This window comes from Perognathus longimembris, chromosome 25 (genome assembly GCF_023159225.1).
Source record: "Perognathus longimembris pacificus isolate PPM17 chromosome 25, ASM2315922v1, whole genome shotgun sequence".
Taxonomy (NCBI): Eukaryota; Metazoa; Chordata; class Mammalia; order Rodentia; family Heteromyidae; genus Perognathus; species Perognathus longimembris.
Window position 1 is genome coordinate 20,363,202 of NC_063185.1, and position 143,391 is coordinate 20,506,592.

The following is a 143,391-nucleotide window of genomic DNA, read 5'->3' on the forward strand; positions in this document are numbered from 1 at the left end:
AAATGAAAAGAGCTCTTTAGGCTTGATTAGTTTCTGTCCCTTCTCTAGCTACCAACTGTGAGACTTTAGAAAGTGCATTTGTCTTCTGTGAGAAAAAATGAGGTACAACACAGACCTATCATTTTGTGATTTTTTTTTTGATAATACTACTGTTCAAACCAACTATGTCAACAATTTTGGGAATCTAATTTAAACACAACATGACCCATGCAAAAAGAGAACATAAGCTCAGGAGACCGACATCTAAGTTTGACTACAAAGCAGTAAAGTGATAGGGACTTATTTTTGTATCGCTATTGATTACTTAGAATTATGTTTGTCAGTATAAGTAAAAGGAAGGAGAAAATGAACCTGAAAGAAGATTTTTTTTCTTTTTTTTTTTTTTTTGTAGTCCTAGGGGTCACTTTTAAATGGTCTTTGCCTAACTCTGCCCAGGCTGTAATTGGTCTCTGATCTTCCTTTCTCTGCCTCTAGATTATCTGAGATTACAGGCACGTACCACCATATCCGCTGACCTTACTAGTAGTTTTATAATTAATCGCCATCATTTTCATGTAAGTCAAGGAGCCTTCTCTTTATTATCTTAGTTTTGGATTTTGAGGCATAATTGCCAAATACAAAATTGTATATACTCGAGATATGCAAAGTGGTATGTTTATATATAAGAATAAATTATGAAAGAAATTCACCACTCACATAATTGTCTTGTGACGAGAGTACCTAGCTTCTGCACACTCGTACACCATATTTACAATACATGAAATTATATTTTCAGTGGGAAAATAAAAACTCATTTATCAACCATCATGTACAGATTTTCCAGAAAGTACATATCAATTTTTAGGGGGAAAGACCCTAGGGCTTTTTTGCATGATTAAGCTTTGGCACCCTTATTTACAAGTGAAGGTAATGTTTGCTGACTCTTTCTCTCAGCCCCCCGCCCCCAGTGACTAGGTATGTAGACAAAGGAAACAAATATAAATAGAGATTGACGTAGCAATTAGTCCAATGCCTGGCATATCACTGACAACCACAATAATGAGTTTGATAATAAGTCACTCGACAAATGTGTTTAGCCAATTAAGGCTAACAAAAACCATTCACCAGAGTCCAGAGGAGACATAGTTATAAATCCCTAGGGAAGCAACTACCACATTCAGAGATATCATGGATTATATTAATTTATCTTCAGAGACTCACTTTAGTTTCAAGCCAAGGAAAGCTGTTTCTCTGCAAAGCTGAACTGAAGGAAAGAAAAAACATTCCATAGAACAAGAGCTGGCACTGTCCTCACCAACGTCAACGCGGTAGGTTGACAGGAAATGACCTGCACACGCAAGGAGATTGCCTTCTTTCCCCCATTTTCTGCTACTTTGACATTTTCTTGAGGAAAAAAACAACGATAAAATAGTTTGCCATTATGCTTGTGTTTCTTGACAAATATTTTCAGGAGAGGGCAGAGATATATGCAACACTACACTCTTTCTATTTTATGCACAGTGTCACCACTTTGTCATTAGAGTGATCTCCTTTTGTTTGCTTTCTTACTGCAGGTAGAAATGGGCAGAAAATAAAGGATGACATAAACTGTTGTGTTTGTTTTCTGCACATAAACATATACACCAGGAAGCTTATTCTGCAACACGTTCTCTGAACAAAGGGGGGCTTAGGTAATAGAACATGAAGGACTTCGTGTCCTCCTATCTCCACAATCACATTGGATGGCTGCACCATGGCTGAGCGGATGAACAAAGCCTGGAACCAGTGGACACGTCCTAACACTGGGGTTTGCCCCAACAGAAAAGATTTCATTTGGGTTCCGCTGCATCTATTATTGGTTTGTCTTCCCGGGGTGTCTCACAGGTGGGATGTCAGTAGACGAAGGGGTATGCACTGATCCAATTCGTGGCTCTGAGGAGAGGAAACGAACTGAAGCCAAGCTCCAGTGGCTGCTGACATCCGGTGCGCGCTGGCTGCCCTTCTAAGGCCCTGATGCAGACACAGGCTGGGCGGTGGGGGGCCCCGTGCCCCATCATGCCATCCAACAAACATCTCTAGTTTTCTTAGTGCAACACCATTTTTTGATTTTCCTTTCTTATATGCATGCTCACAACATCTCTGGTTCTTGTGAATTTCTTTTGGGAACGGTAAAGGCGAAGTGAGACTTGTGAAATGATGAGAAGTTCTCATTGCCAAGCAAAGTTCTGACCATAAGATAAGCATAGACCATCTGGGGTCCCGGCGATGCCTTGCTCCTCTGGGACCAAAAAAAAACCCAACACGTCTGTCGTTGTAACCTGTGGGTGTCAATTGACAGAAAGGATTCTGCCAGCAAATTTCAACAAAACAAAAAAATTCTTGCTTCAAAGTTACAGTTTTGGCACAAAAATCCTTTCCAATGTACCAAAAAAAAAAATCTGTGTGTAGCAAAAATGTTGCTGATGTATTTGAATGAAAAGCATAAGTTTCATTATTTTTGAGAAGAATAATATCTAGCTTGCCTAAGAATTTGATAATAAGATGCTTATTGATCACCTCCACTGTTAGAACAACAAATAGGCTATTGTATTATTCCAAATCATCTAAGTAGTCACCTCAAGCACAATCTAAGGTGGTTATTTACCAATATGCCATGTGGCCACCAGAGAACAAATTCCCTGTATTATGGAGACCCTTTTTAGTAGAAAACTTGTTGGTGGTGGAAAAACCTATTAGGGTATTAGTATCTAATTAATCTGAACGTTATTTATTCTCAGGTAACTTTAAGGTTGATTTCTGGATTTCTCTTCTTCATCTTGGAATACAATGACCAAGAACTTGCTTGAAATAATCTTCTGAGATGAAAATACAGCGATCAGACTGCTGCATTAGTACATGGCAGTCCAAGAAGGAAAACTCTGCTAATGTTCATCCAACTTATTATTTTGTGAACTATAGTGGCATCATCAAAATGAAAAATTGAAATTAAGTGAATAGGATCATTCTTGCCAAAGGAAATACTATCCCCTCCCTGTCCAATCAAATCTCATTTTTAAAATAAAACACTGGTTCTGCAAAACAAATGTACTTTAAAAAAAAAAGCAGAATTGAAGTTCAGTTTTTCATTTACTTTCCCTATTTAGGTTTCCTTCAGCTTTCTATAAATGAAACCAGTAAAGAGAGCTTTCAATTCATGTGGAGAAAATCAATTTCCAACGCAATAACACACAACAATTCTGTTCACTGTACTTTGAACACTTTTTCTCTACCCTCTGCTTACTTAAATATCTTACAGAGATTTTAAATACAGCACACATTTCTGGACAAAGTGTTTCCCGACTTGTTTTATCCAGGCAAATTTTTCAGTTCTATAGTTTGACATTAGCACATGACAGCCTTCACGGCACATGCTAATTCTTTTCATTTACTTACATCTTTGTGGTGCTGAGAGAGAGAGAGAATCCAGATCCTGTGTATCCTAAGTATAGATCTACAACCAAGCCACACTCCCAACCTGATGCCATTTATCACTGATGCCACTGTGCACACTTGGGCACACTTTTTAAACTCCTGTATGTCTTATAAGTCAACACTTACAGAGCAGCCACTCTGCCAGCTTTTCATACAAGTGTCTTCCTAGAATTGAAAAGAGTGCCTATGTGCTATAGGATTTTGCTAAATCACTGCATGAAGAGAAGGCAGACTTATTGAAGACCCTATCCTTACAGAGAGACAATCATAGCAGGGGGCTGCAGAAGGCTGGCTTTCAAACGGCTAGGCTAACAACGTATAAGAGTCTGGAGAGAATGAAGAGAGGCAGACAGAGAAGCTCAGGAGAAGTAGAAACCATTAATGACTAGTTTTGGTGAGCCCTTAACATGAGATCTATGATGTTATTCTTACAATCCTTACTAATACGTGTACACTGAAGGATAAATACTATTTACAAAATAGGCATTTCTTACACTGCATAAACTTTCAGGTGAAAATTATTTTCAATGAATCATGATTTACATGTGCTGTACATACTAAGCAGTCTTTGAATCAAAGTGTTACACAAGGATCTTTGCATGGTTTTCTTTTGTGACTTTCCAGCTATGTACTAGAAGTCATCCAAGAAGGAAAACCAACTTCTTAGTGAATAACAATTGGTTGGTTTCCCCCTAAGAGATGATGCATAGGAACTTGCTACCCAAGCTTGTTATCATAAACAAGTTGTTCTAAGATATAAACATATCCTGTTCTAAAAATACTCTAGCTTTTTGCTTAAGCTGAAATGCTCAAACCACTAATAAATAAGTGCCAAGACTGGAACCATCACTAACAGCTAATTGCTTTGATGATTTGGCTCATAAATGCATTATTTTTACTTTATTACTACTTGGGGCATTGTCAGCTGGATATTTTTTCCAGAATATTGAAAATGCAATATAGCAGAAAGTACCCGGAGATGTAGCTCCATGTTCAATGACACCTTAGGCCTTGTGTAAGACAAGGCGCACTGCGACCTGCTGAATCTGACTGCAAAGGTAACCACCACCTTCCCACACACCCACTTCACCCTGACTTGACTTAAACACAGCTGTTATTAAAAGCAACCTGAGATCATTACTAACTCTTGAATCTGCTTAATCACACAAGTGCTGTGCAGAGATGGGGAATTCAAGTGACATTCGAAAGTCTACTTAATTGCTGGTAATAGAAAATACACTTCAAGGAGAAGTCCTGGTGCTATAACAAGAAATAATTAGTCCTCTCTGCTCGGGAGGCCATTGGAGTTGATTCATGATTACTTTCAATAGTTCCTTCAACTTCATGGAATCCTCAACTTTGGTTACACTGTGTACTTACATTAAGTCTAAAAGGACATACGGGTTCAGGTTACTAATGATAAACTATATCCTAGACTAGACACAGTGAATGACTCATTACCAAAGAAATTAACCATTCAAAAATAATTTAAAATATTCTGAGATAACTCAGTGTATGGATACATGTATTTATTTACTTATACATGTACCAAATATATAACTGATTTTTGCATAAAGTGTATAAATGAATCGAGCCTGTTTTCCTCCTAAAATATAAATTGTCAATTGCTAAATTTATTTACAAATACCAAGATTTAGTAGTAGTAAGAGAATAGAAAAAAAAAAAAAAAAAAGGAACCGGGACTGGGGATATGGCCTAGTGGCACGAGTGCTTGCCCCATATACATGAGGCCCTGGGTTCAATTCCCCAGCACCACATATATAGAAAATGGCCAGAAGTGGCGCTGTGGCTCAGGTGGCAGAGTGCTTGCCTTGAGCAAAAAGAAGCCAGGGACAGTGCTCAGGCCCTGAGTCCAAGCCCCAGGACTGGCCAAAAAAAAAAAAAAAAAGGAACCAAATGAAGGTGGTAGCATTAGCATTAGTGTATGCCTGTAATTCCCGCACATGGAGAGGGCAGGTAGAAAGAAAATCATTAAGGCCTGCATGACTGCAGCATGAGACACTGGTTTTTTTTTTTTCTTTTAAGCCATAAAGAGGAAGAAAATGGGAAAAGAATGTTTCGCTATGTAACCCAGGCTGGTCTTGAACTAGTGGTACCGCTGCCTCTGCATCTGGAGTGCTGAGATTGAAGGCATGTATCATTACCCCTGGCTAAATTAATTTTAATGGTAGTTATAGTCTCAATTCACTTTAGTTCTGACAGTGCTTTGTCCATGTACTTGTGATTTTTTTTGGTTCTGTTTTTGGATATATTTTTATACCATTTTTTTCTTTGAGCACTAGAGAACAGCATTTGATTTCTGGCCCAACTCTGTTCAAAAAGCTCTTAATCTGGGTGCCAGGGCTCATGTCTGTAATCCTAGCTACTCAGGAAGTTGAGATCTGAAAATCCAGCTTCAAAGCCAGCCCAGGCAGATTAATAATATGCAAGATTCTTATCTAATTGACCAGTAAAAAGTTGGGAGAGGAAGTACAAGCACCAACTGTGAGTCAAAACTCTGAACAAGAACTTGAGGCTTGAAGTTCAAGTCCCAGTGTCAGAGTAAGACTACACAGGAAACCAATGCTGTTGTATGCATATATGGAAATATTTCACCCACTCCCATTAATATGTAAACTTAATGTGTTAATAAAAATGAATATTGAAAATTTCACCTAGAGCTCCCTGTATTTTGAATGTTGATGGCATTTGTTATATGTTGATCCTTATACTTTAGGAAACAATCCATTTGACAATTTTCTTATTAAAAACTAAGAGAAGGTACACCAGTATTTTGACATCAGAAATACAGCTGACTGTTTTTCAATGGTTGTCTTAAAATATTAAGGCAAGTATGAAGAAAAAGCTTATTTGCAATGTGAGATATAAAAACTCTGCTCCCTGGTAAATGAAAAGCCATGTCTAACATCTTCAAGAGAAAGGTAAACATGGAATATTAGTTCCATGATCCTTGCTACTTTTGCAACTATCTCTCCTGGAAGATCCCTGTGTTTCTGAAAGTATTCAAAATTTTCTCTGATCTGACAGTAATTTACTAATGGATACTATGTGATGGATATCCAAAGAAAGAAGGATATAACTGATTAGCATTTGGATGTGAGAAACGAGTTCTGTTTAAAAAGTGAGGCTCTCACAGTATAAACAAAAAATACGTGTAAGGCCGGTGGCTGAGAGGATGCATGGCCAGAGAGAAGGGGCGACCCCCCTCCCCGCCCTGCCCTGCCTTATGTAGGGCAGGGACAGGGGGTGTGGCCAGGTGGATTAGGATGCCACCTCAGGGAAGAGGGAGGTAACCGCCTCCAGGTGTGCAGTTACCCAGGTAACTGGGCAGAGACTTATCCAGACGTGGGAAATCTGCACAGAGCCCTCCCAAGGTGGACCTTACAATAGAATAAATGTTTTCCTGAAATCTGTAAAAAAAAAAATCATCTTGCTTCTGGAAGATGCATGGGGATAAGCTCGGGCCTGGGAGATCATTTGTGTGTTGCTTCGGAGCAGCCCCGCTTACCCGGCAGACTGGTGATAAACAACCCAGTAAGCGTGAACGTGGCGGTCCACATTCAGCCTCACTCCTGGAAGGAATACATCTACTAAGTTACGGATTTAGGTTTGTGTCATGTGAAAGAAACAGGAGCAGAGCATTAGGTTTGAGATGAGATGGTTTCGTTCTATACTTTTAGAAAAACTATTTGATAAGAAGAGTCCTAAGAGGTCAGAAAGTTCTGTACAAATCCTCACCTGCTCTTCTCCTCCTCTACTTCACTCCCCAGAATGAACTATTAACTATTAAATAAAATAGGAAGAAATACTAGAACTACATTATATCTGGGCAAGAAAATAATACCTTGTGTATACAAAATACTTATAGTCTGCTATTCATTTCCATAAACATTTTAAGTCTTCATAAAGCCTGTGCAGAGGATGCAAACAAGACTAAACAAGGAGAGCAACAAGTTAGACACAGACCTTTGTCTTTGAGATAGCTATCCATCACAGAGGGACAGGCATCGAGAAACTGCAGAGGACATAGTTCCAAAGAAGTAACAAAACCCTAAATATTCCTGGAAGTCAACTGAAATTAGACACGCAATCTCATAGTTCCATAATACATACAGCTTACTAACATGGTGTGAGGAAGCCGCCGTCTGGAGGACTCTCTGGCAAAGAATGGTAGAAAGCTATGTTTTCCGCTGTCAAACAATACACACAACGAAGGACCTCACGTTCATACTGGATTCTGGCACCACAATAAGAAATTTCCCATTTCAGTACATAATCTACTTATCAGCATGATGAAGTATATCACATGGGCCAGGAATATATACCACAATGTTTCCCAAATTAAGTCATAGCATAAGGATTTTTTTTTTTTTTTGCCAGTCCTGGGGCTTGAACTCAGGGCCTGAGCACTGTCCTTGACTTCTTTTTGCTCAAGGCTAGCAGTCTACTACTTGAGCCACAGCGCCACTTCTGGCTCTTTCTATATATGTGGTACTGAAGAATCGAACCCAGGGCTTCATGTATATGAGGTGAGCACTCTATCACTAGACCATATTCCCAGCTCAGCGTAAGGATCTTGTAAGATGTTTTTTTTTTTTTTTTTTTTGGCCAGTCCTGGGCCTTGGACTCAGGGCCTGAGCACTGTCCCTGGCTTCTTCCCACTCAAGGCTAGCACTCTGCCACTTGAGCCACAGCGCCGCTTCTGGCCGTTTTCTGTATATGTGGTGCTGGGGAATCGAACCTAGGGCCTCGTGTATCCGAGGCAGGCACTCTTGCCACTAGGCTATATCCCCAGCCCTTGTAAGATGTTTTAATCCCAAAAATAAATGGCAGACCGGCTGGGGATATGGCCTAGTGGCAAGAGTGCTTGCCTCGTATACATGAGGCCCTAGGTTCAATTCCCCAGCACCACATATACAGAAAATGGCCAGAAGGGGCGCTGTGGCTCAAGTGGTAGAGTGCTAGCCTTGAGCAAAAAGAAGCCAGGGACAGTGCTCAGGCCCAGAGTCCAAGCCCCAGGACTGGCAAAAAAAAAAAAAAAGGAAAAAAAGAAAAATGGCAGACCATATTCCTTGTCGCTTACCATTGTACATTACAGGAGATACACACCTATAAAACCTTTGTGGACTTCTACAGAGAAGAAACCTAGTGGATGCTGTGTTTGCTAGATTTCCTCAATTTGTTTTTGGCCTGTGGTCCTATTATTTAAACCCACACTATAAAATTTTCAGACAGACTTTATGGAATGGTATCTTTTACTATTTTAGAGAATGTTAGAAAGACTTGGAATAAGAGTGGTGCAAGTCCCACACTCATTTCATATTTTATTCTTGTCCTCAGCTTTGTAGACTCAGCCAAAAAAAAAATCTGTGGACACTTTGCTGAGAATTCCCCGTTGCTTCACAGACACCAATGCAAGAGCCGATCACTTAGCTTCCCATTATTTATGCTGGATGACTTCTGTCATAACTAAATGGATATTGCGAATCAATTAAACTATCAATCAACACACATTTCCTCCTTTTTTGTTTTCAACAATGCATGTGCAGGGCAGACATGGAATCTGCCTCAAGCCACTTTCAATTTAATTGCAGCAGCTAGATGCACTGACAAATTATATAACTGTGCAGTGTTAAATATACATGATCAGAAATGTCATGAGGCAGGCACGATTAGTTGCTCAGTGTCCTGCCGTGATTTTCACAATGGTGAGGTCACAGTGGGGTGGTTGTGACCCCAGGAGACGGTGGGGTTCTGACACTCCTATAAGCTGGACCATCTACCTATGGCTGGGTTTAGTCACAACTTGAAGAATGGCAGGCTGCTTGAAAGCAAGCAAAGACATTAATGCCATTTTCATTTTTGAATGCGAAAGGAAGTCAGAAAATGGACCCGCTTTGCGATCTTCAAGATTAGCTTAGAAGGAAAATCATAAAGCAAAGGGAATCTGTTGCTTGATGAACTAGACAAATCTCTAACACAGATCCTCAGCTCTGCCCACACGTAATGCAAGAGGAACGCGGCGCTGACGTTCACTGACACGGAGCTGTGCGTTGGCCTAGGCAAGTCCAAGTTTTGGCTCGGGGATTCTAGATGAAACCAGAGGTTAGGACTCTGCATGGGGATAGTTGTCTGAGTGTCAGACAACTTTGCTGCGGTGCAGCCGGATGGAAAGCACGGCTGCCATGCTGCGCCCAGCTGGGCGGCGCCGTGTAGTTAGGAAATTCTGAATAGGTAGGTATCATTGCTTGGCATACTTTAAGGAAGACATGCATTTTTCATAAATATGGATAGATGCTGTGCAATGGTTTTTTTTTCCCTAGATTTTTTTTTTAAGCTTAAAGGAAACCTACATCTTATCAAGTGAGACACCCTCTTCATTTAACATATGTGGGAACGAGGCAGAATTAACTGGTGCGCAGACTTTCCTCGAGTCTGCCTTCCACGTAGAATGTACTACACTCAAAAAAGAGATGCCTGAAACTCCATCATGACACCTTTGAACATCTAGCCTTGTAAAAAAACACACACTCTACGCACATGTACCGTAATCGAGAAGACTTTGATAAGGCCATTCAAATGTTAGTCTGGTACTAATTTGACAAGCCTAATTATGGTATAAACAGATGCAAAACAGAACGTGAGCCACCGTCATCTGCAGTCAGTCCGAGTCCCCTTGCTAGGCTCTGAGGACCCAGGGCCATGTGCTTCCCAGTCAGACAGTGAACCAGACTCATCAAAAGGCCAGCACTGTGGTGGTTCAAAACCACTTAACTGAGAAAAGTTCCCCTATTGGCCCCCCATTGAGGTGGATGAACACCTGTTGTATGCTTTGCGAGGAACTGAGCACTAAAAATTCACAAGAAAAGTGGACTATCAGGTTTACATTGTGGAATTTGCTAGCTCAGTAGACGAGAATAATAAGCACTGAACAAAATCTTGCCCCAAATGAGGATGCTGATTTGTGGCACGTGTGCAGAACTTCACACGCAGAAGCACCCGTGGGGTGGCTAATCCAGGGTCTCCCCAGAAAATGCTGCAGTCAGAAACTGGAAGTTGAATCCAAATGCTCTCATCTGTGAAACTAAATTTGGCTGGGAGTGAAGTTTTTCTGGATGTGTAAGTGATGCAAATTTATGCAAATACTTTATATCCTGACTCTTCACACCTCTTTTCACATAATTTCTTTATTGGGATCATTGCAGTTAAAATAATGTTTATACTATGGCCAAAGGCTTGTGACTGCATAAACGATGAAATGATGAGAAATTTTAGAGCTCGATTTTTGTCCTTGCATATTTCCTCTTACAGATAGTCTAAAAAATGGGGATACATTTATTACAGAAAATATATTCTCTTCTATAGCTAGATTAATTTTAAGTGAAGTTTGATTTAAATTATTTGACACGATTTAATCCAAGTCTATCTTACTTTGTGTGGGTTTGCTGGAGATGGAATTTTGTACAGAAAAAGACATGGCAGTATTACTAATTCTACAGGAAAAAAGATAGCAGAGAAAAACAGTGAGGAAAAGAAATAAGCTCAAGTGCCAGTTTATATTGGAAAACCTAGTTAAGCTTAAACCATCTGCCATCTGTATATGATTAATTTGCAGAATTTAAAGTTGTCTACTTTATTATCTGAAAGTACGTGCTCCCGGGCAATACATTTTTCTAATTTATTCTGCATTTATTTATGTTTCTGTTCTTCAGAGCACATTTCCTTTGTATTAATTTGGTGAATTGCAGGTCACTTTTTCATTACACCCTTTGGATCACTTACAGCATGAAGAAGGAATCTTACACAACTCAACTATAGAGAGATGTCACTTGCGAAGTTCTAAATGGCATAGCTATTTTACGGCAATGAAATAAGAAAGGAATGAATAAAGCCAAATTAAACTGAAGCCCATTAATGAATAATAACAACCACAGGAAGGGACTCAAGGGCTTAACAGGAAGTCAGGGCTGCCTCACGTCACCCAAGTGTGGGTGAGTGGGGGTGCCTTCTCAAAATGCCCCGCAAGGTACCGACATAGTCCCTGGCTTTGACGCCATGTCCAAGAGAGCCACAACTTCCACACCTATAATGGTGGTTCTCTTCTACCTACGGGGATTCCCAAAAGGGAAACTGAGAAACAAATTCTAAATAAGTTCATGTTTATGCCACTCAGTGACTTGCATTTCTCAGATGCTGGCCTCTCTGTATTTTCTGATCTACAATGATCAGTCTCCAGGCACAGGTAGGGAGGGCAAGGAGTTCAGAAATGTTGGGGAAGGAGTAAGGAAAACAAGAATGTAGGAGCTCAAGTCCACTCCTGCACCTTAGCAACCTTCCCAACAGTCCGTATGGGCAAACAGAAGGAGAGACCCCACGGCACGCAGTGGCTGGGATTGCCTATGGAGTCCCAGCCTGCAGAGCCTCCCACAATGCAGCACGCCACTACAAGAGAACCAAGACCAAAGGGAAGGACACGCTCAGCACCAAGTACACTGCGGGACCACACTCGAGAGTTACGCAGAGGTCCAAGAGAATGCAAGGCTCAGCATCGGGTGACGTGTGTAAGTAAATGAGGCAGGCATGGTTGACAGAGTGATGTGGGGCCCAGCAATGGTAACAGCCAACATCAATCCCCTTCGCTACCCAGGATTTATATTATTGTTCCAATTCAAGAATTACCTTATAATCAAAGATCTTCTTATAGGTTGGAAAGCTCGCATAGATATTACTATTCACTGCGAGGGTCTCTTAATCATAGCTCCAAGGACCCACTTTGATGATGTGAGACAAATAATGAAGGGTTGAAAGCACCCAATCTGAGACTAATGTGTCTCATGGTAACTATATAGTATCCTCTGATGGAACTTGTTTGTTTGGTGTGGGTGGGTGGGTAGGTGGGTGGGTTTGCGCGGGCATGTATTCTGGTCCCTGGGGCTTGTACTTAAGGCCTCCGTGCTGCCCTGAGCTTTTTTGCTCAATGCTGGTGCTCCACTAATTGAGCCACAGTTCCTTTTCTGGCGTTTTTGGTGTTTACTTGAAGGTATCAGTCTTACAGACATTCTTGCCCAAGCTGGCTTCAAACAGCAATCCTCAGATCTCAGCTTCCTGAGTAGCTAGGATTGCAGGTGTGAGTCAACTAGTATCCAACGGTTACTAGAAGAGTCCAGTTGGTCAGTTCTACACTGTCTCTGCTCATTGTTCTGAAAGCTACAGCTCAAAGCATCTTATTGGAGCTGATACACGACCATTGACTCAGTATTTGTCCATCAGTTGGATGAGAAAGGACAAACGAATTGTTTGGTGACCCTCCACATAAATGCTGCTGCCTCTTTAGTAACTGAGTATAAACAGACGGTGTTGTATAAGACATATTGAGGTTTTCTTTTTGACCTTTCAAGAAGAATTAGCATTGCATACAGCATTCCTATTTAAGTGTTTCCTCTGCAGAGAACATAGTGTTTGAAATCTACCTCCACTGACACCCATGAAAACCAAGAAAGCAAAGAGGATTGAGAATCTGCATTTTGAAGGAATCTTTGCAAGGAACATGGGCACAAATGTCTTGAACAATGCTGAAAATGTGTATCTCGTTAAATAACTGTTCATTTAAGACAGTCATCAGAACTATTCCCTGTTGTTGGGGGGCTATTTTTACTCATTTATGAAAAAGACAGATGGCTGTTTTTCCTGCCTTAGGAACAGAGTAGTAAGCACAGTACAGTCCTTGAATTTCACAACTACCTTGGAAGTCCTAACTGCACAAGCAAGAAATATCAATCAAGTTAATTTGCGTAGGTTAGACCTCAGGTAGACTGAACTCTCACACAGCTGAGGACGAAGTGCACTTAAATTCTCACACAGAAATGAATAAATCACAAGAATCCCAACAGTTCTCCACCATTTGTCCCCTCCAAACATTCCTGTAAGTGTCTGAAAAGGATTTGAGCACGCCCAGATGAGTGCCATCTTCCTTTATCTGGTACCAGTCAACAGGACAATGAGAATTCCAAGCTTCTGCAAGGGGGCAGACAGAGTGTGTGTGGTCATCTCTTAGTATTATGGGTAGCTGGACCACCCTACTGGACACCTAAGGACCTGGGTTCTTTGCCCTGCAGTGGGGGACGGCTCACCCCTGCCATGAGAGGGCTTCGCGTGACCCCAGGCAGTGAGCTCACGGAAGGCCAGCAGGTCATTTTCCAGGGGGAATGGAATTTCCCCAGCCAGCATCCTAGTCAATGTATATGACCACTGCACCATTGTCTGAAAACGTCTGTGTGGGCCATAACAAGGCTTCTTGTTAGCATGACTACCATCAAAGTGTTCATAGTTAATTCAGGAATACTGTCGACTGAAATCGTTATGTTTTCTCACATCAAGTACACTTTACTAATCTGTGCAATTGTCTAGATGTATTTTAAATGAACATTTTCTAAGTTCAAAAATGCATAGCACTTCAGAACCATAATACTGAATGTCATTTTATAGGAAAATCTGGGGCTGACTGGCCATATAATTAGATAACTAATTAGGACAAATAATTAGTATCTTAAGATTTTCAGCTCATCATCTGTACACAGGAGATTTTATTTCCCTGGAATAATTTTTTAGGAAGTCTCAATTCTTAAGAAAAAGTATGTAAAATGGGATTACAAAATATTACCTAGTAATTAATCATTAGCACCAAATATTTATATATAAAGAATGAAGAGCCAAAAAATTAATTAGATTATTGTCCGAAGTAATTTAGATAATTAATCTACTACAAATGTATTTATTTGCATTTGACAAAATAGTATAGGGTATAAATGAAATATGCTAATGTGTTCTGGTTATATAACAACTTTTGGAATTAAACTTATCTTAAGCAAGGGCACAATGAATAAGTAACTGGAAAAGTTTACTGAATTAACAACGGGTTCACATAAGGCCATTCCAAACCTCACTTCTTCTTTTATTTAAGACCCTATATTAAATGAGGAAGCTAATAAAATTAATTAATACTGAGGGATAAAGTAAATATATTTTGGGCCTATGGAAGAAATGTCATTACAGAGATGAAATTGTACAACTACAAAACAAAAATGAACTCATGAGTCAAGCATCCTAGTTCTTTCTGAGGAGTATGGAATGACTACTACCAAACAACTTGAGAAGAAATGTGTACATGATCTTTCTAAATGAGTTCTTTCTCATCTTTCCTCAGTTGCCGCAAGATATAGCACTCCTAGTGCTTCAGAAGTCACTAGGAAAAAACAATACGGATCCAGCTTTCTCTTTCCCTTCAGGGCTTCTGTAGACTGTCCCACTTGTCTATGAGTCATAGCCAAAACTTCAGAGAAGTTTAGACGTCTAGGTTCATGCTTGTCCCTCTACAGAGGAGAGAAAGGAGAGCTGGTACCAGTCTGTGGACAGATTCCTAAATTTGGCAGAAGGAAACAACAAACCAATGTGTCCTGGCAGAGGCTCTCGACTCTCTTCTACTGTAAGGCTGCCAGCTTTAGAAACGTGAAATATTCATCAATGTACTTTCCTCTCCCTTGTGGCTTCCTCAGCAACTTCATCACATATTAAGAGGTAGTAATGTGGTTTTCTAAGGAAAAAGCTGAAGACTATACTATTGAAAAATATTTTATCATAGTTCTAATATATTTTGTTGAAACACAGCAATAAATATCCATTATATGGTCATAAAGAAGCTTGTTTACCATGAAGCTCGCTTTGTACTGTGCCACAGTACACGTGTGAAATACCTAAGCAATTGTCTAGTGATAGGAACGCCTTTTTAAAAAATGTATCAACTGTTTCCTAAATATGAAAAGTTCATAGTGAGACTTCTTTAGTTACCTCACATTGCAATGTTAAAATGGAGCAGATGGAAGACACAAACCCAAGTTATCTGTGTGTTCTACACCATTCGGGTGAAATCGCTCCTGAGAAGTAGAAATACATGCATGCCTGGCCACAGCTCTGTGCAAAGCATGGAAATTGTACTTGGCAAGCTTCATGCACCGTGCTGCTCTCGTCCTCATGAATAGCAAAATGGGCCTCTTTAGCACTGACAAAAAGAGATGAAAAAGGCAGAACTACTTACTCAGAAGGCACAAAGATCGGTTCTGAAATTTTAGATAAAATATGATACAATGCTTTCGAGACAGTGAAAGAATATCAAACATTCTCAGCTAACTCGACAAGTGACATTTATTTAATTTCCCATCTTTCTGAAATGTCAGTCTCTAGAATTGCTGTCCCATCTCCGGACCCTAAACCCCCTTAAGATCTGAGGTGATGTTGTTATGCCAGTTGTTGTATCCTCAGAGTCTAGCACAGTGCCAGGCTTTAAGCACTCAATGAATAGGTATTGGCTGAATAAAAAAATAAATGTTATAAAGAATAGGAAAGAATGGCATGTTCTTTGTCCTTTACTGGATATGACAGGATAGAAACAATTGGATTTCATATAAAGAAGCAGCTAGAAAGAACGAAGATCTGTGACGAGTGAAATTAGTAACAATGAGTGACATCAGTAGAAATGAAGAATCACGAGAAATGAGGAGTCCTTACTATGTAAACTAGAAATGACTTGTTTTGCCCAAGGTTATTTGTTTTCAAGTAAGAAGGATATGCTCAAGTGGGCCCACCTAAGAAGGGAGGGGTTTATTAGAACGCAACACGTACGTGTACATGAGGATTACGAGGACCACTCTGCAGATGAAAATGACAGGAAGAGGAAATGAGCAGAAGCATCCGCTCTAGCCCTATTGAGTTAGGAGCCGAGGCAAGTCCAGCCCGGCTTCAGGTTCCTTCTTAGGAGTTGAATCACAGTCTCTGTTCTTTTATGCTGTTAATAAATCATGGCTTTAGACTCTTCCTGCCTCCATGGACTCCTCCGATCCTTTCTTTTTATCTGACACTTGTACTTTATTCCATATGCTACCAGGTGAAGGGAAGGCCACAACTGGGTAGCTTCGATGGCTACTATAGGGAAATGAGATGATAGATCACCAGTGGAGAGTTTGAAGACCAAGAGAAATCAAGACAGACATGAGGAACTTTCTAGAGTTCAATGAGGAGTCTGGAAAAATTACTGCTTCAACAGGAAAGTACATTTTATCTCAAAATGACAGCTTGGTGGATTTTTTATAATTCCATTTCGGTGATGCTACATGTCACACGTAGCCTATGACATAACGCAGAAATGGGGTGGATACAGCCGGCTCAGTAGATTCGGCATTGGCAAGCCCTCTAGGCCAGAACATGGGTGAGAAGAGAAACTCTGTGCTTGGCGAGGAAACCAGGAACTGGGGAGATCTGACTCAAGGAGAACGGTGGTTCTGGATTCTCAACTTGGGAAAATGAGAACATAAACTTAATGCCAGGCCCTTAGTTTTCAACAAGGGAAGTGGTCCTGGAGCAATGGCGGTCACCAAGCATTACAGAGTGGAGAGGCTCAGCTACCCTGATACTCTCGGGCTTGAAACTGGTCCTGTTTGCTTGGCTTTGCTTCTCATTCCCGTCCCACACCCTTTCTGTCCTCCTTAGCTTACAACCCTCGCCATGCCTCCTGTCTAATTTTCCTTCTTCCTTCCTTGCTAGTAAACTTTTACCATTTATTTTGGTCAACTTTTTACCTGAAGGCAAGAAACAGCTTCCTCCTTGATGCCCTTCTATTGTATTAGCACAAGAGCCCCGGAGTCATTTCTCAAATTATACTTGATGTCCGCCCCCCCTCCACCACGTTCTCTGAAGCAAGGCCAAAATCTGTTTAGAGCCAGGCTTAATCTAGATTTATCCAACTCCAGGTTGCTCTTCTAGCTTCTTAGTTCCCTTCTCCATCATCATACTGTGCACTCCTTCCCTTGCTCTGCCCAGCTCTGCGGTTCCATGGAGAGCTCCCCTCCCAACTGGCCTGCCCTCTCCTCTCCTCCCTCTCCTCCCAGCTAACTGTGCAAGCCAGCAACACATGCCCAGTTCTGCATGTTTGCTGCAGTCTGTACTCCTTAGCCAAGTGTCACGTAGGCAACTCCTCCTCTTGGTTTCTCTCCCACCTCTTCCTCTCCTCTCCCTTGCCCCCTGTATTAGTTGGGTAATACCTCACTCCTATAGAATGTTCCTCAGGGTTAAGGATTGTCTGTTGGCTTCCTCCCATCTCCCCAGATCTGACATAGCATCTGCACACAAGAGAAATTCAGGAAATACTTGCTCGAGACAAATCAAATAAATGACGGAGGCTGAGAAACCACAGACGGTACTTGTAGTTAGTACAAGGTTAAGTGGTTTGTAAGGAAAAGCATCGAAGTGCAAAGTGCAAAAGAGGAAATCCTGCTCTTATTCAAGCTTCCACCAAGGGCTGATGGCCAATATTGTGGTAAGAAATAGGGAAAGTGAAATTTTAATTAACTGAGTTCTCCCTAATGTTCCCAAGTGAATGCTTTCTCAAGGTCCAGTGTTCATTCAGAAATGAACTTTAACTTTAAAAGTTTACCAGTCACATTTGGTAATATAATTGCAGATTCTATCCATGTCACAGTATATAAAATCCACAATAAATTCTCAGAATTAAGAATGATATAGCATCAAACTTTAATGCTGGGTAGTGATAATGTTTCCTTTTTCTCTTTTCCCTGGTCCATTTTTATTTTTTTCCTTCTCTTCATTTCTCCCAGCCGTTCCTTTTCTTTTTTCTTTCTGAAGCAGTCTCTCCATATAGTCCAGCGTAGCCTCAATCTTGAGATCCTCCTGCTTCTGCCCACAGAGGGCTGGGGTTAAAGAAGTGTACTACTACACTTGGCTGAAATCACTCTTTCTTTGATGAATAAACATTTTAATAACATTTCATGCTCTCAACCTGGATACTAGAAATTACTAGTCATGTTGTGCTAAGTCAGGAAAATGAATGAATTGACCTTTTCATCCAAGGAAACTCGTACTAAATTTCAATGAACAGGGTGATTTTTTTTAACAAGGGGTTGATAAAATGTACATACACATAAAATTTACTTTTTTATATCCTCCTTCCTAGTGTTCAGATGTGTGGTAGAGACTGGATAGCTCTTTGCCAAATTTTCTGTTTCCTATGCACACAGGTCTCCGTATTGCTCAGCTATTTCCTCACTTTGGTGTGACTGGGGTTGAGTTGAGCTTTGGCACGTTGGGGGTGGGCAGAGGTGGTTGTGGGCCCCTTTCACATCTGTTCTATAAAATCCTCCTACCATGGATCATTCTAGGCCTCAAATGGCTCTGGAGATGAATGTACTCACAGGAAAGAGAAGGGCGCAAGCTCCGTGGATGAGCCAGGGGGAGGTGAGCTGTGTGGACTGGATCACTTGGTCGGTGTGGATTGGATCACTTGGTACGGTGTGGATTGGATCACTTGGTACGGTGTGGATCGGATCACTTGGTACAGTGTGGATCAGATAACTTGGATGCTTCAACGTTACAGAAACCGGCATCACCGGAACAGATACCCTGTGCCTTCCACAGTGGATACGTGTTTGCACTGACAGTCTTTGTAGATAGTAAACTAATAAAAACATGGTGGGTGTGTTCTCTTTCTCTGCTCTTCATCAATCAGCTGCTGGCGACAGAGAGACTCCAAACTGCCCTGCATTTGCCTGCAGTGGAGAGCAAGGCCGGGCTCGACTGCAGACCCTGAACAGAGAGGGACTCCATCTCCCAGGGATGCCCGAGACGGACCTGCTTTCACTCGGATTGCCACTGTGGTTGCCATGACAACAAGTTGGTGGTTTTTATTTCTGTCAGAAAGAAAAGCCTGCGCCGCACCTTTCCCAGCAGAATGCTTTATTCAGAGGGAGCGTGGCCACACTCCCCAGCCCAGCAGGCCACCGTTGCTGCTGGCTCTCTTCCCGTGGTGGGCGTCAGCCCAGACTGGCCATGGCTTACTTCATCTCATTAACGTGAGGTGGGGACAAAGGACGCGGGGGGGGGGGGGACTCATGAGGATGACAGTGCGTACACTGCGCATCGGTAGTGACCTCTGCCATGAGTGTCTTGACAGGCACTAGAACTCCATTTTCATTCCTTAACAGTGAAGGCCACCATGTTCGGAGAACCCGGGGGAAGAGGCCACGTCTCCATGTGCAAAGCTCATCCAGAGTGGCGTTTGTAAAGCAGCCAGAGTGGCCAGGGACTGATTATCTCTGTCCCTCTGCTTCAAATAATTTCGTGGCTTCCCTTTAGGATAAATGCCCAAATCCTTAAAGAGGATTACAAGGGCCTGCGTAATCTCACCCCACCCACTCCTGCAGGTTCACCCCGGGACAGAACACCTCTCTCCCTCCGCCAATGTCTTTCAGCTTTTCATGAAGACTGTGCTCATTTGTGGGCATCTCGTAACATTGGTCCCTGCTGTTCCCTGTGAGCCAGACGTTTCCTTAACTCTATCTCCTCTCATTCAGATGCTCAGCCATTGCTTGCTCTCAGGTTCTCACCTGGTTTTGCCTCATCTTTCCGAGAGGACGCTTCCTTGCATACGATATAAACCACCACGACCCTGGATGCTTCTCCCATCTCTGAGAGTCGGGCTCTGTTTCCTAGCTGTTTTGCTTCCCAGGTTAATCAATGCTTACTGGTAAGGACTGTTAGCATTGTAAGCATTGTAAGAATGCATTTTAGGGTTTCTCAAAACTAGACATTGCTTCTGTTCTCAAGTGTTTCCCATTTATATTTGGAGTAAAAAAATAACCAAGAAGGTCATAAATAACTGAATAAAATTATCCTAATAGATTCACAAATTAATACAACAGACTTATTTAATGATAAAATCTCCCTTCCCAAATACTTACAGTATTAAAAAAAAAGAGATTTGATTTCATGTACCTGCCTTCCTATTAATCAAAGGCCATTTTTACTTTTGCATCTGTCCTTTATTCTTTTATATCACTACAGTAATAGCCTTAATTATAACTATGTAAATTAAGACTAATTCATTTTTTATAATTATCTTTTCAAAGTATACTGAAAGCATTTTATTAGAAGTGCAATGAAATATATGTCTGATGTGAAGAGCAGCATTGGAAACAATTGGTAAAGAGACCAACATGTGACCCGATCTTAAAAACAACCAAAGCCAGAAGGGTTGGAAACATGGTCCAAATGGTAGAGTGCCTGCCAAACAAGCAGGAAGTCCTAAATTCAAAAGCTGAATACTGCAAACAAACAAACAGGCACGCAAGTGTGCAATAATTTCTAAGTAAATTTCTACATAGAATAGGTATGTAATAATTTCTAAGAGTCCAAACCTTTTAACGGGCTACTCCTACTGACACAGACTGATTTCTTCAGGGAGAGGATAAAAGAAAGATTTCTTTCTTCTCAGGTATTTTCTGCACTGGGTTTTCATCTCCCCTTGGAAGTTCTGGTATGTCGGATACATTGTCGAGGCTGCTCGCCTCTGCTTGGTGAAGGCATCTCGCCTGTGCTCAGGTTGCTCCGGGCTCGTGCTGGCTGTGGCTTAGTCTGGGCAGGATACCAAAGGGACAAAAACCCATTCCCGAGCCTCCAATTCTAAAGCACTCCACCCGTACAGCCCTGGCACCAGAGGCTGAAATATCAATTATGACAAACGTATTCTGGGCATTTCAGAAGCATTACTCATTCTTCCATGTGGAATGGGAATTTGTGTTTTCAGGGGAAGAGGGAAAGTTGGCACACGAGCGCTGAGAAGTCAGAATTTCCCTTCCAAAGAGAGACGTTGTGCAAAACCTCCTGCGTTACTTAATCCGCCTCTCTTGGGGTGGCGGAGCCAGCTTCCATTTTCTAGTGAAGCGTATCCACTGGCGATTGCTTTGATTTCCTCGTACAGGAGTCTGAACAAACAGCCAGCAGATTCATGTCTGAGTGCCAAGCACCACGCCACTTTCAGCAGCAAGCCTCCTTCAGAACGCAGCCCCGTGCTCGGACTGCCACGTGTGTTTAAATGTTGCAAACGGCCTAAGCAGACAGGACACCTGTGTGCCACGCGCTGCAGGTCCAGGGTCCCCCGAGTTACCCCTCGGGGATGAGTTTATGCGATTGCTCCTTGACCTCAGCTCGTCTGCATCTCTCCCCTGGCGCTGCACGGGCTAGGAAGGAACTATTTGCAGGATATTTTTTTCCCCTTTGAGGGATATAGGCATTGAAGAGACACTCCTGTTTAACCCAACCATTCGTTTTGGTGGCAGGCCAAAGAAAAATAATGTGTTATTTTAAAAGGTCACTTTCCCTAACTCTGAAATAGATTGTGAACTAGAGGTATATTTAAAAAAAAAAACACAGAAAAGTACAAAGAACAGACATTAAAATGTTGCTCTTAGTTCTGCTATGAGAGATATCATTGCATTACTTTGTGTATGTATTTGCCTCTGAGTTTATATAGTCTGTCATATATATATATATATATATGTTCCTATGAAGACACATATACAATTAAGAGACATACCAATGAAGTCCCACTTTCTTCCTACCTTATATATTCAAATGTATGCCTTGTATACTTTCTGTTTTTCTTTTTTTTTTTTTTTTTTGGCCAGTCCTGGGGCTTGGACTCAGGGCCTGAATACTGTCCCTGGCTTCTTTTTGCTCAAGGTTAGCACTCTGCCACTTGAGCCGCAGCGCCACCTCTGGCCATTTTCTGTATATGTGGTGCTGGGGAATCGAACCCAGGGCTTCATGTCTACGAGGCAAGCACTCTTGCCACTAGGCCATATCCCCAGCCCCATTCTGTTTTTGCATACTCATATTCTCTCTTCTTTCCCTCCTCCTCCCTCTATCCCCTGTCTCTCTGTCTTTTTTTCTCTTGCTAACTCAATACTAGGGTTTGAACTTGGGGCCCAATCCAGGCTTGAATTCACCACTTACTACGCAGGCACACTGCCACTTGAGCCATGCGTCCAGCCCTGCTTTTGGCTGGCTGTTTGGGGGATGCAGTCTAGTGAACACTGCCTGGGCTGTCCTTGAGTTCTCAGACTCCTGAAAATGTAGATTCTGAGGATGAGCCACCAGCACTCAGCTTTATATTTTCTCTTGATAATCTTAAGGGTTTCCCCCCCCCCCCCGCTCTAAAGTCTACCATATTGCATTAGGTAATAGACTTGAATATATCAATCCAGGCCTCTCTCAGGAGATTCCAGCGTCCTCTGCTCCTTTGTTCATGGATCTGTAACATAAGGTCCAAGGAACCATGGGTTGGGGGGGTGGGGAAGGCATTTGTGTTGCTCTTGTCTCCGGATCCTCTATGTTTGGAGGAGTACTAGGTGAGAAAATAACATCTGTGTTCTTCCCATCTCTCACCTTTAGTCCCTCCTGAACTTTCCCCCTGTCTCTAAGCCCAGCTTGAGCTCACTCCTTAATATCAACCAATCTGTGCATCGTAAAGCTATTTTTGCTGTTCTGCATTTTCCAATACAGAAATACCATGTGGGACAGTAATCCACAGAATTCAGAACCCTGTCAATAATGGCTGTTTGTCATTGACTCCAGGTCATAGGATAATCCCATTTGGGATACTCCTCTAAGAAGAATGGTACATATGGCTATGAAGAACAGCCCTTTATCCTTGGAGAAACTGCAGTCCCGGGGGCTCAAAATGCTTCCCAAGAGGGTGACACACTCAGATTCACACTTAGCATCCTCTCTCCTGGGATATAATCTACAAGCACCCATTAAGGAAGTGAGGAAAGACCACGAAAGGTACAAAGTGGAAGAAAAGCAATTTCCTCTCTTTACATTCCTTTTTGTGCACGTGTGTGTGTGGTGGTGCACGCGTGTGTGTGGTGGTGCACGTGTGTGTGTGGTGGTGGTAGTGGGGTGATATGGCATAGAATACCAACAGCACTCGTTGGCAGTTCATCATGTGTTAGTATCTCATGATACTAACCAAGATCCTCACTAAGTAGAGGGAGATGGGGAAGACCTCATGGAGAGAAGCAGCATCAGATGATTTCTAAGCTAAATGTTCTGTTTAGCTCTGGCACAATGATGCCGCTTCCTGCACTTTGGCTCCCAGAAACTGCATAGCATTTTCCATTGTTCGGTCAGAATAAAATTCATGTTGTGTGAGAGTAAAACTGTGAATACACATAATTTGCCAAGGGATCCTATTCTAAATGCACTCCCTGAACTCTGGATTTTCAGAGTAGGAAAGCTTTTAAAGAGCATATTTATTTTTTGCACCTTGATGTCATTGAAATTTATTCAATTTGAATGCAATCATTTCTGGAGTTGGGAACTGCATTCATATCCTAACAAACTACCAAGTAGCAATGGATCAAAGTTTTAGTCACACAATGCTTTTGACTACACAACTCCCCATGAATTGGAAAAAAGTAGGACACATAGTAAAAGATTCCCAAACCAAAACAGAGATAAAATGCATAGTCAACATTCCATTTGCAGAAGAAGAGAAATGCTACATCTTCTTTATTCAAATGAAGAATTAATTACCGGATAAGCAAGAGGAAATCCAGACACTCATGATAGCTCCCGGAGACTACGGCTCTGTCTGACCCTTCTCTCCTGAAGAAACTCAGCTTCCAGCACTAGTAAATGGCCACAGGACTTCCACGAGATTTTGGTCCCTGAGCCACACAACGTGTGGTTAACTATGTGGAAGGCATCTGCATAGTGGTCAGAAACACACACTCAAAGCCTTACCCTGGAAGTTTGGTCTGCCACACAGTTATAGGACCTTGGGCAAGTGGCCTCTTCTCTCTGTGATCCTGTTTCCTTAGTGGTTTTGTAGCAGCATTCGAAATACTTACCTCAAGAGTCTTGACTCTAGCATTAACCAGTTCACATTTTTCAGGGTTTTAAGACATATCCTGCAGCTAGCCACTCATTACTATATTAAATATGTTAATAAGATACGTTAATAAGATCTGCCTCTCACTGTCATGAAGCAGGAGTATACATAATATATATTATTATTACAATGGTACACACCTCAAAATCTCAAGAGCTTTCACAGACACTATTTTCCAAGCATTTCGCATGTACACTGGTCAAAATCAGACTAAATATTTGCAAATATTTGAGATATGTGTCTGGCACTTACCACTTTTTATCTTGTAAGAAAATATAATATGGAGCTAGGTGAAATACTTCATTCTAGGATCTCAGAGTTTCATATTCTCACTGAGTTGATAATCACATGATAACTATTGTTATATATTAGATTCTCCTCTTTCAACTTCTTCCTCTTTTTTTTTTTTTTACCCCGAGGTTGCCATTTTGTTAAGGAAACCTTAACAAGCTTCCATTCTAAAATGCTGCTCTTATGCTATCTTATACCTCTGAGCAGCACTGGTCTTTCTTGTAGTTCCGTGGGAGTCCATCATCATCTTCTTCATTGGGAAATTTTCTCTTGAATTACCAGAGAGCCAATTAGCATGATTCTGAGAGCATTTTGTATTTGAATGGTCTTCAAAAATGGGCTTGATGGAAGGAAAGTGAAAATATCTATTTGATTAGTTACTACAGGTGGAACTTGAAAAAAAAAAAAAGTCAATACTTTCCTTGCAAGTAGTCTGGCTCTTCTTTTTCCCGAGGCTAAACTTTTACATCCAAGAGTTCTCAAACACATATCCTGCTGTGATATAATGGGATCTTATGAAACTGGGTTACTAAGTATTTCTAGAAACCGAGAAGAAGATTCTTTAATCTTTCTACCAATGCTGCTTCCTCTGAATATGATGAAGGCTTAAAAAAAATAAAAACGGTTTGAAATAATGCATTCTCATCTCTCCCTTTCTTAAGAGAAGCAAATGTATGAAATGTTTTTACCTAGTTTAAGAAATCTGATTTGAGTTTTGTCGCATTGGTGACCTTTCAGTCTTTCATCTTCAGCACTGGTTCAAATGTTGTTTTTTTAGCTGATTTTTGCCCTATTAAGTTATTTTGCAATCTGAATTGTACCTCTACAGAAAAACAAATCAGAAAATAAATGTACCCTAGTTCACAAAGTCATCTATGGACTATGAAGACACAAAGCTTCGCCCCCAGCTTACTGAGTTTCCCTAGAAAGTTGTGCCTGGGGGCACATTACTTGCTACACATTTTCAAGTTTCTTGATGTTGAATAACTTCACTGTTCTGTCATAGTTGTTTTCTCATCTGTTAGTTGTGGGCATTAATTTAAATGGTCTCTAGGAACCATCAATCTAGAAATTGATTAATTTCAAGGTGTGTGAGATCATGCATCGTATTAATGGGATAGAGCTGTTGTCAGGCTGTTTCTGAGTGTAAAGGGCATGTTCATATTTCTTCTGGAAAGGAGTGTAAATGACAGAACTTCAGTGAATGTTACCTCGGCTTTCCTCTCTCTGCTCACGCCGGCACAGGGCTATACACGTCGCTGCTTGGCTTCCTCTCACTGCCTTCTGAATGCCAGGATCGATGGTCTCTGGGAAACCCGAAGCCCTCTTGCCTGTGGATAGGAAAAGACAAGGAGATCAGACAGTGAGAGGCCCGTAGCATGGCGGACGGAGAATCCAGTTCTCCATCAGCCCACCACAAAGCTGCCCTCTGGGGAGGGAAGGGCCGTCTGGATCACAAGGATGCTCCACTGGAATGTGGTCTTCCTGGGGTGCCAACACCCAGTGGGGCTCTGCCCACAGAGGCTGCCCAGGTTCAAGTCCTGACACAGGCATCTGCTAGCTGGGAAACATCAAGCAAAGGACTTTATTATTGAGACCTCTACTCTCTTCTCTCTGAAACATCGGAGTACTTTAGGAGTGATTCTGAAGCCTGGAAAAGTAGGTGAGGCTTTGATCATAGCACTTGGAGTAGAAGTGTGCTCCCTTCCCCCTCCTCGTCCGTCCCCAAGTGTTCCTCCTGTTTGGCTTCACGGTTATATTGTGATCTTTAATAGTATTAGAAGCATTCACGTTTCAGTAGCAACAGGAGTGAAAATTGCTAATTGTAGTTATATCTGTTTCCAGAGATTGATAACCAAAGGCATTTCCCCTCCCCTTATTTTGTTCTAGAAATCCGCACATCTGCCTTCTGCAGAGTAAATGAAATCCTTACTTTTAATATGTGTGGGGCTTCTATAAGTTTTATGTCTTTTAAAAACTCATGAGGAAACAGAGGCATCTATCTTCACAAAGGACAAGAGACGGTGTCTTTCCTATCTGGTTTCAACAGGATCTGATGCCTACAGCTAAAAATGGTTCCTGCAGGTATGCTTTTCCTGTCACTCATGGGCTTCCAGCTGTCCTGCTTTACATTCTCTTCATAAAAAAGAACTACACTTGTTCAGTCCTCAGTGTTGGGAAACTGAGTCATGAGGTTATTAGAATAAACAAACAACGGAGAGTGAACTCAACAGACCAGATCAACTTTCAGGGAATGTTGAAGAGGGACGTCATGGTCAGCTGAGGAGGCTTCTGGAGGGCAGGGGTGGAGGGACTGGAGCAGGGTCCTGGGTGTGGTTAGGGGCTCAGGTGACTGGAGAGCTGCTAGGCTTCAGAGTGTGTGGTAATGGCCCAAAATGGCCTGGTGCTGGGAACTGATTGTACAGGTCAAGCACTCGGCCAGGTGTGGCTTGCTTCAATGCACTTAGGTGCTTGTAACTTGAGGGAGGGGGAGTGGGACTTCACACTGTGATGAAGATTCTGGGCTGGAGAATGGGCTGAAGGATTTCAGGAAGATGGAGAGGGGTGTGTGATCAGTGGGCCTAGTCTTAGGAGCAACACTGAGTTATGAGAACCAAGTGGAGTCCCATCCCTCAGGGCCTCAAATAATGGTGCTTCCTTCTCTTCCTTCTCCTCCTCCTCCTCCTTCTCCTTCACTTCCTCCTCATTCCTTCCTCTCCTTCCCTTCCAAGCTGCTGGCATCTGGAATGTTCTTTTCCTCAAAATTGCATACCTAAAGCCACAGACCAGACATCATCGTTTTTCAGGGAGACTTTTCTGGACCACCAAATGAAAGAAGCTTACACTCATTCCACTTTTTAAAAAACTTTATAGCATTTATAACCATCTGGAACCAAAATACATATTCATTAACACATTTGGATTTGTCTCCGATCAGTAATAGGTACACCGCAAAGGAGGAGGGAAAATGTCAGCCGCAGTCGGTGCTGTGCTCCTGTTAATTAGAGGAACACCTGCAACGTGGCAGGTTCCCCGTCTCTGAGTGCGTCCATGCTAAGGAGGCCTGCATTGAGAGAATCTCAAGCCGTGGTTTACTTCTCTGCCTTCTTGAGTTCTTTATTTTCCTCATCACTTTTATTGTCTATGTATGCTCAGGAGTAATAAAGTACCTAATACTTGATTTGCAAGCCAACTCCCTGTTACAGTTTCAGGAATGGGGCTAACTTTGCCTGCCAGTCTATAGGAAAACAGAATAAGTAAACTTATAAACTTAGAGATATGGAAAAACTATCAACCAATAGTTTAATTTTTTTCCCCTTGGACACAGAAAACAGGTATCCAAAGTGCACATTCATCAATGGAAGTATTATCTCTCTTTGAACAATGATACAAGAAGAGTTATAGTTATTTTTTTCTTGACAAGGTTAACTGTTTCTCCATAAAACACTGAGTGAATGTGGTACATTTTGTAGGAATGAAGACAAAGGAACTTACGACACTTAACTTTATTCTCTATTTGAAAACTTGCTTCCTATGCCGAGGCTGCGTGGGAAAAATACTCGCAAAGGGGAGCAAAGAACATGGCTGATGGGATTTTGTAACTGCTCACTCGCATAAATGGTTGCACAAAACTACAAAGCCCAATTTACAAGCTCTTCACCATGGGAAACAAGACTCATTTAACAATCAGATGATGAGAACGTCGTGACTACACAGAGCACTCGATCAATAGACCCGACAGGCAGGGGCGAGGTGCGGAACTCTAGCTCACATGGATACAAAGCTAGCATACTCCAACATGAGCACTCTAGGGGATTTACAGTCATAAAACCATTCTTCCCGAAACCAGAAAAAGGAAGCAGCTGCCTGGTATCCTAACAGTGCTCCTGCAAAAAAAAAAAAAGAAAAGCAATCTGGCATTTATAGTGTGAACCAGAGTCTTTCTTACTCAAATCCATCCTTTCCATTGATTGACAGCCTCTGTTTTCCAATCATTGCTGCTGACTTCACAGTGGACCTATCAGCATGCTGTATGGAGTAGTGAGAGAGATTCTGAGCTAAGTATCTCATTTCTGAAGGGATGTGTTACTCCTGGATGGCAACATAATTAGGAAGACAAAGAAGGTGAGTACGCGTTCTCGCACTCTCCTGCACTTCTTCCTCCACATCTAGAAGTGCATGAAATCTCAGGAATCTTGAGAATCCAGCTCTTTCCGGGTGATAATGATAACAAACTTGTCTTTGAACAAAAAAAGTCCAAGCTTTGGGGAACGTCAAGTGAACATGGATATTATCTAGTCATTTCTTCCTCCTCACCACCCTCCCCCCCCCCCAACATGTCTTCTTTTGTGGAAGGACAAGGGCTTCAGCTTGCTGGACCAGCACTCTACTAGCTGATAGCTGACTCAGCCCTCCGTCCCTATTCCTTTAATGCTGTTTAAAAATTAGATGCTCATTTCAAAGACATCACACCATATAAAAAGGATAAAATGAAACACATTTATCCTTCAGGACAGTATAATATATGTAAACAGTGTGCCATTCCATAGCTACCTTGTATTTTGCATATATATGTATGCATATCTTCGTGTGTGTGTGTGTATGTGTGTGTGTGTAAACAGTCTCATTATATACCCAGGCTAGCCTCAAAGTCACTGTGTAACCCAAGCTGACCTTGAAACCAAAATTCTGCCTCCAGAGTCACAATTCTGATGTCAGAATTTCCCATGTCTGAATCCAGTTTGAAGAGGTATTTTGTTTTCGTTTCAGTTTAGCTTATTCTGATATACAGTCTGTAATCCATTCCACATATTAACTAATAAATCACATCTGTGTAAAATCTTGTGTAAAAATGCTATAACCACACACCCATTTCTGCATTCAGAACTATAAACAAATAGTTTATAGCTGTACAAGTCTTTCTCTAATAAAACTATTGAGTTCTATGTACTGAGGTTTCCTGTACATTTTAGTATCTGGTAGAATGTTTGCCTTATTTCGCCCTCCCTTTAATTACTTTCTTCACATTAACTCTTTTAGAGACTTTTTGAATCAACTTACGCTGTTCCCCAAAGTCTAATTAAAAATTTTCAATATGTATTTTAAAGATTATATATGAAATAATTTCTGGATATGCCAAGACAATAAATACATATAGGAATTCTTCAAGTGGCCATAAGAAAGGGACACTGTGGGCCTTTTGATTTAAAGACAGGCATGTCTTTAAATGTAGTATGATGTTAAATGAGAAAATATCATCTGGATTTAGATTTAGAAATTGTATAAATGCAATGACCTACAAAAGGAAGTTGCTTGGTCTCTTTAAATGAAAATCATATGAACAAATAATAACTACTTCTATTATTCAAAACTGTTTAAGTTTTTGTATAAAATTTCACTTTTCCATAGTATTTAACTTAATACATTCATAGAAATGTAGTTCTCTTTATATATATATATATATATATATATATATATATTTTTTTTTTTTTTTTTTTGCCAATCCTGGGCCTTGGACTCAGGGCCTGAGCACTGTCCCTGGCTTCTTCCCGCTCAAGGCTAGCACTCTGCCACCTGAGCCACAGTGCCCCTTCTGGCCGTTTTCCATATATGTGGTGCTGGGGAATCGAACCAAGAGCTTCATGTGTGGGAGGCAAGCACTCTTGCCACTAGGCCATATTCCCAGCCCCTCTTTATATCTTAATGTACATTGGAAAAAGGAGAAAATTTAGAGTAAGAGCAGCATTTTAAAGGGAAGGAATGTCAAGAGAATTTGGGGCCACAATTTCAAATTTCACAGTTGCTAGTTATACATTGTTGTAAGAGGAAATCTTATAAGAAATAACCCACTTCTTAAAAATCTTCTTTTACTTTCCTTTTGCATTTTACTGGTGCTTCATAAGCTCTGACATGAATAGATTAGTCTGTTTGCAAGTCTTCATCCTTCACTTCTTTTTTCTTTGTTCCTGCATATTGTTGATAGCCCAATTACACACTGATTTCAGAAAATCTTAGGAGAGTTAGTCACATTTTACAATGAGCCTTCCTTCCTTCCTTCTTTCCTCCCTCTCTCCCCTCCCTCCCTCCCTCCCTCCCTCCCTCCCTCCCTCCCTCCCTCCCTCCCTCCCTCCCTCCCTCCCTCCCTCCTTCTGTTTTGTAGTTTGCCTTGACTTCTTTATATATGAGAAACAACATTCTGTCTGAAAGCCCTCCCTAAGCTTTCTACAAAGGCTTTTTGAACCTTGACTGACCTTCCCCAACCGTGTTCTTCCAAGCCACAGGGCAATTCTACTGAATTCAGTGACTTATTTGGGAGCCTGACAAATATTACTCCAGGCACTGAAATCATGATTTAAACATATGGCTGTCAGACTAACTTAGGACAGTTCAATCTGTAAAACAGCTAGTTTTCCTAGAGGTACAACATCTCTCAAGGTCACTGGAAGAACAAGTGCAGTGTGGTTCACAGAGCTAACAAGGAGGAAAAAGAAAAGAACCTCAGTCTAGTTGAGCTGCTTTGTAGATATGATATCTGTATTCTGCCTTTCATCCACCTTGGTAGCGTAGAAGAAAAACCAGCACAATTTTAATTCAAACTGACCTGAACAAAGAAATGTAAAACAAAACATTTCATTTCATCTTCAGTGTCACAATCGTTGGTATTTGTGTTCAGTTTGAATTTTAAAATATTGCTATGATTCATTCAAGTTCATCGTGGAATAAACGTGCATGCTAAACTATTTCCACACAAAACAAAAAGAAAAGATGGCATAAACAAAGACCTCTGTAAGAGTATTCCTGAATTCTTTTAGAATTTGCTAAGATCAAACAAAAACATCTTGTCTTTCAGGGTTACCTTTTGGGGTCCTGTGAATGGCTTCCTGATTCAGCAATGTCTCCCCTAGTTGCCAGAAAACAGGAAAACAGTCCGAATGGACTTTTTCCCTCATTCTCCAATTGACTCATCTTTTCATCCCATTTGCTCTATTTTTTTTTTGTACTGTCCCTAGGCCTTGAACTCAGGGCCTGGGCTCTGCCCATAGCTTTTCGCACAAGATCAGTGCTTTACCACTTGAACCACAGCTCCAGTTTTTTGGTGACTAACTGCAGAGAAGAGCCTAATGGATTTACTTATTGTTATTCTTTTTTACTACAGTATAAAATTTCTTGTTTCACTAAGCCTACATTATCTTGTTGGAAAAGTAGTTGAGGAGTTGGGTGGAAAGGGAATTTTTCATCTCCTGTTGTTGGGTTATGCTTTGAGTCTCGTAGTTCAAGCCTTAAGTGTTTGATGTCTTAATGTGCTACTGCTGGCTGAGTTGATTTTCTCTGAAATAATGACCTCGCTTCCCTACAAAGGCCAATGCTTCTTCGCTCCGGGCTGCAACTCCATGATGAAAAACTCCCATGGTCAATTGGCATTTGATAAATTTTAGCTAATTGTGTCTGCTCAACTTAAAGCCTCAACGGAATCAATCACTATAACCAAGATCTTGATTTCAAAATGGGGAAGCTAAGAAATATTCAGAGAACAGTTCACATGTTCACAGACAGACTGTTACACTGGAAAAATGGTTTTAACAATGACTATCGCTACCAATTGGTGAGACTTTTTTTAATGTCTTAATATAAATATTCAACCTGCAATGAAAATGAGTCCTCTTACTTATTCCAAAGAAACTGAAGTTTAGAGAGGTGGTCAGACTGAATAATTCACAGAGGGAAAAGGAAAGAACCAATTTCTAAACTCTTTCTTAAGTACAAAATATGTTTATCTTTCTATGGAGTTATCACAATGAAACCCCCCTTGGACTATCAATGTATTCTAATAAATACTTTTTAAAAATTGGGCTGGGAATAAGGCCTAGTGGCAAGAGCGCTTGCCTCGTATACATGAGGCCCTGGGTTCGATTCCTCAGCACCACATATACAGAAAATGGCCAGAAGTGGCGCTGTGGCTCAAGTGGCAGAGTGCTAGCCTTGAGCAAAAAAGAAGCCCAGGGACAGTGCTCAGGCCCTGAGTTCAAGGCCCAGGACTGGCCAAAAAAAAAAAAGTAACTAAATACTAATGTGAGAGTGTTTTCTTAAATTAAATATTTATTTTGAAGTCTTAACTTAAATTTGTCGAAAATATTTAAATATTTGTGATCAAAAAATAATCTCAGGGCTGGGGATATAGCCTAGTGGCAAGAGTGCCTGCCTCGGATATATGAGGCCCTAGGTTCGATTCCCCAGCACCACATATATGGAAAACGGCCAGAAGCGGCGCTGTGGCTCAAGTGGTGGAGTGCTAGCCTTGAGCGGGAAGAAGCCAGGGACAGTGCTCAGGCCCTGAGTCCAAGGCCCAGGACTGGCCAAATAATAATAATAATAATAATAATAATAATAATCTCAGCACTTTTTTTCTTACCAGTTCTACTCCTGACCTATGTCAAGTGGACGAATTCATCTTCACGGTGTCATGATCATAAATGTTTGGAAGTAACACAATGCATGCTTGGGTTCAAATGCAGGCTGTGGCTTATAAGCCATCCAGATTCTGTATCTGAAAGCAGCACTCCTATGAGAATAGAATTAAAGATTACGTGGAAAAAAACTAGCGTTATGCCTGGTATATCATCGCGAGAAAGTGATGACTGAGGAGTGTCGCCGAGAAATTCATTCTGCCATTTCCTTAGGAGGAGTTTGAGAATGATCTACCTTCTACTGAATTCCACTAGTGTGAGTAGTGACTACCAGAAAGTTCACTCAATTGCTTTCAGAATCACTCTTTAGATCCTTCAAAGGCCATGATGTCCCACCATCTTTACGAGCAGCTGAAAGCAGAGGACATATATAAATAAATGTCTGTACTTGTCATTATGATGCATCTGGTTCCATTGGCCTTGGGCTATGGTGTTTCTTTCTTTTTTTTTTTTTTATCAAACTGATGTACAGAGAGGTTACAGTTTCATACGTTAGGCATTGGATACATTTCTTGTACTGTTTTGTTACATCGTCCCTCATTAATTTTTTAGTTTTTTTTTTCTTTTCTTTGCCAGTCTTGGGCCTTGGACTCAGGGCCTGAGCACTGTCCCCGACTTCTTTCTGCTCAAGGCTAGCACTCTGCCACTTGAGCCACAGCGCCACCTCTGGCCGTTTTCTATCTATGTGGTGCTGGGGAATCGAACCCAGGGCTTCATGTATACAAGGCAAGCACTCTTGCCACTAGGCCATATTCCCAACCCCGGGCTATGGTGTTTCTGAGGTTGTATTTTTTGTCCCTTCCCCACATCTATTCTTTCTAGGTCAAGTTCAAAGTTCTCATGGAAATCAGTCTATTTTTTTCTGAGACTTGCATGATTAATTCATAAATAATTATGTAAAAGTGATTGACAATAGTCTTTGAAACCCTTTGACTCACTTTCCTCTTCACAAGTTATGTATAAGCTTATTTATAACATACATGTGATAACTATATGACATATATATGGAGAAAGATGGAAGATTTTTCTTCTTATGCACACATACATGTACATATGTACATATATATACACACATAGAGAGAGGTTAAAGCTGGAAATCTATATACACATACCACATGTATGCTCTCTCTCTATATATATAGCAAATATTTAGGGAGACACTGAAAATCTCTGTAAATACATAGCATATATTCTATATATAGACAAACATATTTTAGGATATATGATACGGAGTGGAACAGTAGAATATCTCTATATAAACTACATATTATATAAACAAGCTACACATTATATATAGAGAGAAGCTAAAAATCTGTGCATATGTATATCTATATATCTGTCCACATATATGTATCTATAGCTATATAAGAGAACAGATACATACATCTACACAGACATTTTTAGCTTTTCTCAAAAAATTCTTAATGTTATTATAAGCAGAGTAAAAACTTTTTAGTTAATGTTACTATAAACAGAGTAGGAGTAGGTTAGGCTAAACTTCCTTTGCATGGAAACAAATTTTCTAGTAAATTAAAATCTAGCTATTTCCATTAGCTAGCTGTACCACAGGGCATCCATTACATGTCAATACATTCGTATACAATCATAATAAAAACATCCCTATCCACAAGCTCATTTTAATTTCTTTCCACAAATCACAATTATTATAAATCTCAGGAAGTGGGGCCTACCGAACAGATGGGGCATTAGTGTCTTAATTCTTGATTTTTGGTCTAGTAAATCCTTCTGTTTCATATCCTTTCCCCAAATCCTGCTGCCATTCAGGGCATGAGGAATAATGTTGTAAACGCTGCTTTAATGTTAGAATTATTTTTTGTTTTACAATTTCAAACAGATATTTGAATGTAGACGTCCAACAGGCTAATAAGACCACATTAGACTTCAAATATTTTAAACCAGCCATGCCATAATTATGCCAGAAGATGCTGAATTAACTCCATTCATTTCTTGGAACCAATATACTTATTATTTTTTATGTCTGATAAGTAATCTTTCTAAATTGATTCTCTAACTCAGATCTCTTTTTGCTCCCTGCTTGATACTTCAAGCATTACAGATTGAATATCTATTTCTTCCATTTACCTTGAAAAAGAAAAATAGTAAATATACATGCCTACAGTTTAAAATGAGTTTATGGCAATAAACATACATAATAAACATATACTTTAAGTTTATAAAAAAAAGATAATCACATCTTAAATGCCTTAATTTTGCCATAAAAATAAAGAGTAAATGTTTCTCCATCAAGTCATGTAGCAGAGAGCAATTTAAAATATCAAATCTAACATTATGCTAAAATTGTAGCACATTGTTTTCTCACGTTTCTAACACTACATCACGGACTTCAAGCTTCTGATTGAATCTACAGAGCTAATAATAATTTTTAGAAAACCTTCCTCAGTTTGGAAATTTACTGATACTTTATCAATATTTATTATTATTATTATTGTTATTATTATTATTATTATTATTATTGTCAACCATAGAGCTTGAACTCAGGGCCTGGGCACTGTCCCTGAGCTTTTTCCACTCAAGGCTAGCATTCTGTTGCTTTGAGTCACAGCGCCACTTCCTGTTTTCTGGTGGTTCATTGGAGATAAGAGTCCTTTCCTGCAAAGGCTGGCTTTGAACTGTGATCCTCAGATCTCAGCCTCCTAAGTAGCTAGGATTACAGGCGTGAGCCACTGGTGCTCAGCTTTTTAGTCGATATTTTTTAAATAAATTATCGCTCCTGCCACCACTTTATTATACTTTCCTAATTCTGAATCAATGCACATTTACTTGCTTGAGTTGATGGGCTCGTTATCCATGAAAAGAAATTTCTGCAAGACAGTGGGTGCATCTGGGTGACATTTGGGTTACCGGTAAACTGAAAAATTCCCACAGGGATTAAAACTGTATAGTCACTTATATAATTATTAAGTAATCTCTGGTTCCCGTATACAGACGATAGGTTGGGGTGGGTTCTCTGACATCCTATGGAGAAAACAACAGTGCTGCAGATGACTCCTGAGGAGAGTCTGTGTTTGATCGCAGTAGGGAATGATGGATTGTGTGTATGCTATGCTTGGCTGTGGCTGTCCACTTGTGCTCTCTTCCTGGATTGGGCTCTATGCAAAATACTATGACTAAGAAACATGTAGTGAGAATTATTTTTCTTCTTGGAACATGGTATAAATAAGAATACAGCCCTAGAATTAAGGTGGTCTAAAGAAGTAACTTGTCCTAGTAACTTGCCTGTTGATTGGCAATTCTATGTGTTGGGTTTGTTTGTTTGTTTTTTTAAGTACAATGTGGATACCCTCAGTCTTGGGTTTATACAAACAGGCTACATAAATAGTGCACTAAGTGCTGGAGGAATAAGAAATTCACGGGGAGAAGAGACAAAGGGAAATTTCCATTCATTAGATACCTTTTAGGTGCCATACAAGATAGCTAAGTGATTAACATTTGCTTTCCCATGGAATGCCACAAATAGAATACGAGGTCTTATTATAGAAAATGTCAAAAAATGAGATGGAGGAAAGCTGAGGCTGTAGACACGGCACACAGTTATGTGCGGATGGCTTCTGGAATAACTCCCATTCACGCTTAACCACTTGCTAGACCATGAGAAAAACACGACATATTGGGGAAGCTCCACCAGTGCGGGTGCAGTCAACCAACTCTCATGTCCATTGGAATGCCAAACTCTGATGGCTCAATAGGAAGGGATTTTGTTTGTATTTTTACATTCATCAGGTCTCTCAGTGCATAGAAATACCAAATTATGCTTCTAATCTTAACTAATAATTTATCCAAGCTACCCAGATGACAAAAGTGTCTAGATTAACATACAAAAGTATTCTATTTTTTATTATTACCTTTAAATAGTTGTACCTAGGAGTCAAATAATCTTAAATTACAACTATTTTCCCCTTTTTTCCAACGAATCTTTTACTTCATGTCAATTATTTTAAAATGACCATTTTTCAAATACATCGTTTAGTTCATGGAATGATGGTTTGAGTTATATCTACTGGGAACTAGAAAACTAGTTTAATGATTGTAATGAAATATTCCATAAATATAAATCTTCATAGGTATGTATATGTTCAAATATAACACCTATATGTATCACTGTATATGGTGACCATGTTACACAGTATAGCAACGTTAAGACATTCTGTCAATGCATGCATCTGAGCCATGAATGTATTTTTTATTCTAGGTTTTGGATGCAGCTTATTATTTTTATTATTATTCCTTATTCCTTTCCCTTAACCCATATTATTTGTTAAATGTCACAAAGCTGCACTGAATAAAGGAGAACACTCTTGCTATTTTTTCCCCAATTGGTTCACATGTAGTTGGAGAAGTAAAAACATTTTTCTATTGAATAGAATCAGCACTGCTTCTTCAATTAGGTCAGGGCTTCCTGCCATTTAAAATTGACAGGAAAAGCAAAATGTACCAGACTGAGCACTAGATGTAGAGCTATTAGGCCTCCCCAGGATTTCTGGTCCCAGGTTTGACCTCAAATGCCTTCTGCCAAAAACTAGTAACTATTAGGAGGGTCTTGGCTCCTGGCTTCATGAGACAGAAGGAAAATAACAAAAATCTGAGTTACAGGAGTAAATCTCACACTCCTGAGGCTGGACAGGCTAGATCACCATCAAAGAAGAAAAATAAAAGGGCATGCCATGGATAAATATCCAGAGACAAGTTTTGTGTGGCATACGACTGGTATAGAAATGGCAAAGCGTAGGTAGAAAACAAATGAGAAAGATTTTACTATAGACTCATAACCTCATACTGTACGGAGTCAGTGCAAAAACATGGAAAAGAGATTGAGCGGAGAAGTCCAAAGGTTGGGATTGCCATTTTACACGGACATTTCATAGCTGGGTGGCTTTAGGCAAGTCTTTTGATCTCTCCTATAACTTATGGCATGATTTGTAAAATGAGGGATATTAGACTCTTTCTTACATTGGGTTATTTTGATAATTAAACAGAATGGCTTATGCCTAGTGGTCAGTGTGTCACTTGTGCCCAGTTAGTGTTTCAACAATGACTTCAAGGTCGCACACAATGAGATTTGCTCTGAGCTTATATATATATATATATATATATATATATATATATATATATAACAATTTGAACAACTACGTAAAATATTCACGATCACAGGACAACTTCAGTTATTTTCTCACCCCTAATTTCCTAGATTTCATTCTCTGATCATGTATGATTATGCCAATAACATCGGAGACAGGAAACAAGAAACGTACTCAGAATACCCACGACTGCTTTAGGCGTTTGCTGGGTTATCAATACTTCCGAGGCCTTCCTTTAGCTTACTTACAAAATGGATGCCCCAAAGCAAATAACCGACGGGCCGTTGCATCCGCACGTGGATAGCTGGTAACTGGGCACCTCTGACTCCCTGCGGTGATATCCGCGAGGGCTGGCGCTGCCCTGGAATCCGGCAGGGCTTTCACTCACACGTGCAGGGGAGCCGCACGCGCGCTTCCCGGCTCGCTCTAGTGCCCGACACTGACGTGCAAAGGAGGGGCGTCGTGGGGACTGCACTTGCCTAATCACACCCGGAGGGACGTGGCGGGGTGACGTCGGCTCCGGAACCCGAGGCTTCCCACCTGTAGTAGAGACGGCGAGGGGGAGTTGGGACGATCTGGTCAGGGGGGGACGGCGAGCCCCGGGCTGACTTGGGGTGAGTCGTGCGCCCCGGGGGGCCCAGCCTCACGAGGGCGGGCGGGGTGCGCTCGCTCTCGCACCTGCCCTGGTGGACGGTGGGGCGGGGACTCGGGGTCCTGGGCACCCTCGGCCTTGGGCGGGGGCCGGCGTGGGTGGCCCCGTTAGCCCAGGGCCTGGGGGACCGGGGCGGCGTCGAGGGGAGCTCGGACGGCACCCACTGGGCTCCCCGCGCGCAGCGGGGCGCAGGGCCGGGCGGAAGGGACCGCTCCCCGGCTGGGGTGGGGTGGGGTGGGGTTCGGCTCCACACGGCCGTTCACAAAACCCACGCGGGGGCCCCGTCAGGCCCGCACCAGTGAGATCGCACTTGGGGCCCATCGGGGCGCGCACGCCCCTTTTAAGTGCACAGTGGTTCTCGGGTGGGGGGGTCCACGGGTGGGGGGAGGGCAGGGGGGAGGGAGGGGCGGAGCAGAGAGCGAGGGTTCCTTCTGACATGGAAGTCCCCCCCCACCCCCCGGTCCTAGTCCACGAATGGGCGGGTTGGAGGCGCGGGGAGGGGGGTGGAGAGGTGGTTAAGGGAGGCGGGGCGGGCGGGGCGGGGCGGTTCCCCCCCCCCAAAGATCAACCCCGGCCACCGCCACCCCCCCCCAGCGGAGCGCCCCCCCCACCCCCGGCGGCCAGGCGCGTCCCCCGAGCCGGGGGCGGGGAAGGGAGGGGTGGGCGGCGGCCACGCGCTCCCGGGGCCGCCAAGTGCGAAGCCCTCGGCGCCCGGCCGGCCCCGTGACGGGGGTGGTGGAGGGGGGGGGGCCCCCGTGGCCCTGCGCGTGTGCGGGCGCCGGCGAGACCCAGACAGGGCGGCGGGCGGCGCGCGCGCCCCGGGCCCCGCACGTGCGCCCCGCACCCGCGCGCCCGGCTGGCGCCCCCTCCCCGCCCAGGGCCCCGCCGCGCCCACACCCAGGGCCCCTCCCCGCACCCCCACCGTCGCCGGGGCGCACCTTCCGCGCGCGAGCTCCTACACGGCAAGTGTGCACCGAGCCCCGGCGGCGTGCGTGCGTGATCTCCGAGGGCCCCCTCCCCGCCCGTCCCCACGCCCGGGAGGGGGGCGGGGGGCGGCGGTGTCCTCGCCGCAGATCGAGGACGGGGGGTTGGAGCGGCGGCTGGGGAGCGGGGACGCGGGGCTCGGGGCTCGGGGCGCGCGGGGCGGCGAAGGAAACATGGGCGGATTGGTCTCCGGCCCGCGCGGCGCGGCGGGTGCCACCTTCCTTTCTAAAATAAAACCCCCGGCATGAAGTCACCGCCTATTCCACATCCGGTCTGCCCCGGGACGCGCCGCTCCCGTCTCGGTACAGCCAGGGCTTTGTTGTGTGGCTGCAGCTCGGAGCCGGCGAGGGAGGCGACTCGGAACCCGGGCGCGAGCTCGCCGGGTCCATGATGGCTCAGCCCGAGTGACGGGAGGCCGGGCGAGGACGCTGCGCTCCGCTCCGCTCCGCCCGGCTCCGCTCCGCCCGGCCCCGCTCCGCCCGGCCCCGCTCCGCTCCGCACCGCACCGCTCCGCCCGGCCCCGCTCCGCTCCGCCCGGCCCCGCTCCGCACCGCTCCGCCCGGCCCCGCTCCGCTCCGCCCGCCCGGCGCGCGCGGGGACGCGGGCGCTCCAGACGCCCGGCTCGGCCGCTCGCCCGCACGCTTCGCCCCGCTGCCCGCGATCCGGAGCCCGCGGCGGCCCCGAGGTAAGCGACGCGGGGCCCGGGGCCGGCAGGCGGGCGGGCGGGAGCCGCCGGGGGTTTCGGGGCTGCAGCCCCGGGGAGCGCGTCCTTCCTCGCCTTCCCCCCCCCCCCCCTTCCCGGCCCCCTCCTCTCTCGGGCGCCTCTCAATCCCCCCCCTCCCCCGCGGGTGGGTGGCGACGGGTGGCGGGGGTGATCCTGCCCCTGGGGCCGGGGGGCCCGGGGTGAGCTCGGGAGGGAGGGGCGGGCGGGGGGGCCTCGCCGAAAGTTGGGGCGCGCGGCGCGGGGCGCGGAGGGAGAGAACCTGTCTGCAGGTCCGGGGCGGGCGGGCGGGCGGGGAGGAGGCGCCGTCGCGCCCCGGCGGGGAGCCCGAGCCCTCGCGTGCCGGGGGCCCCCCGGGCCCCCCGCGCCCGCCGGGCTCCCCGCCGGGGTCCCTCCTCCCCTTCCCGGTGGGAGAGGGGGAGCCGCGGGCGTCTGGACGGGAGAGGCGGAAGGTGGAGAGAGGCGGGAGGCGAGCTCAGCGTTGCTGTTCAACTGTTATGTTTGTATTTGCAAGAAACTTTCTTACTTAACAACTCAAGTGCCATGATGGGTTTGTGGGGTTTGGTTCCCACCCCCCCACCCCCATTTTAAAATATCAGAGGAGGGCAAAAGCCTCGCCTTGGGGTTTGGTTTGTTTATCCCTTCAGACTCCCCCCCACCTTTCTTTTTTTTTATTATGAAGAGCAACAAAATTAATAAGGCCGAGAGAAGTTACCTCCCTTCCTAGCAGAGGTGAGGGATTCATGAAAGGGCGAAGACCGATCGTGCCGTTTAGATGCGAGGCAGGACTGTGGGGAGATCTGTCCGGGAACCCTGCCCCAGCCGCCCCGCCGCGCAGCCCGCGGCTCCCGGCCTCCCAGCGCTTCCTTCGCAGCGCATTCATCACGTTGCTTCGCTTACAGGCCTGTTTGGAACGTGTTGGTTTTCTTTCTGGAACTGATTTCAATGATCCCGGAGAGTGTGGAATGCGTTCTCTGATGTAGTTAAAGGCATACCACCCGCAAACCACAGGGCGCTTCATGAAAATGGGCTTTAAAAAAAATCTCTGCAACCCCAGCCATCATGGACCCCCGCTAAGGAGTACGGATTCAAGAAGGTGCTAACCAGGACCTTTCTTATGGGTCTCATCCTAGTAAGGGAATTACTGTAATGACAGTGTATTCAAGTAAAACGTTGCCTTATCCACTCCTTCACCAGATAGGGCACCGAACTTCACAGAACTAGCTCCACAAATGGGTTCCATACGTTTCTCATTCGGCAACCCCACCATAGTCCTTCATTCCTCCTGCAGCCCAGAGCCAAGTCTAAATTCAACACTCACATAGTGATTGATTGCACTTTACCTAAGAGGGAATGAAGCTCCCCTTCTCCATGCAAAGCAGAGCACTCCAGACTCCATCTGTTCAGAGGAAACAGTTTCTAGCAGCAACCTGGCAGAACTGGAGAGGACTTAAGAGCTATGTGGGCATGCTTGTGTGCATCTGTGCATGTGTTTCTGTGCAAGTGTGTGTCTCTGTGTGTGTTTCTTTGTATGTAAGACAGATCTGCACATGGCCTGCCTGTAAAGTATGGCCTTTACACTCAGAGACACATTAGGGAGCATATTTAACAAGGCAATCACAGGCACCACACAGAAGCACGACTTTGGCATTCAACAGTGTGTTTCCAATGGTCTTTATAAGGAGATAAATACAGTTGCTTCTGCGATCAAGGTACATGCAGAATTCAGAGCTGACGGCAGCGAACAGCCCACCACAAACACCTTCTCCCCCCGTTCCAAACACTAGCTTAAAAGAAGGTCACTGCGGAGTTCAGATGCGGGGACTCAAATCAGGAAGGTCATCCTTTTCAGATGCTAGACAACAGGAAGAAAAGAAATGACATTCTAACCAAAAATACAAAGCCTAGGGAAAGCAACTCACATTTGTTGTTGTTGGTTTTTAATGTTGAGCAATACTGTCACCTAAAAGCATTTCGACTTGGTCTTCTTTTAACAGGAGCAATTAAAATACGAGTGGATTTCTCAATGGAGGGGTGGAAGGTGCAGGTCCCCATGAAGGGACCAGGTCTCTGTCCCGTCCAGTGAGGTATCAGGTTCCAGTGAGGTCACTTCCTGACTTCAAAGCTCTCCTCTGAACCGCCTCAGTCAGCCCTAGTGGCTATATAACCTGATGTGCCTCGCAAGACACATTGATCTCTACTTATTCTACTTTTCAGCTGCTGAAGCCGGGGATGAAGAGAAGTCCGCGTCTCTCTGACTATCTCTGGGCCTGGACCCTCTTTCTGAGCACCCTGACTGGAAGAAGGTGGGGGCAGTTTCTCTTAAATTTGCATGAGAATTTGAGTAACTTTTCATTTATTCCATCAGGGGGAAGAAGAAATTAGCCATGGATGAATTCATGACTAAGGGGAATTCGACAAACTTAACTGCAATAAAATTCCAGCTAAGCATTCAGTGACTAAAGTTTAAATAATAGTATAAAAAATCATTTTCTTTCTACCTTAGAAGACACTTAACAAGCCTTTGCTGGGAAATGTATTGATTTAACATTTAAGTGTTAAATGGAACTTTTCACTGTTCAATTGTAATTGAACAAAACATGCTGTTTTCTAATTTATGGAAAAAAGTTACTTCGATTAATGTCTGCATACCTCGTATACTGCTTTTCCAACCAGAAAACTTCTGGCTAGTTGTAGAGATCATTGAGTGGCTTGCAAATCTTTATGGAAGTAGAAAGTTTAAGATAATATTTGCAGGTTGAACGTCATGCTATTATAATTGCCTCTGAATCTTATGTTTACAAACCATTATTGACACAAACAATAGATGTAGAATATATGAGACTCATATTTAGAAATCATCTCTATTTAAGCTACCCAGAAAAGTGAATGAGAAAAATGTGTACGTTGAAGCACATCTGAAATATTTCTTAATGATCTAATCAAGACTAGACGATATATGCATTATAATGGTCAAATATGAAAGACTATTTTTCATCCACTTAATATTTATCATGTAGTCTATTCTCGTAGCCTGTACGGACAATCTGTACGTTGAGGAGATTGTCAGTCACTGACATCCTTCCATAATAAAGGGAAGTAAACTCTTACCCTTAAGATAAAGAGGCGGAATAACTCGGAAAGCTGCAGGTTTGAGAGGGGTTTCTTAAAGCTGAGAAGTTGTCTATTGTTATTTTCAATATTATACATTGTAACTATGTAACGAGTGGGTCATATATCAGTGGCAGATACTCCTAATTTGAGGAGTTAAGTGATCTTCAGTGCTTCTGAAACACTGTATGAAGTGTTACGATTGTAATGACCTGTAGGTGGAGGTAGCGATCAGTGTTTTATTAAACCGTGCTTCATGTGGACTCAAAATCAGGTATTGCAAATGACATTTCTTTTCGAAATTTATATTCATTTTAGAACACTCTATCCTGGCATGAGTGCTGGTTCCCAAATGAATAATCTTGAGCTTTTTCCAAGGGTTCAATGGCAATTACAATGTGACATAGTATATGAAAAATAAAAACGAGGAAGAATCTGATTAGGAAATCATAGAAGAGAAAGGGTTTTTTTTTTTCCACATGTGATGGAAGAACTGGTTTCCTTGGGGGCAGAAGGGACGAACTTTTAGCGTTTGGGTCAAAATGTCAATTGGCAAAAGCAACATTGAAACAACAAAAATAGAGCGAGGCAGTTCTTGAATTTGACATAAGTTGTGAAAATAAAGGATACGCAGGTGAAGGTAATAGGCACCCTCTACTATAAGGATTGTATTAATAATTGAGTAATTTTGCCTGTCACCCCATTTCACCTCTTCTCCCCTCCCTTTCCTATTGCCATCTGCCTTTTCGAGTTCCTTTTTAGAAGTTCCTTAGGCCTTAAGGTGTCCTAGTATTTCCCTTCCACCTTTATCAATGTGACCTTCCAATATCCTTCAAAATGCCTGCATGGCAGTTGGTTTTGGTGACAATGAGTTTGTATAAATAATCACATTCAGAAAACTATTTTTTGCTTTACTGCTGTCATCTGCCAATGAGACGTACTGGAAGTCACAGAACTGAAAATCTGAGTTTTTGAAAAATAGCAAGATGTTCAATTTTCACAAAGAGTAAACCCTCCATCTGTGTGACATTAACGTTAAGTTTAGGAGAATGAAAAAAAAATGCTTCATAGAAATACAGTCCATATAGTCAATGTTATTCAGAGCTTTTAGTCATAAACTTATTACATGAACACTGCATCTTAAAAATGCATTTTGCCAATATAATATTAGTTACTTGCAGGACAGTATTTCTGAAATGATAGTTGATCGTTTTTCTCGTTCCCACCAAATAAGTGAATTCTAATTTAAAACAATATAGTTTCTCTTGTACTTATCAACTATAGAAGCACACGAGAGGAAAGCAAAAAGTGTTCTGAATAGAAAATGGAAAGTTACAGATAATGTGGCACTTTCTTAGTTGACACCCTGCATGCTTTAAATTCAAGGTCAGAGCTGTCATTGAAATCTATCACTGAGTGTGATCCATCCTAAGATAGAAAATGCTTCTCTCAAAGGATTTTGGAAGTGTCATGCTAATCATTACATAAAATACCATTCCATGAGCAAAGATAGATAGTATTAAGATTGATATAGGAAACACACTATATTTAAACTCACTCTGAAGTTTGAAAATGAAAGACTAATAAGATATATAAGCTACATCCTCAAATGAAATATTTAGATATGAATCACCTTGTTGTTTTTTTTTTTAATTTAGAAGGATAGTAATGAAGTCTCAAGTACAAGCTGAACAAAGCTGAGTTCCAGGTCAAGCTTTGCTCATAAATGTTGTCTTACAACAAAACTGTGCTACAGTTTAGTGAAGCATTAACTTCAGCTTTTCCAAAGACTATTATGCCTAAATCCAGAGAGGACAGACATTAAATCAACTAGAGATTTGAACAACTTTTAAAAATTGCATCATAAATCTTAAGGTGAATGGGAATGTTCACCTTGATTAAAATATAATTAACCCAAGAAAGAAGTTTTGAATACGTCTTTCTTAAATATCATATCAAAACATCAACAACCAAAGTCCAGATCTATAGGAGGAAATGGATGAAGGAAGGGATGTTGTTAGAAGAGAAGTTAAGCTTCTGCTAAATGTTAATTGAAAGCAAACTCATTATTTCCATAACTCCCTTCTACGTAGGTATTTTTCAAACTTTGGCTTCTGTTAGCACGCGTTGACATTCTTGTTGTTACAGAGAAGATTTGTATCACAGCACAATGAACGTGTGGAGAACTGAGAAGTCAGTTCTCAGTATGAGTAGAACTCATGTCTTATGATATTCCTCCCATATTTAGATAATAGAAAAAAAGAGTTATCATGAATAAAGATGAAATGCCAACAGTTACACTATGGATTTTTGTTTTAATTCACCAGAAGGAATTTTCAAAGGCTCAATAGGAAAGCAAGTAGGGAAAATCGAAGGAAGATTTTAACTAAAAGTAGGTTTTTGTAAAAATGTATAATTTAGTCCTTGCTTCTCTTTATGCTGTTCACAGCTATGGACAGCCCTCGTTACAAGATGAGCTTAAAGACAATACCACTGTCTTCACCAGGATTTTGGACCGACTCTTAGATGGTTATGACAATCGCCTGAGACCAGGATTGGGAGGTAAGCCGTATTTTTGTTTTAGAGGATAATATTAAATCATTATGATGACAGCCTTGCTTTCCTGTTAAATGGTAATGAGGATAGTAGCATGTAGTTTAATAATTAATCGTACTTTTAACAGATAGTTAATGTTAATTCAAGTTGCTGATATTTTATGCACCTATTGAAATGGATTAAGAGAGAAATACACAGTTTTCATCTGGATGTGCAAGAGGCTACATTTACTTGCTTTGTGTCTAATAATTTGATTATGCAGGATGATAATGGGGACAACATTCTCGTTTCCAGACTATCAACTCTGTTTACACAGAATTCCAACAGGGTATTTCTGATTCTATTGCTTCAAACATTTATTTTAGTAGATTACATATCGATCTACCAGTTTCTGTGAAATTACCGTCACCTCTAGGATCAAAGGTGAATTAGAGAGATGGCACTTTTTTTCCTTTTAAGTAAGCATTTGAACTCTCATTCTAGTATTCTGTAGTAAGATTTTGTTTTCTTGGTATACTGCTTAACTGGTTATATTGATAAGCTTCAGTTTAAGAAGGAAATAGAGTGCAATATGTATACGTATCATCACAATATTTCCAGAGTCACATACTAATCTGAATTGTCCGTGGATAAAATAACTAAACAATCTCATTTACTTAAAGATAATGAAGCCAACTCAAAATATCGATCTTAGAGGAAAGCCAAGTACAGTGAGGAAATAAGTCAGAACTCACGGTCGTACAGGGGACCAATGACAGAACCCCAGCTTCCAAAATATCACCCAACTACTTCATGTCACTATTAAGAAAGCAATTCCTTCATTTGGGTAGCACACAAGTTTAAGAATGCAAACACTGATTTGAAAACTAGAAGGTGGCAAGGACTTGAAATGAGTTATTTGTCGAGCTGCGGTTGGGTCAGGACCCTGTGCAGGTTAGGGAAGTTCTACCACTGAGCTACATCCTCAGCCCTGAAGTGATTAAAAAAAATATGCTGCATCCTTAATCGAATGTAGGAAGCTGTGAAATGCCGTTAGTGTCTCAGAGCCTTCAAAAGTGTATCTTTAATCCTTGTAGGATAAACGAGGAGTATTTATTAAAGAGTTATCGATAGTTTACATATATTTTGATATCTCTGTCACTAGAGAACTGTAATTTCAATACTAGACATATTTTTAAGACATTGATAAAAATAGAATCAGCTATCAAATTAGAAAAGCATGGTAGTACAATTTCTGGCTAGTATAATTTGCAATTGTCATACTTTTTTTCTTTCATGAATACAACATTTAATTTCACTTTTCCCCTACATTTCTGGTATTTTAAGTATGGCATGGATTACAGTCACTTTCTATTGAAACACAGACCTTTTATTTTTTGACATGATTGATTTGTTTTCAGATGAAAAGATTATGCAGATGAAAATACTTGAAAGATTCTATCTAGAGTCTAAGCCGGTAAAAGTCTCCTCTTAGTAAATCTGTGATCTAAGCTAGGTTACTTTCTCTTAAAAGAAAAAGACATCTACTGTATTCTTTGTTATGAGAAAAGTCTGATTTTATAAAATGTAACAACCATGCAAAAGATAGGGATATTTTGTTCTGAATATCCTCAGAAAATAGAAAGCTATGATAAGCTGAAATTTGAGACTAATGTAGGAAATGTTTCCATGTGCTAATTCATCATGACTTGCTTGTATAGGAACACATGCTGCATCAGAAGGTATAACATTTCTCTTTGGGGCTGTACCACTTGGGTCCACTGACTAGAACGAAACACAGAACTTGTCTGATGAGAACAATAGAAGAGACTGCGGGTGTTATAACACTATTTGAAAAGTCTACTTCTGTTGAAGGACATCAAAATACATACACAGGAAGAATTCTTTTTCAAGCTAAGAGTGGCGAAACAGAGTAGACTATGTAGAGAGCTAAGAATCTAATATATTCTCCTCAGGAACTAAAAGAGGAAAACAAGCTGACCAGGTTCATATTTCAAGTAGGAAGTAAATGAAAATTCTAAATAAACATGGATTGAAATGATCAATAGCTAGAAAATACAAATTAAATAGTCAATAACGATTGAATGGATTCTCATTTGTTAACGTTTCAGTGGCGAGGGAGAAACAGACGCTTCTCCTTTTAACTAGAAAAATGTTTTTGAAAAACCTTCCATTGAGGTGTGGCCAATGTAGAAGAACAATAGACTTGGTAGAAGAAAGGTGAAAGTCAGAAAAGGGGAAAGACATGTAAGAAAGTTAAAGAAAAATAGAGCCAAAGAACAGGACAGAAGGACAGAAGACGCAGAGCTGAGAGGCAGCGGAGACTCGAGGGCTGGGAGGAAAGATGGAGAAGCTGAGAGGATGAACGCCCAGGGCCTGGGGAGACACCAGGCTTGCTCGCACAGGCAAGACTCCTTTGTGTGTGCTCAGTCGGGATCCTGAGTTCATTTTTCCAGGTTTTCTCCTTATTGCTTGTGGTTATGCTCAGTGGTGTCTCAACAAAATCAAATAAGGTTAAACTTCATGAAGTTCATGAAGCTGTGTTCCCACTAGCTCCATTCACACGCTGGGGGCAGGAATAACCGTCCCATAGGCAGAGATACAAAGCTTAATCCGGAAGGAAGGCCTCAGGCTTTCAAATACACACAGATCCATCGCCAGCACTGCTCCTTTAGGCCTTCTTTTGCCACCAGCTATGCTTGATGAGATGCCAGAGCCCCGGGGGGGGGGGGGTAGGGGAGAGCCAGACTGGCCCATGACGGGCAGTCCAGCTGATGTAATGACCCTTCTTCCTTCCATCCACACGCTCAGCCTCCCCTTCTACTTTTCGAAAGACCTACAAACTCATTCACTTACTCCTTGGAAAACAAAAGTTGTAACGAGAACGTAGTGGACTGAGTAGGCCTGGTGGAGCTATAGTTTGAAGAAATTACAAACTAATGTCGCACCCATTCTATCCCTTCTGATGGTAGTTCATGGAAATAACATTGTAGTTTCTAAATTCAGCCTTGAAGTCAACCCAATTAAATCAGGGATGGCGCTCCAATTTTATTACCAAACCACACAAAGATAGCTAAGGAAAGAGACATGACAACTACAGCTGGACAGGTACAGTAGAGAAGAAATGAGTTCAGGAAGAAAGTGGACTTTGTCTCTGCTAGATTCCTAATGCCTTAGTCCTTAGGTTACTTACTTAAAACAACAACAACAAACCCCTAGAAAACAGAGTGTGCTGCAAAACCAACAATTTTTGTGACATTTTGTGTCCCTTTGTAACTGTTACTAGAGGATAAATCCTTTTTATCAGTTTATTTTAATTGTACCAAGTTTATTATAGTATTTCCATGCAAGCATAAAATGCTTGTTTTAAAATTCAAATTTGATCTAGCTGTAGTTTACAAGATGATTGATACTCTTAAAACTTTTATTATTATCTTGTATCTCATGTGATACTGAGATCTGAAACAAAAACTGTATTCATATTTAACTAGTGTTACAACACATACTTTATATTACAAACAGGATTTCAAAAATAGACACAAAATGTGTCAGAATAGAGCTCTGTTAGATAAAATGAAAAGACTCTGCTGATAATATATCTGAAAGTCAAGAAGATTCAACTTAGGCAAATCTCTTCTTGCTTTTACCTTTACCAGAAAATGTTACCAAAGAAAACTATTAAAGAGGGAGAAGAGCCCCTTCTCATTTCCTGAAGTCAGCTCTTGAATCTGGCTTGTCAGAAAAATCCACTGAGGCAGTCAAAGAAATGTTCTAAGATGTTTATAAAACTGCACTCTTGCATATAAACCATCTCTACGGACCCATGCCACGCATGTCTTGAAATAAAAGAAAGCTACTGAGACTATACTCAAGCCAAAGGCCAGTCTTATCAATCAGTTGTGGTGGATTTCTGTTACTACTTGATATTTTCTTTTTTTAAATAGAATTTACCAGTATAGGATCTTTAGGAAGTATTTTCTGCTGAATATTGCTTATTTATGGTAGAAAGTGAATTGTATTTGGAAAGCAACATCTTGTGCCTGAGATGCAAACCTTGATATCATCATCACAGACGGCTGATTTAAAAAAAAACAAACATAATAGAAAAAAAGAGGTCCCAAGGATAGAATATGTAAGATTGCTATATATAATTGTCACCTGACCAAAATACTGCACCAGAAAATACAATGTCTCATGTGTCTAGAGACCAAATCAAACTCATTCCTCTAACAGTCTTCTCCTGGTAGAAAACGCTCCTGTTGCCAGGCAGGAAGGGGTAATTTCTCAGTGAAAATGGGATGAATGAAGACTACAACAAAATTGACCTTTCTTATTCAGAGATATTGCATCATCTGAGTTTCTAGAATCCAAAAACCCAGAAGGATCAGAGATTTATTAGAGGTCTTGAAACTTGACTGTCTACTCTCCATCTAGACTCATTAGCTAAATACAGGCAAAATTAAATAGCGCTACATAAAAACTAGAGGGAAGTTGGTAATGTACCCAAGGCTTTGAAAGAACAGAAATGAATGACAAGGAGCAACGATGTTGCTTGAGGCGGGCGGGGACTGAGAGGGAGCCTGGCCCAGCCAGGAGCAACTGAACGGACACATCCACGTGGGAGCCAGGATGTTCTCAAATGCCAAACAGCACTATTTTAAAGCAGCCTTTGGAAATGCATGTTGTTGTGATGGATGACTAAGATTCGTCCATTTAGTCTCGGTGCGGTGTGTGCCTCTGTGTGAACACACACACACTAATGTTCAGGAAGCAATGGGCCTCCTTCAGAAGTTATGAGTTCACAGACTCTGACCTCGTGAATATTAGTCTGAGATTCCCCATAGGATCTCCAGAGACAATAAGGTGACTGCCTTAATAATCAAGCGGTTGTGATGGTGTCGTTAAAAACACCACCTACAGGTTTCCATGCACGCCCGCTCCATCTCCTTCACGACAGCCACTTTTACAGTTCACTATGCACACAGCATCCACTCCCTTCCTGAACTGCAAGGAACAGCACGTCACTTCAGTGCCCAGAGGCTTCCTCCGGCCTCAGAAAGAAGGTCAGCTGCCTTCTGGATGCACGGCTCTTCAGCGAGCCTCTAGAATATCATTTTGCACAGGGATGGCTAGAAGCACCAGGCTCCTGATAGGCTTGGCTCTTTCTCCCCTCGGGTCCTTCCTCTTGTTTGTGTCTCGCTTTGTTGTCTTTCCTTAGACCTAGCCATCATTGAAATTTTGTTATCCTTTGAGTTTCAACTCAAATGTCAGCATTCAAAAGACATTCTTTCAAAGCATTTATGAAGACCTGCAGTTCACTAGGAAACTTTGTGTACATGGCTGTATACATATTTACATCTACCATCGGTCTGTCTACCTACCTTCCTAATCAATCTAAAATGTTTTCCCTAGAAACAGCTGTGAGCTATGCGAAGGAACAAGAACCTTGGCACTGTGGACTATGCCCTGTCCTTTCACTACTCTTATCTAGAGCTGTGCCTAGCTGAGGCATAGGAAATACTAAATAAACATCTATAGGCTAAATTAATATTCCCCCAAATACTTCTGAAAGTGTCCCTAGCACTGCTATCTTTCGCTTCACATTCACCTCAACATTGCATCCCGTTTGACAGGCATTATTTCTTCATTCAAAACATGAGCAACCAGATCAGAAAGATTAAATGGTTATACCTAAAAATAATACATCTTATACTCAAGGAAAATCCCAGTCAAAATCTGAGCACATAGTCTTCTAAGCCCATGTGCTCACTTCTTACTTTATTCCACTTTTATCTCCCATACTAATCATCTTTTCCAATGATCACTTCAAAACCCATGCTATTTCAAGTTATTAGCAGGATATTAGCACTGCAGCAAAGGGAAAACATATCGATTGGGAGTCAGAATATATTATACCCGATTTGAACTATGTTGTTTGTAGATAAGCTTTTGCAAGGGCTTCAAGTATGGCTCACGTGGTCAGGCGCCAGCTCAGCGACCATGTGCCCGAGTTCAAACCCCATGACTTCATTCCTTACATTTATGCTAGAAAAATTGCTGTTTACAACCAACAACCCAATGCCTTATATTGACCTCAAACTTACTTTACAGTTTTTAAAAAATAGTTTAGAGTAGGATCCCTGATTAATTTTGGAAAACGCACAGGTTACTACGTTTACATAAAATTTTCCCAGAAATATGGAATAAGCAGAGTCTTCAGGCTAGGGAACTGTTCTGTTTCACTACACATTCATTGTAACAACCGATGACAAATCAAAGCAAATTATTTGACTGGGTGGCAGGCGAAACAGGTGAGAAGGGAAAACAACATGGAGAGTTTGGTCTTCTTCCTCCTCTTCTACTGCCACCCCAAGAACTGATGGCACGTGGAATCTTCCTTGCCTCTGGCCCCTTTGCTTACTTATTTGTTTAACTGGAAAGGTGATGTAAAGAGGGCTCACAGGGACATATGTCAGGCAGTGAGTACATTCCTTTTTGAACAGCTTCACCTCCTCCCTCGTTTTTTGCCCAGGTTTTCCCTCCCCCCTCCCCTTCCCCGCAGGTTGTCTAGTTCATTTTCAACAGAGTGTGCAATGAGTAGCACCGCAGCATTTGTTCACCCTGTGTCCCCCCATTTCTGTGCTCCCCCTTCCCACCTCCCAAACAGATAAACTTACATACAAGACAAAAGGTACAGATATCAGAAACAGAGACAAAGGAGAAAAAAACAACCCCCAAACCCAAACAAAATAACCACAAGGCTCTTGCTTCCATTCCTTGGAGTTCATTTGGATAAACATCATTTTTATATGAGCATACGCACATAGCTATTGAGCCTCTGTGATCCTCTCTGAAGCATAAAATCCTCCTGTGGTCTCACTGTGGGAATGTTTAGAGTTCAAATATATATATGGTCCTTTACCATTCATTGCATTTCTTTGTAGATTTATAGGTACATTCTAATTATTACAAATGAGGGAAACCATGCAACCCCTGTCTCTCTGAGTCTGGCTTACTTTGCCTAATGTAATTTTTTCCAACTCTTTCCATTTCCTTATACCCATTCCATTTTTCTGCCACCACTCACCCTTTACGTTTTGTGGTTAACCGATCTTTTCAGGCTTTATCAGCATCCTCCAGTTTTGTGACGTAGAGTCTTTTCTGTCTGAAGAGAAAGAGAAAAGAAATATGCCGAGCCCAGTCAGCACCCCTAAGGATGTGTGCATGAGTGTACATGGCCCTTAGGTCATTTAGGGACGCATGATACAGCAGTCCCTGCGCAGGTTATTTGCACTGGAATATCGCAGTGGCAAATTTCAGAGAATCTCAGAGTATGTCTGGGAATAAAGTAAGATGAAATATCTGCAGATGGTAAACTTGTATGGCAAATAAGTGTATGTTCAAAGATAGGTAAAATAAGAAAAAATAGACTTAAAAATGTAGGCACAGTTATGTAAATTGCTTTCCATTTGTGCCTAATCTCTATATGGCATAGGAACAATTATGCACAGGAATAAATGTATTCTAAACTTAACTTTGTTTGATTGGTGGCAAAAATCTTTAGAAACAATCATTTAGGTAATTTTAGTTCTATTCTTTGTTTTGCTTTGTTTTGTTTTGTTGCTAGTTGTGGGGCTTGGACTCAGGGCCTGAGCACTGTCGCTGGCTTCTTTTTGCTCAAGGCTAGCACTCTACCACTTGAGCCACAGCGCCACTTCTGGCCATTTTCTATATATGTGGTGCTGAGGAATTGAACCTAGGGCTTCATGTAGACGAGGCAAGCTCTCTACCACTAGGCCACATTCCCAGCCCCTAGTTCGATTCTTATATAGTTCTCTATTAGCAATCTAAAACTTAATGGATGGAAAATGATGCAAATATTTAGTGAGTTGATCTCTTTCTTCATGGCACTGTATCATACAAAATAAAGCCAATCGGCAGCTCCTAATTCACTGAGTAATTTTGCAAAGCTAGATATCAGGGGGATTTCTCTTAATGTGCAGGGTAATTCTGCCCCACATTCAAGAAACAGGTATTTATGATAAAGATCTCCAGGAGAGCTGATTCAAGCTGTGTAGCAAGTGTGCATAAGTGCAGTCAGGATTATCATTTCACAAATTAAAAACATAACACCAAAAAGCCCGAAAAGAATTGCTATAAAGTCATATGTAGTGACACATGAGTATCATCCCTGACTTGGGAGACTTAGGAAGTAATGTAATTTTTATTATTAATTTATTTATTGTCAAAGTGGTATACAGAGAGGGGTCCCAGGTTCATATGTAAGGCAGGGAGTATATTTCTTGTCCAACTTGTTGCCTCCTCCCTCATTTTTCCTCCCACATTCCCTCCTCCCCAGTTTCCTCTTCCCCAAGTTGTACAGTTGGCTTACAGCATATTGTTTTGTAAGTGTTGCTGTTGAATTGGTTCACCTTTTACCCTTTGTCTCTCCATTTTGATGTTCCCCTTCCCCTTCCCCTAGTTCTCATAAACGTATATACAGGGTACCAAAATACCCAGGGTACCAAAATCATTTGCAGTGACATCAGACTTTAATTCCATCACATTATTAACTTCTATAGGATATGGATTATAAATCATAGAGAACTAAAACTGAGCCTTGGATGACGAGGTTGCAAAAAGCACAATAAGAACACTTGATTTGACCAAGACTTATATGTTGGAAGATAAATTAAATATGAATTTTTCTGACCATAGTTAAAGCAGCAATTAATTGGAAGGGATTTATGTATAAATAAGAAGCAGCAATCTTATTCCTAATAAGGGGCGTATTTGGTATGAAAAAATTTACAGTGGAAATATGCTCAAAGCTCTCCTATCCGTTGTGGGGTTTTATTTGTCCTTATCTGATGGTAAGTGTATATCTTATAATCTCAAAGAAAATCCAAGTGATAGCTTTATTGCTTCATATAGAAATGAAATGCCAAAAGAGGAGGAGAAAATCACCTGTATCTTGTATATGTAGCTCTTGTGAATAAGTGATAGAGGCTTGTTTTTTTCATGATTGTTTTTAAAATTGAAAAATGTTTCTAATATTCTAGTTAAATGCCAGCCAAGGTAAAGATGAGTACCAAAAATCCATGGGGCTAGAGAGAGAGGGCTAGGGCAGATGGTTACATGTTGGGGAAATTTAGGAAGAAGTAGAACAGGAACACTTTCAGAGGAAGATGGAGGAGGAGTTGAAATGGATGGCTGAAAACTCTGCCATCAAAGGAATTTATTGTTTCTGTATAGAATTGTGTTTACAATATCCTATCTTGTGCCAGGGATGCAAATGCCCTGGAGTTTCTGGGCTGTTATTTCTCAGAGCTAAGGTGAAAATTACATGGCCTTCCTTCTCATTCTCGCCCTTCAACAAATGGTTCCCTTTTATGCAGTCACTTTTCTTTTTCTTGGTGAGTGATTGTATTTCTGTGAAAATGTCCATGCTGAATTGTTACAGAACCACAATAAAAGTGTTTTATTAATATATATACATATATATATATATATGCCATCAAAGGCTAATATAATTAAAAAAAAACCCACAATATAAAAAATACATCGAACATGAAACAGAATCTATGACACAATCTGTTTGCCTTATCCTCAAAATTAACAATACATTTGTTGTCCCCTATTTCCCCTGGGGTTAATTTGGATAATTTAGTTACAATTTACTACAAGAAAATGATTGTTTCTAAGACATGCTTTCGAGGTCTTTAACAGTTAACAAAGCTTGCTAAAGTCTATGATATGATTCCCAAGAGCAGCCTACGTGTGCCTGGGGAATCCAGGTAAAAATATTTAAAGTGTATTACTCTGCTAACATATTTTTATTACCACATGAAGTGGTTGGGAACCATTCGAGCAAGAGTGTCTCTTCTTGAAGAATTCATTAAGACGCATACATTTGCCCCCAACCCCAACGCGGTACAGAAGCTTCAGTTCTCCACTGAAAATAGTGCCTGTGAGATTTCCAGTGTAAGCAGTAAATGATCAAGACCATACAGCGAACCAATTTTGGAAATAGCTCATCAAAGCCAATGAATTTCCCATTCGGGTGTGAGGGTGTGGTGGTGAGATCTCAGAAGGGACTTGTGAAACACTCACTGGCCCCATTTCCTGCTCCATCAGAACGCGTGACCGAGGTGAAGACTGACATTTTCGTCACCAGCTTTGGACCTGTTTCCGACCATGATATGGTGAGTGATGGCAACTTTAGTTCTTTGGAGTTTGTTTTTAAATTTAAGTTTTGAGGGGGAAGTGTAGACTGAGTATTTGTGGGGAACAATTTGTGTATGGAACTCTCTGTGAAGGCTGGTTTGTGTCTCTGCTTCTGCGCGTCTAGTATCTAATCTGGAGCAGAATGTTTTTGCGAGTGGTGTGTGTGTGTGTGTGTGTGTGTGTGTGTGTGTGTGTGTGTGTGTGTGTCATTTGCTTCCCAGATAAATCAACCCTGCTAGGCTTCCTTCTTCTCTATCCTTTCAATGGCTGCCTAGTCTTTGTTTCCATCCTACAGGGCATACAACGTCAGGACTTAGGAGGCTAAGTTGAGGCAAAGGTACTGTTTCCTGGGCACAGGACAGCCGCTCATTCTGTGGTATCTGAATGATTATTTTTGCTATTAAAGTTGAGGGAAGACTTGACCAGAATTCGAGAAACAGGGATGATAAACCACTCTAGTAGGAAATGTTCTGCTTCACTGCAAAAAGTTCATCCAATTATGACCAAAAGTGGGAATAAAATGATATATATCATAGATATATAATATATATATATATATATATTCCTTTTTTACCTAAGACAAAATAAGTCCACATGAATTTGTAGTCTACCAGATGGGAGCTGATAAATCAGTAGAACTTTGCAGATATTCTGTGTTTCTGAATTTGTAACAGTCAAACTACTATAAGCAAAATGTCATAAAGAAGCAATGAAGACATTCCACTATGAATATTTCACAGATCTAGCAAATGAACTTTTAAAAAATGTCCTTATGTTAGCAGTTAGTCGAAAAGTCTTGATTAGAAGGTAGCTCAGACTGACTCAAATGAAAGTTGCAGAATCATTCTGGCTTAAGGGTGAAGTCCATTTGCCATGTCTGGCCTCCATCTAGCTCAGAAACCACGTTCCCTTGGCTCTCACTGGTTTGCCGTGTGAACTACCTGCTTTCTCTAAGGTAGCAGCACTGGCTACAGGATTCAGTTGCCAGATCTTGGGCAAATCCACTGCAATTCCAACATTCTCTCAATGTTTATGATGGTTTCCTGTGCCAGTAAGGTTGTTAGGAATTTAAATGAGATATGTACATCAAGAATCTATCAGTAGTATTTAATAAAACGTAGCTGGTATTGCTTTTGCCTTTATTGTTTCTATGATTCCCCATTCTTCTGGAAGTTTCCTCTCTGTATTCATCTATTTTCATCTTTATTTTTATTTCATCTTTATTTTTACAAAGGCCTAAACTGAAGCCCAAATGCCTAGTAAAACCATTTTTTTTTAGTAAATATAATAGCAAACTAACTTTGCCTTTTCCATTCTAATTACATTTATTGACCATAAAACACATTTAGGCTTTTGGCTACATACCCAGTAGTGTTTGATCATTATTTTTCTTATCTCAGATCAAACCAGAAAATGGAAAATAATGCCAAAAATTGTAAAGTCATACCCATCTCACGAATTTCATAGTATTAGTGCACTTCGGGCTTAGGTTGATTATTGAATTACTTACTTGATGACAAGTGTAGGAGCCTGTATTATTAAAAAAAATAAACATCAAGGTCTTATTGAGGGCCTCAATAAATTAAACCTTCATTCCTGACTGTTGAGAAAGAATAGAATCAAGTCTTGGGAAAGTAGATATCATTTTTCTCTAATAATTTGATCTCCGTCTCTGGCATCTGGTAAGGTGCTTCACAAAACAGAGCAACCTGCACTTTCAAAGGAGGCAAGAAGGCAGTGTGTTGTGTAAGCCACTTGGGATCAAACCATTTTCTCCTGAGCGGGCGTCGGAGCCCATGCGTACCCTCTTTGCTGCTTGGGAGGCTGAGATCAAGAGGATCTTAGCTTGAGGCTAGCCCTAGCAAAAAAATTCACAAGGCCCCTCCCCCCCCATCTCAATAGCAACACCAGCAACAACAAAGCTATGGGTGCTAGAACATGCCTGTAATGGTCAGTGTCCAGGACAGTCTGCGTAAGAGGCAAGACTCTATCTCAAAACCAACCAGAGAGAGCTAAGAGGCTTGGAGGCAGAGCTCAAGGGGTAGCTGGCCTGACTAGTGAGCATGAAGCCGGGTTCAAACCCCAGGGCTGTCAAGCCTTTCTCTTCCCTTGAAGAGAATTTGTCTCCGATACGTTGCGATTTCAGGATCAGTGAGATTCATTGGTCTCAGAAGGACGGTGCGCGGTAGGAGCTGTGGCAGTTCCTCACCTCGTGGGCTTCCTACACGCCTGACGTTCCACGCGCAGCCTGGTCCAGCATGAGATGCGAGTCACAGACAGGGTCCACGCCTGTCCCGCCCCCTGCCTGACCCTCCCGAAGCAGACAAGGCTCCACTTCTTCCTCTCAAAGGACCGAATTAGGCACCGGCCTGCAACTGAAGCGGCAGTGACCCTGCCCCCATCACCTCGCCACGCTGTAGAAGATTAATCACGGAAACCCCACTACCCTGGGAGGATCACGGATTCAAGAAAAGGAGCAGTATGATGTAGAGGCAATCAGAATCAAAATGATAAAGCTATTTTTTTTTCAAAATGGGAAAAAGCACTGTTTATTTTGAATAAAATACCTAATTAATAAACACTAGGAACAGCATCTACCACAACTGAATGTGTAATGTAACCCCACTTTCTAGCCCTCATTGTAAAGCCTTTCAGCCACGCCTAATTCTTACCCACTCTCGCCAGAATAGAGTGACCCACTAGCGAACTGTGGCAACAACAACCCAGACTATCCATCCATCCCCACGGACTCCGGGCCTCCCAAGACCTCCCACTTCATCTGGAATAGAAAACGAAATGAGGCCAGCTCCTTAAGTTTATTTTAAAAACCATTAATTGGCTATCAAACAGCAAATTCCCAGGGCACTAAGTTCTGACAGAAATATCCAGACAGCTCAGTGATCCGGCCTTGTTTTCTAGAGTGCTTAAAATGTGCTCAGTCGAGGCACGCAGATGGCGGTGTGCGGGGGAGTGGGAACACTTCAGAATGAGATGGAGACACAGAGATGTGTCGTCCTGGATCTTCAGAAGAAAGCTCACATTCTCCCAGGACCCTTTCTCTCCTGCGCTGGGGATGGAACTCTGAAATCTGACCCTATTCTTTAGCACAACTTTCTGTTTGCTCAGACTCTTGCATGACGTCTCCTAATTTGCACTCTTCTTTCACCTTTGTTATCACAGACATCTCACGTTCTTCAGGTTTCCTACCCTACAGCTTTTCTGGAGAAGTCTCATTCTTTGATTTCAGCTGCATAGAAATCGCACACAAACTTTGGTCATCAACATAACTCGAGAGATAACTTATGGACTACAAACTTTACTAAGAGTTTCCTGGGTTCTAGGCATTCATCCAGCTGTTCTCCAGCATGAACTCACTTCTTATTACAGTCAAGTTGATTCTCTCCATTTCCCAGGTTAGGGAACAGAGCCCTCGTGAGAGCATCCGGAGTGCCCGAGGGGTGAATTCTCTAGAATCTCTGTCCATAATAACTCAACCCTGGCGCCTCACTTCTCGTCCAGCTCCATGGAGAAGGGGTCTGACCCAAGTTGCCAGATACCAAATCTGTTTTTAATCTACTGAGCAATGAATAGTGTCTACTGGGGCAGGGTCATGCTCTGCCCATAGCCAGCCACTGCCACCTAATAGCTGCTAAGGCGACCACACAAGGACAGTTCTCAGCATCGGCAGCTCAGCAGGTGCACTGCCAGATGCTGGTGGCTCATGCCTGTCATCCTCGCTACTCAAACGGCTGAGATCTGAGGATCACTGTTCAAAGCCAGCCCGGCAGCAAAGTCTGTAACACGCTTTTCTTCAATTAACCACCAGAAAACTAGAAGTGGCAGTGTGGCTCAAGTGGCAGAGTGCTAATCTTGAGCAAAAGCAGCTCAGGGACAGCGCCTAGGCCTGAGTCCAAACCCCACGACTGACCAAAAATAAATAAATAAATACATACATACATATGTACTATTTTATATATATATTACTCTTGGTTAGGCTGGGACTGGTCCTCAATAGTGTTATTCAACTCTTCTGCTTTTAAAGGAGGGAAAATTAGAGAGAGCTTTACTTCATAGTGTTGCTGTGTGCACCTGTGTGTATGTGTGTATACATGCACAAGGGGGCAGAGGAATAGATAAAGGGGGTGACAGGCTACTGTATGTAGCATTTGAGGAGAGAACATATGAAATGAAATCAAGAATTGCATTGTGTGCCAGTAGCGCGGGCAAGCGGGGTTGAGGTCAACACGCCAAACCTGTATCCATCAGGCCTTCGTTAAGTCCTCATTCTGTTATGAATCATTGTCTTTGAGATAGGGATAACATATCTATATTCAGTTTATTTTATAGTCCCACTTTATTATTTTCAACCCAGATTCTTAGAAGAAACAGACAAAGGAAACAATCGTTTAGATCCGTAGGAATCTAGCCAACTTAGACACATTTGCAATCTTGATTTATAAGCTGCCATTTTCCTGGACTACCGAGCAGATTCACCAGCTCCATTGGAGAGCAAGTCAAACGTGTGTGGCTAGGTCTTGACTAATGGCACTATCATCACCTCTCGTGTCCCCTAAGTCTATCTCTTGTTCAGAGGAAGAGAAAATGCCCGGCCCAGTTAGAGCCATCCACCTGCTCCCCTGACCGAGCAACACTGTCACATCGTGTCACCCCCTGATCCTCCCGCCCCTCCTGCACCCCAAACCCTCTCCTCCAAGCTTGTCACATCCACCCCGAGTGCCTCTGACAGCACTCAGGGCGAAATGGCTTCTCCCTCTGCTGAATTTAATGATGCTTAGCAAATGTTTGCTGTGTGTAAATTCCAGTCATGGATCACAGTGACGTGCACCCTGACAACTCCAGACAGAAAATCCTAAGAAACCAGGCCACTTGTGCGGCCTACGTCAACAGAATGGCATCAGGTGGTTCCTGTGCCGCTCAGTAATTAGCGCTCTGCCTGGCACGTTCCACACCACCCACAAGCCATGCCGCCTCCTCCACCATCTCGTGGGTCCGGCCACAGGCGAGCCCTTCGTTCGGTCCCTACCTGATCGTCCTTCATCCCCAGGAAAGAGACAGCTAGGGAGAGTCATTCCCACTCAACACTGCGAAGGTCCTCACAGAGGTGTGCGTGAGGCGGAAAAGCTGCTTTCAGGTGCACCAGGGGTTGGAGGATTCAAATCTTGTGGCATGGTGTTTTCAAGTTAGTGTTCCTTCTGGTTTTGAGCATGCGGAGGAGATGAATGAATGAGGTCACCTTTACTCTAAACCCTGAGCTCCACATTTAATGCCCGGGACGGCATTGCAAGGACGGTCCTACACTTTCATTCTTAGGAGCTTGGTAAGCCATGTTGCTTGTTTGCAGATGGGCAGGTGTTGTCTCTGGGTATTGCCACAAGGAACGCTGTGTTTATTCAAATAAACGGCTGTGAATGATAATGAAGTTCACACATTTCTCATGTGACTTATCTATACACAATCATACACACACACACACATCACAAACAGACACATGGGCACATTCTGAATTCTTTGCATTCTATCTTTTTTCTCCTCTCCTCCCCAGTTCTTCCCTTCTCCTTTCACTCTTCTTTCCTTTCCTCTCCTTCCTCTCTTCTCCTCTTCCCCCACTCCTCTTCCACCAACCCCCATGCTCTCTGCAGGGGATCCTAATTACCAGTAGAAATTGAGATCTTATTTTCATAATCTTCTCTGTGTAGGAGAATTGGAAGCCTTATATACATTATCTGAGGAAAAAAAATGTTTACTTAGCCAAAAGGGAGATGAGATTTTTTTATTTTTACACATCCTTTAAAACTACGATTGCCCAGGATCTGGTTGTTAATTTTTCAGAGATCACGCAAAGGCCCCCTGGAACTGTCTGCATTTATGTGGATGACCGGGATTACCTAACTGAGATGTTTTCTGGTACATACCGCCTCCTAACCTGACTTTGTTTTTATGGCATCGCATTTTGTTTCTTCTGTTGCTGTAGCGGGGTGGGTTACCTTCATTTGACACACAGAAGGAGATAAAACACTTTCAATCCAAAAAGTCCATCAGGACTTGCAGACCCCTTATTGCGTCCTCGAGGTGGGGCTGGGGCTTTGAACTCAGTTTTGAACTCTGGGTGCCCAGGCAGGCTTCCTGTGACTCGATGCTTAGAAAGGAGTCGCCACAGCAAACCACGCCACCGCGTCCTTCTGGAACTATCCATCACCGCGTGCTTCCCGTAGGGCCACGGCAGGCGCGAAGGTGACCCCGTGTGCTTTCCCGCCTCCCCCACCCCCTAGGAGTACACGATAGACGTGTTTTTCCGTCAAAGCTGGAAGGACGAGCGGCTCAAGTTCAAGGGACCCATGACCGTCCTCCGCCTCAACAACCTCATGGCCAGTAAGATCTGGACCCCGGACACCTTCTTCCACAACGGGAAGAAGTCCGTGGCGCACAACATGACCATGCCCAACAAGCTGCTGCGGATCACCGAGGACGGGACCCTGCTCTACACCATGAGGTGGGGGGGCGCGGCCGCGCAACACGGGGGGAGAGGGCGTGGCCGCGCGCCACGGGGGGAAGAGGGCGTGGCCATGCACCATAGGGGAGGGCGTGGCCGTGTGCCATGGAGAGGGCGTGGCCGCGCGCCACGGGGGGAAGAGGGCGTGGCCATGCACCATAGGGGAGGGCGTGGCCGTGTGCCATAGGGGAGGGCGTGGCCGTGCGCCATGGAGAGGGCGTGGCCACGTGCCACAGGGGTGGTCGTGGCCATGTGCCACGGTGGAGGGCGTGGCCTCGCGCCATGGGGGAAGAGGGCGTGGTCATGTGCCACGCGGGAGGGGCGTGGCCTGCACCATGGTGAAGAGGGCGTGGCCGTGCACCAGGGCGGGAGGGGCGTGGCCGCGTGCCAGGGGGCGGGAGGGGCGTGGCCGCGTGCCAGGGGGCGGGAGGGGCGTGGCCTGCGCCATGGGTGGGGGGCACTGGGAGGGCCGCGGCGGGGAGGGTGGACCCCAGAGGTCGTGTAAGGAACGCGGGTGTGAGTCGTTCCTTTGCAGTAATCGGGGCGCCATCATGGGTTGTGGACAGCACGCCCGGGACGCGCATTTCCAGGCCGCGGCGGGCGGCGCTCGGCCTCTCGGGGTCGGTGCAGGGCGGGGGGGGGGGGCTGGCGGGAAGCCCAGGCCGCGGGGTCCCCCCCTCCCGGGCCAGCCGCGCCCTTCCCCTCGGGGGGGGGGGCGGCCTCTGGGGCTGGGCCCGCCCTCCCCGCGTGCGTGCGTGGCCGCCGGGGCCCCGGCAGCCGCGGGGGTGAGCGCGTGTTCCTGCGCTAGACTCGAACGGGAAGCTGGGGTCCGGTCACAGCGCCCCCCTTCCCCCTCCCCCCACCCCCCCCCCCCCCCCCGCGCAGGCTGACGGTGCGAGCCGAGTGCCCGATGCACCTGGAGGACTTCCCGATGGACGCGCACGCCTGCCCGCTCAAGTTCGGAAGCTGTGAGTAGACTCGGGGGGCGCCCCGAGACCCCCCCCACCCCCGTCGCCCGTCCAGCCCCTGGGCGGCCCCCCATCCCCCCCCCCGGGCTGCCCTCACCCCGCCTGGAGCTGCTGGGGTTCGGTGTCCAGATGCGCATTTCCAAAAGCAGTGGACCTGTCGCTTTCCACACAGAGCCACGCTGTCCTGTCCAGGGTTTGTCTGGGAAACTATTCTTTATCCACCAGACCAGAAAACATGGATTAAACAGTCTAGATTGGGGGGGGGGGAGTTGTACTTACGGGGAAAAAAAGGATGATGGGCTTGTGGTTCACGCGTCACGGCGCAAGAACGGAGATGGCTGTTTATTTCCCATCATGACGGACAGGGTTTGATCTGAAGAAATTATCTAATGGATGGGCAGGATTGAAAAACAAAAAAAATCCTTGAAAGTAGCCAAGGACAGTCCATCGATGCCTCTTCATAATGGAGTCTGCCTCTTAGGATTCTCGTTAGAACCTTGGAAAGTTCTAGATCCCTGGCATTCCCCGTGGAAGTCGTGGGAATGTTAGTGCTGTGGATGGGTGTGCTGGATACGCCTCCTTCGTGGTAGCTTTGTGCATGTGCTCGGTTGGGGTCTGGTGTCTGTTCCCCCTTGTACATGACTGACACGCGTGTGTGCCCAGAGCCTGAGTGTGTGTCTGTGTGTGTGTGTGTGTGTTCCCCCGCAAGGAGGGGAGCAGGAGGGAGGCCGGCCGGGCCACCTAGCCCAGCTCACCCCTCTCTAGACAGCCCCGTGGCAGCAACTATTTTGGTGAAGGTATGATTCAAAGAGGCGGTGCAGGAAGACAGCAGGCAAAGACAACAGCCAAGGGCCTGTGTGCCTCTATCTATAGATCCCCGTCTAGGCTGTAGGTTAAGAATAAGCCACCTCCAGGCTGTGGGCTACACAGGTATTCGGGGAGGAGCCCTCTGCCTTCACCCTTTAACATGCATTTTACACCATGGCTTTACTCTGTGTCCCTCTAATATTGGTTCCCTTTCCAGGAGGGGAATTCGTGTTACACTTATTCAGAGAACTATTAAATACATTTATATTTTTAAGTGCATAGAATCCAAAATGTAGCTTTGTAGCTAGGAAGATCACATGGAACAGTTTCTCTGATATATTGGTGGAATAATTAGGAATTGGCTATCTATCTTTAAAAATGAGCTAATTTGGGCAATGAGTTACACCTTTTTGCATTAGTTAGGATTCATTTTACTAGTAGGAATAGCTGTAGTTCACGTTTTATAAACATATTTTACATATACTTTATATTTTCATATAAGATGTATATACGTGATGGGAGCACCTTTATAAATGTGATATTTTAAGATGGTCTTTTTCATCACATTATGACTGCTGAAACTCCAGCCATTGCACCTTCTTTTCAAGAAGAGGATGAATAGTTGGTGAAGAAGAAACAAGTACCTTTACCAGAAAGATAAAAGCTTTTGCTAAAATCCTCACCAGCTTCTCCTCCTATCTCATTAATTAAATGTGTGTCACATTGCCAATGTTATTTGAGAAGGAGGTTGGGAGGAAAAATATTTTTATCTGGGTACATTTCTCAACCTGAATAATTTTGGAGATAATTTTAGGAAGACAGAAATGGATTGTGAGTAGAACACAAATAGTGAATCACACAGGAAAACTAGAATTAAAGGAAATCACCCAAGCAGTTCTCCACCTCAGTGCCTTTGTGCATGGTCATAACTCTACCCTCGATGAGTAACTGGTTTACCACCATTCCTACCTAAACATAAATGTCCCCAAGGGCCTTCTTGGGTTATGTCCTAGAAATCTGTCAACAGTTCTATCAACCTCTTTTGCTTGATCCCAAAGCACATTCGCGGGCGGGGAATATGGCCTAGTGGTAAAGTGCTCGCTTCGTATACATGAAGCCCTGGGTTCGATTCCTCAGCACCACATAGATAGAAAAAAGCCAGAAGTGGCGCTGTGGCTCAAGTGGCAGAGTGCTAGCCTTGAGCAAAAAGAAGCCAGGGACAGTGCTCAGGCCCTGAGTCCAAGCCCCAGGACTGGCAACATAAACAAAACAAACCAAAGCACATTTGCTTTAGGCCACTTATCAAAGGACTGTTCGTTTGATTTCCTGGTTACTGTACTTGCTTCCTGATACCTGCCACCTTCATGAGAGCAGGGCCCACCACGCTCCTTGCCTAATGCTGCGGTCAAGGCCGTGGGTTCTCGCGGGAACCACTTAGTGTGCAAAGAAGGGTCACACTCAGAAGAGCCTTTGGTGCTCAGCTGGAGGAGGAGGGGGTAAGGGGGGGTGGAGCCCAGGGACTTGGCCTTGCCACGCGTGGCCACCCAGTCATGGCTCCAGTAGTAGCGCTATTCCACGCAGTTTCCAGAGCAAAGGCCTCGCTAAAATGTCGGAGGAGAGGAGGAGCCGAGGGCCCCCAGCCCCCCAGGACAGCAGTGGGGTCCTCCCTCAGGACCCAGCGCGGTGGCCCACACCCACAAGCCCAGCCAGCCCTTGGGAAGCAGGGAGACGGACAACCCCAGTTCAAGGTCAGCCCAGGGAAAAGAGGAGTGCAACCCTGCACTGAGGACCAAGCTTGTGAGATACACCTGTAATTCCGTCTAGTCAGGAGGCACAGCCAGCGGGAGCTCCAGAGCAAAGCCAGAGCTTCTGTCTGAGAACCCAAGCAAAGAAGAGCTGGTGGCATGATTCAAGGGGGAGAGCATCTGCCTACCTGTCACAGAGTCCTGAGTTCAAGCCCCCGCATGGACTGCCAATAAACAATAAGTAAATAAGAGACTTGGGTGATGGGTTCTGACACTAAAATCCAAGCAGACGTTGGGGTTGGGAAGCTCTTCATAATTGTCTGCTGCTTATCTGACCAGCTACGAGGCATGGTGCCTTGTAGACAAAAGAGTGAATAGAAACGGAGCTGAATTCTGGCAAATACATAGCTTCAGAAATGATTTCGCTCAGCTGCCTCCCGCAGATGGGAACTCGGAGGCCGACAATAGAGAAGCGATGATACCAATTACACCCTGCTGTTCCCACACTCAAGCTACCCTGCCGGTATTGTGCCACCACCGAGTCCTTGCCTAACCCTGGCCCAAATCATCGGATCTTCATCATGTGTCGTGAGGGAAACATAGTTCACAATTTATGACTACTAAGTAGTTTTAGACTAATGAAATCTCCTTGTCGTTAGGGTTAAGACATCCAGCATTACGGTAGCGCAGCTCTGTTACCCCAGTGTTCACGAGGCAGAGATCAAGACGGCTGCAGTGCAAAGTCAGGCAAAAAGCGCGGCAGGGCGGCCCTGTCTTCTGCCTCTACAGGAACCATAACCAAAGGATCGTCATTCAGACGGGAGGCCTCGCGTGAAAAACAGGGAAAGCGCAAAGGACGGGGGTATGGTTTAGGCCTAGGCAAGCAGAAGGCCTTGAATTCGAACCCCAGCGAAACGGAAATAAGAAAACAATGGACATCTCCTAGTCAGTACGTTCCCGCATGGAACATTTCTAGATACTGGAATTTGGGAGAATCAGTATTCGGAGGCCTTCACTTTATGGTGTGTCAACTGCAGATCATCAGCTTTGACCATCAGCGCGCGCTCTGTGCCTGGAAGATTTCTCTAGTAAGAAGCCGGCACCTGCCATGAGCTATAGTAGGGGCGCTGTCGTGGACGATCTGAGGAACTGCAAGCCAAGAGTGCCACCCATCTATGAAGCGAGAAATCAACGCTGCCACGCTCCTCTGCCCTCCACAATAGGGTCTGGGCACGACTGCTAACAGCAATGCATGAAGGTCCATTTGCGGTGACCCAAGAGACCCAGCGGCCTTCATCACAGACAGCATGAGCACCAACGACGCTTTCTTGGCTTATGAGCACAGAGTACACAGTTTCTGCCACAAAAATCCCACAAACAACAGTGGAGTAGCATGAATGACAAATTGTTATCCCAGTCTTCCCTGTAAATAGTGACGTGCCCCTAAACAACTCATCCCCATGTCCATGCTCTGTGCCTCAGTTTACAGTTGGTGAAAGGCGAGGACATTGTGTGACCTTTGAGGTCTTTCCAAGTTGAATACTCAGTCATTCCATGGTGAGTTTCTTCTACGCTGTGTGTCTTAAGAATTCAACTAGAGGGGACGAATATGGCCTAGTGGCAAGAGTGCTTGCCTTGTATACATGAGGCCCTGGGTTCGATTCCCCAGCACCACATATACAGAAAATGGCCAGAAGTGGCGCTGTGGCTCAAGTGGCAGAGTGCTAGCCTTGAGCGGGAAGAAGCCAGGGACAGTGCTCAGGCCCTGAGTTCAAGGCCCAGGACTGGCAAAAAAAAAAAATTCAACTAGAAAAATGTTTTGGCTAAACGTAGGTATTTTGAAGTCAATAATAATATAGTTGTTCTCAAACTAGTATGCTCTGCTCTCCTCTAAGAAACTGTTAAATGATCATGATTTATACTCTTCGCACATGATTTACAAAGCTGAAACATTTCACTCTTTAGGCCAACGAAGACAACAGCAAAAACGTAGAAAAGTCCATAGGAAAAATTCCAAAATGTCCATTTTTCACATCGTTCTTTCTCATGAAATAGTAGATTCTATTCTTCCAAACTTCTTGGGAAAAATCTGTGTTAGTGATATCTGATTATAAATGGATCTATACATGATGTCAGAGCAGATAGGATTCACACGTCAAACCACAGAGCAATGATGACGTTTTTCTCTAACATCAACCCGGAGAAGAGATCTCTTGAAAAACATTCTGTTTCGGAAATGAAATATATTTTTTTCACGCAGTTTCATCTTCAAGTAAAAAAGCAACCATGGTTTTATATTTGAAAGTATTTTAGCTCAGGTAAAAACGTATCTGGACACAACTCCCACCCCTGGTCCCTAGGGATGGGGGACATTTTTACTCATTGAGGGGCCATTCCTCCAAATAAATTCAAATTGCATATTACAGTTACATTGGTATGAACAGTAATATAGTCCAGTTTAGAATGTATTCAGTTTATTTTCTTATTTTAAAAGGATCCTTTGTATCCTGCTCGCACCCAAAACACCATAGAAATAGCTTCTTTTCTCTACTGTAATATTCCTTATGATTTCAATATCCCTTTGCATTTGACCAGGGGAGAGCAAGTGGCATAATTTCCACATATGGGAAGTGCATTCCGTACCTGGGAATGACAACTCTGGGACTTCTCCTCCCTTTGTTCTGTCGCTGTCCCTCTCTGGCCTTCATAGATCAAAGATGTGTAACCAAACCTCTCAGACAGGACATGGCTAGACCGAAAGTGACAGAGTAGATGAAAATGACTGAGGAGAAGAGTTCTACAGTCATCATTACCACCTTCACAAGGAAAAGCACCACTAATACAGAAGGGAACAAACGCAGATTTGTTTTTCAAAGGACCATGCAACAGCATTTCTAGAACTCCTTTTCACAGTGATCATAACTTTGCCCCTGGCTTGACACACTACGGATCCAAGCTACTGACCTTGTTCTTTTAGCTCTCAGGCCTTTTGATCTGAAAAGATTCGCCTCTAACAGGCTTTTTCTTGCAAGAGAAGAAATATTTGTTTGCCTTTTAAAAAGTTATCTGTAAGTATCTGTAAGTATATTTGTACAAAGGAGTTGCTCCTTAATGAAACCGTTAGTGAATACAGTACATCCTGATCAGCGTCACCCCGTCAATATTTTCACACCCCAAGCCTTCCTCTAAGCTCTTTCCCATCAATTCTACCTGGCTGATCTTCTCATGTCGATCATACCTTTGCACAATTATCAGCTCCTGTGAGATCCTTGTCAATTCGGTGTCAATTACCTGACTCGAAATGGTTCCCCCGTCCAGTCCCTGTCCCGTTACCTAGGTGTGTGTGGTTGTATTGCATTCAACACTCTATCCAATCATGTAGTTATTTGCTTCTCTGTTTTTATCCTCCCTCCCCCACTACAATTACATCCTCTAAGACCAGCAACCTTGTTGATTGGCATTACTGTATAACTAGCACAGAACTGGGCCCAGCACGGAGACTGAACAACCCTCTTCTGGGTGAATGAGCAAATGGCTGAAAGAAAGAGACACGAGTGTTTTGGTATCCCCAAGCTGATGACCATGGGTGTTCCTCTCCTAGCCTGCACTCTGAAACCGGGAGATTGAACATAGGAAGCCGATAAATCACACTGACTAATTAGGAGAATCAATGAAGCGAAAATACATTGCTCCTTTCCCACCCTCTCCTTTCAGATGCCTACACGAGAGCAGAAGTGGTCTATGAGTGGACGAGAGAGCCCGCTCGCTCCGTGGTGGTGGCAGAAGATGGGTCCCGCTTGAACCAGTATGACCTTCTGGGACAGACAGTGGACTCTGGGATTGTTCAGTCGAGCACAGGTGAGCACCATGTGTTCACTGTGGACAGGGAGGAGGGAGGAGAGGCCATTCTCTGGTGACATGAGCAGGGGGGGCAGAGAGCTGTACCTGGGCAGTGACCCACACAAACTGCAGACCTGTGGTCCTGGACCTGCCACCTCAGCCCTTTGTGCGTCCCTTTCTTTATGTGCCAAATGAGGAGGGTTTCATGTATTCTGTGTATACACATACTTGAACACTTGGGTTTGAGGTATCGTTTAATTCCTTGCCAGGATTCCTAGCACATGAGACCCTTTCATGAATGTTCTGGTAATCTCTTCCAGATCATCCCCGTTATAGTCATGAATTAATGAATCTTGGTGAGTCTTTAACAGTGATCAGTACAATAGGACATTACAAAGTCTGCTGCTGTACAAATCCATTTATACTTCTAGCCAAGGAGCTCCCGCGGCTAAGGCCATTGGAGATGTAGCCACAGTACTGATCACCCCGGTCAAAGCCGCGGCCGTGTCGCCCTTTCTGACGGTGTCACCGATTGGCTTATGATATCCTCTAGTGGCATTAGATACGATTGGAAATCTGGACCTACCCTGGGTGCCGGTGGCTCACATCTGTAATCCTAACTACTCAGGAGGCTGACATCGGATCACTGTTTGAAGCCTGGCCAGGCAGAAAAGCCCCCATTAGGCTCTTATCTCTAACTAACCAGTCAAAATCTGGACATGGCGCTGTGGCTCAAAGTTGTAGAGCACTAGCCTTGAGCAAAAGAGTTTAGGAGAGTGCCCAGGCCCTGAGTTCAAGCCCAAAGACAGACCAAAAAAAAAAAAAGAAAAGAAAAAGCTGGACCTAATTTTATTTTATTTTATTTTATTGCCAGTCCTGGGCATTGGACTCGGGGCCTGAGCACTGTCCCTGGATTCTTTTTGCTCAAGGCTAGCACTCTGCCACTTGAGCCACAGCGCTACTTCTGGCCGTTTTCTATATATGTGGTGCTGAGGAATCGAACCCAGGGCCTCATGTATATGAGGCAAGCACTCTTGCCACTGGGCCATATTCCCAGCCCCCCTAAATTTTTGAAGTTCCTTCAAACAATGAATTTAACTTTGTAAAGCAACATTTTGTGCTGCCTTAGATCTGATTATAGGACCTGATAATCATAAATAAAAGCTGCAATTTTTGAAAATTATTTAAACTTCCATTTGCCTTAAATATTTTAAAACATATTCAATTAATGAAATGCTTTACAAAAGCCAACAAATTATTTTCACAGGTATGTTACACAATTGGAGTTTATGTCATTTGCTTTGATTTGTCATTTATTACAAAAAACAATTTAGTAGTATTTAAGGATAGTGATATTAATATTATCACAAACATGTTTTAAATATACACCAGCAATTCCAACACATTCAAGTGAGTTTTTTCAGTATCTCTTACTATGACTGTTGAGTAAGTCCTGCTTTGAGAATCCACAGTTATCTTAGAAGTTCAAATACTACTATCTCTTGTTTTCAAAAAATGGGAAACACTGTTGTATTAAAGCTGAGGTAGTAGCCGGCTCAGTAGCGGAGAACTTGCTTGGTATGTGCAAGGCTTTGGGTTTGATCCCTAGCAGAGGAAGAAAAACAAGAAAGGAGGGAGGGAAGGAGGGAGCAAGGAAGGAAGGAATGAAGGGATGGTATAACACGTTGCAGAATGTTCCACAGTAGCTGCTTAAAATGGCATACAGAGCTACTGCTGTGGTCCTGAAAATATCCCCAACGTGGCAAATGTTCAACATCCTTCTTTCTTACAGCATGTTGTATTGTAAAAGATACTAAAATAAGCAGTGTTTACTTCTTAAAAATGGATGCTCTTCTAAGCTGGGTGTGATGACAGGCCCTAGAGAATCAATGGTAGAGAAGGCCCAGACCTTGCTCTTGGGGAATGTGGACTCTCAGAACAGATAGCGCGTAGACTGCAATTATGGAAATGGGTGGTAAGTGCTGTGATTAACACTTCCGCGAGGTCAGAGACCATGTCTGTCTTCAGTATCCCTATTATTTCCTATGGCAGCTGGGACACAGGAGGCCCTGAATAAATAGTTCACGTTAATGAAAAACTGGATATTGCCTAGGTAATTGAAGGAGGCCTGCTTCAGGAGCTGGCTTTGCTCGGGGGCGAATACCCAGAGTATCAGACGCAGAAGGCTCCGGTGCCCTGGTATCAGGATGGAGGTTGGAGGGTGATGTCAAGGAGCCGTGTGAGAAGCCAGAGCAGGAGTGCAGTAGTAGGACAATCAGGAAGGCTGGGAGGAGGAGGAAGGACTTCCCTCAAGTTCCAGTCCTAAGAACCCTGACCACGTCTATGGCCGTCGTCCATGGACTCTTGCTCCCATGTCCGTAAATAAACAAGATGTACTTCACCTTCGTCTCCTAAAGATCCAAACCACCTACCTTCTAAGGTAGGTAGAAAAGATCTCACTGTTTTCTCCAGAAGACTAGAGAAAAATGGAGGAGGCCCACCTACGAAAGAAACCCGTTAGGAAATAGACGTCTGCATTCCCCTAAGCTTCTTCCCCCAGGGAAGGCAACCTGCACAGATGAACGGCTTCCTACGTGCCACCGGTAACACCCCACCAACTCAGAATCACAGTCCCGCGACCCGCATCAGGCCCAACGTGGCTATCACTCCAGGGCCGCCAAGGGGCAAAGATGAGGATCCCAGCATAATATTTGCATTTTTACAAGTTCAGAATGAGCACACTGAAGAGCTATGCCCTTCCCTCACAATCAGCTATCAGAATCAGGGAAAGCAAACGATGATGTGCTCCTATGGGGCAGGCAGAGCAAAACCATCCTGGAAATACAGGAGTGGTAAATTCTCATCAGGTTTCAAAATCAACACAATTCGCAATTGCTCATCCACTTATCAACTTATTCCTTCAGCCATGTGCTCATTTTCTGTGCAAAACACAGTGACTTCACCCAGATAAGAGAGATGGAAAATACCCAGCCCCACCTGCCGGAAGTTCATGGTTGAGTGAGGAAAGGAACTAATATTATTGGCGTTTTTTCTAATCTTCTACCTTCACAAAAAAAGTTCTAGAATTGTAAAATTATCATTACCCTAATCTTATAGACGGAATATTTGTTTGTGCCTCAAGGATGTTTCATCCGTGTTCAAGGTCACAGAACCACAAAGAGAAAAGTAGGATTTGATCCAGGGATATAGGGCTGTAGAGTAAGTAGAGTCGGTGCTTTTCATTACACAGCATACTAGACCATTAGAAAGGTCTTTAAACATGCGTCCTCTCCAAGCCTCTCACCACCAGGGTCCAAGTGCTGGTTATATTCCGTATTTGACTCTGTGAGTTCTGGAAATCTGTTAATTTTTCTCTTCATCTCTTCCCATATATCTAACTCATACACTGTTGTGAGATTCAAGTGAGAAAATGCATGTGTGTTGCTTAGAAATTTCTGGTGTGTAAATACTATGAAATGGCTATCAGATGTTTCTATTAGTGAAGTGGAGAACAAGGATGTTTCTGGAACTAGAGCCCAGCTAAGACCCTGTCCCTTCCAACACATCCTACAATGCTCACTAAGCATGTCTTTAAGGAGAAACTCTGAAAAAGTCACAGTGGTCACGGAAGATTACACATTATGACTTCTGCAGAAAAGTAAAACAAATGAAATTTGGCATTAAGCATAGAAATCGTAACTGTAGCCAGGCTCCAGTAGGTTCATACCTGTAATCCTAGCTACACAGGAGGCTGAGATCTGAGGATCAAGGTTCAAATCCAGCCCAGGCAGAAAAGTCAGTGAGACACTTATCTCCAATTAACAACCAGAAAACAGGAAGTGGCACTGTAGCTCAAAGTGGTAGAACACTAGCCTTGACTTGAAGAGCTCAGGGACAGTGCCCCAGTCCAGAGTTCAAGCCCCACGACTGACAAGACAAAAAAGAAGATAAAAAGAAATCATACCCATATCCAAGAGCTGATGCGACTGTACACACAGTAATGTTTACATACATGCAATGATGACCCTAAGTTCCTCATATTTGCCAAATTAAATCTGATCTATGTTAGTTGAGGAAATAAGATGTACCTCCAGCATGACTTTCATTAATCCTCAGAACAGATGACTAAGAAATTATGGTTCCTCTTTTCTCTGGCTGATAAGATTAAGGTTAACCTTGTAAGGTCAAAGTAATGAGGAAAGTAACTGGCTCCTCTGATCCCAAGGTCTCGGTGACCATCAACATTCATCACAAGAGTCAGAGGCTCTCATTTATAAAGCTCAGTACATGATTTCTACAAAACCAATTAAAAACAGAATGTGAGATCAGAGGGGGGGGAGGGAGAGAGAGAGACAGAGAGAGAGAGAGGAAGAGCATGCCCGAGTGCTCTGTGGTTACTTGGTCAACTCTTTCCTATTTCAAATCAGGAAATACCTCGAGAAAGGTTAAGTGGACTATGTCTGGTCCTGAAATTCTTCCACCCATATCTGAAATATTGTAATACATTACTTCTTAAGAACTTGGAAGAAATATTACAGCATTTCCTGGACTCAGTGTACAGTAACACTTTATTAAATGGCTGAGTGGTTGATTTCCTAAGCTTGTTAGAGTGTATATTTATGTTGTTCTATCTTTCAATTACTAACCTGAATAATATAGGAATCAGATTTTTAAAGATCACTTTCACATTTTTTCCTCAAAGTATTCTGAGAAACACTTCAGCTAAATACTATCATATTAATTGGACAAAATCAGCAAAGCAAAATCAGTTAAGTATTTATCTTCTAGTAATTCATATTTGAGAAAGCAAATATTATAAGCTAGCTGTAAACCAATATTACTGTCAATTTTTACCAAATTACACCCCTTTTCCCCTTCTACTTCTCATTCATTTTATCTTGTAATATATCAGAAATATTGTTACATCTAATTTACCAAGTTCCCTTGGGGCTAGCTGATATGTAAAAGGATATTTGAATAGTAAGTCTCCGAGACTGTTGAATTAGAGGAAAAGCATTTCACATGCTTAGCGCGTAAGCATTTGGTGTCTAGACTCTCGATCCAATTTGGTTGTTGTATTTTTCTTTCATTTTTAAGTTATTACAACTTGATTCAGCTATTGCTGTCCTTTCTTTCCCTTGCTTAAAATTTCAGTGCCAACCCTCCTTAAAATTCACTTAATTTAAGGAGATGTTTGAAAATATTACAAGCCTTCCTATTCTTTCCACAATCAGTAAGAGAAATAAATTGTTTACAAAACAAACATAATGTCAAATAATGGCTTTTTAGATCTCTAAAACATCCTATCCTTTTCAGCCTCTCAGAAAAAAAAAAGTCACATTGCACACAAGAAACGCGAATTAGATATGTGTAGGCACTCATCTTCTTGACATTATAGGAAAGGTGGTTTCTTTTCTTTTCTTTTGCTTTGAGCTGGTGACATTTTGCCGGCCACCCGGAATGAATGGTCCGGAATAATAACGTACTCCCCATGGTGCTGACAGCTAGGAGGGGTTTGTCCTCACAGGAAGAGATTTGAGCTGAGCTTTTGGAAGACTGGTTTTCTGAATTTTGTTTTCAAATTTGGATCACTTCTTTCTCCTTTCTGTGACCTTTAAGGCATCACCGAAAGCAGATAGACAGTGCCGAAAACGAATTAGCGAGCATATGGCTTATCCTTCCAATACAGATAGTCATGCAGTTTGTTTTGCATGACCTTAAGTTTCCATTTTCATCACAGACAGGTATGGAATACAGAGAGCATGTGAGATCATACTGTATCTGAAGAACTGTTTCTCTATTTCAGTTTGGTGGGAGGGACATAAACACATCACTAGAATACAACGTATGAGGCACTATGATAAATATAAACAACAGCTATAAATTAAGTTGAAAGAAATTAGGCGATGCTTGGAAAATAGCAGGTGTTGTCATTAATAATCATTAATGCTGAGAGAACAGGAATGAATGGATGGACGATTTTCTCCTGTAAACAGTCAATCCATTTCTTCTGCCAATACATTTACCAACGTGGAAGAAGAGTGAAGAAAAGAGAGAAATGAAGGGCATTCATTACTTAAGGCTGTACCACGTGAGCAGCCAGCTGCAAGATCGCTGCTTTTCTTTTTTCCCTTTGGTGTTGGTTCTATAGATTTAACTCCGTGCTGTACAGAGCTGCCCTGTTGGTTTGGTCAAGGCTGGTCCTCCAGCCTGGTGACTGCTAGTTAATTAGGAGATAAGAGTTTCTCAGACTTTTCTGCCCTGGCTGGGTTCAAGTGAAGGGCTTCTGATCTCAGTCTTCTGAGTAGCTCGGATTACAGGCATGAGCCACCAGCACCGAGCTACAGAAGTGAGATTTGTAAAGAGGCTCTGTGTATAGGGACCAAGGGTGCTAAGTAGTGGGAGCATACCAACCAGGGGTCTGTATAAAGATGTCACCCACACAGGGAAAGTGAAAAGGGGAAAGAAATGAAAAAAAAACAAACAAAAACAACTTGCAAGGAGAATGAAGCTTTCTAATGCAGAACACATCTACTTCTCTTCTATCCACCCACAGAGAGCTAAGCTTATCTTCTCAGTGAATCAGGACAAGAAGTTCTAAGATTTGTAATTGGAAAAAAAATGTAACATGAAGAAAAATAAAAACCTTCCTGCAATATGGGCTGTGTGTCTACAGCTTCTGGCCTCTAAATAAAGCCGGAGTCGGAAGTAGAGAAAGACCAGTGAGAGTAGTGAGTGGGGCCACCAGGCTGGGGATGGGTAGGATCGAGAGCTTCTTACAGGCCCGGCCATCCATGTAGCTCGGTGGCAGGGCACTCGCCTTGAGTGTGTCCAGCTCTGGGTTCAATCCCCAGTGCAACTTAAGAAACAGTTTGTCAATCTAGGTGGCACTTGGGGAACACTGGATTTCAGTCCACTCATTTTTGGATATCAGGCCATCTAAATTACTCATCCTAGGTTCAAGGAAGTATTAGAACTAAAGCGTACCTTGCCTGACTTCCATAGGAGAGCACCTTCAATGAACACGCGGAACCAGTTTGGCAATGTTCATCCTAGATGGCCTAGTCTTTTGTATTTTTTTATTTTTCGGTGCTGATACTCAAGAGCCTGGGTACTGTCCTTCAGCTTTTTCTCTCAAGGGTAGCACGCAAACCACAGCTGTATGTTTGGCATTTCGGTGGTTAATTGGACATCAAAGTCTCAGTCTTTCCTGCCCAAGCTGGCTTTGAACCAGGATTCTCAGATCTCAGCCTCCTAAGTAGCTAGGATTACAGGCGTGAGCCACCAGTGCCTGGCTCTATTGTATATGTGTGTATGCATCTATATGTATACACACATATATATGCATATATATGCATATGTATATATGCATAAATATAGGCAACCAAACCAAATCTGACACATTATCTTCATAATCCTTGAAACCAATCTGCAAACAGATGATCAGACTTTTCCCTTAGATAGTTCATGTAGCAACGTCAGGAAGTTTGGATATCTGCAAAGACTCTAGAAACTCCATTTCATGCTCACGGTGATTTGAAGGTATATTAAAAGTGCTTCTTTCCCCTCTTGTACAAAAGTTTTTTCTCTCCAGCAAGGGAATGTCACATAGAGAAGGGGCTGTGCTGCTAATGGACAAACCTCAGGCACGATTGGCTTTCCAAGTTCACCGTGTTCAACGTTCCATCTGTTTCCCCCTCCAGGAGAATATGTCGTGATGACAACTCACTTCCACTTGAAGAGGAAGATCGGCTACTTTGTGATTCAGACCTACTTGCCGTGCATCATGACGGTCATCCTCTCCCAAGTCTCCTTCTGGCTCAACAGAGAGTCCGTGCCCGCGAGAACTGTCTTCGGTAAGTGTCATGGAGGCAGCATGCGCGCCAGGGTCGGGGGGACACCGCACACCACGCCTGCCATGTGGCCAGGAGACTGGAGACCGAAGTCACTATGGCGGCAAGGGTCCAAGAACGGCCATTCCTATCACGGTTTGGACAATCATGTTTCTATGCCTAAAATCTACCTACCTGTCTGTGGTGTCTATATGTGTGGGTGTGTATAGTACACACACACACACACACACACGCACACACACACACATATCTCAAGCCGTTTCAGAGTGTGTGAGTGAACTGAGCTGATGACATTTGATTTGATAGTTAGGTATTTTTGCTTTGTTTTGGGGGGAGCAGGTTTAAACGACATTCAAATAGATACATGGGGATACTTACTCTATAGTAGCCTTTGGGAAGACTCTCAGAAGACAGCCACAAACCACATCCCTCCTCATACACAACTCCTTTTTCTACACAAAAACTTTAAAACAAAACAAAGTGCTCATGTTTCTTTACGCGGGGAGAGCTCATTCACGACTGACCCTCTTTACCTGACACATACACCACTGAAGAATCACAGAGACACGTTCTATCCTATTAAGAACTTTTAAGTGACCTAAATAATTCAAGTTATCAGATGAAGAATTATTTAAAGGGCAAATAACCTCTCTCTAATGCAAAATATGACCTCATGGTGTTCTATTTCAGAGCTTGTATTTTTTTTTTACAAAGAAGTATGTCTGGTATCCTATCTCAATTATATGCATCAGACTGATTAAAGTATTTTGCTACAATAGATTTATTGATTCATTCAGCCCATTTTTATTTGAAACTTACTATAATTTACTGCTCTATGCCAGGAGCAAAATGTAATATCAAATAGAATACAGACCACTCTTCTCACTGGGGTAACATTTGGAGCTTGAAATTGGAAAAATCATAAAAAGAACAGAGAACAAGTTACAGTGTGCTTTTATACTGGGCACTGCTCAATATAATTAAGCTGTATTCTATCACTTAACCCTAACACTATCCTACCCTTTATTACTGTGATATGACTTTTATAAACTTGGAGCTGCAGGAACACTGCACTCAGTAGCTTGAAGGAGACGGGCGCTGAGGCAGGGAATGGGGACAGAGCACAGGCCCTTGGCCCCAGGGCCTGTGCCCTGATATTCTTCACAGTTATGTCCAAACCATCCCGCTGCAACGACGAGACGTAGAATGGGATCACTGTGAGCAAGAAATCACAATCACATATTCACTAGTGCAAGACACAGCGACCCGAGTTTATTCTACAAAGTCCAATGAGACTCCTCGTGTGATAAAGACACTGTTGCCTTGAGAGCATCCTTCCGCATACGCCACGTGTGGAAAATCAGATTCTGCTACGAGTATCCTGAAAAGTTACTTATTTCAAACGGTGACTTACCTCCAGCTTCCCATCTAGAAGCTCTGCGCACCACTCCTGATGCCATTGTGACTTACAAACCCAAATCATTTCTAGTTCTATAGCGAAAGAGAAATTCATTTCAGATTCATTTCTCTTTATAAGGATATATGGTATTTCAAGAGTAGTAAGTATTGAGATTCCCAGAGGCTGAGCTTTTCATAAGATTCTCACGTGTGTGTGTGTGTGTGTGTGTGTGTGTGTGTTCCATTAACTTAGGAGGAATTAAAAGCTAAATTAGGACACATAAATGAGTTATTTTATGTGCTTTGCTGTATTTCGTTTTTGATGAGTAAGGCCGTCACTTGAGTGAAAAACATTCTTTGAAGTGTTATCTTTTCTCTTTCTCACTCCAACAAATGCCACTCTTTCTACTTGGGAATTCTCCAAACCATTTGAAAATGTTTTATATGTCAAAAACATTGCTCTTCGCATTTCTAGTGACTGTACACCTCAATCAACTCGTGCCCTTTTGGTGAACAGAACTATATATGTGTAAACTGAGCTGTGCCAAGTATTTCTGTGTATCACATTATATGTTTCCAGTGTTTAAGTTCAACCAGATCACAAATACAACTTTCCCAGCCCTTTAGCCTTCTAACATTTATTTAGTACACATATTTCTATTCCTTTTAGCCTAAACTCAGCACATTCCTCTGAGCTTTATATATGCTTGGGTAGATCTCCAGTACTTAAATACTAAAATAGGAAAAACAATCTAACAAAAGTTACCTTTTATAAGCTAATTTTCCAAACAAGAATCCAGAATGCAGCAAGGCTAATGCCTACTTCATGCTTTCAAAGAGCGTACACAGGGCTTTCCACACTCTCTTTTACTTGTAGGCAATGGGGTTCTGTCGTGTTACTTCCAGAAAGTTCCAAATTCAGGGTCAGCTCCATCAGCTTCTAGTTGTACAGTAATAGCTAATTTATCTTTCTGATTTCCAGTTGCCTATCAAGTGAGAGTTCAGGGAAAGTGAAGTAGTAGTGTTCAAATAATTCAACAAGAAAATGATTATATATAGATTGTATAGACTTAGAACTTAATAGGTGCTCAACAAGTTTTATTCCTTTTTTCCCCTCTAAGGTAGAGATTTCAACACATACACACACACACACACACACACACACACACACACACTTCTTAGTGCTATTTAATTGCTCACAGTCCATGAACACACTAGGTGGATGATGCATAACCAATGCTAATTACTTTGCAGGGCTGCTCTAAAAACATTTCTTACTAGCGTTCACTATCATATAGAATTATCAAAAGGACATTGAAATTTGCAGTGATAACAGTCATTAATTCTGCCATTAGTCTCTCTGAGGCTAAAAACTAAACACTTGATTATACTACCTCACTTAACACTCAAACAGCACTGTGCTTTTGACTTTAAAAAAATCAATTAGCAAGGAAAAAAATTCAAACAACAAAACCCAGAAACCCAAGATGGTGAAGCAATTGTCCCAAGGTCATTGCAATTACACAACTGGGATTTGAAACTGGGTTGCTCTGTTCCCCAAATACTGACTTTTAATTACTTTGTTATTTTCTCTAGTTAGTATTGATATGTAAATTTGGGGGCTGTTTTCCAGGCAATATTCATTAAATGATGGTTAGTTACGCAATACTAACATTGCCCCAGAATTTTTTGTAATCTCTCCAAGCTCAAAGTGATTCTATTTCATATAAATCTGACCATGTGTCAAAGATAAAATGTTGATTTAAAAAATCTTGCCATATTTATTCTTTTTTTTTTTTTTTTTGGCCAGTCCTGGGCCTTGGACTCAGGGCCTGAGCACTATCCCTGGCTTCTTCCCGCTCAAGGCTAGCACTCTGCCACTTGAGCCACAGCGCCGCTTCTGGCCGTTTTCTGTATATGTGGTGCTGGGGAATCGAACCTAGGGCCTCGTGTATCCGAGGCAGACACTCTTGCCACTAGGCTATATCCCCAGCCCGCCATATTTATTCTTGATGATATCCTTCCTAGGCCTTCTTGCCCTGAAATTCATGGAAAACTAGGGAATATTGGTTGGTGGGAAACAGATTACAAATGTTGACCATCTACCACATGACCCAGTTGATTTTCTAAAAAGAAGAACCATAGATTCAAGCCTAAGGTACATGAAAGACAAGACCTACCACACCAATACAATATTTATAGTGCTGAAAGTATCATCTTGTACGATTATATGTGGTTCTGACAGTAATTTTGTGAATGACTGGACAGGAATCTCCCTCTCTGGGAATTATACTAATGGTAGAGAGAAAAAAGAGAATGGAGAGCAAGCCACCCAGTTTATAGCTATGGAGATTGAGGTAACATTTGTTAACTGGTTGATGTTGGGGATCAACAATGAAAGAGCTCAAGACTGTTTCCAGGGTAGGTCAGCTGTGTTTCTATGGATTATTTTCAAACGTTTTTCAGACGGACTAAGAGGAACCTTGTGACATTATACTCAGTATTCTAATACACTATGGTATTGTATATCATAAAATGTAATGCATTATATGGTATTCTAATAGAGGAGATGAAGTATGTGAGACTGATGAATATCAGCTGGTTAGTTGAACATCCAACAATATCATCTTTTGCATACTAATTCATCTTATCTAAATAAATTAAAAGGGACTGACTTGAAAACTGCTTTGACCTTGAATATAGGTCATTTTAATCCCTGCAGTGGAGTTCCAGAATAGGAGATTGAGACAGAATTAGCAGAAAGGAAAAGATCAATTAGACTTGTCTGACTTTAAGCAAATCTGTAAAATTTATTACGTGTACACATATACATATACACAGTATATGTGTGTGTGAAATAACTATTATGTAACCTGATGTTCATATATATGTATACACACATATATGTATATATAGGTGTTTATATGTGCGTATAGATACATATATACGTACATGTGGCTTCCAAGAGTTTGTCTAAATGACTAGCTGTTTCAGAATCAGGACAACACATTGTATTTATTTATTTATTTATTTTTGGCCAGTCCTGGGCCTTGGACTCAGGGCCTGAGCAGTGTCCCTGGCTTCTTCTTGCTCAAGGCTAGCACTCTGCCACTTGAGCCACAGCGCCACTTCTGGCCGTTTTCTGTATATGTGGTGCTGGGGAATCGAACCCAGGGCCTCATGTATACAAGGCAAGCACTCTTGCCACTAGGCCATATCCCCAGCCCCCCCCTTTTTTTTTTTTTGCCAGTCCTGGGCCTTGACCTCAGGGCCTGAGCACTGTCCCTGGCTTCTTTCTGCTCAAGGCTAGCACTCTGCCACTTGAGCCACAGCGCCACTTCTGGCCATTTTCTATATATGTGGTGCTGGGGAATCGAACCTCAGGCTTCATGTATACAAGGCAAGTACTCTTGCCACTAGGCTATATTCCCAGCCCACAACACATTGTAAAAAAGGATGAGTTAATAAAGTGCTAGATTACCATCCTAATGCTGTTTATTTATCTTTTAATTATCAAGATATCACTGACTTTCTGGTTTTCAACATTTGAGACACTGAATATTTAAAGATCCCTGAGGATCTACATACTCCTTGTAGATCAGAGGCAATATAGATCTGTAATTTATCTCTCCAGAGTTAGGCGCAATGAAGAATGTTCTTTTCTGCTCTACCCAGCAAGGCACGTAGGAAGTGCTCATATGAAGAAGTCCATGGTCTGATGGGACAGTTCCTCAACCATGCCTTGGTTTATTCTTCCAAGACTCGCCTTCAGTCCCGCCCCACTGCAATCCACCGGGGTTAAATTTTCATTCATCCCCATTCCTAACCAAAATGGGATGATTTAAGAACCGCATTTTGCACATAGTGCTGTCGATTTCCTTAGCTTAAGTGGGTTGAACTCCAGGGATGAAACTTACCGTCGAAACCCGCACTGTTGATTGCTTGCTATCTTCCCTCCCAGGAGTGACAACTGTGCTGACTATGACGACTTTGAGCATCAGTGCCAGGAACTCCCTCCCAAAGGTGGCCTACGCCACGGCCATGGACTGGTTCATCGCAGTGTGCTATGCCTTCGTCTTCTCCGCTCTGATCGAGTTCGCTACTGTCAACTATTTCACCAAGAGGGGCTATGCATGGGACGGCAAAAGTGTGGTTCCAGAAAAGGTAAATGTGTTCTCCTGCCTGCCATCAACCTTGCGCAATGGGAGAGTCAGGTCCCTGTGCCCAAATAGTATGAGGGAAAGGATGAGGATTCATTTCTTTTTTTTCCTTAGCATGGTATAAATCAACTATCTCCAATTTTCAGTAAGGCTAAGGGGAGGCACCTTGTCTCTTTGCCAAAACAACCACGTGTCTGATTCCTGTGTACAAAAGAAATGCAGCGGTGGTTTCACAGAGGTGAGGCGGGCGTGGAACCTGAGCTTCTGTAATGCTCACGTTGAAACCATTCAAAGGCTCAACCTATGTGAAATGAATGTGGCTAATGTATTTTATCACAATAGATAAAAGCACACTGGCTTATATAACCCACATAAGACATTGTTAAGGAAGTATGTAACATTATACCTTTCACATTAAATCTATAAAATGTTCTTACAGTATACCCCAAATCACATCAGTCACACTTCCAGGGCTCAGTATTCAAAGGTGGTTAATGGTTACTCTACCAGACCACATAGCTTCCGGCTGATCACTTTGAAGAAATGTTTGTCTGAAAGAAACCTTAGCAGGTTCTTCATTTATCCTTCATTGCTCAGATAGCATGGCTGAGCAAGTCAACCCGAACAAAGACTGAGCAAAGGAAATCTGAAATAGTCCTACATATCTTTTGCCTGCTCAAAACAGGAGGAGCGACAATTATTTAATTAATAATCAAATAATAATTATCTCAGCAATTGAATTATATAAAACAACCCACCCCACAATTTAGTAACAAAAAACAACAGCCAGTTACTTGCTCGGGATTGGAAGTCTGGGAACAACCTGCTGGTACAGCGGGATTCCCCCCTACGGCTGCCACCCACTGCAGGTTCTTCCAGAAATAGAGGACCCACAGCTGTCGCTTTCACCTATCTGAAACGGATACGGGCTGTGCGCTGGGCCTCTCGTTCAGCATTCTGCCCTAGGTTTCTCAAGTAGCTGCGCATGCTTGGTAGGTGAAGGCTGTGTTCAGTTTATGCCCCTGAGATTGCACCCCACCACCCCGCTCACAGTTCCGTCCTGCGTTGAACCAGTGAAGACACAGACTCCACCTCTTGTGTGTGTTATCTGGTTTTGAACTCAGGGATCCCCACTTGTTAGGAGGGTGCTCTACCACAGTGCCATGACTCTAGCCAGTTTTTGTACTGGTCAGTTTTGAGACAGAGCATTGGCTTTTGGCTGACTGTGTACCTGGGAGCACCGCCCTCCTATCTGGGGCTCCCTGCTGTGGTTGGGGTGGCAGGGGCCGACCAGCATACCCAACTTCTTCCACCCTGATGGATTCTTCCAGAATTTCCTGCCTAAGATGGCCTTAAACTGCTATCCTCTGGATTGTAGTCTCCCAAGTAGCAAGGATTACAGACATAAAAAAAAAGTAGGTGCTCAGCAGACTCCAATTTTCTTTTTTGGATGACAACATATATAATGTATTGTCTGCCAGTGAGATTTTTAAATAAGCAACAGAATTGAGTCTCAAAGCAAGAGCCAGTTTACCTAGCAACTTGTAATTTTGCTTCTCATAGGTGTGTGTGTGTGTGTGTGTGTGTGTGTGTGTGTGTGTGTGTTAAACAATTGCTTTGCTTTTTCTTCTATAGCCAAAGAAAGTGAAGGATCCACTCATTAAGAAAAACAACACATATGCTCCAACAGCAACCAGCTACACCCCTAATTTGGCCAGGGGTGACCCTGGCTTAGCCACCATTGCTAAAAGTGCAACGATAGAGCCCAAAGAAGTGAAGCCTGAAACAAAACCCCCAGAACCCAAGAAAACCTTCAACAGCGTCAGCAAAATCGACCGGCTGTCAAGAATAGCCTTCCCGCTGTTATTTGGAATCTTTAACTTAGTCTACTGGGCTACGTATTTAAACCGGGAGCCTCAGCTCAAGGCCCCCACCCCGCACAAGTAGGTCCTGTCAGTCACGTTCTGTTGTTCTGTCCTTCACACTGGGAATTGCTTTCTGTTCAAAGCGCAGTGATTCCTATCTGCTTTATTGCCTCTGTCTTAAAAAGAATTTGAAGGTTTCCTTATTTCCATAACTCATATAAGAACAAGAGACCCCTGACTGGCAGTCCAGAGCAGAGCAGAATATATAGTTCAGAGACAGGAAAGGAAGCGCGAGAGAGAAATCAAGGGAGAAAAATGATGTCAGGAGACAGATGTGACAGGAAGAGAGGGAAAGAAGTCCAAAGAGGAAAAGAGGAAGAAAAAATAAATAGAGCTTACCTATAACACCTAAATCATTTGTAGATAGATTGCCAAATATTCTTTAATAAAAGATACTGTACATGTCAAAAATATTTTTGTGTGGAGGTATTTAAGAGGATAAATTATAAATGTTTAACGAAGAAAATTCTAAAGCACCTATGTCTTTCTTGCACAAGCGATGGGGTGCTCTTGGTGTTGTTTTCTTTTTTTAAGCAGATGTAGAGCTTTAACATTTTGTTCCCAAACTGACATACAAAAATCTCTAATGCATTATTTAGTTGTTAAATGCTATTTTAAAATTCGTAGAAATTTTGTAGGCAAGGTTGCCACTGTTGGATGCAGAGTTCATTTAATCCAATGCAGAGAAACACTTTGAATAGACTGCTTTGCTACCATATCAAGTTTTGCTACTCTTCTCGATAAAGAATCATCTTGAGACATCTGAATTATTTAATCAACTAGTTTTTAGAAAACACACCCTTTTTCCATTCTACTTCCAGATAGTAAATTGATTCAATAATCACTCTATTCTTATTACGAAGATGTTTTTAGAGGGGCAAAAGTATTTTGCAAGCTCTAGAATTGTTGAATGTATTCTTTTATATAACTACATTAAAAGCTTTAGATTGAAATTTATGACTAGAACACGAAAATACAATATAGAAATTACATTTGTAAATATTCAGCATGGGACTGTACATTTTTTTTTACTTTTTTAAAAGTTATGTTCATACGATTTGCATAGAAATCACCACGGGTAGCTGTCAGAATGTGGTTGAAAGCTAGGAGTAGACATCGGAGCCTGTACTTTAAGACAGGACAGCATGTCAGGAGTTGAGTATGAAGTCCTCTTATTATACAAAAAAGAGCCTAATTCCAGACTGGTGTTTGGTGTCCCATAACACATCAGTGGGTCTCTCCTCGAGTCCTGCCATTCCACATTTTCCTATGTGAAGCTCTTGTACTATAGAAAGAAAATGGGAAGCCTTCGCTGGAGCTAGAAAAAAAAATTCAACTGTATATTATTGCTATATTTGCTGATATCAACTATTTCAATAAGTGCTGTACCATATGTAACATTCACTATAAAATACATGACAGAGTGTACAGGAAATAGCTTTTATTGGGTAATCTTACTACATTTCATTTATACTGTAGCAATATATTTGTAGGCATACTATGTAAGGGCTTTAAATTAAAGAGGTCCATTAAGACTCCCTATAAAAATTCTAGTCTTTCATTACTGCCCAGATGTTTTAGAAATAAATATTTATGCAGAAGGTATTTTTGGAGTCTCCTTTGTCAGAGTTTCACAGATCTTTAAATTTAGTGTTGAGAATCTACAGGTCATGGTGTCAACATATTTACAATAATATGACATACAACGTTCCGTATCATTGCCAAATGACAGTTGAGATTCCTATCTTAGTTTTGAGCAATGGTTTTCTCCAAAAGCTGCTATCCAATGATGGAGTAAAATATAACTGTTTTCCTAAACAAACTCTGGTTTTCATTTTTAGATGTGTTTCACTGTTCGATTTGGTCTTGCCTAAATTTCATGAGCTAGTCCAATAAAGGCTGACCACGGACATTCATCCTCTGGTTTCATCTGTAGATACTATGTATAGAAAATAAAATAAATGATGGCTCTAACTTCTATGTTGCTGTTTATCTTGTTATTTCTCGACGTTGATCTAATGTATTTCTTGAGAGCATTTTATCTCCCAGACTCCTCCTGGCTAACCTTTGATCTGTACTTTGCTCATTAGATGTGAATAATTCTTAGTCTGCTTTTCTGCTATGCAATGACTGCATTCCTCCCATTTCTTAGTTGTTAGTACATGTGGGTAGCACTCTATTGTATAAACTGATTGCACAGTTATCAAAGACCAATTATTCTATGTAGCTTTTTCTACAGTGCTTTGCTAAACCATGTGATGCTAGGTTAAGTCTTCCTTGAAAATAAAGATGCACTCTTATAGAGGACAGTTCCTGTTTACTCCCAGGATTCTTTTTTCCCAAAAGATGACAGTGAATGTTTATTGCACCTTAGTGCAGTGAAGTGGCAATAAAACCTAACAAGAGTCAAGGTTGTTTATGGCAGATGCATGTATTGCTTTACAGAGTTTAGCAAAAGCTCTTGATTTTATGTTATACTGTATTCTATTATCATAATAAAGCTAATGTTATTCAATAATAAAGTGGGATACTGGACTCTCTTTTCACACTATCCAAAGTCCATCCATTTCTTTGTTTTATCTCATTTTCAGGTTAGATGTACCAAAAATAACAATGGCGAGGAGCAATCTGGCCACATGGAAGAATTTTCACACTGTATTCAGAGTTTCTTCCCCAACTATGACTTTTAAAGACTTGCTTCTCAGTAAAAATTTACAGCCAGGTGCCAGGGGCTCTCACCCTTGTAATCCTAGCTACTCAAGAGGATGAGATCTAGAAAATTATAGTTCAAGACAATTCCAGACAGAAAAGCCTATGAGACTGTACAACTAAAAATAACTAGCAAACACTGGGATGTAGGTGTGGCTCAAGTGCTAGAGTACCAGGTGAGCAAATAAGCCTAGTGAACATGAGATTCCTAGTTCAAACCCTAGCATCAGAAAAAAAAATTAACCACCTGGCAGCATTTCGATATTTGTAAAACCAAACCAACACACAAAAAATGCTAAAATGCTAGTAGCATTTGCCTCTATCGCTAATTCAAAGAATTTATTTCCTGATCTTTCCATAGGACTCTGGCTCAACTTCTCTCAGAAAAAAGAATGAACTCTCTCAGTGATGAGTATAGGTAGTCAAGGTTGAGAACCATTAACTTATTTATATTTAATTTTTTGCTGAGAATTCCTATAACCAAACAGTAAATTAAAATCATTTATAATCATTTGAAAGACTGAACAAAGATGTTCAATGCCATTAGGAGTCAAAGGAATTAAAGCCATAATAACAATATGTGCCCATATAAGGGTTGTAATCAAATGGTGGACCATAAAACTCATGTCAGAGAATGTAGAGGAATTGGACCCCTTACACAGCTAATGAAAAAGAAAACCAGTATCGCTACACCTCGGAAAATGATTTGGGAAGTCTAAAATATGAAATATCCACTTATCTCAAGTCTCAATAGTTCCATCGAGAATAAAGACACAAATTCTCATAGCCACTTGTATGTGAATGATGATAGGTATATTAGGCCCATAAACCTTACAGAATAAGAACAATAATATTACGCTAAGAAAAAGTTGTGCACACTAAATGAGTAACAGAAGATACATGGATGGACTGAAAAACATGCCGCTCTGGAATTGTAGCTCAAAGAGAGACTGCCTACTAAATGTAAGGTTCTGAGTTCAAATTTTAGTACCGTCAACCCCTCGCCCCTCCAACCCATTATGGTAAGTGAAGGAAGCCAGACATAGTGACACAAAACAGAGGGTTCTCGTTTACATAGATTGCCCGAAAAGGCAAAGCAGATTTGGCTTCTGCTGCGGGCACAGGACAGGGTCTGCCTATTATTTGTTATGTGGACCTTTTGGGTATAACTGGAAATAAAATTGCATTTAAACACCAGTATTAATTTACTAAAATTTAGACAGCTACGTATTTTTTAAATGTAACATATCTTATAAGTGTTACTACCATAATGCTACAAAATGACAATAGTTAATGCTAATAACTTTGAATATTATGGCTATCCAATGTGTGTGAAGGAACGCAGCATATTCCTCTTACAAAACTGAATTCCTTCTCAAGATAATGGTGCTTTTTCTATATGGCAAAAAATAAAACTTAATCTAAAGACTAAAAAAAGAAAAAAACAAACAGGACAGCCATATCACAAATAAAAACGGAGAAAGAGATTTCTTATCTATAAACTGAAGAAGGCTTCCGGGACCATATATGTAAATGAGCTACTCCATATTCATGAGCCAGGTGACTTACTCAACACCTTGGTAGGAAGATTTAGCCCTTCTCATGACAACCAGTGTGATCACTTACAAAAACCAAAACAAGATCTTCTCCCTTTGCGGACTGAGAAGTTCAGCACGGGATCATGTTAGAAGGCCTTGGCTCAAGGGTTCTCCACGGAAAGCATACCTTAAAGTAGTGGCAAAACTGACAGACTCAGCTTAGAGTTTGCAATTTCGTCAATCTGACATGATACTCATAGATTCTCATTTCTAGTGAGTCTCTCAATGTGACCTTGATGTTGCTGTTCACGATGACATGGAGAAACTGACCTAGGAATCCCATTACCAGAGCCGATGCAGAGTTCGTGGTTTAACTTCAGAATTTAAGGCAGTAATCCAGGTGAATGGGGCTAAAAATAAGACTGAGGATTTAAACAATGAAGAACGTTATAAATCTTTTCCCTTTATTAGGGAAGAGGTATACATGTGACTGGTAATAACAAAGAATCAATGAGATAGATCTTGGAGGTTTTCTCCCAGTCAGTATAAAATTAATAACTGTAATAAATTCCTTTCACAAATGGAAACAGGAGCACAAGTAAAATGAAGGAATAAAACCCAATGAACCTGTTAACACAGAGGTTCTTTTTCTTACCCAATAAAACTCAAATATTTTTGAAAATCAAATTGTTTTGTTTTTTTTAAAGAGGAAACTCAATTGCAGACACTATAAACTATCCTGTCGCCTTTAGCACAAGTATCTGCAGCGTAATGAGGAGCATTAGCTCCTACTGTTCGTAGCTGTGGCCCATTGTGCTGTCAGCACTGGTTTCCATGTGACTTGGGAACAGAGTGGACTGTGAATGCTACGGTAAACTCCTACCATCCCGGAAGGTGGAAGTGTAGACTATGCTTACAAAGCTCTACTTTGAGAGTGGAAGATGAACAGATCATAATATAGCCCTGCTTGGATGTTTATAATATTGAAGGGTGTAAGACAACACTGTTGAATAGAATCTGAATTTTCAGTGCCACAATATGTCATAGTAAAGGGGACAAAAATAGTCTCTTCGGGACTGGGAATGTGGCTTAGCAATAGAGTGCTTGCCCAGCATGCACAAAGCCCTGGATTCGATTCCTCAGCACCACATACATGGAAAAAGCCAGAAGTGGCGCTGTGGCTCAAGTGGTAGAGTGCTAGCCTTGAGCAAAAAGAAGCCAGGGACAGCGCTCAGACCCTGAGTCTAAGGCCCAGGACTGGCAAGAAAAGAAAAAAATAGTCTCTCCATCATTCTGTTGAATACTTTTTCTAACAAAGCTCTTCAGCCTCTAAAAGGTAAATACTTAAACTTGTTTTTAATGTTAGTGATTCTCAGTTATGACTCATATTCTTTTTACAGACAGATTACTACTGTCAGTTGAAAAGTTCATAAAGTTTGAATATGCATTTATAAAAGTCAGTTGTTCTAATAAATCTAGCTTTGTAATACAAATACAAAATTATGAAGCCATAATACATAAGACTTCAACTAAAAGTAGATACAGGATTATGGTACATACTTTTCAACTTCTAGCGAGAAATAAAAAAAAAATGAACTTACTGCTCTATGTTTATGCTGTCATAACCCTTAACTATTCTACTTTATAAACAAAGAGAAATATTTAAACAGATGCCACTAAAAGAATTTTTTCTAGATTAACCAAGATTTGGAGGCATGAATATACTAAGATTAACTCACTGAACCAATATGTGTAATGAGTTTTGACTATGTATCAGGAATTGCACTAGACCTTAAATATAGAAAGCTGATTATATTTTGGTCTTTCTTTCTAGGATCATATCTCCCTTTCAAAGAATTCAGACAGCATATATAGTAATGGACCAAAGAAAGTTTTACATATGCATGCATATGAACACAATTCTAAATATAAGCCTTCAGAATTACATGTCTATATTACACCAATTCCTGCAAGGTATGAATATGACTTTATTTGGAAAAAAAATCTTTTAATTAAGGATATGGAGGGGGGCGATCATACTGGATCATCTATCCCTCAATGTAATGACATCCCTTAAAAGGCACTGCTTTCAGAAGAAACAGGAAGATTTAACACAGACATGGAAGGTAGACATGGAAGACTATAAAAAGGTGGAGACAGAGATTGGAATGATAGAGCTGGGAAAATCTCCATGCCTCTAGAATTAGGAAAAGATGAGAGAAGGTTCTCTCCACAGATCCATCGATGGGAATGATGAGATCCTGATATATGATGTGAGATCAATTTCACGTCTTACAACGGTCCTAAGAAAGGAACACAAAGACACAGAGGCTTCTCCTGGCTTCAGAGGAAGCAGCGCTCTTTTCTAAGCCACAAAGTTGAAATTCAATTGTTATTAAGACCCTGGGAATATGAGAGTGATCTGTAGAGCAAGATTCAGACATTTCCTACGTCAGGAAGCGAAGGGATAAAATTTCCACCTTAAAAATTTTAGCACTGTTCTCTAGCAGTGAACTTAAGTTAAAAAGCAAATTAAAAAGAAAAGGTTTTGATCTATAATAGATGAGGGTTAATAGGTAAGCCTTGGTAAAAAGGACTTCGCTCCAGTGAAAGAGAAAGAAGCCATAAAGTAGTTGATAAGTCCATGAACATTAGAATGTAGACAAGCTTAAAAATAACAAGGAGAAGGGATTCTTTAACTTTATACACTACTAGTCCCTCTACCATATATTTTCCAAATCTATCAACTATCAAGCAAAATATTTAAATGTGCTTTTCAATCTAAAGCTCCAAAGATGATAGCAATACCCCCACATATTCTTTGGTTTAGAAGTATAACCAGCCAAAAGGCAGATGTGATTCGAAATGAGACTTGTACGAATGCCACCCACATTTTTTAAAATAAGGAAAAGACAAATCCCCGATGTTGGACCCCCTCCGTGTTTGGGACCTGTTGGCTTTTGTTGTTGCCAAAGGTTACTGGGACACAAGAGAAACGACAGATTGTCTGGAGGCCGTGGGGCTGCCCAGGGCCCTGAGAGCCTTCCCCAACTGCCAGGCCTGGTGCTCTTTAACCAGGACTGCTAAATGGTGCAGGTGGCGTGGAGTTTGGGCACCACAGAAGAACACGGGAAGAATAAGTGACTATTCCTTTCCCAACTGTTCCACTGGCTCTTCTTCAGGGACTGCAAATGTCCTCCAGAGAAACAGGACCCGATTGAAGGAGAGGTCAGATAGCCCTTCGTGGTCCGTAAGAACAGAAAATCAGTGCAGATGTAAGAAAAAAGATATCGGGCTGGGGATATGGCCTAGTGGCAAGAGTGCTTGCCTCGTATACATGAGGCCCTGGGTTCAATTCCCCAGCACCACATATACAGAATATGGCCAGAAGTGGCGCTGTGGCTCAGGTGGCAGAGTGCTAGCCTTGAGCAAAGAGAAGCCAGGGACAGTGCTCAGGCCCTGAGTTCAAAGCCCAGGACTGGAAAAAAAAACAAAAAACAAAAAAAGAAATTTACTCTTTATCTGACTTATGTAACTGTAACCCTTCTATACATCACCTTTACAATAATAATAAATAATTTAAAAAAAGAAAAAAGATAACTGAATACCAAGGCACAAACATTCACGTAGACAGAAAACACAGTTTATCAAGAATTAGGAAACGACAGAGATACCCACAAGGTAACCCATGTTTAGATGAATTATAGAAGGGTTGTGTAGTTTCAACCTTTTGTTCTCCTGAGAGGATGGTCTTCCTATACGCTTGGTGCTCTTGTGCTACACTGGAGGTCCCTTTGGATATTTGTCTCAGTGGATAAAGTTCACCCTCCCCCCCCCCCACGTCTCCTCTCACCTCTGTGGAAGAATTTTTGTTTCGGCTCCATTTCTAAATCTTAATGCCTTTCAGTAAATTCCAAGTTTGAGTTTCATTTTTCTTCTCATTTCCTTCTCTGAAAAAGTTCCTTCAAGGACTTTTGAATTTGAGTCCCTTAAACGTGATGTGTGAATTCAAATGTCACAATGGACATATTAAATAACATTTATTAATTTCTTACTAGCTACCAAGTACTTATCATGTGACCCAATTATGAGCCCTATTTTATAAAAGAAAAGAGCTAAATTAAATTAGGCCAGCCATCACAAGTAATAAGTTTGGGATTAACAAAAAAAAAACCCACAAAAACCACATTTAAATTGCATTATCTAAGTTGAAAACCTTAAGCTAGGAAACAAAATACAAATTTTCGTGTTGATCAGCAGGTGAGAATTCTCTTACCTTTTTCAGTCCTTGACTTCCACAGCTGTAAAATGAATAAATGCTTTAGAAACATATTTTTTTATAATTTTATATTGGTTGTTCACAAATTTCCCAGCTTTTCTACCCATGGTCAGTCAAACTGGGAATTTCTAGGAACAGTTTCATCCAAAAAGCCAACTGGAGCATAATGCTTTATACCAGAATTCAAAAGGAAAATATATATCCCTCCTTTTGATAGGTAGTTTATCTTCCTAGGCAGACATTGCTAATCAATCACCACACTCATTCATGCCAAGGCTAGATGGGGCCTCATTATCCTGCTAAAACTCAAAACTGATATATGAGGGGGGAAAAAAAACTGTCAGCCTATCTGTGTAGTGATGAAATACTACCAGGTTTAACAGTCACCATTGTGAAATACAAAGTTTTCAGTGTCAGGGTCAAAGTGTCCTTCTGGTTTTTAAAAATTCCTTGCCCCCTATCTATCAGTCAGGGATTAAATGAAGCCTGCTTTGTGTGTGTGTGTGTGTGTGTGTGTGTGTGTGTGTGTGTGTGTGTGTGTTCCGGAGGCTGGAACTCAGGGACGGGGCACTGTCCCTGAGGCCTGGGCTCAAAGACAGCAGTCTGCCTCTTGAGCCACAGCTCCAGTTCTGGCTTTTTGGTTGTTAACTGGAGATAAGAGTTCACAGACTTTTCTGCTGTGGCATCCGTCTTTCTTTTTTTTCTCTTAGAGGACGGATATCTTTAGGAAATGAACAGCGCTCATTTGAACTGGCCAAACCACCAACCCACACAGCAGAAGGAGAACAGGGGTGGCCAGATCCCAGGCAACAGAGGAACAGAGAGAGTCCTGGGGTGTTCCAGTCACAGAGGTGCATGGCATTTGCCTCGGGGCACCACGTGGCATTCATTCTGCCCTTTGTGGGGCTCCGTTATTCACCCAGTCTTTACAAGAGTTGGATTGTGTGGTCTGGGCCATTTATTCATTCCCTGGGGGAACACTGCGGTTGCCCATCCTAGCAGAGCCTGTGAGACGGCAGGGTAACGGCCTCCACACTAAACATCCAGGGGAAGAAAGCCTTTCTGATGAAACAAGAAACCCATCCAAGTTGAAGAGCACCACGTTCAAGAGAAGTCTACCACATCTCCATACGACACGTAGACCCTGCGGGGAATGGTGTGCCCCACATGTTATTTTAAAGAAGACCATAGGAGCTTGTGCGCATTCCAGAGAGGCGGGCATTTCATGGACTGGGGTGAACCATACTAGAGACCTTACGGTACGCAGGTGAGAGGTGATGGAACGCAATGGAAACGTGGTTACTGGTAGCAGGAGAGTGAGAAGGAAATCAGTTTAAGACACAGTGGTTCAGTGGGACGCAAAGGGAAAGAAGACAGCTACAGGTGTCAGGCTACAAATATGGACTGACATAAACGAAATCCAGAACTCTGTGGTTAGAAAGTATTGAGTATTACAGATATTCTGTACATCACAACACTTGAGAGTTGTTTTTTTTAAGTGTGTCCTTCATTTGATATCACTTATTCCTTTGAATCCCACAATTTCATAGTTTTGCTGCCTAATTAGAGGTAAGTACCCAGTCATGCATAGGAAATAAGCAGTTCTTTCACTTGAAGGTCAAATCTTAATCTGGGTAAAAACATGAACATGTTTGAATGGGAAAGGACAGATTTCTAAGCGTGTCTTGTTTCAAATGCACAAGGAAGAGAGCTTTGGTAAGCGGATGTGTACAGGCAATGCTGGTAACATTCCAACATTTCAGGTGTTTTACAAAGCTCAGAGTTCAGAAGCTTTCTCTTGCCAACTAGAGCACGCAGAGTGACCTTTGCCCCTTTTGAGAGAATAAAAATAATTTCCTGAGAACATGGAATTGAACAGTAATTAAATGGAAGGCATGGATGTTAATAAGGTTGGTATAATCTGTTCTAAATGAGTTAAATTCTTTTCCCTTGTAAAGCTTGAATAAAGGAAGCCATGTTTTTATATAACTATGTTTTGGCAAACCAAGATGTATACAGGGAAAAGAAAATCACCTAATTTCCTAAAGCAAAACAAAAGAAATAGAAAACGATTGCAGAGATAAAGTTGCCGTGGCCTCCCAACCTGAGGAGGGTTTGGGAGTTACTGATGGAATCTGTACTTATCACCCTAGGCACTGCCGCAAAAACGGAAAATGAAAACGCAGAGCCCAGGGCTCAAGAGAGTTAGAATTGAAATATAAATTAAATGTAATCATGCAGTGTATTACCGCCTCTGCTCGCACACAGCTCAAAAACCCATTTCAGCATAAACACAGTGCTCGCAGATCCATCCGTAACAAGCCGACCTCCTCAGAAGGGAAACTAAAATGATATATTGTCCCAACTGAAGCTGAGTCTTGAGTAAGAGAATATGATTGTGTGGGCAGAGTTGGCCTAGGGTTGCAATTCAAATGAACTCTTCAGGTGTGCAAGACTATGACTGCTCTGTTTTCCAGTAAACGTCTTTCTTTTCCTGTCTCTCACGTCTCCTCTTTTCTCATTTGGAACAATATATCAGTAAGGTAAAGAACTCAAATCGAGAGGAACAATCATGTCTAAAAAGAAAAGATTCGCGTGTGATTTTAAACAACTTTCCTCGTTATGAACTGAAACACAGCGCATCTGAGTTTGCCCTATGTTCCATTGTACAAATGCAAATATTCAAAGAAATTATGACTGTCCAATTGCAACCCCTAAGTAGGTTCCAACATTAGTTCCCACGCTCTGGGTGCTTTTGGAGGTGCTAAATGGCAAACATAACACTACAGAGCTAGAACCACAGTGATGCCACCCTACCTGGGAACGCTGAGGAGGCTCTGATACAGAAAATGCCTTCCATGATAGAGCATGGCAGAGAACACCTGTAATCCCAGCTACGTGGGACGTGAGGGAGGAAGACCTTGGTTTAAAGGCAGCTTGGGCCGTTACAGAGATCCCAGATGACGAACCAATGAAAACAAAAGAACTGGAGGTATGGTGTAAGGAGAAGAGTGCCGGTCTAGCAAGCAGAAGGCCTTCGATGGAATCCCCAGTTCCACAACAGAAGGAAGGAGGCCGAGATCTCTGGGGCCCGCGTAAGCTAGGGAGGTTTCTGTTCTATGCAGGGTGCGGAGCCCGGCTGGTGGCGCGTTGCCTATTAGCTTCTCCCATAGGAAGGTGTGGGTGCTAGATTTCATCCTGTGAGGTGCATTTTCAGAGGTAACTTAGCAGCACGGTGTTTGAAATTTCCATTTCACACAGTTCATTCCTCTTCTCTAGGGCACCAATTGTATTTTGAATAACACTTTATCCTTCAACCTTGCTATGTAATTGCTTATTAATTCTAATGAATTTTCTTTTGTTCATTCTTTGGGATTTTTCTACTTAGACAATCATGCCATCTGTGAACAAGATAGCTTTCTTTCTTTCTTAATCTGTATACTTTACCCACATCATCCCCTACTTTTTTGACTCACTGCACTAGTTAATGTAATGTTTCTAATATGTGCACAGTCATAGTGAGACAATCCACCCTTGCTTCTTAATGAAAGGGGAAAACACCCAGTGACTAACATTTAAGTACGTCAACTGTAGGCTTTGGTAAATATTCTGGATAAAGTTGAATAAATTCCTCTCTATCCCTTGTTTTGCATACAGTATTTTTTGCGAAGACTTATGAACTTTTTCTAAATACTTCATCTATTGATAGAGTTATCTGGTTTTTTCAGTTTGCTGTTGAGATGAGCTACATGAGTTAGAATTCTCAATGCTGAATTCGGGCTGAGTGACTGGCACATCTTCATAAAGTAAACTCCACACTACGCTAAAGGAAGAGGCAGTGTAGCGTGCACACTGTATGGTTCCATTTTTGTACGACAGCACAAGAGGAAAGTCCGGTGCTAACAGGTTGCACATGGGTGTTTGCCTGGTTCCAAGCACGAAAATGGTCAGAGGACTCAAAACCACGGGGGGATTTTGTCATCATTCATTGCAACTATCAACCATTTGGGTTAAATCAAATTTAATAATTAAGAAGCCAAAGAAACATTGTGTAAACACTCAGTATAGCCAGTGACGCTCAGATTTTACCAGGACCTAAGGAAAATCAATCATACACTGTAATTATAATTGTAAACACTAAGCTGTTGACAAGGAGGCAGAAAATTGGCTTGTAGAGACATTTATGAATACAACTTTATCATCCGGCCGAGCCACACCCAACAGACAGCTTTGTAATCAGAAACCTTGCATTCAAATATGATCCACTTACTTGTTATAAACTCTTGGCTGTCGTTTCTTTTTCTTTTTTTGTCAGTCTTGGGGCTTGAACTCAGGGCTGGGTGCTGTCCCTGAGCTCTTTTGTTCAAGGCTAGTGCTCTACCACTTTGAGCCACAGCCCCACTATAATTTGTTAACTGAGAATGATTTCTGCAGCTACTTTGTTACAGTTATGAGAGTTAGAGTTGTTAACATAAGTAATATATTCAAAATGCTAGCACAATGCCTGCATTGATCTGGAAAGGCTAGAGATTGCAACTTTTGCCGTCTTTAGTTTTTATTTGTTTCTTTGAATAACATTTGAAGCAAATAGGATTTGTAAATCATCTGAAGATGATTTCCTTGTTTTACTTGAATGGTTTAATAGAACTTATAACCTTCTTTTCAAAATCATATATCATGTTGTCCAAGATAAACAAAAGAGATAAAAGGTTACTATATAAACTTTTCAGCTTTCCCGATAGGAAACAGAACTCATTAACTTATCTAATAATCCTGGTACTATCTCTTTTTATTGTTCAATTCCTACACTAGGACACATTTTCAACATATGTCCCAAGCATATTTTATATTAATGGACTAATTTCACATGCTTGTATACATTTTCTTTTATTCAATCTGGATAGTAAAACTCAATTTGCATTATTTAAACAGTAATATAAAATGCTTAGTTCTTTAGATATATTTAACATCAATATTTATATAGAATTATATCTTCATTATTTTTCATAGACTTTCTTGTTTGGCTCAATTACTCTCAATTTTAGCTGGGTTCAATAATGGATCTCCTAGACTCAAGCATCTGTTGAACAACTGCATCTTGTATGGGTTTTAATGTTGATTTTCTTCCTCATTTATGTTCTCATCAAATTTCAATACATTTTCATATTCATTCCTGTGCCCTACATTTCATAATTGGTTATTACATTTTGAAAAAATATTTTAACATTATATCATAAATCATTTCGGAAACATTTTCCAGAAGTCAATGGCCAAAATCATGTAATTTCAATATTTTCCTTAAAGGTAAATTGAGTTGTCAGGCTGAGTGATTTTAGGATTAATAAACCAAGGTAGAAGTTTCTAAGAGAGAGCAATGAGAATAGAATAAGACATTTGTCTTGAGAGAAGGTTTTCTAGACTTCTCCATGAATCTGAGCTTCATCTTTAAAAAGTGCAGTCCAGATAACAAGAGATGAAAATAAGTATTTTTGTTGAAGAGACGTAAAATGAAAATAGTCTGTTGATGTTTCCTAACATATAATGAAACAGTTTTTATCTACCAGGAAGTTATTTTCTTTGAGATGTGCATTCACCACAAGTACAGTAATTATTTTCTGTGTAATAGCATTCTAGGTGATGCTTACAACTTTTGAGCTCTACGGTCAACTCTTTATGTCCCACTATGACTTTTGGAAAAGTTTATTAAACATTTAACATCTCAGAAAAGCACAAGTTCAGAACAGAAATTAGATTTTAATGTCATGGTGCACTCAACAGTCACATTTCTGAAATGAAGCAATTCTTAAAGTACATAAACAGAAAGAGCTGTTCCGTAGGCAATCACAGACAACTCCCATGAGAAATGCATAGAATCAATCACAGCTGCACTGTACAGACTGTTATTATATGAGGCTGTTTCTACAGAGCCAAAAGGATTCAAGCGATTGCCATCATTTATTACTAATAATCATTTTGGTGACCTAGATTCCGGCTAGCTTAATCAATTAATGTTCACACTTTAGGGTTTCTAGAAGATACAAAAGATTCAACACTATATTATCAACACTGCTGATCTCATTAGTAAATGAATGAGAGCGAAGATTGGCTAGTAATGCCCACAGAAATACACAGGTGGTCAAGTGATGATAGTACAAGCTAGTAGAAAAAGCTGAATATGTATGCTTGGATTTTCCTCCACGAGAAACAATCCAATAGGCTCAAATGCATGAATATTCTACAAATTAGACAAACCCGATACATAAGACAATGGGACTTATGAAATGAGATTGGAAAATGGAATTGCTAGAAGATCTATTTCAGAAGCCGTAGGGACCCACATACAAACACACCTGCAGCTGGAAATCCATCTCTCCAATCTTACGGAAGACAGTTGTTTTATTTCCTGCATAAATTAAATCTGATAAGATTCCTCTTAAGCCCCCAAGAATCAGGCATGGTAGCATCTCAAGAACAAGCGTTTGGGGATTTGAGAAGTCTGAATAAGTAGCAGCCTCACTTCCTACCAAGGCTTAGAATGACCTGAGATACACACGGATGGATATCAAAGTATCAGAGTTTAAAGTCAGTCAGCTGAGCCCTTATACTGGAAGGAAAAGTAGAGTTGCTAATTCTTTTCCTAAGAGTTACATTAGGTTGCCAGAGTCTGAACCGGTAAACTCTGGACTTCGATAGCCTTCTCTCCTGTGAATTTATGGTACACAGAATTGGGGAAGGGGGTGTGTGGAAAAAAGGGGTGGTGTTAATCCTACTCAAATCCCTTGGATAAAGTCATTCATATGATAATGCAATAGGGGAGGAGTAAAGAAAGGGACCAGACATTTCTCCTTCGCAGAGAAATTCATCTAATCACAACTATGACTACACAGAAGTAAAGGCATCTCAATACAAAAGGATGCAAAAATAATCTCAAAACAACTGCAAGCTCTTCACTTTCCAACGACCTGCCGCCCCCATGTGGGGTGCTCCCCTCCACCCCCAGCCCCCGCCACCCCCACTGCCAGTCAGAAAGTGTTCCCTACAGAAATTTACTTGTTCTAGTAAAAATATCTGGAGACACAACTTATCTGGTTTGTATTCTTAGGAGACCATTTTTCTATAACCCTCACCCATGGAATAAATAATGCAATAGATTAGAGACAGACACAAAAACCACTGCAACTGAAAAATATCCAACATAAGGGAAAAAATCAATAATTAAGCAAATCATGGCTGTAAGAGATAGCAGAAAATGACTGTTGAAAATACTGCAAAATCTGACCTAACCATGATGTTTATTCAAATACTACATGTCCTGGTTGGGCTAATATTAATTAGATAACCGTATTTTAAATAGAATGCACCAACATGGTGAACTCGGGTTAAAATATTACACAGGAAACAAGAATTAAAACGCCTCGAGTGGGGCTGGGAATATGGCCTAGTGGCAAGAGTGCTTGCCTCATATACATGAAGCCCTGGGTTCGATTCCCCAGCAGCACATATCTAGAAAATGGCACCACATATATAGAAGTGGCGCTGTGGCTCAAGTACCAGAGTGCCAGCCCTGAGCAAAAAGAAGCCAGGGACAATGCTCAGGCCCTGAGTCCAAGCTCCAGGACTGGCAAAATAATAATAATAATAATAATAATAATAATAATAATAATAGTAAAATAAATGAAATGAAATGTCCCAAGTGTAGAAAGCAGGAGAAACTGATGTGGTGAGAATCTTATACCCTCACCATACCCCACTAACACTGGATCCAGAGCGCCTTGTTACCCCGAGACCATTCCAGCTTGCTCTCAAGTTTTCTTTAATTCAAACTGTAAGTACTTAAAAACCATTAACTACAATTCCATAACTAGTATAAATTTGATTCTGATCATACTTATTCTAGACTGATTGTCATCTAAAATATTAACTTCTTATTTTTAATATTTAAAGAGCCTGAAGCTAAGCATGGTGGCTCACACCTATAATCCCAGCTCCTGAAGAGACAGGTTTTGGAAGGATCCTATTTCAAGGTTATGCACTGTACAAGTCAGCAAGACTTGCACTCAGCCAATAAAGCTGGTGTTTCATGCCTCTCAACTTAGCTAGGTGGAAGATGTAAATAAGAGGACTATAGTCTCAGTCTATAGCTGGTCAAAACCACCAGACCATATTGGAAAAATAATGAAAATAAAAAGGGCTGAAGGGTGGCCTGAAGAGTAGAGTACACACAAACAAACAAACCCTTTGAGCTTAAGAAAGAAATCAAGACTAATGAAGCTGAAAGGCTCATGTCTACCCTGGTCTTTTGCTCATAACTTGTAATAAACCAAAGCTCAGTCACACCACTGATACCCTTTCTTCAATTTATAGACATTCAAGACTCCAGCTAGAACTTCCTTCAGCTTGACTCCGACATTTATTAGTGGCAGAGTCTTTTGGGCAATCTTACTTAATCCTTATAGCTCAAATTTTTTCTCAATGTAAAACTGGAGAAATAATATTGTCAGGCTCTTTATTCTGCTGTGTAGACCAAGAAAATAGTTCATAAAATTATTGACATATGGCTGGTACAAGGTACATATATAACAAAAATGTTGAGTTATTCTTATCATAATCTTTAATAAAATTAGGATTATTGTCTAAATCCCTGAAATGGTCTACCAGTGGGAAAGCTTTCGACTAGGGACTTATGAGTCAAACAGCTGAGGGTTTGGAAGAAAATATCAAACTTAATTCAAAAATAACATTTCATAAAAGAAACATTAAACTGCAGTGCAAATATTGAATTATTTATATCATGGTACAATAACTTTCCTAATATATTTTGTAACTTTTTCAAAATGCATTAATAATTGACTCCATTTTGGAAGGACAGACAAAAGGTCCTCTAAAAGGCAATATTTATCTAAAGAGGGAAAATACAACCCTAAATAGCAGCAGAGGGGCCTAAAGAAGTCTTTAAGCACAATAACCACATGACCATGAAAGTGAAGAATACATGCATATTACGAAGGTGAATGTTCAGGACATGACTCTATTTATAGTGCAACATTTACACCTGCGAGTCACATTTTTTTGTCTTAACACATTTTCTGTGACAAGTAAATGTAATTACACTTAACCTTGCTTATGCTTATTTAGACTCATGTTGAACAATAAGCTTAATCAGGAAAATGTCATTCATATTTTGAACCTAAATCAGGAACACTGAAAAACAACATTTTTAAAGTTTTCAAATGTAGAACATTTCAACCATTCAGAAAGTTATTATTACATAATCTAAACAAAACTGTGTAAAATCAAGTGAAAATGGTTGGGACGGCACAAATAGGACAAGTGTGGTAGGAAAATGTTTTTTGAAGACACTGGAGTTGAGAGTTGTACAGAAACATCATGAAAATGTATTTATCAGCAATTTATATAAAAGCCTGTGTCATTTTCATGGAAATCTAGCAGCACAGTAATTACAGTTAATCTTCTAATCGATTTATTTTTAGGATGATGGGCAGAAAAAAAGTTGAAGATAGTCATTTAGAAATCACACCGAACTTTCAGGGTTATCTTCAAATGTACCTTTAAAGTTAGATAGTGCTGGGAATATGGCCTAGTGGCAAGAGTGCTTGCCTCGTATACATGAGGCCCTGGGTTCGATTCCCCAGCACCACATATATAGAAAAGGTCAGAAGTGGCGCTGTGGCTCAAGTGGTAGAGTGCTAGCCTTGAGCAAAAAGAAGCCAGGGACAGTGCTCAGGCCCCGAGTCCAAGGCCCAGGTCTGGAAAACAACAAAAAAAAAGTTGGACGTCTTAGACACGGCCCACAAGTCTCATGGAAAGTATCTTTACTTCAAAGTAGGGCTCTAATCACCTCAATGATCGCTGCTTATCTCTGGTCAGTGGAAGGTCAAAGGGATGGTTAAAAAGTCAGTGGTAGTAGAATCCTTCATATCTTCCTAGCTACTGTCTTCATAAGTAGGCAAGTGTTTGCTACCAGTGCTAACAACATTAATGTTTGAATGCTCTATAATAGATTTAGTCCATTCAAGCCTCAATATTTTCAACACTGAAAACCGTTTAACTTGATTTTCACAGAATCCTAAGGTATACATTAGTTAATACAGCTGTTGACAGAGTAGTCTCAGCCTCTTCAATGTGTAGGGCTGTTGACTCCAAATCTCAGTCTAAAAAAATCAAAGCATTAAATATAGTTAGCCTAAGCCTTTTATTTAATATTGTGGCATTACTCCAAAGAAGTTTCCTGACCCTAAATTTTATCACTGCACCCAGATGCATTTTGAATAATATTTTCACAGTGAGATCTGGTACATGAACCCATATATTCATTTTCCCAAGTGGTTCTCTCCCTAGCTAGGCATCAGATATAACTTAAGGTCCCAAGACATTTTCTCATTTCTTCAAACTGAGTTAGCTTTTGACATCAGAATAGCTTCCCTTTTACAAAACCATAATTTTTCGAGCATATCTGGTCACACGATGGATCAAACTCACTAGCTAATTTTCCACTGCCAAGAAATTCTGAGAAACAGTTGTGAGTCAGTGAGAATTTTCTAAATATTCTGCAGACGAAAGCAAAAGTCGATATGGGCGGGCTCTGTGGAGACTAAATTTGGGACAAGTACATCCCCACACGCATTGAGCTTTCCAACAGGCCTTGTAGATTGTGTGTGTATGTGTGTCTTTGAGAAGCATTGTGGGTAATAACGAGATGTGGACACGAGAGATGTAAAATGGCAAATATCCAAAGGCAAAAACGTTCTTCATCTCAGCCTGAAATTGCTCCAGAAATCTAAAGTTGAGTGAAGACAGCTATGGCGATCTGAATTAGACTTCAAGAAATAGGGAAGTATTAGGCATAGGAAAGCAGAGAGGATGAAGATGGCTTACACAAAGCAAAAGAGAGAGGAGTGAAGTTTCCCACATTGCACTTCTATGCTCAGTTAAGATGGCTTCATCTCCAGACTCCCAAGCAAGTGAGATAGCTCCCTGCCTCCGTACAGATTTGTAGCTTAGACTATCACAGACAGAATGCCTTTCCTCTCAAACCACCAAGAGCTGATGAGAATGATCGCAGATAAGCCCTTGGGTTTGTCTTGGGATTAACAAAATGCTTTGCTCTGGTTGCCCTGTATTGAATCATAAGCTACCTTTAAAGACACAAGTGTTATCAGACATACATAAAGGGAAAACTGAGTGTTGATAATAAACAAACACATCCACAAAACAAAACATTCAATATACACTTAATATGTAGTCACATAATACTTAATATCTGTCATCAGAAGTTTACAGGATACACTGGCATAATTAAAGACTAATTAAACCTTTTTCAGAGTTTACTACTAAGGTTGTGGCTGTCAGTTCCTACTAGTATTTTATCTCATATTTGCTTCATCAGAGAGATGTTCAGATCCTGACATTTATATTACTTGGTAAAAGTAAAATATGATGTCAGAGGCTGGTATTAAATTTGAATTACAATTTTAAATGTGTGATTCAAAGCTCTTATTTACTCTTATATAAATATAGAGTCATGATTCTTAAATTCAGTCTTGCCAAAAAATGTTGAGAGAGAATTTAAGAAATATCATTGGTGCCTTTACTCCTGGCTGTTGAAACAAGATAGAAGAATAGTTTGTAATCACAAAATACTGAGAGGAAAATGAATGTCTACACTTATTGGATTGAGTAAATAAATCATGAGACTTCATTTTTATGAAAGCTCAAATAGTCATTAAAAAACTAAAAATCTCTACAAGATTGTCAGTGGGAATACTCTCAAAGTTATGTTAAAGTAATAAGCATCCTGCACAATATAAATTGGTCAAATACACAGAAATCAATAAAGAATTATACTCAAACACTTGTAGAGAAACAGATTATAAATAGATGGTAAAATAATTTCTCCAGGAGGGAAAAAATTGATAGCAGTGAAATGGAGACCTATTTTTCACTTTGCATTAATCCTAACTCTGCAATAAACCATATTATTTTTTGACTCTAAAATCTCACATTTGATGTTCTTTGGGGACCTATAATACCTAATGGCAAAAAATTACTTAAAACAAAATACCTGATAGCAAAATTTATTCTGAAAATATATTCAGAGCAAAGTTTGCAACTGCATTTTCCAAATATCTTCTACTAAAAAGAGCCAACATATAGAGATTGCATAACTTACAAAGGGGGAGAAAAGTATTTTTTGTTATTTTGCTAGCTCTTAGGATGAAGTTGTCAAGTTAGAAATGCTACATTCAAAATACGGCAATATGGTAGCTAGCTGTCTTATTGATTACCATATGCAATACATTCAGTCAGCACAAGGCAGCCAAAGATGGATCCCGAAAGCTCCAGTATGCTGACAGAACCCAACTAAGTCAAGGTCACTCAACCAATCTGTGTGAAGATCTGAAATGAACTCCAGCCCATAATGGAGTCCTCATTTTACTATGCCACGGTGTCTTCCTGAAATGGCTGGCATTCATCATGGTGACATCTCTTTCGGCTGGATCACAGGGCTGTGGCATCCTTCCTAAAAGAAAAGTAGCAAAAGAGATAGAAAGAAAATCCACGTATCAAGGGATTCTCTTCTACACAAACTCCAGATTCACCAGTATATCTATTTTATCCCATAGGCCAAAGCTAGCACAACAGGAGCACAGAATTTGCGAGAAAACAGCACTGGACTCTCAAGTGGGTCACAGACCTGACTACCTGACTGCTCTACCCTCAATTGCTCTCCAAATTGAATGTCTGATGGACTCTAGCAAATATTAAAATGCTTTACAAAGACACTTCATTTCTCCACTTCTTATTATTTCTTTCTTCATCATAAATACAGTTTTAAAGACAGAAACAAACAAAAGGTATTCAAATATGACTTGTCTTCCAAATATGGCTCATGCCTTCACTTAGAACATTTGTCAACAAAAAACAAATGCAAGTATATTACAATGGATTCCTATTTTACAGCACATGATATTGAAATTAGTTTGAATAGTAATGGTATTTCTCAACACTTTGGGGAAGAAAAAATATGGTATTCTTATGACCTTCAACTGCCATAAAAATGACGTCATTATTACTTTCTTGGTAGTAGATTATCTCTACTGTCATTTACCATGAAGCTATAAGATCTGGAACATTTTTATAAAGAAATAAAAAATACTTTTCCTTTGTGACTACCTTTATGCAGAATAAGTTTAGGCAAAATACAAACACACATCACACACACACACACACACACACACACACACACACACACAGAAGTAACCAAAGTTGATTCAATTAAATATTCAAACAGTCTTCATTTTTCAGCAATAACAGGGCACTTGTCTAGTAAGATGAGGTCCTGATTTGAATCTCAAGTAACTTACTGCCAAAACTAGAGAATGAAGAAGGCAAAACCATATTAGGGTCTTCAGAATTTGAAACTATGATACAGCAAATGGAAAACTTAATAACCAGTAGCAATCTTTCCTCTATTGTGCAACATCAAATAACCCCTTGTTTGATATAGTGGCTCTCATAATAATTTTTTAAATCAATATTAACTGAAGTAATCCAATGAAAACATTACTACGTTTACAAAAGAAAATTCAGGGAGCAAGGGCTATATCATCTAAATCGAATAATGAAAAGTCTCTGATGTGGACTCTAGCTCACTTTCCCTAGGGTGGAAACAGCCATCTTCCTAATCACATATCCCAAATAATTAGGATTACAGGTGTCAGCTACTACAACCAGCCCATAAAGATTTATCGTGAATGCCTCCTGTAGGTTGAGCATTTAAAACATATTCTGGGGCTGGGGATACGGCCTAGTGGCAAGAGTGCTTGCCTTGTATAAGTGAAGCCCTAGGTTCGATTCCCCAGCACCACATATATAGAAAACAGCCAGAAGTGGCGCTGTGGCTCAAGTGGCAGAGTGCTAGCCTTGAGCAAAAAGAAGCCAGGGACAGTGCTCAGGCCCTGAGTCCAAGGCCCAGGACTGGCAAAAAAAACAACAACAACCCCAAAACATATTCTGAATACACGGTTAACTTCAGTTGTGGATGGTCCATAGATTTATCCCTTCTGAATGTTTTATTCTTTAGTTCAAAAAGCAAGGGGAACTTGTGTTTTTCAGTTAAATGAGTGAAATTAGAGAGCCTGATGTTTTTTGGGTAAAGCCTTGGAATGATCAGATATATTTCAAATGTGTCTAAATTGTAATAAAATATGAACACTAATGCTTCGGAAAAAATTATACTAAGTGAAGTGAGCCAGACCCAAAGAAACATGGACTCTATGGTCTCCCTTATTGGGAATAATTAGTACAGGTTTAGGCAAGTCATAGCAGAACATCACAAGGCCCAATAGCTATACCCTTATGATCACATAAGATGATGCTAAGTGAAATGAACTCCATGTTATGGAGACAATTGTTATATCACAGTTGTAACTACTTTCAACGTCCCATGTGTACCTGTAGCTTCTATTATTGATGATGTTCTTGTATCACCTTCCTGTGGTTGTACCTACACTATCTCTGTAATCTTATCTGAGTATATTGGAAACCGTGTATACTGGTATTAGAACTAGGAAATTGAAAGGGAATACCAAAATTGAGAGACACAGGGTAAAAAAAGACAAACAACTACAAAAGCAATACTTGCAAAACTGTTTGGTGTAAGTGAACTGAACACCTCAGGGGGGGAAAGGGTAAGGGGGACGGGGGAGGGGGGTATGAGGGACAAGGTAACAAACAGTACAAGAAATGTATCCAATGCCTAACGTATGAAACTGTAACCTCTCTGTATATCAGTTTGATAATAAAAATTTGAAAAAAAAATAAAATAAAAATGTTGGGAAGAGAGAAAAAAAAGAAATGAAAAATAAATACCTTTTTAGCATCATAAAAAAATAAAGGAGAAGAAGACATCTTCTCAGTCTGTGCTTGCTGGAGTAAAATACAAATAATACCATAAGAAAAATGCAATGGAACACCTTTTTGAAATAATCAGGCCAGTATATGATGAAAGCCTTTCTCATTGGTCTACTCTTCAAAAACTGAAAATCAGAAATACAGCATCTCTAACCTGAATCCATGCTCCCATCTAGCTATTCATGACAAATCTCTATGTAAGGCTTATTATATATCAGGTAACTGTTAGACACCAACAATACACAAAATAATTAAATAATTATCCCTGATCTGAAAGAACAGCTCTATTTGTTATTTCATAATTCTTAAACATAGCAATAATTGCTTCAACTAATATTCATAATTCAATTAGCAGTACTAAATATGTACCGATCAATTTCTAATGAATATTTACTCTCTTGTAAATGTAAAAAGGAGCACATTAAGATAAATTCATTGACATTTTGTGGGTATCACTGCTGTTTTTTAATTAATGAATTAATGTATTGTCAAAGTGATGGATAGAGGGGTTACAGTTTCATCTGTAAGGCAGTGGATACATTTCTTATCAAACTTGTTACCTCCTCCCTCATTTTTTTCCTTTCTCCCCTTTCCAGTTCCTGCCCTCCACTCTGAGTTGTACAGTTGGTTTACAGCATATAGTTTTGTAAGTATTGCTGTTGCATTGGTTCACTTTTTACCCTTTGTCTCTCCATTTTGAAGTTCCCCTTCCCTTTCTTAGTTCTGATAAGTGTACCAAAATCAGGGTACCAAAATCAGGGGTAAACCCATGGGGAAGAAACAAAAAAGAGAAAGGCATAATTTCATATGGTACATTGAAAATAACAACAATAAGCCACTTATTTCCTTAACTTAGAGTTCATTTCGCTTAGCATCATCTTATGTGTTCATATGTACTAGGTATTGAGCTACTGTGATCTTCTGCTAGGACTATCCTAGACATGAACTAACTATTACCAATGAGGGAAACCATAGAGCCTATGTTTCTCTGGGTCTGGCTCACTTCACTTTATATGATTTTTTTTCCAAGTCTTTCCATTTCCTAAAAATATGGAACGCTTCACAAATTTGCGTGTCCTCCTTGTGCAGGGGCCATGCTAGTTTTCTCTGCATCGTTCCAATTTTAGTATATGTGCTGCTGAAGCCAGCACTATTTTTGCTTTTTAAAGTTAAAAGTTGCTGTCCACAATGTTTATCCTTTTCTAGACTTGTGGCTTATTTTTGGTAAAGTTTCTGAGATGAAAAAATGGGTAGTCTCAGTTTTTGTAGGTGTAGATGGCCTCTTAAGAATAAATGCTCATTTTCTATTAGAACCAATCAGGTAAACCCTTCCCATGGAGAACTTGAGCTAACCACGTGGGTTAGAATGCCACTGACATATTACAGTGTTCTTCAGTTTCTGTGTGGAAGCAAAAGTTTTTTTTCTTGCACATACAAAATAAAACAGCTAATAGTATGATTTGGGGGGTATAAAATGATTCTCTTGTTATCCTATATAATATAAATGATTGTCACTTTTTAAACATGTACTTTTGTATTCTTCTGACAGGAGCAGCCATTTAAGAATATATCTGAGGGTTACAGATAACCTTTCTGTTGCATTTTCTCAAAGCTAATTTTAGAATATATTACAAGTTGATTCTCTTCTGTCCAAAAGGAGAACAAGAGCATCTGATGAGCACCATTTCACGCACACTAAATAATACTGCTGATACTTTTCTGGAAAGGAAACAGTTCTTTTTAATTGAACCCCATGCCTTCCTTGTAACAAGCAAAGCAAGTAAAGACATGCCGATTTTAGTAGGCCTGAAGGACGGGGGAACTCGGGCATTTTATTATAAGCTAATGTTGAATGCAGCAGGACGGTCTCTTGTGGTGCAAATGGAATTTGAACGCTTTTGAAATACAGATGTTTTCCAAGTTTGCAATAGGAATGTCTGACTCGTCAGTTGCTATGGGGCCCTGCCCACGATTCTCCTAGACGGCATTCAATTATGTCAGCGGTGCCCCTATCCACAAAGAAATTATGCTGCTTCTACATGCAGTAAGATAACAGGGAGGGTTCTTCTGGTCGTGAGAGCTGGAAGCGTCTTCTCAGTGGTTACAGCAGGAATGGCTGGCTGGCTCTAGGCTGTCCCTAGGCTGGGAATGGGAAGGGTGATGGGTTTCTGCTATGTGCTGCTCCTTTGGTCATGAAGGCCTTCCTCAGTTGCCTCCATTAGGGGGAGCTCTGGCAGTGCTTGGGCTCTCCGGGCTCCACCAGGCAAACCCCAGGAGTCAGAGTGCTTAAGAAAGCAAGCCTGGGGAACTCCGCAGGGTCTGTCCTTTCCTCTGGAGATGCCAGGTAGTGTCAGAACCGCCCTGGGCACGAGGCCCCGGGGTGCAGAGCCAGCCCTGCTCAAGGACAGGCTCTCCCTTTGCGTCTTCTTTCCATGCAGTGCATTCACAACTCATTCTGAATTCTCACCAGGTCTTGAGATGGTTCTAAGAGTTCACCTTGCTCATTCGGGAACTTTTTCAGGGTGACATAACTAAAACTTACAAATAGTTTCTTAGACCACAAAGCTGATACACACACACACACACACACACACACACACACACACACACACACACACAAAATCCAGCTTCTATCAAGTGGCAGTGTTTATTATTCAGATATAGTCACAAGTTTTTTTCTTCTGGGCTGCTGGCCTGGTTCAAGTGGTAAAGTGCCTTCTAAGGAAGGGCAAAGCCCCGGTACAACCAAAAATGACCCCCTCTCATTCTTAAAATATCCCAATTCTAATAAGTGATAAAACAAAGGAAAAGCTGGAGGACCTGGTTTGTTTCCACTGCCTTGCCTTTTTGATTCCAATACGGCAGTAATATTGTCTCTTTGTTCACACCAGAAGCTGCACACAGAGAATTTTTTTGTCTTTCAGGTGAGATATTAAAACATTAATTTTTTCTTCCTTTGGAAAGGAGGTAGATCTTCTTGTAAAGCATTTTCTTTGTAAAGAAATAATTTTCTTTCCTATTCATAAACACCTACCCAAATCAGAAATACAGATGATGTGTAATCACAATCCTTTTATCCAATGGTTGTATTCACTGGACTAATTTTCTTCTGGCATTTGCTTCATGCCTTATAAAGGTTTTTAAATGATATTTTAAAAGCCTCTTTTAATCAGATTTTCCATGCCCTTTTTCCTTACTAAATGTTGACTGGTTTAAATAGACAACTGGTGAATCCATACCAAATTCTGTGATTCGGTATTCTAATAGATAAGTCAATTTATGATAATAAGCTATAAAGATTATATATTATTTTCCTCTAGTATTTTTACTTTGATTTTTTATTTGGGTTTTAAAAATAATTTTCATTATAAATACTTGCTATGGAGAAAATTGTAAATATATATATTTACAGTAATTAACTATAAAAGTTTAATGCCAGTATGTTTTTTGTATCTTCTGATATCAAAGTAGAAATATAAATATCATACCAAATGTCCTATCAAAGCATACCTAAAAATAGCTGTATGTGAATCTTACCCTTTTAAAATCCAAAGGATTTTAGCATATTTTTAAACTTATCTGTTTCAAAAGCAAAATGTACTTCAAGAAATTCAAAGAAAATAAAATTTCTTAAGGTTAGAAGTCTATCTATATTAATATTTTCATTTTCCCATCTGAAATATTTCAAAATGTTTTTGATTTCTGTAGAGTCATTGTACCCTACATTCAAACTTCAATGTCAAGAAGCTGAAATACATATTAAAAAATAAATTACATTTCCCTAGGGTAAAATGTTTACTCAGGTATAATTTCAGCAAACAAAATACTTACAAACTGGAAGATCACAGAGGCACAAATCAAACCTCATCTGGGCAGCTGAAGGCCTTTTGCAGTTGCTGTATCTACATTCACAGACTCAACCAACTGTGTATCCAATATCTATAGTGGGAAAATTCTGCATGTATATGGAATATGCACAGGTACTTATTTCTTTTCACTACGTCCTAAGCAAATAGAATGAACCAAGTTTCGTTGTTGTTATTGTTTTCCTGGTCCTAGGGCTTGAACTCAGGTCTGGAAGCTGTCCGTTAGCCTCTTCGTGCTCAAGGCTAGCTCTTTACCATGGGAGCCACACAGCACCACTTCTGGCTTTTTCTGAGTAGTTTATTGGAGATAAGAGTCTCATGGACTTTCCTTTCCCAGGCTGGCTTCAAACCATGATCCTCAGATCTCAGCCTCCTGAGTAGCTAGGATGACAGGTATGAATCACTAGCACCCAGCAATTTTTAATATTTTTATGGAAAAAAGTGTACGTGCAAATGACAGAGGTGGTCTGAAACAACCCAGACACCATGGCTCTAGCTATTGGGGTGTCTATCCACCAAAACCTCCCAACAGGTTCCTCCTCCCTCCCTCCATCCCTCCCTCCCTCTCACACACATATTCGCGTGCTGTGGGTAGGTGTGTGGGGTATTACACACTGAGGTGACACGTGGGAGAGATACACCCTGTTTTTCTGGAAGATAATATAACAATATTAACATAAAAAGTAAATGTGGGGCATTAAGACAAAGTATAATGAAACTAAAACATATGTATTGTATTCTTCTTTAATCACACTCTATTCTTCCAAACTGTCAACGTGCACTTCAGAGAAAACTCTGATATGAACACGGAGTCTCTATCTCCCTATGACTATGTGAATAGGTAGGTATTGCTAGCATTTGGATCAAAGTTGCCTACGGTTTCTCGCACCTCTCATTTCTTTCAGTTGTAATAGATTCGTGTTTGTTCTTTGCAAGGGCCAAGACCATCTTCCAAGGTTCTTCCTGCTCCTTGGAGTGAGCTCTCGCCGAATTTTCCCAGCTGACAATCTCTTCCTATTCGGACCTCAGGGCATCGCCTGCCTCTGTGTGATCTGAAACCCACCCCCCATCAAGCATGCTGTCCCATGATATGGTCAGGACACGACTGTCTCCTCAAGGCCATTGTTGTCCATCTCTTCCATTGGAACGGAAGCTCACAGGAACTCTGTTTTTTGTGGGTATAGTGCAGTGTGCGTGGTTGACACAGGGGAGGGGACAAGAGCCCCCCAGAGCCAACTGTGCCACTGAATCAAGCCTCGTCTGTGTGCGTGGCCGTGGGCAGCGGTGGACCACGTGGTTAGCTCTGTCACTCAGTAGTTTTCTCCCTGACTCAGGTATACAAGACAGCTCTGTGCAGCTGCAGAACAACATTCCCCTGGAGAGTGACAGGAAGGTTCCCATCTCGCCCTCTGTCCCGACAGGTTATTCTTGCCTTACTCTCATTAGGTAAGGTGGCCCTGACTTTCTAGATTGGCGTATGGGCAGAGAGAAGCTGACAGGTGCCCCGGCTGATCTACCTTTCCACGGAAGGGATGTGCAGAAGAAGAAAGCATCGCCTCCACACCGAACCGCCATTCTTGCCATGCATTGCCTTGATCCCTAACCACCGATGACAAACACGAGATGCAACGGGTGGAAAGCGGGATTTCCTCAGGTCGTTTAAAGCAGGTGCCCTATCTTCCAGTCATTTCTAGTCAGCATTGGGAGGGGTGAGGGCCGTAGGAACCGTGGGGTGACAGATGGTGGAAAACGGCACCAGGGAACATGAGCCCCGGTGCCTGTCACCAGTCAGGGCCGGAGCCCTGCCATCTCCACTCTCGAAAGTTCCTTTCCAGCAACTCTCCCTTGCCAAAAATTAAAAAGACAAACCATCGGCTGAAACTAATCTATCCTCATTCAATTAAACTGCAAAGCAATTACCATCCCCCACGTTCCCCCCCCCAAAAAAAATGAGCAATTAGTTCCTTTTGAGACTGTATCCCAGCTTGGAGAGAAAACAGGAAGCTCTGAAAAACGAATGTTCAGGTTTTCTGTTTCCATCCCCCATAACATCCTTTTTGACCCCCACTTTTGCAGGCCAATGAAGGCCCTCATATGAACGGGAAAAGTTTACAAAGTGATATCACACAAACTACACATTTAGGAAAGTTAGGGAAGAAAATGCATGCTAACTTTACAGAAGCACAGTAATGTGCGTATTATAGTCGAGAAAATGGAGTTATAGGTGTCATTTTATATCATTTTCCTATTGCCTACACAGCTTTTTAATAAGAAAGTACGCCTTCTACCTCTGAGAGAAGAGAATTATCTCTTAGTTAGCTATCTACCCTTGTCTTCCATTCCGATACCAGAAGTTTTAAAAATATGAACATGTTGCTGCAGGGGATAAGTGTCTACATTTTCCATCTGCTGTACACTTAGGTATGGCCATATGATTTACTTATTGCCAACTAAATGTAAGAGGAAATAGTCTAGAAACTTGGCTCCATTGTGAGCTAAGCTGAACTGACAAAACAGTTTTCCCCCTCCATCTCCCATCTTCCTTTTCTAGAATCATGGAAGGCATTTTAGAGCATCGAACAAGCTTCAGAATTCAAGTCACACATCACAGCAATGGAAAACACTGTAGGAGACGAGGGTTCTGGATCACAGTGCAGAACCTTCTGCGCTGACTTGCCATCTACTCAACAAAACACCATGTATTGTCCTCTCCATTAACTCTGACTCCAGGACACCATTCTCTGGTTTTGGAGTATACCTGGTTTTTCTCGTCTACCCTAATGACTAATACATTGAAGAACTGATCTACTATCACATCTTACATTGCTAGGAAAGGCTATGGTTCCCTCCCTCCCTCTCTCTACTTCCCCTGTCTTTCTCATTTTCTATCTATTCCTCTCTCTCCTCCACCATATTTCTCTTTCTTCTGAATCTCCTTTTTTCTCTCTCCCTCTCTTTCACCCTCTCTCTCTTCCTGAGAAAAGCCAGCTGCCATTCCTTTGCTTACTGTGCCGAGAAGGCCAGCTGCTGTCCTATGAGTCTCCTATGAGAGAGGCCAATACTGTATGGCTAGCATCTGAGCCTTTTAGTTCAGCAGCAAACAAAATAATCCAACTTGAGAGTTACCTGGCTGCGTTGAACGTGGCTACTTAAGTCTTGATGAGTCCACAGCTCTGGCTGCCAGCTTATTTTCAATCTCAACAGAGACATGGAGGTGCAGAGACTCACCTACCTAGATGTGACTGAGATCCCTGAGGGTCCTCAGGGTGATAACTGTGTCACACTTTCTAAACTTATTGGGCGTTGTTCCTTACTTTAGGGGGTAGACAGAATTTTCTGTGTTTGTTTTCTTCCAAACATATTTTTATGATGCACATTTCTCTTTCAAGTTTTGGCCGGCTGCATTCTAAATGAACAAAATCAAACAAGCCAAGACCTTGGTTTCCAAGGTCAAATTCTCCCCAAGACATTTTTTTCTTCATGCTTTTGTTCTTATTTTGGTTCTCTGCTTGTGATTCAACACTGTGATTTTTTTAAGGGGGGGGGTGACACTGAGGTTTAAACTCAGCCTTGTGATTGCTAGGCAAGTGCTCTACCATTGAGCCATATCTCCAACTCTTTTATATTCTATTTTTATGTTAATGGCACCAATGAACAAAGCAAAGGTAATGATAGAGATAGATAACTCTGAGTTATTATATTGAAATATATCTCCAGTGGATTATTTCAAAGCAATAGGGGAAACAAAAGCAACAATACTCAAGTGTCCTATACCCCATGAAACCAAGACCGTGTTACTATGGTGCCTATGATTTACGACTGAATTGTAATTAAAGTCGGGATTCTATTCTCATTTCACATATTCTGAAGCTATTTCAGATGGTTCCATTCAGAGCTACCTAGAAAATGTTCTAACTCATTCTTTCAACCTGCAACCCCAAAGATACACAATGTCTTCCTCAACCTAACCCAACACCTTATTCCCCTTCTATCCATCCTCCAACCATCTAGATTTCCTAAGAACAGAAATGTCCTTAAAAAGGAGTGAGACTTTCTGCTATGTTTTTTTTTTCGGGGGGGGGGGGAGAAATAATCATCTAAGATGGTAATCCTCTTCAGATACAGCTGGATGGCAATGTTTTTAAAGCTCTAGCCATAGTTGAACTATATATCACACTTATTTTCCTGAGTACAATATAGTGTAGCATAAATAGATAGTAAAACCTAACTTGACTCTTACATTGAAAGGTGATACAAATTCATCTCGTCTCCTTTCTCCATTAATCTGCTGCCTCCCTATCACAAGTGGTTACAAGGAGGCCTTCAAAATCTCCAGTCTATGGAAGGAATGGTAAGTGAGACTCACAAGATTCTGGCTAAGTACATGCAGCCTGGAATAGAAGTCTGGAGGAGGGAAATTCCACAAAAGATCACAGATGTATTATTTGCAGATTAGCTGGCATATGGCATGTTTAATTGCAGCCCTGAAACAACTGCAAGACTAAAATTGATGGTTCGTTTAGAAAGTTTCGAGCTATAGAGACCTGAAAACATCATTTGAAAATGTCAGTGCTGTGGTTGACTCAATCCAAAGCACCTAAAGGCATTTTGCATAGTCTAGAAAGTAAATTGCACTTCAGTCAATGGATGAAAAAAGTGTGGTACATATACACAATGGAATTTTATACACATATACACAATGGAATGACATTGCCCCATTTGTAAGGAAATGGAAGGACTTGGAAAAAATCATATTAAGTGAAATGAGCCAGACCCAAAGAAACATAGGCTGCATGGTTTCCCTTGTTTGTAATAATTAGTATATGTCTAGGATAGTCCTAGCAGAGGCTCATAACAGCTCAATAGCTATGTACATATGCACATAAAAGGATGCTAACTGAAGTGAACTCCAAGAAATGAAAACGAGGGATTTTTCTGTTTTTTTTTTTTTTAATGTATGGTGTGAAGCTGAGGAATCGAACCCCGGGCTTCATGCATACGGGACGAGCACTTTACCAGTAGGCCATATTCCCAGCCCCACCCAATGTCTTGTATATACATTTATGTGATTTAGGGAAAGGAAAGGGAATAACAGAATGGTAAGGCAAAGGACAAAGGGCAAACCAGTACAACAGCCATACTCACAAGCCACTATTATTGGAAATGACCTTTACAATTTGGGGTGGGGGAGGGAAAGTGGGAGAAAGCAAGGGAGAAGGTAACAAGTTTGACAAGAAACGTACTCACTACCTTACGTATGTAACTATAACCCCTCTGTACTTCACCTTGACATGAATACTTATTCTTTCTTAAGGGATATTATTCATATAGTCATTATTTTGTGACTCAAAAAATAAAAAAATTAAAGCACAGTTCACCTAAAAATTTAAAAATAAATTACAAATCCCAAAATAATTTAGAGTTGGGAGAAAAAATTAAGCTTCAAGGTGTATTTTGACTTTCCATTCTATGGTTGGGTCACAATCTCATTCTCTTTCTTCATCTCTAGAAAGACCAGGTTATTTCATCATTTAAACCACAAATCCATTCAAAACAAAAATGCAATTACAACCTTATGCTTTTGTAATACTTAAAAATGGGCCAAATTTCTCATTGATGAAGAGAATTCTCCTAATTCAACAGACTACTATTCAGCAGGGAAAATGATGATAGTTACATGAAAAATAACCCATGTATCAAGAGAAAGGTTGAAGATGAACAGTCACTATGACGGTCTTCATGCTTATTTCAAATGAGATAGGAAACACGGTAATACAAACTCGTATAGCTAAGGAACTGTCCATCATAGGGGAGGTCAGGACTTTCAGACCCCAATATAAAGAGCACTGAATCCTCTTGAAGAGGTTTATTTATCAAATTGCATGCCATCCTCCCAAAGGGAGCATGCGTAACTTCTTCCATATTCTTTGCCTCAGTTCACCAACTCCTATAAAGTCAGTGTCACCTAAGACCAACTTCCAATCTGTTTCCACAGCCAAATAAAATTGATGGCTACATTGTCAATGGTAAAAGTTTATTCACTACACAACATTTTAGAGTAACTGGAATTCTGATTCTCCACTACGTAGGGATGGCGCATGCATGGCTTCTCAAATCTATTTGATGACCCCCCGCCCCCGCCCCATGATCTATCTCCTGAGAGTAATGGACAAGGACATTGAGATATACTTCAAGTGATTCTATTCTGTCTTGCACTATTTGCTACAAGGACGCAGTAATTAGAGAATATAGGATTTATAAGTAGAATCTTAGGATCTATGATGAGGTGACAGAGCAGATAAGAGCAGCTGCTATGGTTTTAGATAAATGCCAGCTGTTTAATCCTGGACTCCACAGGCTCCAGAATTTGGAGCCAATGTACTCATGTGTATTATAAATTATTCAGTCTGAATATTCTCTTGTAGTTACACAAAATAAACTAGGAAACTCAATGTAGAACATTGAGAATGTATACAAACTCTAGAATACTAGAGAAATTATTTTAGAAGTATTCTTTTTCCTTTGATCTTTTCAGATGCATTTCTTATCATCAATGCTTCTTTGTGTCTTCTTTTCCCCCAACATAGACCCTAAAAAAATCTTGTATCTAGAGTTTAAAAATATACAGTATCCTTTGGATAATTTCACCTTCTCTTTAATGAGGCTAAAGAAGTGTCACTTTAAATATAGAAGGGTGTCTCATCCAAGTATCACTCAGACATCATGTGGGCCACATTCTACTTCCTGGTTTTAGATTCCAAGGCCCCCAGAAAGGATAAGACCAAGAGGTGAGAAAAGTCAGGTGAATGTTCTGAATGGAAAGTAATTAAAAATAATTTAGCACTCCATATGGAACTAAATTTCCTTTAAGTGTGAAACTGGGAGAAAAATAACCTATCGTGTTTGTTGTTGCCTTATGCAGTTTTAGAATTTTCAGTGTTAACTCACAAATAACCAGCTTCCTCCATGACTTTATCAAGGCTGCATATAGAGAGGGTTGGTACTTTTGTTTCTATACGATGACGAGAAATGTGTAAGACAGAGGACATTAGAGAACAGACTGAAAATGACAGGGAAAGCCAACAAAATGAAAGCACAGAACTAGATGAACACAGCCTATTACAAATCTACCATTACTTGGTTTTAATCTGATCACAAGTTTTCAATCACAGGTTCCTTCCAGAAAGTTCGAGAAAGTAAAGCAGCACAAAGCATACCAAGGTTACACCTCAGGAATAGTGTACCATCGTTAGGAAATTCTAGATCTTTGGGTCCATGTGGTACCAAGCAGAGGCTAGCGGCAGTCCACTCCGGTGCCTACTGGCCTGGTCACTGGTAGAGATGATCAGAGAGCTAGTAGAGTCCTCTTACTCTGCAAAAATGGTAGGTAGAATCTTCTGGCAGTATACAAAACTGCATACAAAACTTCTGGCAGTATACAAAATAACATGGCAAGCAGATGTTGGATGGATTAAACAAATAAAATACTTATGCAAAATAAGTAATGAAATTCTTGATGTGATCATTTCTGGTCTGCTGCTTGCATCGAATTTATGACTTTTACAGAACTTAAAAACTGAAATATAACATTTCACCTCAACTACATATCCACCATCAATAGAAAAAGGGTCAGCTTTCTGATAAACCTTAGCTGACACAGATATTTGCATCTCTTAGAGCTTCCACATGGATTGTTTAAAATGAATATGCACCAGAAAATCAGGTGTAAGATAAAAATTTTCTGAGAGAATGATAAATTTTTTATCCCTTACTTTGTGCCAAGATCAACTGAACTGGAGGCAAATCTATTGTTAAAAACTTCTGTTGTGGTGAACAGCACACCGCAACAAAAATATTGGACAATAAATGGCAATTTTTTTATGTGTTTCTGAAGCCTTTGAAACTGTTTTTTGACTAACCTATTATCTCCACTATTTGGTATAGGAATCTATAACTCAAGTAGGGTCAGTAAACTGAGCTGCGTGGAAAAGTAAAAAAGCAACAAGTTCAAGCTTCCACTTTTGAGTATGTCTGACTCTAGCACCCCAAGTTTTCAAGTTACATGAGGACCTCCCTACATGGAAAGCGGGTTGGTTCCATTGCATTTCTATTTCCATCTCACCTATCTTAACACCAAGGAAAAATAAAAATGAATGTTGCTGTGAGGTCTGGGACAAGCCCCTCCCCCTCCCCTGGTGGGATTTCTCCATTCTTTAATAGGAAGACCAGAGATGTTATCTTTAAGTTCACATTCTAATTAAACACTTCAATACTCTACCACCATTTTCCCTGTGTAAGAATGCCATGTTAGAACTAATCTAATATATAGTTCCTCCATAAAATGGAATCACCATATCAGTGGGTAAGTACAAGAACAAATAGCTCACATTCAAAAGAAATCATTCCACTTGTTAAATACTACAGACTCAGTTCATCCATTTTAAACATCACATCAGGTCCCATAGGAAATCATGTTTATCTAGCCATATGTCTATTAAGGGGGATTTATATTGTTTCCAGTTCTTTTTGTATTTTGCTCTTTTTTGCTTGTACAAGCAGCACTGTCATGCATATGACATATCTGACATGGTAGACAGGTAGATTGTATGTAAGTAACACACACATACATATATAAAGCATATCTGCATATATGTGTGTATGTGCAGATAAGACACACACAGGCATCCTTTAACCTGGATATATTGCTGGGATACCTAGTGTGGTAGTTGGGTCAAAGGAAATTAACATGTTTGTGGATGATGTAATTACCACCCAAAGCATAGTGTCAGCCTAACGTTCGGCTGCAAATAAAGAGAATGGTCCTGTGGAACACTGAAGCAAAGAGAAACCATCTTGCATAACTGGCAGTTGCCCGGTGAAGAGCTCTTCAGCCTCACTTCCCTGTGGACTTCCTGCTCTCCTAGGACTCCCCAAGGCGGCTGCAAGCTGACCCCGGCTGCTCTTCCATGGAGCCATCTGAGAGGGGAAACTGTCCCAAGATAAAGCCAGGCTGCTTGAGAGCACAAATCCTCTGCCAGATTTCCGTGCATATTTCTCCTGCTTCATCCAACTGGAGCGTGTCAGAAACCAATGCTTAAACTAACAACTGGGAAAGGGAACGAGTCACCAAGGTCCAACCCTTCACATGGTGCTGGGGCCTGCAAATTCGAGAGTTTTGAGAGACGCCCAGATCAGTTACTTAAAACAAACCCAAAACAAGGAGTTCAAATGGAGTTCCACTAACCTTTCAGTATCTGGGTTGAAAGTCAGGATGTAATACTATACTCTTGATTGTCATCAGTACTGTACTAAAATATCTGAAATATTTTGCTAATAGTTATCTTTCTACTGTATACTTATAGAATTTCTAGCAAATGCACACACTACTAAAGTATAATTATCACATTAAAAACCTCTGCTTGATCTTAGCACTTCAACTTATATAAGCACTGATTAAGTTTGACCTCCATCTGTTTCAAATTGAACAGAGGGAGGCTTGGGGCCTGAAACTTTTTTCAAAATCTAGCATTCATGACAAAGTACAGAGGAGGGAGAGGAAGGGATGCGTAGCATAGCATGTCTGGTGTATGAGCTCAGCTAAGTTCCTTCAATGGCATCAATATGGGACATGCTGGGGCATGTTACATCAGAAAGAGGCAATTAGCTGGCCCCGATTCCCAGCCTTGGGACCACGTGTGGCCAAGATGGCGCCTGGTGGTGAACCCCGAGGCTGTCCTGTGGGCTGTAACGTAGAATTAGACCGCCTCTTAGGATTGGTCCCTCACCCTCCACCCTTGACAGACAGCTCAGGCCTCCTTACAGTCCCTAGATAGGTGCACATATGCCCCGCCCCTTCCTGCTGATCTTTGACCTGATTGGCTCCTGTGCCTTATTTAATAGAAGGATCTACCTCAATAAACGAGACTTTGCACTGACTCAGCTCCCGGGCCATCTGTTTGTCCTCCAGTGAGCGGGAGGTCTGTTGACCCTTTCCAGGGTGTGTTTCCCCATCTCTTCCGCAGGTCAGGAGGGGCGGGGCGGCTAGAGACCCCGACACATCAAGAAGCATTTGTTTCCAGCTCAAGCTCTACTGCTTGTTAGCTAAGTTATCTTGGCAGTACAACTTAATGTCTCTAAACTTCATCTTTCAATGCGTCTGTGAAGTTGGGACATAACTACTTCTTATTTTCTCTCAGATATGTGAAAGGTAGCAGCAGCAATAACAACAAAACCCAGAAAAAATTATATTAAATGCACAGCCTAGAAAAGATTATTTTAAGAGGAAGACCATTTACAGACATGCTTTTTTTTCCACTTTTTTGGAAGACTGGAGATTGAACTCAAGGTGTAGAGCTGGCTAGGAAAGTACTGTATTACTTGAGCCACATTCCTTAATCCTTTACTTTTCTTAGTTTGTTTTGAAAAAATAGAGTGCTACATTTTCACAGACTGTAATCTTCTTACCTCCACCTCCCTAGTGAAGATTATAATTATTCTGGCATTTTAAGGATGGATATGGGAGTTTATCTCATTGGTAGGGCACCTAACTTGTGTGAATGAGACCCAAGGTTCAATCACTAGCACTGGAGAGAGAGAATGAAAGAGACAGACAGACAGACAGACACAAAGACAGTGACAGACACAGAAACAAAGACAGGAAAGAGATTATTTTAAAAATTCAGGATGAAGGTCTCAATAAATTCATTAATCAGATGAGAATTCACTGAAGAAAACATAATGAGCACATATTTATTACTGAGAATTATTCTCAATTTTCAAAATTCTTCAATTTTTTCTATTTTTTGATAGATTTTGGAGTGAATTCTGTTACAATGAGCTTTCCAAAATTTGAAATTTGTTGCTGCTTACTTTTTGTTACTCTTCTTCTAAGTATAGTGTTATATAAATATCAAAGCAAAAAGAACTTCCTTTAATATCTCCAAGTACACTTGCAGGATTTTTCTGTCATGTTTTCTATTAGCTTTTCTTCCATGTATTTTGGAGCTGTGTTATCAGTTGTATGTCTTCTTGGTGAGCTGATCCTTTTATCATTACAAAAATAAAAACGTTTATAATATTCATTATATTCTACTCCCAGCACCTCTCAGACACTTGCCATTTCTTGTCCCATAATTCTTCCTCCTTGCGCATTTTCTCCTTGCCTTTTTTATTGTTATCTTTTAGTATTACATTTTAATTTGATATAACTTTGATATGCCTTTAAAGTATCATTTTAATCATACTATAAGGGTTACTATTTTCATCTTTCACTAGTACCAATTACTCTGATACCACTTCATAAGATACGTAAGAAACTACTTGCAGTAGTTTCATTTCATTTCATTTATCTCCAACTCTGGGAGGCTTTGTGCTCTTGTTTGCTGAGTGTGTGTGTGTGTGTGTGTGTGTGTGTGTGTACTGTAAACTCCAAAGTGTACTGATAATTTTTGCAATGCAAACTAAATGCCAAAATGAAATAAAAGAGTAAAAATGTCAAATGCCTTTTGAAGAAGTCAATATAAAATATACAAGGTTTTAACGGTATTCATTCTTTCCTCTGACAGTGCCCATATTCCGTGTTCCATCCTATAGATCCTCCATCTGGTATTGCTTTCAGGCTTAAGTCTCTGTTATTATTTTTGGTTCATCTCTACGGGTGGCAAATTCTCTTAGCCTTCACTGTATTTTCCTTTCATTGCTCAAGGATTCTAAATTTTGAGTATACATTTTACTTCAGCACTTTAATTATGTGGTTCCTGGCCACAACTGTTTTGGTCAATCCACCATTACTAAATATTGACCACTGCAATGTTTCATTTGTCAAGAAAATCCGTTTTCAAGAAGAAAGATTTGCATTTGCCTTGCCTCCATTTGAGACACCGGGGAATGAAATGAATTGATTGCACAGAAAAGGTGGTTGAGGAAATGCCCTAAGTGAAACTTTGGTTACAGCAGAGTTCTGAAGCCTTGCTGGCTTGTTTTGGCCTACGGCAGTGGCAGCCGCCATGGGTAACTCTTTGGGTTTTATTCTTTATACTTTGGAGTTGGTGGTGGAATTGGACTGAATTATCTGGGGATGGCTTTCTATCTCCAGAGGGGAGAGGAGGCTTCCTTCCCACAGACTTTCCCATGCATCTCCCCAGTCTGTACGTCCTTCTCCATGCCCATGCTGGTTCTGTGATGGTAACTCTCTATCTAGCACTCTAGCAAGCATCAAACAGCCCTCTGCTTCCTTCCCTCCTGGGTGAGGGGTTTCCTGAGTGATGGATAGAACAGGCTGTAAGTAAGGGCACCTGCCTGTATCTGTATTTATGGGAACATTTGAGACAAGAAGGAAGCATGCTAATACTTCCACCCACCCACCCACCCAAAAAAGGCAACACTACTAAAAGAAACAGTATTCTCTCTTCATCATTAAATCTTCCATCTCCCTCTGCCCACCCTCCATCCTAGCAGGGACTCCTTTGTGATTGATCATTCTCCTTCAAGCAGCAATCCCGTGTAATCATGTGCTTTAACATGCAAGTGTTGTGTGTCTATTTGCAGGGCAGATGGAGCACAGACAAGGGGGAAACAGACTGCTGGAGAGCATAGAATTTTGCCACGTCTCCATTCCATCAACATTTCCTGCCTCCATTCAAATGAAGTTCACCCAATCTGCCTTCCTACGGGACTGCTGACAGAGAGGCGCCCCTCCCCCAGCAATGTAATCACGATTTCTAAGACTATGGGGATCTTGAAATAAGGATTCTTGGCAGATCTGACACAACAAACCTTCTGTCATTGGTCACCGTTTCTAGGCTTGCCAAAGCGTCTCATCCTCACGTTGGTGGGTCCAGAAAGGGTTAAGATGCCTTTGGCCAGGCACCAGGCATGTGTTAATTCCTCCTGCAGCAGGGTGCAACTTTCCCCTTTGACCTCACAGATAATCCGGGAGATCCTTGATCCTGCCGAGCTTGTAGTGATTTCCATTTCACGGAAGTACACACACACACACACACACACACACACACACACACACACACACACACGCTGCCCCATCTACAAAGGAAAAGGGAGAGAGAGAAAGAAAAAGGAAACAGTGCAAATAAACAAAGCAAACCCAGCTGGACCTGGAGGAGTTAGAGTGAGTGTAAGGGGCATGGGCACCTCTCTCTCTCTCTCTCTCTCTCATATCTTGCTGTGCCTCTCTCTCTCTCCCCTCCCCCCCACCTCAATTATGTTTTTCCCTCTGACTCGCACGCTGCTGCCCGCGCTGGCGCTTTGATGGCATCTGCGAGCGCGCGCGGGTGCTGATCTGATTCCCCCCCCTGGAATATTAATTCCCGGGGCTGGCGCGGTGCGGCTCCCCGGCGACGGGACCCACGAGCGGCGGCGGGCGGGGGAGGCCACCGCCGAGCGCGCCCCGGCACGGGAATCACACAAAGGGGAGGGATTCTTCTTCTGCCACCGGGAGGCCCGGCGCCGGCGGCGGCGGAGGAGGAGGAGGAGATGCCCCTGCGCGGCTCGCCGACTCCATGGAGCCCGGCAGGCTCCGGCCCCCGCGCCCCGGCCCCCGGCTTCTCGCGGAAGATGACGGTGTGGACCCTGCTGCTGCTGGCTCTCTACCCCGGGTAAGCGGCGTGGCGCGGGCCTGGGCGCCGCGGGGCCGGGCGGGGCGGCGTGGGGGATCTGGGGGACCCCCCCCACCCCCGGGGCGTGCCGGGTCCCCGGACCTGGGTGGCGTCGCCGGCCGCCGGGGGTGGGGGGGGTGTGGGCAGGCGCGGGGCCGGGCGCCCGCGGGAGGGGAGGGGGGGGCTGGCCGGGGGTGGGGGCTGCAGGCCGTGGGGAGGGGGCCGGGGGGGGGGGAGGGCACGGCGAGCGGGGCTCGGGAGCAGGCCCGGGAGCCCGCGGGTGGGGGCGGGGCGGCCCCGGCCCGGCCCCCCGGGTTTCCCCGCTCGCGCCGGGGTTCAGCACCAAGGACAGCGGTCCGCGTAGGCCCCGCGGGCGGGCGGGCGGGCCGGGGCTGCTCCGCCCTCCGGGACGCGGCCTGGTGGGGGGGAGCGCGGGGCCCAGGGGCGGGCGGCGGGGCCGGGCCGGGCCGCGGGGGGGCCCGGAGCCCGACGCCCCCATCCCGAGGCTCGCGTCGGCGGGCGGCGGGGCTTCCCGGGCCTGCGGCGGCACGGGGAGGGGAGGCGGGGGCGCCCGTGCCCGCCCGCGGCGAGGCCACCCCCCCCCGGCCCCCGCGGCGCGCCCTCCCCGCGGTGGCTGCCCTCGCTCCGCATCCGGACGGGCCGCGCGTCCCCCGGCCGGCCCCCAGCGCCTCTCCTCCACCGACCCGGGCTGCACGGGGCGGTGTGGGCGGCCGGCAGCGCGCGCGCGGCCCGGGCTGGGGGGGGGGGGGACCGTCCCGCCACCTCCTCCCGGGGCGCCGGGCGCTGGGGGGGGGGGCGCCGGCCCCGGGCCCGGGCAGGCCGCGCTGGGCAGTGAGTGATGGGGGGCGCCGGGCCTTCCAGCAGGTTCTCTCCCCCACCCCCGTCCCACCCCCCCCACCCACCCCTCCGGGCGTCAGGACGGAGAGTGCAAGGGGAGAAGTTTCCCCGGGAGAGGAGACGCGCTCCTCCCGCCGGGGGCGGCTCCGGGGGGGCCCCGCGCCCAGGGGACCCAGGCCCCGGATTCCCCTCCACCCTCGGTTCATAGGAAGCTCGCCGGGCGTGAGGAAGGCTCTAGAACTCTGAGTTCCGGAATGGGAGGCCGTGTGCATAGTTACTCAGGAGAACACCCTCCTCCCAACATCCAGGAAGCCTGTGGATCGCGACCCAGACCAGGAGCAAGGCTACCTTTGTTACAGATCCATAACCAAGCCCACTCGCCTATTCCACGTCTAATAATACACACACTAGTTAGGGCCGAGATACTTATTTTCCTCGTTATACTACACTATTTCAGATGTCTTCTTGTATCTTTTTTGTTCTAATGTCCTATAAATCCAATCTTGATGACAGAGTCTCCCAATTCTTAAAAGAGAGCAGCCTAGATGAGTGTTTTAAATTGTTCTGAACCACGGGAATGTTGTGTCAGGTCTTCCTCAGGTAGCAGGATTCTTCTTTCCCTGTGCCCTCAGTAGTGAGAGGACCCAGTCACACAGGGGCTGTGGATGGCCAGGGCTTCTGTGTGCTGCAGACTCCCAGAGAAGGCTCCTGGGAAGGGTTAGTAGCAGGCCGGGACAGGGGCTCCAGAGACACAGAAGCTCTGATTTCTAAAACTAATACTGGAAAAGAATAATAACATATTGGAATTAAATTGGATCCCTGTGAGCCTTTAGAGGAGTACAGCGTAGCAGCAGAATCACACAGAGAGTTGAAGAAAAATAAAAGAAAGGTTAACTGACTTGGCTTTCAAAACTCCAAACCATGAGCTTTTCCCCTCAGTAAATGACAGCTCGTTAGGCCGTGGCTACACACAGGTAAAAACAACAGGAAAAACGAAGCACAAAAATGGCCTATTAATAGCCAATACCTCCTCCTAGACATAAAACAATGAATTTCAAATTATTCTAGTTTCTCTAAGTCCTCACATATTTTGTTTACAACGCCATGGTATGAATCATCCAGGAATTTACTAAACTGGAGTTTCCTGAATAATACACTAGATGATTCTAAATCATTTTGTTTGGAATGAAGTTGGAAAATATTCATAGACTTTGAAGAAAGGGGTCTGTACTTGGCAGGTTTCCAAAAGTATGCTCTTCATCCTATTTAGTAGTTAGGAATACTTTGCTTTCTGCAAATTTATTGTTTGGCTAAGCACAAAGAATCAATCTCACAGCTATAAACTTTTCATTTATATGTAAATTGTTGAGTATATTTTATAAACCACAAGGGAAAGAAATATAAACATCCTAGTAAGAATATATCATAAACGAAAAGGTAGTGGCTAAACAAACATATATGTAAGGATAGGTATATGAAATATATTCACATACATTTATTGACAAATAGAAGTTTTAAAATGAATTTCAAAATTTTATATACGTTTCCAATATAACTTCATTTCTAAGTAAAAATACCCTAAGAAAGAAGAAAACAAAAATAAAATAGACCATTATTTTAACAAGTAGGAATAAGTAATACAAAGAAAGACATTTTAATTTCCACTCAAATAATGTTGTAGTATAATAATGTGTTTAAGTGATAGAAAATTATACTTTCAAAAACAGAGGAAAAAAATCATTGGTTGAATTTTTTATAATCGACCTACATCTTTTGTATATACTAGAATTAACTTTTTACAAAGAATGTTGAGTTAAGGACATAAATATTCTGTCTTCTTAGGTATTAGGGATAGAAATGTCTCAGATGATAACTTTTTGAGACTGCTAATATTTACTTTTATCCCGTAATTACACTGTGTATAGATTCTAACATTTTCATGCTATGACCATACCTATAGAGGAACTACTGTATTTTGTTTCAACGTAACTCTTTGTTTACAGAATTTATACAGTGACTTAAAACATACAGTAATTTGTCTAAATGCTTCACTTCATTTTATCCAGAAAAACAAAACTTGCTCAACATATAATTGCTTTAGATGTCTACATTCAAAATAGTTTTACCTACATGTGCAACTGTGAAATTTTACATGCATGTGACAATAAAAAGGAAACAAAATAGGTGTATGACCCTAGAATTTCCAAGCATTCAGGTGTCCAGTTGCCCATCATTCTGTAGACAGGATAAGTGGACAGTATATAGACACGTGAAAGTGTAAGTTGGGACGCAACCTCGAGTCGTGCACAGCCATCTGCTGCTGAGCTACCGTCCCAGCCCCTGAGTCCTTGGCCTCACTGTGTAGCCCACGGTGTAGCTCAGGCTGGCCTTAACCTCACCACCTTCTTGCTTCTGCTTTCTGAGTGCTGGGAATACAGACATGTGCCCAGCTACAAACTCAAGTTTAATTTAAAGAACTAGCTACATCAGTAATTAGCTATAGAAATGTCTCTATGATATCTTAGGAATAAATGATTCCCAGAAACTGTCGTTTAATGTCAAAAGTCTCTTCTATACATTTAAAAACAGTTTCATGCCAAGGCTTTCCATGTAAACTGGAAGACAGTTCAGACTATCCTGTGGAACTTTATCACAGTTGCACACGTTACATTACGAGGGGCATGGCTACCTTGGCTACAACTTGCTAGCCTTTCACAATTTATAGTTTCAGTAAAGTGTAAATACCTTATAGATAATCTAGTCAAGCTGCTACACTTGTAAGTGGAGATTGATGGTTTGATACTGAAGAGCATGGAAGATAATTAGTGACAGATCTGAAGCATAGCCAGTTATTATAAGTTGCATATTTTATGTATACATACTCATCCACTCATATTCATATACTACACCACACTTGCTTATCACTATGGATGCATAACTATATCATTCAGCTAACTCATTTATTGTGGTGTGTGCTACTTTGGCTTACCTGTGGCCTTTAAGCAAGTCATTTGCTTTGTTTCCCTGCACTGTATAATGTGGGGGACTACTACATAGTATCCTAGCAAAAATTAAATGTATACTTATCGATTAGACGGTTTGTGTGTGCAAATGCTGCTGCCCAAATACTGTACTTTGCATATGCTAAGCGGGCAATGTGTTACTGAGCTGCACCCAGTCAGGTTTGTACTTCTTTTCCTATCTACCTGAATACAAGTTCACATTTAGAGAATGCATCCATGTTGAAATCCGGAATGCTTAAAGCACTTACTTTGTAGATACCCATAGTAGATGAACTTCTCAACTGCTTTACCTATAACTTTTTTTTTTTTTTTTTGGCCAGTCCTGGGCCTTGGACTCAGGGCCTGAGCACTGTCCCTGGCTTCTTTTTTGCTCAAGGCTAGCACTCTGCCACTTGAGCCACAGCGCCACTTCTGGCTGTTTTCTGTATATGTGGTGCTGGGGAATCGAACCCAGGGCCTCATGTATACGAGGCAAGCTCTCTTGCCACTAGGCCATATCCCCAGCCCCTACCTATAACTTTTAATCAATCTTCTGTGATCAATTTGACAGAAGTATTTTGGAAAGACACAAGTATGTGTCATTCAGTAAATCTTAACTGCAGTGGCCCAATTTTATCATTTATAATTACGTGATTCTATGTTCAAAAGACAAATTCTAGAAAAGATACCTTAGATCCAAATGAAGTATTGAATAAATTTAAATGTTTAGTTGATAATATTCTAAAAATCCAAATAAATAATCATTTAGAATTCTGAGAATGGTTTGAGATATCCATTCTTCACTAACAACAGCCTTACTCAATTTTATGTCATTGTGCTATTGAAAAGCTCTAGGAGGGAATGCTTAGAAATAAGTTGGTATTCAAGTGGATTACGAATTTAAGAACAAATTAAATGACATTATTTAGATACTGAATCAGAATTGTATTTAGAAAATATATTTTCAAAATAGCATGTCTACATAATAAAGTATATTTTAATTTTCAACTCACTCATTACCCAGGAACGTAACTACTGTGTATCATCCCATTTAGAAAAAAAAAGTAGAGATCTTAGCCTCTATTAACTACTGCGTATCATCCCATTTAGAAAAAACAAAAAACCAGAGATCTTACCCTCTGCAGAGCAAATCTGCTCTATGTTGTCCTTCAGTTTTCTTACAAAAACTCACAGAGACGTGAAGGGCAAATAGAGCCAACTGTACTGACGTTAAGGTCTGAAACAATATTATCACCTCAACATCAGCTATGCATGTTTGCTACATGGAGATATTAAAGAATGCTATGTTGATCATACAGCATGTAGATAGTAAGGGATGATATACTTTTAATTGCTTCCATCATAAAATCATTTGTTTAGTATCTGAACTAACGAGACATTAAAGCACTAAGGAAAAAGAAAGTATAATTTTTTTTAGCTTTGATTAGTGTTTTATTTTTGTAAGAATATTTACGTCGTGGCTTGTGAGTTAAGTGAAGAGGACAGTTTCTCTTTCTGAGCATTATTGAAAGTCAGATGTGGCCAGTGTGGAGGTGCGTGTTTATGATCTCACGTTGTGGGATGTTGAAGGGATGAGGATGGCAAGTTCCAGGCTACATTCAAAGATTATTTTTTTTAAATTAACCAATCAGTGAAAAACTTAAACAGATAAAGAAAGACAAATAAAAAGGTAGAGGCTCTTGTCCAGCCCCTTCTTGCTCTATTCATCAGTCACTCTGTACAGGTCTACAGAGTTCTTTTTCACTTGTCCCGCACTCTACTGAATAAATGTCATTGGAAAAATAAATAAAGAAGTGTTTTTTTAAAAGTTACATATTAGAGACTTAGTGTAAAAAAAGACTTAACTCCAAATCATATTAATCCTTATAGTATTATAGTGTAAGAGCACAAATATAGTCCTAATTCTATGTCATTACAAAAATCACTGTATAACTGCATAAAGTAGCATGCAAATGGTAAATTAGCAGCACTGACGTAATTTCCACTCATTCATAAAGAAAACCCCATGAACAAGCAAATCACACAACACTGGCAAAAAGGGATGTTTTTAAAGCAAAAATCGTGTGTAGTAATTGAAATCTTGCCATGAAAGCAAGCCCACTTGTCCACCCAAAGTCTGTGCCGGAAGAGAAACAACCAGTGGGTATATTGACATAAAGTGGCCAAGACAAATGAAATATGCCACACTGTATATATTTAGGGGAGAAAAATATTATTAGGTGTTACGTTGGGATCCCCTTCACCAAAAATCTTATTTAATATTCTCTCCTATTTGCAACGCCTTTCTCTGAAAGAACCATGAAATGACACCTTACTTATCTCTTTGCTTACATAACACCTTAACCGTAAGCCTTCCCCTGATCATTGGTGCCACCTTACAGACGCCTCTCCACCAGCCTCCCAAGTCCTACTGTCACCTTCTGTATGACATTTGCCCTCAGTACTTAGTTACAGCCACCAGTAAGTAATTAGGACATTTTTACTATGTGCTTTAAGTTTATGACTTTTACTTCTTATTTTCTGTCTTCTCGGCTAGAAACCAGGGTCCATGAGGACAGAGATGCTATTTGTTTCCATAGATAAAACTTAGAGTTTTAGAGAATTGCTAGCATTTAATAGCTGCTCAGTAGTTATTTAATACAATAATAAATATTACATCTAATTTTCTCAGAAATTTGTCTTTCTCTTTAAAAAGGAATAAAGAAAAATTGGTTCATCGTTTCCCTGTAATCTCTAGCCCCTGCATAGATGGCTCTCTGTGGTCAAGCAGCAAACAGACTTGGGGTAGTGTTTAAGGACAGAAGGTAGTGAGATTCACTTGAGCCCTTTGCTGTAACTCCTCTGAACAATTAAGTTACCATTTCACAAAATGAATACCAGAAATCTGGAACTTTCGGTATAAGGAAGACAGGGCTAGAGGAATGGAGAGAGAGAGAGAATGGCGAATGCACTCATCCTATTTGATGTATCTATGTGGAAAGGACAGTGAGAGGATGAGGGAGGTTGGGAGAGATGGGGGGACTGGTGACCGAGGCGACGCTGATCAAGATCCTCTGCTCTCATAAACCGATGTTGAACCGAAACTCCTACGTACAACTACTGACAGATAATAACAACTCTCAAAAAGACTCAAAGTCCTAGGCTTCCTTAGTGACTGACCATTAGTACTTAGTGACTTTCAGGAAACGTACAGTCACTTTGCCAAAATCTTTTCACACGAACACTTAGTATTGTCATTCTTCACAAGTTTTCTTTCAATAGTAATCTGTACAATGCATGCCGATGAACTGGAAAATCTTGAGCATTCCTTTTAGGCGTGCTGACTGTTGTTTTGTTACTACCACGGGGTCATAATTTATTTCCTCAGACTATCACACTGCTCAAACATCTTTTTATCAGATAAGTAGCCTCTTCATGCTTTTTAAAGTCTTAATCTGAGGAGCATGCAGAAGATGAATTTCTTAATTTTTTCCCCGTACGTTTATTTTCCAACTTCTCAGTCCCTTCTCCTAACTCGTGTGAGATGAGCAAGTTGAAAAGAAAACCTCTCTGTTTCTAGAATGTCTATGTTACTCATCATAAATCTATCATTTTGGAGCCGGTGCCGGTGGCTCATGCCTGTAATCATAGCTACTGGGGAGGCTAAGATAGGATGAGGATCGGAGTTCAAAGTCAGCCAGGGCAGAAAAGTCGTGGAGAATTCATCTCCCATTAACCAGCCAGAAGCTGGGATGGAGACACGAGTCATGGAACACTAGCCACGAGCAAGAAGGCTGAGCAAGAGTGCCAGCGAGCGAGCTCAAGTTCCAGCACTAGCAAAGGGGATTGGGTGGGGGAGAATGTCATTTCTGTACATTTGATAGACATTATTCACAGCATGGATCAGGATGAACGAGGAGCTAAACCTGCCTTTGGGAAGTATTTGTTGCCAAAATTTGTATGGAACAGTGCCGTTCAGTGGCTAAGCAAAACCAGTCAACTCAGTACTGAAGGCAAACTTGGGTTGTGCATTTGGTGGCCAAGTCTACCATGGCCAGCGCAAAGGGAAGCAGTGGCTGTAGACTGTACGTCGGGGTCCAGAGGATGGATAAAATCCAAGCTGCTATCCTGCGATTCTGAGCCATAACCAACTCTGATTTTCTTTGTGCCTCATGGATCTGATCCTAGAAAGTCATCATGCCTTGCCCTGCTCACTATGTCACCCAAATTCCATTCGGATAGCACTAGAACACGGTTCTCCTAAATAAAGATACAACTCAGATTCCAAAAGTGGCTCAGAATTCAAGTACAGTGAGAGGACTTTCTCCTTACTTTCTCGTGGCGGCCTCTCTCCCGGTTTCTCTCACCATAGGTTAGTGTTTCCTGTTTGTACACTTCCTATTGGTAAACACAGGGGCACGTGTACTCTTTCACACCTGCTCCTGGTCACATATATTTTCTTTTTCTGGTCCCAGGACTTGAACTTGGGACCTTCGGCTCAGTCTCATTTCCTGCTCCTATTAGCTAGTGCTCTACTGCTTGTACAAACCATCAGTGCAGCCTTTGAAACGCTTTTGTTATCTTTAAGTAGCTGTACAAAGAAAGGAGTTGCCACTTAAAGTAGTTGATGAATGCAATGTATTTTGATCCGCATTCCTCCTTTGAACGTTCTCACCCTTCCTCCCCTACCCACTCCCTCCCTCCCTCTTCTTAATGTTGTAGAATACGTTGCATTTCTGTGTGCATTTTGCCCCTCTTCTTCATTCATCTACCTCTTTGCTCTAGACTCCATCGCATCCTTTCAAGTGCCTGCTTCACGGTGCTTTCTTTGTTGAAATTTGATTTGCTTTTCTTAGGAATTACACTCTTTGAGATCGCCCTTGACTCCACTGTATTTCAGTGTATATATTTGTATACACTTGCAAACCACCAAACATATTTACTTATTAGTTCGTAAGCTAACTCTAACTTCCACATATGCTGATTAGTTTGGGGATAGAGGTCATTTTTGGCCAGCCTGGATTCTAATTCTGATCCTTCAACTCTGACCCTTCCCAGTAAATTGAATTACAGGCCTAGGTGTCTGGGTACCTGGCCAACATAACCTTAGTAAGTTAGAATTATGTTAAACACACACACACACACACACACACACACACACACACATTATGATGCCTATTTTATTGCTATGAATTTGATAGTGAGAATTTTTTTTTTTTTTTTTTTTTTTTTTTTTTTGGCCAGTCCTGGGCCTTGGACTCCGGGCCTGAGCACTGTCCCTGGCTTCTTCCCGCTCAAGGCTAGCACTCCGCCACTTGAGCCACAGCGCCGCTTCTGGCCGTTTTCTGTATATGTGGTGCTGGGGAATCGAACCTAGGGCCTCGTGTATCCGAGGCAGGCACTCTTGCCACTAGGCTATAGCCCCAGCCCTGATAGTGAGAATTACAATAGCTTTACTCATCTTCGTTGTGCTTCTCATTTAAGGCTAACTGGCATAAGCTGCTACAGACACTATTGTACAAGAGTTTTTGAGGACACGTTTCCATTTCTTCTGATGAAACTGTTTTGAAATAAAATAGTTCCATTTTAACATTTTAATGAGCTACCAAAAAGAGTTTTCCAATCTATAATAAAGTTGCTCTACATGCTTAAAACTTTATATATCTTCGTAATCATTATCTGTCGACATAACCAGTCGTTCCAAAAGTAGCCGTTTAAAATCAACACAGTTTTTGGTCAGGTTTCTGAGTAGCAGACAGAGGAATTGGCTTTTCTGGGGAATTGTGATTCAGGATTCCTCATGAAGTCACAGTCACGTTGTGGAGCAAAGCTCTTCAGACATCTCAGCGTGCAAGAGACAGCTTCCTACATCATGAGCTGCAGCTGTGACCGGGAATGTGCACTGCATGTCATGTGGGGCTTGGTCACAAGACACACTTCATACACTCACACCACTGCTTGCACTTTGGAGGACAAGTGTGCGTAGGTGGTGGTAAGGGTTGAAGTTTACCCAGTTTTCAGTTATGTAACAATCATACAACATATCATTTGTCATTCTCACAGAATTCCAGTGCTGCCTTACATCCAAGCAAGACCAAGAACTTGTCATTAATTCTATTATGTTAATGATGTAAAAGATTTTTAAAATGATTTGAAATTTTAGCACAATATTTAATTAATATGTCTATGTAAATGCAGTTTTGTCAAGCTTAATAATTTTCATCTATTAAATGGCAACGACAGTCTCTAATTTCCAAATAAATGAAAGCAATTTTGCCACTAATTGGTTTGAAATTTTAAGGTATTCTCATAGAATCCTTGATGCTTATTTCTTATCTATAAAATGCATTACTTTTTAATTTGTTTATAAAATTACCAGGAAAAGTAATATACCACCTGAGAGCTGAAAACAAATACAAAAATGACACCAAATTAACAAGAAACCACAGTGCTGTTTCATTAATGTCATTTTCTCTCTCGCCAAGAAAATAGCGTTTCCTACACAAAATAGAAGTTTCTTTCGTTTGAGTGTATACAACCAACACAGAATCATCAAGTATGTGTACTTAGCATAATTTTCTGTTGATTTGCTTTGATTTTATTGGTGATTATACAACTGATTATATTTTTTGTAAAAAGAAAAGAAAAAAAAAAGTGTGCCCGATAATCTGGGAGGGAGCAGGATGGTTTTAGGGGAACTATGCTTTATAATTTGTGCACTAGCATTTTGGGCTTGTGAAGGAAGGGAGTGGTAAAAACTGCATGGCACCTCTGTATTCCATCGAGATGCTCTCGTACTATCGCTTTGTAATGATTTAATGCTTTCTTGGCTTATAAATTTGCAAGATGACTAATGATGCAAAAGCATTGTTCCAATGCATAAATACTGTATTTGCCTATGAATCCAACAAGATGGCTTAAAATACACTTAAACTCAGGATAAAGTTAGAATTATTTTAAATTCCATTGGGACCTGCTTTCCTTTTTACATCATTCCAGAATTATTTTGTCTTCTCTAAAGGCATTCAGAAGGCAGGGATTTGTGGTCCTTCTACATAGTAAACTGAAACAAAAATAAATTTATGGTGAGGGTACTGCCTAGCTCACAGGAAAAGTCTAGTTAGTAAACACAAAGGAGAGAATGAACGCAAAATACTATCTGGAGTCTTTGTAACTCCTGTGCATGCCTATTTATGTTATATAGAGATAAAAAGATACCATATAGAGGTTTTGAAATTTCATCAGTCACCTGAATTAATTACCTTCATGCTAAACATGAAAATAAAATTTCCCATTACTACTGAGTAGAAGAGAATTTGACTATATGAATATCCAGTGATACATTGGACTGTGCATCTGTTTATATATAGATACTTGCATGAAATGGAATGGACCTTTGTTTTCATACAGTTGCTCTCAGTGACCTGTAAACCACCCTCAGTCTGATACAGCTCCATTTTTCATTCATGCGTCACTTGAAAGCACACAGACGCTACCCTGTCCATCTGTGGCACTCTTGTAAATATGTGAAAACGTGTGCATGACCTTTTGTTTTGTCCTAAAGAAAACCACAGGAGTTGTCTCAGTTCTTGTACGTACTTTCTGTTCTAGGAGAAAATCTTTTTTTCCTAAGAAACTGAGGTTGGGAAATGATCAGCGAAGCACACCGGTAGATGTGACAGTAATGTCGACATAGAGTGCTGACAGACATGAGTCATGTTCGCATTGCTATTCGAGAGTCGCCTTTTTCTAGATGCTCAGGCATTGTTTGTCTCCGATAGACGAGAGTTGTTTTGATACTAACACTGTGCTCAACATTTTTTTTATCATCTATGATTGTGGCTTACACAATGGTCTATCTCCCCCCGCTACCCCCACACTCTATTAGGGAACAGATTCTGTAAGGCCCTGTTTCCCAAATTTGGCAATGACACCTGTTTATGTATTTACTGATTTTTTTTTCATGAAGCCAAGACGTGTACCATTGGATATAATTATATCTTGGAATATAATTTTACCTAGGACAGGTAGTAACAATAATAAAACTGGACATTTAATATCATTCTTCCTAACAGAAGACAAAGCAAATGCAACGAAACTAGAATAATATTAGCAAGTTCTTTTCTCTTATATACTTCTGCCTGTCAGACATGCCATATGACTTTGTTATTGCTCTTTCTACAAAGTAGATTAGCAATTTGGAGAGAATGGCTAAAGACAAATTGGAAATACACTGAGACTTTTGCCCTTAATATAATTATACATAGTGAAAGACAATTTAAAAAGGATAAACATTTTCTGATTGTGTGTTTTAATGACTTTTAAGGCTATGCCTATGTTACACTTCAAATTGTCTTGTGTCTGAGGATCGGATATGTCAACCTGTCATACAAAGACAAGCAGGGCAATCTTAATAGATGTAAATTTTATGGACAATGCAGTCTTGAATTTCCAGTATACCTTGAATAGAAGACATCCTTCTTGCTTAAGATCAGTTACCAAAGTAATTATTTAATTCTAAGGAAAGGAAAGTCCAACTAACCCTGCCGTATGTTGTGGAAGTAGCTCTTTCTTTCTGCCTGCCTTTTAAAATTAGTTGAATTCCAATATTTGGTCCCATCCTAGAGCAATGACATTAGTATCTTAAGAAGTTGATCTTGAGGGGCTGGGAATATGGCTTGGTGGCAAGAGTGCCTAGAGGTTGATCTTCATTACTGCCATTTTTACAGCCTCTGCCAGGGATACGCATGAGTAGTCACTCCAGTGTGAACACTCACCTATGCAACTGGCACATGTTCTAAATGAAAAAATACAAATTATTTCTGCTTTGAACTAATTCTTGGTGGCAAATAATTACAGCCTTTCCTGACAATAGCGTCTATGGTCTGTGTGTCTTCTATGGCTAAAATTATTCTTAGATTTCCACATTTAGAACACAGGAAAAAAAAAAGTCCATGTGCATTTCCTGCCCGAGAGAGGGTATATGTCTTGTTTATCCCCACATGGCCAGGGAAGACCAATTGCACGTGTAGTTTGTAAGATCTGCTTAGTCACTGAGAAAACAGAACCTAACAGTATTCTCATGTAACTAATCACATTACTATCTTTAAAAAATAAATTGACATTAAAGAGTAGTATGCAAAATGATTTGTCCCATTTGCCACTCAAGTGAATATTACATTACATGCAATAAAGTCCCCATAACTCATTTTATGAGAAATTGAAAATACCAGTTTTAATCATTTTTACAAATAACCATATTGTAATTCTTTATAAAGACAGTAATCATTATCCTTTGATGTTTCTTTCTAACTAGAATTTATAGCATCCTCACCTCTTCAAAAAACCCATACTGTCATATATTATTTATTCATTCTACCATAAATTTGGGCTATAGACATTTCAACCACCAATACTTCAATGTAACCTGATTTTTCTTATGCATATCATTTAGTAAACATTATATAACCTTCAGAATAAATCTAGGAATGGAAATTCTGGACGATGGGATAATTATGGGTAATTAGTAGTAAACAACAGTGTAATGTTTTTCTTCCACTATCTCCCCCTACTTTTTGAGAGTGTGTAGACAAACAACAAAAACCTATCGTATGTTCATATGCACATAACGACTGAACCTTTGTGACCAGCTCCTATGCACATCCTCCTTTGCCCTCACTGTGTAACTATCTAGACACCTGTACAATTTACCATGTCCCAGTGTATTTTTATTTTTAATCATTCAGTGTGTATAAAGAAACAAGCTAATTTTTGTTGTCTTTTCTTTTTGTCTTATTTGTTCATTTATTTGTCTTTAGGAAGGCAAGGGAGGGTCACAGATCATTTGGAACAAAGGGTGGGCAAATATAAGAGGAACATTCATTAGATGCTATGTGGAACATGAACTATACATCTTGTGGGTGGGGACAGGAAGGAAAAACTGGGAGAGAGTGAAGGTTCAAAAAGAATTGTACTCATTACCTGACTCATGTAACAGTAACCCTTCTGTATATTACCTCTATGATAACAATTATATATAATATATATATGTATCTACATATATATCTTGCTATAAGGAGGATACCACAGAGAAAACAAGCTCGAGGCACAATCTCAGAGCAGGGCATGCCACTGATGGCATTTTTTTTTCTACTTAACTTCCTTCTCTTGTGAGGGCCTCAGTTGCTTTCTCCACATTTTCCCTCCTCCTCTTTTCAAATTCTCCAATGGTCACCAGAGCCCACCTACTTTTGGGGAAGTTGATTCTGACTTTGGTAATAGTAGCAAGAGAAAGAATCAAACTAACCAACATGTCTCCAGTCTCTAAATTATATATAATCCCACTCATGCTGGTGATCTACATATAGAGACTTCCTGGGGGTGTTTTAGAAAAATGTTCACCTCACACTTTTGGGGAGAGTCTTGGTAGTTTAGCTCTATGTGTTCATGAATGTAAACCAGGAGACAGAGAGGGAAAGAGTTTTTTGGTGTGACCAAATTACATTTAAGCTTGCAATAAAATCCATCTTTCCTGATCAAACTCCACATTTGTTTCACTAAATGGGTCATTGGTAGTCATTATTAAACATTGGTGGTTTGCATTTTTACATTGTAAACTATATATTCAGATCAATGGTTTAGTCTAGTAGGCACGTTACCAGCTGTTAGTAAGTATGAAGAAATGGAACCCCTTGCAAACTAAGAAAGTCATTCTGAGAAAGCCAGATCGCCCTCAGACTATTGACTTGCCTGCCTGGCGTCTACCCTCCTTGGGAATTCACACTCGTGTGTTCACACCCATGTACAGCACACCCTTCTCAACAGCCCCTGCACACTTCCCATAGGCATTCTCACTGAGCAGCATGCAAGACCCACAGATGGGAGTGGGAACAAGGGCCTCCTGAGCCCTCCCCAACAGGGACAGGGTCCTCCCTCCAAGAGGCCCAGCCCTCCTGCAAGGCAGAACAGAGCCCCGCCCCTTTCACAGGCCCAGAGAGAAGTCCCCTCCCTACTAAACTTGCTACCAGAGCCATCCTTCCACAGAGACTGGAGGGGCCTCGAAAGGGTGTGCAGGTATGAGCCTTGCCACTGCAGTGTGCTGCTTTCTAAACAGAGGCGGTGTTGAATGAGACAGCATATCACGTCAGTTAGGCTAAATCGCAAGCTTTGTCTCATTCCTCAACATGGAGAGAACACATGGTAGACATCGGCAGTGGTCATCTTAGGAAATCCCATGCTACTAACTTTGTGTTGTAGGCGCTGATTCTTTTATTGGTCTCAGGCATAAACTAATTTATCCTCCGAAGGGGAAAAGAAGCAGGAGTGATTTCTTTTTATTGTGTGATGAATGTGCAAGAGAAGCTTCTGTAGTCACAATGTCTTTCCAAATCCTTGCAAGAGAACGGTGCTATATATATATATTTTTTGAGCAAATCAAAGTGCATACTGGTAGGTACAACGGTGTACCCTTAACTGTCAAAGGGGGGATAATTACAGGAATGTCAGTGTCTTAAAGATTAAATAGGCAAAGTATTTACGCTTTTAAAGCTACTTCTGTAACGTCGTGAAGAAGATGCCACACAAATGATTCATCACAAACGTACACACCAATACCCCCCAGGGCATGATGTACTCACCCTCTTCCCATGGTGCCCAGGCTCCTCCAGAGGCGGTCAGATCCCCGAGCTTCATGATTTTATAACAACAGGCTTGTGTGTATCCACACTTAAATAACTAAGAGTATATGAGTGAAGTAAAAATAGTTGGCTTGAGAAATAAGTGTATATATATCTGTATACACATACACATATATATTTAGGATATGCAGCCATTTGGTATTAGTAAGATCCATCACATAGCATATATTTAGGAATATCAAATGAGGTAAAAAATTGTATTGTAAATTTGTATTTTAAAACATTTCATTCTGAGATGAGCGCAGGTGGATCAGGCCTGTAACCCTAGCTACTCAGGAGGCTGAGATCTGAGGATCTCAGTTCAAAGTCAGCCCAGGCACGGAAGTCCATAAGACTCTTATCTCCAATCAGCTACTCAGAGAAGGTGGGTCAAGTGGTAGAGAGCTAGCATTGGGCACAAAGAGGCTCAAGGACACTGCCTAGGCCCTTAGTTCAAGCCCAAGAATGGGAAAAATAATTTTTTCATTCTAAGCCACAGATTCACTGAGTACAGACAAAAATGAAAATGGCATCTCACCGTCCCTAGATCTGACCAATTCTAGCTTATGTGTAGGGAGGACTGATTTGGAAGTCGAGGATAGGTAGAAGAAAGTTCTAGGATTTTTGGTCCATGTGCCAAACTGTTTAGCTTCCATCTCAGGAAGTTCTAACAGGTGTAGGGACACAAGACTAAAGTCCAGGGCATCATAGGAATCTCCGATTCATCGAGTCAGGTAATTCAATTACAGGAGATATGTAAGTCTTCCATCTGGCAAAATAGGTCATTTCCTTGTGTGATTGTTGTCTATCCATCATCTGAATTCAATTCCAGTGTGAGGAACCTTTGCCGTGATAAAGGGTGACTTAAAGTGTGCAACTACATTTTTCTTCCTAGTACCAGGTTCTTAATAGCCAAAGATAAATGAACCGCCCTTTCCTGCAGTGCCAGTAAAGGGGGAAAAAATACAAATACACACCCCCCGGGGGAAGCAGAGGCAGCAAGACGGAGCTCCTCAGCGGTTCAATTGAGGGGGGAGAGGCCTGCCTGGCAGTTTGTGGGAGTGAATCTAATTATCACTCTCTTACTTTCATTAATAGGTTGGAGCAAGCTTACTTCTTAAAGGAAGAAGAGGGAGACATGTATGAATTCTGAGGCTGCACTATGATAATTTAAGCAGCGTGTTCACAAAAATAGGCTTTTCGTTAATAAGTCCTTCATGCGATTGTGCAGGTGGGTGGGATGAACGTCAAACACAGGAAAGGCAAAAATAAATGATAGCACATGGCGTATTTATAGACGAAAGGGCAGAGCGCTCGG

General features: G+C 41.6%; 1 protein-coding gene and 1 non-coding gene across 2 annotated transcripts; one reads left to right on the plus strand and one right to left on the minus strand.

The window, feature by feature from the left end:
- The first annotated feature begins 40,383 nt into the window (after positions 1-40,383).
- Gabra1 (gamma-aminobutyric acid type A receptor subunit alpha1) lies at positions 40,384-88,009 on the plus strand. The gene is made up of 10 exons (XM_048334249.1): positions 40,384-40,462; positions 42,716-42,804; positions 46,059-46,171; positions 56,303-56,370; positions 62,683-62,903; positions 63,789-63,871; positions 70,138-70,281; positions 77,967-78,119; positions 83,476-83,678; positions 85,310-88,009. The coding sequence occupies exons 2-10, from the start codon at positions 42,731-42,733 to the stop codon at positions 85,619-85,621; spliced, it is 1,371 nt and encodes a 456-aa protein (XP_048190206.1). The 5' UTR covers positions 40,384-40,462; positions 42,716-42,730; the 3' UTR covers positions 85,622-88,009.
- Positions 88,010-110,103: 22,094 nt separating this feature from the next.
- LOC125342246 lies at positions 110,104-110,210 on the minus strand. Its single transcript, XR_007209184.1, has one exon. It is a non-coding gene; the product is annotated as a U6 spliceosomal RNA (small nuclear RNA).
- Positions 110,211-143,391: the final 33,181 nt, after the last annotated feature.

Excerpts from the sequence above, each read along its gene's own strand:
- Gabra1 (XM_048334249.1), top strand. The coding sequence starts at position 42,731 with ATGAAGAGAAGTCCGCGTCTCTCTGACTATCTCTGGGCCTGGACCCTC. Across the intron at positions 63,872-70,137 it reads CCCGCTCAAGTTCGGAAGCT|ATGCCTACACGAGAGCAGAA; the intron begins GTGAGTAGACTC and ends CTCTCCTTTCAG. Across the intron at positions 70,282-77,966 it reads GATTGTTCAGTCGAGCACAG|GAGAATATGTCGTGATGACA; the intron begins GTGAGCACCATG and ends TTCCCCCTCCAG.